We start from the raw sequence: 103,760 nt of genomic DNA on the forward strand, positions 1-103,760 counted from the left end.
GCTGTGTGTCACTGCCAGAGGAGGTCAGGTGTGCCAGTCTGCTGTCTGTCACTCCCAGAGGAGGTCAGGTGTGCCAGTCTGCTGTGTGTCACTGCCAGAGGAGGTCAGGTGTGCCAGTCTGCTGTGTGTCACTGCCAGAGGAGGTCAGGTGTGCCAGTCTGCTGTCTGTCACTGCCAGAGGAGGTCAGGTGTGCCAGTCTGCTGTGTGTCACTGCCAGAGGAGGTCAGGTGTGCCAGTCTGCTGTCTGTCGCTGCCAGAGGAGGTCAGGTGTGCCAGTCTGCTGTCTGTCACTGCCAGAGGAGGTCAGGTGTGCCAGTCTGCTGTGTGTCACTGCCAGAGGAGGTCAGGTGTGCCAGTCTGCTGTGTGTCACTGCCAGAGGAGGTCAGGTGTGCCAGTCTGCTGTCTGTCACTGCCAGAGGAGGTCAGGTGTGCCAGTCTGCTGTGTGTCACTGCCAGAGGAGGTCAGGTGTGCCAGTCTGCTGTCTGTCACTCCCAGAGGAGGTCAGGTGTGCCAGTCTGCTGTGTGTCACTGCCAGAGGAGGTCAGGTGTGCCAGTCTGCTGTGTGTCACTGCCAGAGGAGGTCAGGTGTGCCAGTCTGCTGTCTGTCGCTGCCAGAGGAGGTCAGGTGTGCCAGTCTGCTGTCTGTCACTGCCAGAGGAGGTCAGGTGTGCCAGTCTGCTGTGTGTCACTGCCAGAGGAGGTCAGGTGTGCCAGTCTGCTGTGTGTCACTGCCAGAGGAGGTCAGGTGTGCCAGTCTGCTGTCTGTCACTGCCAGAGGAGGTCAGGTGTGCCAGTCTGCTGTGTGTCACTGCCAGAGGAGGTCAGGTGTGCCAGTCTGCTGTCTGTCGCTGCCAGAGGAGGTCAGGTGTGCCAGTCTGCTGTCTGTCACTGCCAGAGGAGGTCAGGTGTGCCAGTCTGCTGTGTGTCACTGCCAGAGGAGGTCAGGTGTGCCAGTCTGCTGTCTGTCACTGCCAGAGGAGGTCAGGTGTGCCAGTCTGCTGTCTGTCACTGCCAGAGGAGGTCAGGTGTGCCAGTCTGCTGTCTGTCACTGCCAGAAGAGGTCAGGTGTGCCAGTCTGCTGTGTGTCACTGCCAGAGGAGGTCAGGTGTGCCAGTCTGCTGTCTGTCACTGCCAGAGGAGGTCAGGTGTGCCAGTCTGCTGTCTGTCACTGCCAGAGGAGGTCAGGTGTGCCAGTCTGTTGTCTGTCACTGCCAGAGGAGGTCAGGTGTGCCAGTCTGCTGTCTGTCACTCCCAGAGGAGGTCAGGTGTGCCAGTCTGCTGTCTGCCACTCCCAGAGGAGGTCAGGTGTGCCAGTCTGCTGTCTGTCACTGCCAGAGGAGGTCAGGTGTGCCAGTCTGCTGTCTGTCACTGCCAGAGGAGGTCAGGTGTGCCAGTCTGCTGTCTGTCACTGCCAGAGGAGGTCAGGTGTGCCAGTCTGCTGTCTGTCACTGCCAGAGGAGGTCAGGTGTGCCAGTCTGCTGTCTGTCACTCCCAGAGGAGGTCAGGTGTGCCAGTCTGCTGTCTGTCACTCCCAGAGGAGGTCAGGTGTGCCAGTCTGCTGTGTGTCACTGCCAGAGGAGGTCAGGTGTGCCAGTCTGTTGTCTGTCACTCCCAGAGGAGGTCAGGTGTGCCAGTCTGCTGTCTGTCACTCCCAGAGGAGGTCAGGTGTGCCAGTCTGCTGTCTGTCACTCCCAGAGGAGGTCAGGTGTGCCAGTCTGCTGTCTGTCACTCCCAGAGGAGGTCAGGTGTGCCAGTCTGCTGTCTGTCACTCCCAGAGGAGGTCAGGTGTGCCAGTCTGCTGTCTGTCACTCCCAGAGGAGGTCAGGTGTGCCAGTCTGCTGTCTGTCACTCCCAGAGGAGGTCAGGTGTGCCAGTCTGCTGTCTGTCACTGCCAGAGGAGGTCAGGTGTGCCAGTCTGCTGTCTGTCACTGCCAGAGGAGGTCAGGTGTGCCAGTCTGCTGTCTGTCACTGCCAGAGGAGGTCAGGTGTGCCAGTCTGCTGTCTGTCACTGCCAGAGGAGGTCAGGTGTGCCAGTCTGCTGTCTGTCACTGCCAGAGGAGGTCAGGTGTGCCAGTCTGCTGTCTGTCACTGCCAGAGGAGGTCAGGTGTGCCAGTCTGCTGTCTGTCACTGCCAGAGGAGGTCAGGTGTGCCAGTCTGCCGTCTGTCACTCCCAGAGGAGGTCAGGTGTGCCAGTCTGCTGTCTGTCACTCCCAGAGGAGGTCAGGTGTGCCAGTCTGCTGTCTGTCACTCCCAGAGGAGGTCAGGTGTGCCAGTCTGCTGTCTGTCACTGCCAGAGGAGGTCAGGTGTGCCAGTCTGCTGTCTGTCACTCCCAGAGGAGGTCAGGTGTGCCAGTCTGCTGTCTGTCACTCCCAGAGGAGGTCAGGTGTGCCAGTCTGCTGTCTGTCACTCCCAGAGGAGGTCAGGTGTGCCAGTCTGCTGTCTGTCACTCCCAGAGGAGGTCAGGTGTGCCAGTCTGCTGTCTGTCACTCCCAGAGGAGGTCAGGTGTGCCAGTCTGCTGTCTGTCACTCCCAGAGGAGGTCAGGTGTGCCAGTCTGCTGTCTGTCACTCCCAGAGGAGGTCAGGTGTGCCAGTCTGCTGTCTGTCACTCCCAGAGGAGGTCAGGTGTGCCAGTCTGCTGTCTGTCACTCCCAGAGGAGGTCAGGTGTGCCAGTCTGTTGTCTGTCACTGTCAGAGGAGGTCAGGTGTGCCAGTCTGCTGTCTGTCACTCCCAGAGGAGGTCAGGTGTGCCAGTCTGCTGTCTGTCACTCCCAGAGGAGGTCAGGTGTGCCAGTCTGCTGTCCTACACTGCCAGAGGAGGTCAGGTGTGCCAGTCTGTTGTCTGTCACTGTCAGAGGAGGTCAGGTGTGCCAGTCTGTTGTCTGTCACTGCCAGAGGAGGTCAGGTGTGCCAGTCTGCTGTCTGTCACTGCCAGAGGAGGTCAGGTGTGCCAGTCTGCTGTCTGTCACTCCCAGAGGAGGTCAGGTGTGCCAGTCTGCTGTCTGTCACTGTCAGAGGAGGTCAGGTGTGCCAGTCTGCTGTCTGTCACTCCCAGAGGAGGTCAGGTGTGCCAGTCTGCTGTCTGTCACTCCCAGAGGAGGTCAGGTGTGCCAGTCTGTTGTCTGTCACTCCCAGAGGAGGTCAGGTGTGCCAGTCTGCTGTCTGTCACTCCCAGAGGAGGTCAGGTGTGCCAGTCTGCTGTCTGTCACTCCCAGAGGAGGTCAGGTGTGCCAGTCTGCTGTCTGTCACTCCCAGAGGAGGTCAGGTGTGCCAGTCTGCTGTCTGTCACTCCCAGAAGAGGTCAGGTGTGCCAGTCTGCTGTCTGTCACTGCCAGAGGAGGTCAGGTGTGCCAGTCTGCTGTCTGTCACTGCCAGAGGAGGTCAGGTGTGCCAGTCTGCTGTCTGTCACTGCCAGAGGAGGTCAGGTGTGCCTGTCTGCTGTCTGTCACTCCCAGAGGAGGTCAGGTGTGCCAGTCTGCTGTCTGTCACTCCCAGAAGAGGTCAGGTGTGCCAGTCTGCTGTCTGTCACTCCCAGAGGAGGTCAGGTGTGCCAGTCTGCTGTCTGTCACTCCCAGAGGAGGTCAGGTGTGCCAGTCTGCTGTCTGTCACTCCCAGAGGAGGTCAGGTGTGCCAGTCTGCTGTCTGTCACTCCCAGAGGAGGTCAGGTGTGCCAGTCTGTTGTCTGTCACTGCCAGAGGAGGTCAGGTGTGCCAGTCTGCTGTCTGTCACTCCCAGAGGAGGTCAGGTGTGCCAGTCTGCTGTCTGTCACTCCCAGAGGAGGTCAGGTGTGCCAGTCTGCTGTCTGTCACTCCCAGAGGAGGTCAGGTGTGCCAGTCTGCTGTGTGTCACTGCCAGAGGAGGTCAGGTGTGCCAGTCTGCTGTCTGTCACTCCCAGAGGAGGTCAGGTGTGCCAGTCTGCTGTCTGTCACTGCCAGAGGAGGTCAGGTGTGCCAGTCTGCTGTCTGTCACTGCCAGAGGAGGTCAGGTGTGCCAGTCTGCTGTCTGTCACTGCCAGAGGAGGTCAGGTGTGCCAGTCTGCTGTCTGTCACTGCCAGAGGAGGTCAGGTGTGCCAGTCTGCTGTGTGTCACTGCCAGAGGAGGTCAGGTGTGCCAGTCTGCTGTCTGTCACTCCCAGAGGAGGTCAGGTGTGCCAGTCTGCTGTCTGTCACTGCCAGAGGAGGTCAGGTGTGCCAGTCTGCTGTCTGTCACTGCCAGAGGAGGTCAGGTGTGCCAGTCTGCTGTCTGTCACTGCCAGAGGAGGTCAGGTGTGCCAGTCTGCTGTCTGTCACTGCCAGAGGAGGTCAGGTGTGCCAGTCTGCTGTGTGTCACTGCCAGAGGAGGTCAGGTGTGCCAGTCAGAGGATCTTCTCTGTCCTGACCAAGAGTTTCAGTCTCCATACATCAAACAACTACTGAGATTGTTGTTGCTTTGTCTTCCTGTTTTGTTCCCTTCTTGACACTTTTTGGGATTGAAATAAATGTTTGTCAAGTGTTGCCAACTGCGTGACTTGCCATCCTTGATTTGAAGTCTGCTGTGCCAAGGTTACATGACCTTCACCCGAGGCGGGGTGTGACAGTAGTGAGGTGAAGTCAATTATATTTATATAGCGCTTTTCTCTAGTGACTCAAAGCGCTTTACATAGTGACACCCAATATCTAATATTTACATTTAAAGCAGTGTGGGTGGCACTGGGAGCAGGTGGCTCAAGTGTCTTGCCCAAGGACACAACGGCAGTGACTAGGATGGCGGAAGCAGGAATCGAACATGCAACCCTCAAGTTGCTGGCACGGCCACTCTACCAACCCAGCTGTGCCGCCCCGTAGAAGAAGAAAGTAGAAGTAAACACTAGTAGAAAGTAGAAGTAGACACTAGTAGAAAGTAGAAGAAGAAAGTAGAAGTAGACACTAGTAGAAAGTAGAAGTAGACACTAGTAGAAAGTAGAAGTAGACACTAGTAGAAAGTAGAAGAAGAAAGTAGAAGTAGACACTAGTAGAAAGTAGAAGTAGACACTAGTAGAAAGTAGAAGTAGACACTAGTAGAAAGTAGAAGTAGACACTAGTAGAAAGTAGAAGTAGACACTAGTAAAAAGTAAAAGTAGACACTGGTAGAAAGTAGAGGTAGACATTAGTAGAAAGTAGAAGTAGACACTAGTAGAAAGTAGAAGAAGAAAGTAGAAGTAGACACTAGTAGAAAGTAGAAGTAGACACTAGTAGAAAGTAGAAGAAGCAAGTAGAAGTGGACACTAGTAGAAAGTAGAAGTAGACACTAGTAGAAAGTAGAAGTAGACACTAGTAGAAAGTAGAAGTAAACACTAGTAGAAAGTAGAAGAAGAAAGTAGAAGTAGACACCAGTAGAAAGTAGAAGTAGACACTAGTAGAAAGTAGAAGTAGACACTAGTAGAAACTAGAAGTGAACACTAGTAGAAAGTAGAAGAAGAAAGTAGAAGTAGACACTAGTAAAAAGTAGAAGTAGACACTAGTAGAAAGTAGAAGAAGACACTAGTAGAAAGTAGAAGTAGACACTAGTAGAAAGTAGAAGTAGACACTAGTAGAAAGTAAAAGTAGACACTGGTAGAAAGTAGAGGTAGACACTAGTAGAACGTAGAAGTAGACGCTAGTAGAAAGTAGAAGAAGAAAGTAGAAGTAGACACTAGTAGAAAGTAGAAGAAGAAAGTAGAAGTAGACACTAGTAGAAAGTAGAAGTAGACACTAGTAGAAAGTAGAAGAAGAAAGTAGAAGTAGACACTAGTAGAAAGCAGAAGTACACACTAGTAGAAAGTAGAAGAAGAAAGTAGAAGTAGACACTAGTAGAAAGTAGAAGAAGAAAGTAGAAGTAGACACTAGTCGAAAGTAGAAGAAGAAAGTAGAAGTACACACTAGTCGAAAGTAGAAGTAGACACAAGTAAATGTAGAAGAAGAAAGTAGAAGTAGACTCTAGTAGAAAGTAGAAGGAGAAAGTAGAAGTAGACACTAGTAGAAAGTAGAAGAAGAAAGTAGAAGTAGACAATAGTAGAAAGTAGAAGAAGAAAGTAGAAGTAGACACTAATAGAAAGTAGAGGCAGACACTAGTAGAAAGTAGAAGTAGACACTAGTAGAAAGTAGAAGTAGACACTAGTAGAAAGTAGAAGTAGACACTAGTAGAAAGTAGAAGCAGACACTAGTAGAAAGTAGAAGAAGAAAGTAGAAGTAAATACTAGTAGAAAGTAGAAGAATAAAGTAAAAGTAGACACTAGTAGAAAGTAGAAGTACACACTAGTAGAAAGTAGAAGTAGACACTTGTAGAAAGTAGAAGAAGAAAGTAGAAGTAGACACTAGTCGAAAGTAGAAGAAGAAAGTAGAAGTACACACTAGTCGAAAGTAGAAGTAGACACTAGTAAATGTAGAAGAAGAAAGTAGAAGTAGACACAAGTAGAAAGCAGAAGAAGAAAGTAGAAGTAGAAAGTAGAAGAAGAAAGTAGAAGTAGATAATAGTAGAAAGTAAAAGAAGAAAGTAGAAGTAGACACTAATAGAAAGTAGAGGCAGACACTAGTAGAAAGTAGAAGTAGACACTAGTAGAAAGTAGAAGTAGACACTAGTAGAAAGTAGAAGAAGAAAGTAGAAGTAGACACTAGTAGAAAGTAGAAGTAGACACTAGTAGAAAGTAGAAGAAGAAAGTAGAAGTAGACACTAGTAGAAAGTAGAAGTAAACACTAGTAGAAAGTAGAAGAAGAAAGTAGAAGTAGACACTAGTAGAAAGTAGAAGTACACACTAGTAGAAAGTAGAAGTAGACACTAGTAGAAAGTAGAAGAAGAAAGTAGAAGAAGAAAGTAGAAGTAGACACTAGTAGAAACTAGAAGAAGAAAGTAGAAGTAAACACTAGTAGAAAGTATAAGAATAAAGTAGAAGTAGACACTAGTAGAAAGTAGAAGTAGACACTGGTAGAAAGTAGAAGAAGAAAGTAGAAGTAGACACTAGTAGAAAGTAGAAGAAGAAAGTAGAAGTAAACACTAGTAGAAAGTAGAAGGAGAAAGTAGAAGTAGACACTAGTAGAACGTAGAAGTAGACACTAGTAGAAAGTAGAAGTAGACACTAGTAGAAAGTAGAAGAAGAAAGTAGAAGTAGACACTAGTAGAAAGTAGAAGTAGACACTAGTAGAAAGTAAAAGAAGAAAGTAGAAGTAGACACTAGTAGAAAGTAGAAGAAGAAAGTAGAAGTAGACACTAGTAGAAAGTAGAAGAAGAAAGTAGAAGTAGACACTAGTAGAAACTAGAAGAAGAAAGTATAAATAAACACTAGTAGAAAGTAGAAGAAGAAAGTAGAAGTAGACACTAGTAGATAGTAGAAGTAGACACTAGTAGAAAGTAGAAGAAGACACTAGTAGAAAGTAGAAGTAGACACAGGTAGAAAGTAGAAGAAGAAAGTAGAAGTAGACACTAGTAGAAACTAGAAGAAGAAAGTAGAAGTAAACACTAGTAGAAAGTAGAAGAAGAAAGTAGAAGTAGACACTAGTAGAAAGTAGAAGTAGACACTAGTAGAAAGTAGAAGAAGAAAGTAAAAGTAGACACTAGTAGAAAGTAGAAGTAGACACTAGTAGAAAGTAGAAGAAGAAAGTAGAAGTACACACTAGTAGATAGTGGAAGTAGACACTAGTAAATGTAGAAGAAGAAAGTAGAAGTAGACACTAGTAGGAAGTAGAAGAAGAAAGTAGAAGAAGAAAATAGAAGTAGACACTAGTAGAAAGTAGAAGAAGAAAGTAGAAGTAGACACCAAATAGAAAGTAGAGGTAGACACTAGTAGAAAGTAGAAGTAGACACTAGTAGAAAGTAGAAGCAGACACTAGTGGAAAGTAGAAGAAGAAAGTAGAAGTAAATACTAGTAGAAAGTAGAAGAATAAAGTAAAAGTAAACACTAGTAGAAAGTAGAAGTACACTCTAGTAGAAAGTAGAAGTAGACACTTGTAAAAAGTAGAAGAAGAAAGTAGAAGTAGACACGAGTCGAAAGTAGAAGAAGAAAGTAGAAGTACACACTAGTCGAAAGTAGAAGTAGACACTAGTAAATGTAGAAGAAGAAAGTAGAAGTAGACACAAGTAGAAAGCAGAAGAAGAAAGTAGAAGTAGAAAGTAGAAGAAGAAAGTAGAAGTAGACAATAGTAGAAAGTAGAAGAAGAAAGTAGAAGTAGACACTAATAGAAAGTAGAGGCAGACACTAGTAGAAAGTAGAAGTAGACACTAGTAGAAAGTAGAAGTAGACACTAGTAGAAAGTAGAAGAAGAAAGTAGAAGTAGACACTAGTAGAAAGTAGAAGTAGACACTAGTAGAAAGTAGAAGAAGAAAGTAGAAGTAGACACTAGTAGAAAGTAGAAGTAAACACTAGTAGAAAGTAGAAGAAGAAAGTAGAAGTAGACACTAGTAGAAAGTAGAAGTACACACTAGTAGAAAGTAGAAGTAGACACTAGTAGAAAGTAGAAGAAGAAAGTAGAAAAAGAAAGTAGAAGTAGACACTAGTAGAAACTAGAAGAAGAAAGTAGAAGTAAACACTAGTAGAAAGTATAAGAATAAAGTAGAAGTAGACACTAGTAGAAAGTAGAAGTAGACACTGGTAGAAAGTAGAAGAAGAAAGTAGAAGTAGACACTAGTAGAAAGTAGAAGAAGAAAGTAGAAGTAAACACTAGTAGAAAGTAGAAGGAGGAAGTAGAAGTAGACACTAGTAGAACGTAGAAGTAGACACTAGTAGAAAGTAGAAGTAGACACTAGTAGAAAGTAGAAGAAGAAAGTAGAAGTAGACACTAGTAGAAAGTAGAAGTAGACACTAGTAGAAAGTAAAAGAAGAAAGTAGAAGTAGACACTAGTAGAAAGTAGAAGAAGAAAGTAGAAGTAGACACTAGTAGAAAGTAGAAGAAGAAAGTAGAAGTAGACACTAGTAGAAACTAGAAGAAGAAAGTATAAATAAACACTAGTAGAAAGTAGAAGAAGAAAGTAGAAGTAGACACTAGTAGATAGTAGAAGTAGACACTAGTAGAAAGTAGAAGAAGACACTAGTAGAAAGTAGAAGTAGACACAGGTAGAAAGTAGAAGAAGAAAGTAGAAGTAGACACTAGTAGAAACTAGAAGAAGAAAGTAGAAGTAAACACTAGTAGAAAGTAGAAGAAGAAAGTAGAAGTAGACACTAGTAGAAAGTAGAAGTAGACACTAGTAGAAAGTAGAAGAAGAAAGTAAAAGTAGACACTAGTAGAAAGTAGAAGTAGACACTAGTAGAAAGTAGAAGAAGAAAGTAGAAGTACACACCAGTAGATAGTGGAAGTAGACACTAGTAAATGTAGAAGAAGAAAGTAGAAGTAGACACTAGTAGGAAGTAGAAGAAGAAAGTAGAAGTAGACACTAGTAGAAAGTAGAAGAAGAAAGTAGAAGTAGACACCAAATAGAAAGTAGAGGTAGACACTAGTAGAAAGTAGAAGTAGACACCAGTAGAAAGTAGAAGAAGAAAGTAGAAGTCCACACTAGTAGAAAGTAGAAGAAGAAAGTAGAAGTACACACTAGTAGAAAGTAGAAGTAGACACTACTAGAAAGTAGAAGAAGAAAGTAGAAGTAGAAACTAGTAGAAAGTAGAAGTAGACACTAGTAGAAAGTAGAAGAAGAAAGTAGAAGTAGACACTAGTAGAAAGTAGAAGAAGAAAGTAGAAGTAAACACTAGTAGAAAGTAAAAGAAGAAAGTAAAAGTGGACACTAGTAGAAAGTAGGAGTACACACTAGTAGAAAGTAGAAGTAGACACTAATAGAAAGTAGAAGTAGACACTAGTAGAAAGTAGAAGAAGAAAGTAAAAGTAGACACTAGTAGAAACTAGAAGAAGAAAGTAGAAGTAAACACTAGTAGAAAGTAGAAGAAGAAAGTAGAAGTAGACACTAGTAGGAAGTAGAAGTGGACACTAGTAGAAAGTAGAAGAAGAAAGTAGAAGTAGACACTAGTAAAAAGTAGAAGTAGACACTAGTAGAAAGTAGAAGAAGACACTAGTAGAAAGTAGAAGTAGACACTAGTAGAAAGTAGAAGTAGACACTAGTAGAAAGTAAAAGTAGACACTGGTAGAAAGTAGAGGTAGACACTAGTAGAACGTAGAAGTAGACGCTAGTAGAAAGTAGAAGAAGAAAGTAGAAGTAGACACTAGTAGAAAGTAGAAGAAGAAAGTAGAAGTAGACACTAGTAGAAAGTAGAAGTAGACACTAGTAGAAAGTAGAAGAAGAAAGTAGAAGTAGACACTAGTAGAAAGCAGAAGTACACACTAGTAGAAAGTAGAAGAAGAAAGTAGAAGTAGACACTAGTAGAAAGTAGAAGAAGAAAGTAGAAGTAGACACTAGTCGAAAGTAGAAGAAGAAAGTAGAAGTACACACTAGTCGAAAGTAGAAGTAGACACAAGTAAATGTAGAAGAAGAAAGTAGAAGTAGACTCTAGTAGAAAGTAGAAGGAGAAAGTAGAAGTAGACACTAGTAGAAAGTAGAAGAAGAAAGTAGAAGTAGACAATAGTAGAAAGTAGAAGAAGAAAGTAGAAGTAGACACTAATAGAAAGTAGAGGCAGACACTAGTAGAAAGTAGAAGTAGACACTAGTAGAAAGTAGAAGTAGACACTAGTAGAAAGTAGAAGTAGACACTAGTAGAAAGTAGAAGCAGACACTAGTAGAAAGTAGAAGAAGAAAGTAGAAGTAAATACTAGTAGAAAGTAGAAGAATAAAGTAAAAGTAGACACTAGTAGAAAGTAGAAGTACACACTAGTAGAAAGTAGAAGTAGACACTTGTAGAAAGTAGAAGAAGAAAGTAGAAGTAGACACTAGTCGAAAGTAGAAGAAGAAAGTAGAAGTACACACTAGTCGAAAGTAGAAGTAGACACTAGTAAATGTAGAAGAAGAAAGTAGAAGTAGACACAAGTAGAAAGCAGAAGAAGAAAGTAGAAGTAGAAAGTAGAAGAAGAAAGTAGAAGTAGATAATAGTAGAAAGTAAAAGAAGAAAGTAGAAGTAGACACTAATAGAAAGTAGAGGCAGACACTAGTAGAAAGTAGAAGTAGACACTAGTAGAAAGTAGAAGTAGACACTAGTAGAAAGTAGAAGAAGAAAGTAGAAGTAGACACTAGTAGAAAGTAGAAGTAGACACTAGTAGAAAGTAGAAGAAGAAAGTAGAAGTAGACACTAGTAGAAAGTAGAAGTAAACACTAGTAGAAAGTAGAAGAAGAAAGTAGAAGTAGACACTAGTAGAAAGTAGAAGTACACACTAGTAGAAAGTAGAAGTAGACACTAGTAGAAAGTAGAAGAAGAAAGTAGAAGAAGAAAGTAGAAGTAGACACTAGTAGAAACTAGAAGAAGAAAGTAGAAGTAAACACTAGTAGAAAGTATAAGAATAAAGTAGAAGTAGACACTAGTAGAAAGTAGAAGTAGACACTGGTAGAAAGTAGAAGAAGAAAGTAGAAGTAGACACTAGTAGAAAGTAGAAGAAGAAAGTAGAAGTAAACACTAGTAGAAAGTAGAAGGAGAAAGTAGAAGTAGACACTAGTAGAACGTAGAAGTAGACACTAGTAGAAAGTAGAAGTAGACACTAGTAGAAAGTAGAAGAAGAAAGTAGAAGTAGACACTAGTAGAAAGTAGAAGTAGACACTAGTAGAAAGTAAAAGAAGAAAGTAGAAGTAGACACTAGTAGAAAGTAGAAGAAGAAAGTAGAAGTAGACACTAGTAGAAAGTAGAAGAAGAAAGTAGAAGTAGACACTAGTAGAAACTAGAAGAAGAAAGTATAAATAAACACTAGTAGAAAGTAGAAGAAGAAAGTAGAAGTAGACACTAGTAGATAGTAGAAGTAGACACTAGTAGAAAGTAGAAGAAGACACTAGTAGAAAGTAGAAGTAGACACAGGTAGAAAGTAGAAGAAGAAAGTAGAAGTAGACACTAGTAGAAACTAGAAGAAGAAAGTAGAAGTAAACACTAGTAGAAAGTAGAAGAAGAAAGTAGAAGTAGACACTAGTAGAAAGTAGAAGTAGACACTAGTAGAAAGTAGAAGAAGAAAGTAAAAGTAGACACTAGTAGAAAGTAGAAGTAGACACTAGTAGAAAGTAGAAGAAGAAAGTAGAAGTACACACTAGTAGATAGTGGAAGTAGACACTAGTAAATGTAGAAGAAGAAAGTAGAAGTAGACACTAGTAGGAAGTAGAAGAAGAAAGTAGAAGAAGAAAATAGAAGTAGACACTAGTAGAAAGTAGAAGAAGAAAGTAGAAGTAGACACCAAATAGAAAGTAGAGGTAGACACTAGTAGAAAGTAGAAGTAGACACTAGTAGAAAGTAGAAGCAGACACTAGTGGAAAGTAGAAGAAGAAAGTAGAAGTAAATACTAGTAGAAAGTAGAAGAATAAAGTAAAAGTAAACACTAGTAGAAAGTAGAAGTACACTCTAGTAGAAAGTAGAAGTAGACACTTGTAAAAAGTAGAAGAAGAAAGTAGAAGTAGACACGAGTCGAAAGTAGAAGAAGAAAGTAGAAGTACACACTAGTCGAAAGTAGAAGTAGACACTAGTAAATGTAGAAGAAGAAAGTAGAAGTAGACACAAGTAGAAAGCAGAAGAAGAAAGTAGAAGTAGAAAGTAGAAGAAGAAAGTAGAAGTAGACAATAGTAGAAAGTAGAAGAAGAAAGTAGAAGTAGACACTAATAGAAAGTAGAGGCAGACACTAGTAGAAAGTAGAAGTAGACACTAGTAGAAAGTAGAAGTAGACACTAGTAGAAAGTAGAAGAAGAAAGTAGAAGTAGACACTAGTAGAAAGTAGAAGTAGACACTAGTAGAAAGTAGAAGAAGAAAGTAGAAGTAGACACTAGTAGAAAGTAGAAGTAAACACTAGTAGAAAGTAGAAGAAGAAAGTAGAAGTAGACACTAGTAGAAAGTAGAAGTACACACTAGTAGAAAGTAGAAGTAGACACTAGTAGAAAGTAGAAGAAGAAAGTAGAAAAAGAAAGTAGAAGTAGACACTAGTAGAAACTAGAAGAAGAAAGTAGAAGTAAACACTAGTAGAAAGTATAAGAATAAAGTAGAAGTAGACACTAGTAGAAAGTAGAAGTAGACACTGGTAGAAAGTAGAAGAAGAAAGTAGAAGTAGACACTAGTAGAAAGTAGAAGAAGAAAGTAGAAGTAAACACTAGTAGAAAGTAGAAGGAGGAAGTAGAAGTAGACACTAGTAGAACGTAGAAGTAGACACTAGTAGAAAGTAGAAGTAGACACTAGTAGAAAGTAGAAGAAGAAAGTAGAAGTAGACACTAGTAGAAAGTAGAAGTAGACACTAGTAGAAAGTAAAAGAAGAAAGTAGAAGTAGACACTAGTAGAAAGTAGAAGAAGAAAGTAGAAGTAGACACTAGTAGAAAGTAGAAGAAGAAAGTAGAAGTAGACACTAGTAGAAACTAGAAGAAGAAAGTATAAATAAACACTAGTAGAAAGTAGAAGAAGAAAGTAGAAGTAGACACTAGTAGATAGTAGAAGTAGACACTAGTAGAAAGTAGAAGAAGACACTAGTAGAAAGTAGAAGTAGACACAGGTAGAAAGTAGAAGAAGAAAGTAGAAGTAGACACTAGTAGAAACTAGAAGAAGAAAGTAGAAGTAAACACTAGTAGAAAGTAGAAGAAGAAAGTAGAAGTAGACACTAGTAGAAAGTAGAAGTAGACACTAGTAGAAAGTAGAAGAAGAAAGTAAAAGTAGACACTAGTAGAAAGTAGAAGTAGACACTAGTAGAAAGTAGAAGAAGAAAGTAGAAGTACACACCAGTAGATAGTGGAAGTAGACACTAGTAAATGTAGAAGAAGAAAGTAGAAGTAGACACTAGTAGGAAGTAGAAGAAGAAAGTAGAAGTAGACACTAGTAGAAAGTAGAAGAAGAAAGTAGAAGTAGACACCAAATAGAAAGTAGAGGTAGACACTAGTAGAAAGTAGAAGTAGACACCAGTAGAAAGTAGAAGAAGAAAGTAGAAGTCCACACTAGTAGAAAGTAGAAGAAGAAAGTAGAAGTACACACTAGTAGAAAGTAGAAGTAGACACTACTAGAAAGTAGAAGAAGAAAGTAGAAGTAGAAACTAGTAGAAAGTAGAAGTAGACACTAGTAGAAAGTAGAAGAAGAAAGTAGAAGTAGACACTAGTAGAAAGTAGAAGAAGAAAGTAGAAGTAAACACTAGTAGAAAGTAAAAGAAGAAAGTAAAAGTGGACACTAGTAGAAAGTAGGAGTACACACTAGTAGAAAGTAGAAGTAGACACTAATAGAAAGTAGAAGTAGACACTAGTAGAAAGTAGAAGAAGAAAGTAAAAGTAGACACTAGTAGAAACTAGAAGAAGAAAGTAGAAGTAAACACTAGTAGAAAGTAGAAGAAGAAAGTAGAAGTAGACACTAGTAGGAAGTAGAAGTGGACACTAGTAGAAAGTAGAAGTAGACACCGGTAGAAAGTAGAAGAAGAAAGTAGAAGTAGACACTAGTAGAAACTAGAAGAAGAAAGTAGAAGTAAACACTAGTAGAAAGTAGAAGAAGAAAGTAGAAGTAGACACTAGTAGAATGTAGAAGTAGACACCAGTAGAAAGTAGAAGAAGAAAGTAAAAGTAGACACTAGAAGAAAGTAGAAGTAGACACTAGTAGAAAGTAGAAGTAGACACTAATAGAAAGTAGAAGAAGAAAGTAGAAGTAGACACTAGTAGAAAGTAGAAGAAGAAAGTAGAAGTAAACACTAGTAGGAAGTAGAAGAATAAAGTAGAAGTAAACACTAGTAGAAAGTAGAAGAAGAAAGTAGAAGTAGACACTAGTAGAAAGTAGAAGAAGAAAGTAGAAGTAGACACTAGTAGAAACTAGAAGAAGAAAGTAGAAGTAAACACTAGTAGAAAGTAGAAGAAGAAAGTAGAAGTAGACACTAGTAGAAAGTAGAAGTAGACACTAGTAGAAAGTAGAAGTAGACACTAGTAGAAACTAGAAGTAGACACTGGTAGAAAGTAGAAGAAGAAAGTAGAAGTAGACACTAGTAGAAAGTAGAAGAAGAAAGTAGAAGTAGACACTGGTAGAAAGTAGAAGAAGAAAGTAGAAGTAGACACTAGTAGAAAGTAGAAGAAGAAAGTAGAAGTAGACACTGGTAGAAAGTAGAATAAGAAAGTAGAAGTAGACACTAGTAGAAAGTAGAAGAAGAAAGTAGAAGTAAACACTAGTAGAAAGTAAAAGAAGAAAGTAGAAGTAGACACTAGTAGAAAGTATAAGTAGAAAGTAGAAGTAGAAACTAGTAGAAAGTAGAAGTAGACACTAGTAGAAAGTAGAAGTAGACACTAGTAGAAAGTAGAAGTAGACACTAGTAGAAACTAGAAGAAGAAAGTAGAAGTAAACACTAGTAGAAAGTAGAAGAAGAAAGTAGAAGTAGACACTAGTAGAAAGTAGAAGAAGAAAGTAGAAGTAGACACTAGTAGAAAGTTGAAGTAGACACTAATAAAAAGTAGAAGTAGACACTAGTAGAAAGTAGAAGCAGAAAGTAGAAATAGACACTAGTAGAAAGAAGTAGACACTAGTAGAAAGTAGAAGTAGACACTAGTAGAAAGTAGAAGTAGACACTAGTGGAAAGTAGAAGTAGATATTAGTAGAAAGTAGAAGTAGACACTAGTAGAAAGTAGAAGAAGAAAGTAGAAGTACACACTAGTAGATAGTAGAAGTAGACGCTAGTAAATGCGGAAGAAGAAAGTAGAGGTAGACACTAGTAGAAAGTAGAAGAAAAAAGTAGAAGTAGACACTAGTAGAAAGTAGAAGAAGAAAGTAGAAGTAGACACTAGTAGAAAGTAGAAGAAGAAAGTAGAAGTAGACACCAAATAGAAAGTAGAAAGTAGAAGTAGACACTAGTAGAAAGTAGAAGAGGAAAGTAGAAGTACACACTAGTAGAAAGTAGAAGAAGAAAGTAGAAGTAGACACTAGTAGAAAGTAGAAGTAGACACTAGTAGAAAGTAGAAGAAGAAAGTAGAAGTAGACACTAGTAGAAAGTAGAAGAAGAAAGTAGAAGTAGACATTAGTAGAAAGTAGAAGAAGAAAGTAGAAGTAAACACTAGTAGAAAGTAAAAGAAGAAAGTAGAAGTAGACACTAGTAGAAAGTATAAGTAGACACTAGTAGAAAGTAGACACTAGTAGAAACTAGAAGTAGACACTGGTAGAAAGTAGAAGAAGAAAGTAGAAGTAAACACTAGTAGAAAGTAGAAGAAGAAAGTAGAAGTAGACACTAGTAGAAAGTAGAAGAAGAAAGTAGAAGTAGACACTAGTAGAAAGTAGAAGTAGACACTAGTGGAAAGTAGAAGTAGACACTAGTAGAAAGTAGAAGTAGAAAGTAGAAGTAGACACTAGTAGAAAGTAGAAGTAGACACTAGCAGAAACTAGAAGTAGACACTGGTAGAAAGTAGAAGAAGAAAGTAGAAGTAGACACTAGTAGAAACTAGAAGAAGAAAATAGAAGTAGACACTAGTAGAAACTAGAAGAAGAAAGTAGAAGTAAACACTAGTAGAAAGTAGAAGAAGAAAGTAGAAGTAGACACTAGTAGAAAGTAGAAGAAGAAAGTAGAAGTAGACACTAGTAGAAAGTAGAAGTAGACACTAGTAGAAAGTAGAAATAGACACTAGTAGAAAGTAGAAGTAGACACTTGTAGAAAGTAGAAGTAGACACTAGTAGAAACTAGAAGAAGAAAGTAGAAGTAAACACTAGTAGAAAGTAGAAGAAGAAAGTAGAAGTAGACACTAGTAGAAACTAGAAGAAGAAAGTAGAAGTAAACACTAGTAGAAAGTAGAAGAAGAAAGTAGAAGTAGACACTAGTAGAAAATAGAAGAAGAAAGTAGAAGTAGACACTAGTAGAAAGTAGAAGTAGACACTAGTAGAAAGTATAAGTAGACACTAGTAGAAAGTAGAAGTAGACACTAGTAGAAAGTAGAAGTAGACACTGGTAGAAAGTAGAAGAAGAAAGTAGAAGTAAACACTAGTAGAAAGTAGAAGAAGAAAGTAGAAGTAGACACTAGTAGAAAGTAGAAGAAGAAAGTAGAAGTAGACACTAGTAGAAAGTAGAAGTAGACACTAGTGGAAAGTAGAAGTAGACACTAGTAGAAAGTAGAAGTAGAAAGTAGAAGTAGACACTAGTAGAAAGTAGAAGTAGACACTAGTAGAAACTAGAAGTAGACACTGGTAGAAAGTAGAAGAAGAAAGTAGAAGTAGACACTAGTAGAAACTAGAAGAAGAAAATAGAAGTAGACACTAGTAGAAACTAGAAGAAGAAAGTAGAAGTAAACACTAGTAGAAAGTAGAAGAAGAAAGTAGAAGTAGACACTAGTAGAAAGTAGAAGAAGAAAGTAGAAGTAGACACTAGTAGAAAGTAGAAGTAGACACTAGTAGAAAGTAGAAATAGACACTAGTAGAAAGTAGAAGTAGACACTTGTAGAAAGTAGAAGTAGACACTAGTAGAAACTAGAAGAAGAAAGTAGAAGTAAACACTAGTAGAAAGTAGAAGAAGAAAGTAGAAGTAGACACTAGTAGAAACTAGAAGAAGAAAGTAGAAGTAAACACTAGTAGAAAGTAGAAGAAGAAAGTAGAAGTAGACACTAGTAGAAAATAGAAGTAGAAAGTAGAAGTAGACACTAGTAGAAAGTAGAAGTAGACACTAGTAGAAAGTAGAAGTAGACATTAGTAGAAAGTAGAAGAAGTGTCTTCCACCTATCACTGTTTTTCAGCACAGATTGTCCAACAACATTTCCTGGAACATGTGAAGAAGTTCCTGTTTAGGACTTGTTGTGTGTGTGTGTGTGTGTGTGTGTGTGTGTGTGTGTGTGTGTGTGTGTGTGTGTGTGTGTGTGTGTGTGTGTGTGTGTGTGTGTGTGTGTGTGGTCCACTGAAGGTGGTTCTTCAGGCTTTGTGGAATGTGGTGGCTCCACTTTTCAGCTGTCAATCAAACACAGCCACAGTCTCGCATGACGTCTTGAGTCCAAGGTGAGTGTGGGACTACAAGGTGAGTGTGGGACTACAAGGTGAATGTGGGACTACAAGGGGAGTGTGGGACTACAAGGTGAATGTGGGACTACAAAGTGAGTGTGGGACTACAAGGTGAGTGTGGGACTACAAGGTGAGTGTGGGACTACAAGGGGAGTGTGGGACTACAAGGGGAGTGTGGGACTACAAGGGGAGTGTGGGACTACAGGGGGAGTGTGGGACTACAAGGTGAGTGTGGGACTACAAGGTGAATGTGGGACTACAAGGTGAGTGTGGGACTACAAGGTGAATGTGGGACTACAAAGTGAGTGTGGGACTACAAGGTGAGTGTGGGACTACAAGGTGAGTGTGGGACTACAAGGGGAGTGTGGGACTACAAGGGGAGTGTGGGACTACAAGGTGAGTGTGGGACTACAAGGGGAGTGTGGGACTACAAGGTGAGTGTGGGACTACAAGGGGAGTGTGGGACTACAAGGTGAGTGTGGGACTACAAGGGGAGTGTGGGACTACAAGGTGAGTGTGGGACTACAAGGGGAGTGTGGGACTACAAGGTGAGTGTGGGACTACAAGGTGAGTGTGGGGCTACAAGGGGAGTGTGGGACTACAAGGTGAGTGTGGGACTACAAGGTGAGTGTGGGACTACAGGGGGAGTGTGGGACTACAAGGGGAGTGTGGGACTACAGGGGGAGTGTGGGACTACAAGGTGAGTGTGGGACTACAAGGTGAGTGTGGGACTACAAGGTGAGTGTGGGACTACAAGGGGAGTGTGGGACTACAAGGGGAGTGTGGGACTACAAGGGGAGTGTGGGACTACAGGGGGAGTGTGGGACTACAAGGTGAGTGTGGGACTACAAGGTGAGTGTGGGACTACAAGGTGAGTGTGGGACTACAGGGGGAGTGTGGGACTACAAGGTGAGTGTGGGACTACAAGGGGAGTGTGGGACTACAAGGGGAGTGTGGGACTACAAGGGGAGTGTGGGACTACAAGGTGAGTGTGGGGCTACAAGGGGAGTGTGGGACTACAAGGTGAGTGTGGGACTACAAGGTGAGTGTGGGACTACAGGGGGAGTGTGGGACTACAAGGTGAGTGTGGGACTACAAGGTGAGTGTGGGACTACAAGGGGAGTGTGGGACTACAAGGGGAGTGTGGGACTACAAGGTGAGTGTGGGACTACAAGGGGAGTGTGGGACTACAGGGGGAGTGTGGGACTACAAGGTGAGTGTGGGACTACAAGGTGAGTGTGGGACTACAAGGGGAGTGTGGGACTACAAGGGGAGTGTGGGACTACAAGGGGAGTGTGGGACTACAGGGGGAGTGTGGGACTACAAGGTGAGTGTGGGACTACAAGGGGAGTGTGGGACTACAAGGGGAGTGTGGGACTACAAGGGGAGTGTGGGACTACAAGGGGAGTGTGGGACTACAGGGGGAGTGTGGGACTACAAGGGGAGTGTGGGACTACAAGGGGAGTGTGGGACTACAAGGTGAGTGTGGGACTACAAGGTGAGTGTGGGACTACAAGACCGTCCACACACTTCATCATCTGCACCACAAGCTCAAGCTCAAACTCAGTCCAACACTGCTGGTGGACTTTTGGATTTGGACAGACCTCAAGTCAGAGGACTGGACTGCTGGACCAGTACTCGTCTTTCTTGTCCCTGGACTGGACTGCCGGACCAGTACTTGTCTTTCTTGTCCCTGGACTGGACTGCCGGACCAGTACTTGTCCTTCTTGTCCCTGGACTGGACTGCCAGACCAGTACTTGTCCTTCTTGTCCCTGGACTGGACTGCCAGACCAGTACTTGTCCTTCTTGTCCCTGGACTGGACTGCCAGACCAGTACTTGTCCTTCTTGTCCCTGGACTGGACTGCTGGACCAGTACTTGTCCTTCTTGTCCCTGGTGCAGATGATGAAGTGTGTGGACCCTTATGGTCAGTACTGGTCTGGCAGTCCAGTCCTCTGACTTGAGGTCTGTCCAAGTCCTCAGGTCCACAAGCACCGTTGGACTGAGTTTGACCTCAAGCTTCCAGGAAGTTCATGAATCTCACATTTGGGCCATGCAGGTGAGGAGGAGGAGGAGGAAGAGGAGGAGGAGAAGGAGGAAGAGGAGGAGGAGGAGGAGGAAGAGGAGGAGGAGGGAGAGGAGGAGGAGGAGGAGGAGGAGGAGGAGGAAGAGGAGGAGGCGGGGCCGACTATAAAAGTTCTTCTCACACTCATCCCACTTTAGATGCTGAGCTGATGTTGGACAAAGATGTCTGCACGGTGAGTCCTTTTCACTTCCTCATTCAGGACTTGAGTCAAACTAAGAACATAGACTCCTGTAGTGGACGGTCCACATGTGTGACTTGTGTAAAGATGTCCACACTCATTCAGGACTTGAGTCAAACTAAGAACATAGACTCCTGTAGTGGACGGTCCACATGTGTGACTTGTGTAAAGATGTCCACACTCATTCAGGACTTGAGTCAAACTAAGAACATAGACTCCTGTAGTGGACGGTCCACATGTGTGACTTGTGTAAAGATGTCCACACTCATTCAGGACTTGAGTCAAACTAAGAACATAGACTCCTGTAGTGGACGGTCCACATGTGTGACTTGTGTAAAGATGTCCACACTCATTCAGGACTTGAGTCAAACTAAGAACATAGACTCCTGTAGTGGACGGTCCACATGTGTGACTTGTGTAAAGATGTCCACACTCATTCAGGACTTGAGTCAAACTAAGAACATAGACTCCTGTAGTGGACGGTCCACATGTGTGACTTGTGTAAAGATGTCCACACTCATTCAGGACTTGAGTCAAACTAAGAACATAGACTCCTGTAGTGGACGGTCCACATGTGTGACTTGTGTAAAGATGTCCACACTCATTCAGGACTTGAGTCAAACTAAGAACATAGACTCCTGTAGTGGACGGTCCACATGTGTGACTTGTGTAAAGATGTCCACACTCATTCAGGACTTGAGTCAAACTAAGAACATAGACTCCTGTAGTGGACGGTCCACATGTGTGACTTGTGTAAAGATGTCCACACTCATTCAGGACTTGAGTCAAACTAAGAACATAGACTCCTGTAGTGGACGGTCCACATGTGTGACTTGTGTAAAGATGTCCACACTCATTCAGGACTTGAGTCAAACTAAGAACATAGACTCCTGTAGTGGACGGTCCACATGTGTGACTTGGGTAAAGATGTCCACACTCATTCAGGACTTGAGTCAAACTAAGAACATAGACTCCTGTAGTGGACGGTCCACATGTGTGACTTGTGTAAAGATGTCCACACTCATTCAGGACTTGAGTCAAACTAAGAACATAGACTCCTGTAGTGGACGGTCCACATGTGTGACTTGTGTAAAGATGTCCACACTCATTCAGGACTTGAGTCAAACTAAGAACATAGACTCCTGTAGTGGACGGTCCACATGTGTGACTTGTGTAAAGATGTCCACACTCATTCAGGACTTGAGTCAAACTAAGAACATAGACTCCTGTAGTGGACGGTCCACATGTGTGACTTGTGTAAAGATGTCCACACTCATTCAGGACTTGAGTCAAACTAAGAACATAGACTCCTGTAGTGGACGGTCCACATGTGTGACTTGTGTAAAGATGTCCACACTCATTCAGGACTTGAGTCAAACTAAGAACATAGACTCCTGTAGTGGACGGTCCACATGTGTGACTTGTGTAAAGATGTCCACACTCATTCAGGACTTGAGTCAAACTAAGAACATAGACTCCTGTAGTGGACGGTCCACATGTGTGACTTGTGTAAAGATGTCCACACTCATTCAGGACTTGAGTCAAACTAAGAACATAGACTCCTGTAGTGGACGGTCCACATGTGTGACTTGTGTAAAGATGTCCACACTCATTCAGGACTTGAGTCAAACTAAGAACATAGACTCCTGTAGTGGACGGTCCACATGTGTGACTTGGGTAAAGATGTCCACACTCATTCAGGACTTGAGTCAAACTAAGAACATAGACTCCTGTATTGGACGGTCCACATGTGTTGATAGGAGGACAGATGAAGAATGGCAGCTGTTGGTCTCCTCTGGCTGGTTTTCTACGGCTGGAGAAGAAAAGAGGCTTTGTGTTCTTGCACAGGAGGATCACCTTCTTTGTCTCATTGTTGACGTTGCACACCAACAAGCAACAAAAGAAGATCGACGTGTCCTCGGTCAACATCTTTCACCACCTGTCTCCACTCATGATGGTCCCACTGTGGACTGGACTCTCACACTATTATGTTAGATCCACTATGGACTGGACTCTCACTATCATGTTAAATCTACAATGGACTAGACTCTCTCGCTATTATGTTAGATCCACTATGGACTGGACTCTCACACTATTATGTTAGATCCACTATGGACTGGACTCTCACACTATTATGTTAGATCCACTATGGACTAGACTCTCACACTATTATGTTAGATCCACTATGGACTGGACTCTCACTATCATGTTAAATCCACAATGGACTAGACTCTCACACTATTATGTTGGATCCACTATGGACTGGACACTCACTATTATGTTAGATCCACTATGGACTGGACTCTCACTATCATGTTAAATCCACAATGGACTAAACTCTCACACTATTATGTTAGATCCACTATGGACTGGACTCTCACACTATTATGTTAGATCCACTATGGACTGGACTCTCACACTATTATGTTAGATCCACTATGGACTAGACTCTCACACTATTATGTTAGATCCACTATGGACTGGACTCTCACTATCATGTTAAATCCACAATGGACTAGACTCTCACACTATTATGTTAGATCCACTATGGACTAGACTCTCACACTATTATGTTAGATCCACTATGGACTGGACTCTCACACTATTATGTTAGATCCACTATGGACTGGACTCTCACTATCATGTTAAATCCACAATGGACTAGACTCTCACACTATTATGTTAGATCCACTATGGACTGGACTCTCGCTATTATGTTAGATCCACTATGGACTGGACTCTCACACTATTATGTTAGATCCACTATGGACTGGACTCTCATTATCATGTTAAATCCACAATGGACTAGACTCTCACACTATTATGTTAGGTCCACTATGGACTGGACTCTCGCTATTATGTTAGATCCACTATGGACTGGACTCTCACACTATTATGTTAGATCCACTATGGACTGGACTCTCACACTATTATGTTAGATCCACTATGGACTAGACTCTCACACTATTATGTTAGATCCACTATGGACTCGACTCTCACTATCATGTTAAATCCACAATGGACTGGACTCTCACACTATTATGTTAGATCCACTATGGACTAGACTCTCACACTATTATGTTAGATCCACTATGGACTGGACTCTCACTATTATGTTAGATCCACTATGGACTGGACTCTCACTATCATGTTAAATCCACAATGGACTGGACTCTCACACTATTATGTTAGATCCACTATGGACTAGACTCTCACACTATTATGTTAGATCCACTATGGACTGGACTCTCGCTATTATGTTAGATCCACTATGGACTGGACTCTCACACTATTATGTTAGATCCACTATGGACTGGACTCTCACTATCATGTTAAATCCACAATGGACTAGACTCTCACACTATTATGTTAGATCCACTATGGACTAGACTCTCACACTATTATGTTAGATCCACTATGGACTGGACTCTCACTATCATGTTAAATCCACAATGGACTGGACTCTCACACTATTATGTTAGATCCACTATGGACTAGACTCTCACACTATTATGTTAGATCCACTATGGACTGGACTCTCGCTATTATGTTAGATCCACTATGGACTGGACTCTCACACTATTATGTTAGATCCACTATGGACTGGACTCTCACTATCATGTTAAATCCACAATGGACTAGACTCTCACACTATTATGTTAGATCCACTATGGACTGGACTCTCGCTATTATGTTAGATCCACTATGGACTGGACTCTAACACTATTATGTTAGATCCACTATGGACTCGACTCTCACTATCATGTTAAATCCACAATGGACTAGACTCTCACACTATTATGTTAGATCCACTATGGACTGGACTCTCACACTATTATGTTAGATCCACTATGGACTAGACTCTCACACTATTATGTTAGATCCACTATGGACTCGACTCTCACTATCATGTTAAATCCACAATGGACTAGACTCTCACACTATTATGTTAGATCCACTATGGACTGGACTCTCACTATTATGTTAGATCCACTATGGACTGGATTCTCACTATCATGTTAAATCCACAATGGACTGGACTCTCACACTATTATGTTAGATCCACTATGGACTAGACTCTCACACTATTATGTTAGATCCACTATGGACTGGACTCTCACTATCATGTTAAATCCACAATGGACTGGACTCTCACACTATTATGTTAGATCCACTATGGACTAGACTCTCACACTATTATGTTAGATCCACTATGGACTGGACTCTCACACTATTATGTTAGATCCACTATGGACTAGACTCTCACACTATTATGTTAGATCCACTATGGACTCGACTCTCACTATCATGTTAAATCCACAATGGACTGGACTCTCACACTATTATGTTAGATCCACTATGGACTACACTCTCACACTATTATGTTAGATCCACTATGGACTGGACTCTCACTATCATGTTTAATCCACAATGGACTGGACTCTCACACTATTATGTTAGATCCACTATGGACTAGACTCTCACACTATTATGTTAGATCCACTATGGACTGGACTCTCACTATCATGTTAAATCCACAATGGACTAGACTCTCACACTATTATGTTAGATCCACTATGGACTGGACACTCACTATTATGTTAGATCCACTATGGACTGGACTCTCACTATCATGTTAAATCCACAATGGACTAGACTCTCACACTATTATGTTAGATCCACTATGGACTGGACTCTCACACTATTATGTTAGATCCACTATGGACTGGACTCTCACACTATTATGTTAGATCCACTATGGACTAGACTCTCACACTATTATGTTAGATCCACTATGGACTGGACTCTCACTATCATGTTAAATCCACAATGGACTAGACTCTCACACTATTATGTTAGATCCACTATGGACTGGACTCTCACTATCATGTTAAATCCACAATGGACTGGACTCTCACACTATTATGTTAGATCCACTATGGACTAGACTCTCACACTATTATGTTAGATCCACTATGGACTGGACACTCACTATTATGTTGGATCCACTATGGACTGGACTCTCACTATCATGTTAAATCCACAATGGACTAGACTCTCACACTATTATGTTAGATCCACTATGGACTGGACTCTCGCTATTATGTTAGATCCACTATGGACTGGAGTCTCACATTATTATGTTAGATCCACTATGGACTGGACTCTCACACTATTATGTTAGATCCACTATGGACTAGACTCTCACACTATTATGTTAGATCCACTATGGACTGGACTCTCACTATCATGTTAAATCCACAATGGACTAGACTCTCACACTATTATGTTAGATCCACTATGGACTGGACTCTCACTATCATGTTAAATCCACAATGGACTAGACTCTCACACTATTATGTTAGATCCACTATGGACTGGACTCTCGCTATTATGTTAGATCCACTATGGACTGGACTCTCACACTATTATGTTAGATCCACTATGGACTGGACTCTCACACTATTATGTTAGATCCACTATGGACTAGACTCTCACACTATTATGTTAGATCCACTATGGACTGGACTCTCACTATCATGTTAAATCCACAATGGACTAGACTCTCACACTATTATGTTAGATCCACTATGGACTGGACTCTCGCTATTATGTTAGATCCACTATGGACTGGACTCTCACACTATTATGTTAGATCCACTATGGACTAGACTCTCACACTATTATGTTAGATCCACTATGGACTGGACTCTCACTATCATGTTAAATCCACAATGGACTAGACTCTCACACTATTATGTTAGATCCACTATGGACTGGACTCTCAATATAATGTTAGATCCACTATGGACTGGACACTCACTATTATGTTAGATCCACTATGGACTGGACTCTCACACTATTATGTTAGATCCACTATGGACTGGACTCTCACTATTATGTTAGATCCACTATGGACTGGACTCTCACACTATTATGTTAGATCCACTATGGACTGGACTCTCACTATTATGTTAGATCCACTATGGACTGGACTCTCACTATTATGTTAGATCCACTATGGACTGGACTCTCACTATTATGTTAGATCCACTATGGACTGGACTCTCACACTATTATGTTAGATCCACTATGGACTGGACTCTCACTATTATGTTAGATCCACTATGGACTGGACTCTCACACTATTATGTTAGATCCACTATGGACTGGACTCTCACTATTATGTTAGATCCACTATGGACTGGACTCTCACACTATTATGTTAGATCCACTATGGACTGGACTCTCACTATTATGTTAGATCCACTTTGGACTGGACTCTCACACTATTATGTTAGATCCACTATGGACTGGACTCTCGCTATTATGTTGGATCCACTATGGACTGGACTCTCACACTATTATGTTAGATCCACTATGGACTGGACTCTCACTATCATGTTAAATCCACAATGGACTAGACTCTCACACTATTATGTTAGATCCACTATGGACTGGACTCTCGCTATTATGTTAGATCCACTCTGGACTGGACTCTAACACTATTATGTTGGATCCACTATGGACTGGACTCTCACACTATTATGTTAGATCCACTATGGACTGGACTCTCACTATCATGTTAAATCCACAATGGACTAGACTCTCACACTATTATGTTAGATCCACTATGGACTGGACTCTCGCTATTATGTTAGATCCACTATGGACTGGACTCTCACTATTATGTTAGATCCACTATGGACTCGACTCTCACTATCATGTTAAATCCACAATGGACTAGACTCTCACACTATTATGTTAGATCCACTATGGACTGGACTCTCACACTATTATGTTAGATCCACTATGGACTAGACTCTCACACTATTATGTTAGATCCACTATGGACTCGACTCTCACTATCATGTTAAATCCACAATGGACTAGACTCTCACACTATTATGTTAGATCCACTATGGACTGGACTCTCACTATTATGTTAGATCCACTATGGACTGGATTCTCACTATCATGTTAAATCCACAATGGACTGGACTCTCACACTATTATGTTAGATCCACTATGGACTAGACTCTCACACTATTATGTTAGATCCACTATGGACTGGACTCTCACTATCATGTTAAATCCACAATGGACTGGACTCTCACACTATTATGTTAGATCCACTATGGACTAGACTCTCACACTATTATGTTAGATCCACTATGGACTGGACTCTCACATTATTATGTTAGATCCACTATGGACTAGACTCTCACACTATTATGTTAGATCCACTATGGACTCGACTCTCACTATCATGTTAAATCCACAATGGACTGGACTCTCACACTATTATGTTAGATCCACTATGGACTACACTCTCACACTATTATGTTAGATCCACTATGGACTGGACTCTCACTATCATGTTAAATCCACAATGGACTGGACTCTCACACTATTATGTTAGATCCACTATGGACTAGACTCTCACACTATTATGTTAGATCCACTATGGACTGGACTCTCACTATCATGTTAAATCCACAATGGACTAGACTCTCACACTATTATGTTAGATCCACTATGGACTGGACACTCACTATTATGTTAGATCCACTATGGACTGGACTCTCACTATCATGTTAAATCCACAATGGACTAGACTCTCACACTATTATGTTAGATCCACTATGGACTGGACTCTCGCTATTATGTTAGATCCACTATGGACTGGACTCTCACACTATTATGTTAGATCCACTATGGACTGGACTCTCACACTATTATGTTAGATCCACTATGGACTAGAATCTCACACTATTATGTTAGATCCACTATGGACTGGACTCTCACTATCATGTTAAATCCACAATGGACTAGACTCTCACACTATTATGTTAGATCCACTATGGACTGGACTCTCGCTATTATGTTAGATCCACTATGGACTGGACTCTCACACTATTATGTTAGATCCACAATGGACTAGACTCTCACACTATTATGTTAGATCCACTATGGACTGGACTCTCGCTATTATGTTAGATCCACTATGGACTGGACTCTCACACTATTATGTTAGATCCACTATGGACTGGACTCTCACTATCATGTTAAATCCACAATGGACTAGACTCTCACACTATTATGTTAGATCCACTATGGACTGGACTCTCAATATTATGTTAGATCCACTATGGACTGGACACTCACTATTATGTTAGATCCACTATGGACTGGACTCTCACACTATTATGTTAGATCCACTATGGACTGGACTCTCACTATTATGTTAGATCCACTATGGACTGGACTCTCACACTATTATGTTAGATCCACTATGGACTGGACTCTCACTATTATGTTAGATCCACTATGGACTGGACTCTCACTATTATGTTAGATCCACTATGGACTGGACTCTCACTATTATGTTAGATCCACTATGGACTGGACTCTCACACTATTATGTTAGATCCACTATGGACTGGACTCTCACTATTATGTTAGATCCACTATGGACTGGACTCTCACACTATTATGTTAGATCCACTATGGACTGGACTCTCACTATTATGTTAGATCCACTATGGACTGGACTCTCACACTATTATGTTAGATCCACTATGGACTGGACTCTCACTATTATGTTAGATCCACTTTGGACTGGACTCTCACACTATTATGTTAGATCCACTATGGACTGGACTCTCACTATTATGTTAGATCCACTATGGACTGGACTCTCACACTATTATGTTAGATCCACTATGGACTGGACTCTCACTATCATGTTAAATCCACAATGGACTACACTCTCACACTATTATGTTGGATCCACTATGGACTGGACTCTCGCTATTATGTTAGATCCACTATGGACTGGACTCTCACACTATTATGTTAGATCCACTATGGACTGGACTCTCACACTATTATGTTAGATCCACTATGGACTAGACTCTCACACTATTATGTTAGATCCACTATGGACTGGACTCTCACACTATTATGTTAGATCCACTATGGACTGGACTCTCACACTATTATGTTAGATCCACTATGGACTGGACTCTCACTATCATGTTAAATCCACAATGGACTAGACTCTCACACTATTATGTTAGATCCACTATGGACTGGACTCTCACACTATTATGTTAGATCCACTATGGACTGGACTCTCACACTATTATGTTAGATCCACTATGGACTAGACTCTCACACTATTATGTTAGATCCACTATGGACTGGACTCTCGCTATTATGTTAGATCCACTATGGACTGGACTCTCACACTATTATGTTAGATCCACTATGGACTCGACTCTCACTATCATGTTAAATCCACAATGGACTGGACTCTCACACTATTATGTTAGATCCACTATGGACTGGAAACTCACTATTATGTTAGATCCACTATGGACTGGACTCTCACTATCATGTTAAATCCACAATGGACTAGACTCTCACACTATTATGTTAGATCCACTATGGACTGGACTCTCGCTATTATGTTAGATCCACTATGGACTGGACTCTCACACTATTATGTTAGATCCACTATGGACTAGACTCTCACACTATTATTTTAGATCCACTATGGACTGGACTCTCACTATCATGTTAAATCCACAATGGACTAGACTCTCACACTATTATGTTGGATCCACTATGGACTGGACACTCACTATTATGTTAGATCCACTATGGACTGGACTCTCACTATCATGTTAAATCCACAATGGACTAAACTCTCACACTATTATGTTAGATCCACTATGGACTGGACTCTCACACTATTATGTTAGATCCACTATGGACTGGACTCTCACACTATTATGTTAGATCCACTATGGACTAGACTCTCACACTATTATGTTAGATCCACTATGGACTGGACTCTCACACTATTATGTTAGATCCACTATGGACTGGACTCTCACACTATTATGTTAGATCCACTATGGACTGGACTCTCACTATCATGTTAAATCCACAATGGACTAGACTCTCACACTATTATGTTAGATCCACTATGGACTGGACTCTCACACTATTATGTTAGATCCACTATGGACTGGACTCTCACACTATTATGTTAGATCCACTATGGACTAGACTCTCACACTATTATGTTAGATCCACTATGGACTGGACTCTCGCTATTATGTTAGATCCACTATGGACTGGACTCTCACACTATTATGTTAGATCCACTATGGACTCGACTCTCACTATCATGTTAAATCCACAATGGACTGGACTCTCACACTATTATGTTAGATCCACTATGGACTGGAAACTCACTATTATGTTAGATCCACTATGGACTGGACTCTCACTATCATGTTAAATCCACAATGGACTAGACTCTCACACTATTATGTTAGATCCACTATGGACTGGACTCTCGCTATTATGTTAGATCCACTATGGACTGGACTCTCACACTATTATGTTAGATCCACTATGGACTAGACTCTCACACTATTATTTTAGATCCACTATGGACTGGACTCTCACTATCATGTTAAATCCACAATGGACTAGACTCTCACACTATTATGTTGGATCCACTATGGACTGGACACTCACTATTATGTTAGATCCACTATGGACTGGACTCTCACTATCATGTTAAATCCACAATGGACTAAACTCTCACACTATTATGTTAGATCCACTATGGACTGGACTCTCACACTATTATGTTAGATCCACTATGGACTGGACTCTCACACTATTATGTTAGATCCACTATGGACTAGACTCTCACACTATTATGTTAGATCCACTATGGACTGGACTCTCACTATCATGTTAAATCCACAATGGACTAGACTCTCACACTATTATGTTAGATCCACTATGGACTAGACTCTCACACTATTATGTTAGATCCACTATGGACTGGACTCTCACTATCATGTTAAATCCACAATGGACTAGACTCTCACACTATTATGTTAGATCCACTATGGACTGGACTCTCACACTATTATGTTAGATCCACTATGGACTGGACTCTCACACTATTATGTTAGATCCACTATGGACTGGACTCTCACTATCATGTTAAATCCACAATGGACTAGACTCTCACACTATTATGTTAGATCCACTATGGACTGGACTCTCGCTATTATGTTAGATCCACTATGGACTGGACTCTCACACTATTATGTTAGATCCACTATGGACTGGACTCTCACTATCATGTTAAATCCACAATGGACTAGACTCTCACACTATTATGTTAGGTCCACTATGGACTGGACTCTCGCTATTATGTTAGATCCACTATGGACTGGACTCTCACACTATTATGTTAGATCCACTATGGACTGGACTCTCACACTATTATGTTAGATCCACTATGGACTAGACTCTCACACTATTATGTTAGATCCACTATGGACTCGACTCTCACTATCATGTTAAATCCACAATGGACTAGACTCTCACACTATTATGTTAGATCCACTATGGACTGGACTCTCACTATTATGTTAGATCCACTATGGACTGGACTCTCACTATCATGTTAAATCCACAATGGACTGGACTCTCACACTATTATGTTAGATCCACTATGGACTAGACTCTCACACTATTATGTTAGATACACTATGGACTGGACTCTCACTATCATGTTAAATCCACAATGGACTGGACTCTCACACTATTATGTTAGATCCACTATGGACTAGACTCTCACACTATTATGTTAGATCCACTATGGACTGGACTCTCACTATTATGTTAGATCCACTATGGACTGGACTCTCACACTATTATGTTAGATCCACTATGGACTGGACTCTCACTATCATGTTAAATCCACAATGGACTAGACTCTCACACTATTATGTTAGATCCACTATGGACTGGACTCTCGCTATTATGTTAGATCCACTATGGACTGGACTCTCACACTATTATGTTAGATCCACTATGGACTCGACTCTCACTATCATGTTAAATCCACAATGGACTAGACTCTCACACTATTATGTTAGATCCACTATGGACTGGACTCTCACACTATTATGTTAGATCCACTATGGACTAGACTCTCACACTATTATGTTAGATCCACTATGGACTCGACTCTCACTATCATGTTAAATCCACTATGGACTAGACTCTCACACTATTATGTTAGATCCACTATGGACTGGACTCTCACTGTCATGTTAAATCCACAATGGACTGGACTCTCACACTATTATGTTAGATCCACTATGGACTAGACTCTCACACTATTATGTTAGATCCACTATGGACTGGACTCTCACTATCATGTTAAATCCACAATGGACTAGACTCTAACACTATTATGTTAGATCCACTATGGACTCGACTCTCACTATCATGTTAAATCCACTATGGACTAGACTCTCACACTATTATGTTAGATCCACTATGGACTGGACACTCACTATTATGTTAGATCCACTATGGACTGGACTCTCACTATCATGTTAAATCCACAATGGACTAGACTCTCACTATCATGTTAAATCCACAATGGACTAGACTCTCACACTATTATGTTAGATCCACTATGGACTGGACTCTCGCTATTATGTGAGATCCACTATGGACTGGACTCTCACACTATTATGTTAGATCCACTATGGACTGGACTCTCACTATCATGTTAAATCCACAATGGACTAGACTCTCACACTATTATGTTAGATCCACTATGGACTGGACTCTCACACTATTATGTTAGATCCACTATGGACTGGACTCTCACACTATTATGTTAGATCCACTATGGACTAGACTCTCACACTATTATGTTAGATCCACTATGGACTCGACTCTCACTATCATGTTAAATCCACAATGGACTAGTCTCTCACACTATTATGTTAGATCCACTATGGACTGGACTCTCACTATTATGTTAGATCCACTATGGACTGGACTCTCACTATCAAGTTAAATCCACAATGGACTGGACTCTCACACTATTATGTTAGATCCACTATGGACTAGACTCTCACACTATTATGTTAGATCCACTATGGACTGGACTCTCACTATCATGTTAAATCCACAATGGACTGGACTCTCACACTATTATGTTAGATCCACTATGGACTAGACTCTCACACTATTATGTTAGATCCACTATGGACTGGACTCTCACTATCATGTTAAATCCACAATGAACTAGACTCTCACACTATTATGTTAGATCCACTATGGACTGGACTCTCGCTATTATGTTAGATCCACTATGGACTGGACTCTCACACTATTATGTTAGATCCACTATGGACTGGACTCTCACACTATTATGTTAGATCCACTATGGACTAGACTCTCAGACTATTATGTTAGATCCACTATGGACTGGACTCTCACTATCATGTTAAATCCACAATGGACTAGACTCTCACACTATTATGCTAGATCCACTATGGACTGGACACTCACTATTATGTTAGATCCACTATGGACTGGACTCTCACTATCATGTTAAATCCACAATGGACTAGACTCTCACACTATTATGTTAGATCCACTATGGACTGGACTCTCGCTATTATGTTAGATCCCCTATGGACTGGACTCTCACACTATTATGTTAGATCCACTATGGACTGGACTCTCACACTATTATGTTAGATCCACTATGGACTAGACTCTCACACTATTATGTTAGATCCACTATGGACTGGACCCTCACTATCATGTTAAATCCACAATGGACTAGACTCTCACACTATTATGTTAGATCCACTATGGACTGGACTCTCACTATCATGTTAAATCCACAATGGACTGGACTCTCACACTATTATGTTAGATCCACTATGGACTAGACTCTCACACTATTATGTTAGATCCACTATGGACTGGACTCTCACTATCATGTTAAATCCACAATGGACTGGACTCTCACACTATTATGTTAGATCCACTATGGACTAGACTCTCACACTATTATGTTAGATCCACTATGGACTGGACTCTCACTATCATGTTAAATCCACAATGGACTGGACTCTCACACTATTATGTTAGATCCACTATGGACTGGACTCTCACTATCATGTTAAATCCACAATGGACTAGACTCTCACACTATTATGTTAGATCCACTATGGACTGGACTCTCACACTATTATGTTAGATCCACTATGGACTGGACTCTCACACTATTATGTTAGATCCACTATGGACTGGACTCTCACTATCATGTTAAATCCACAATGGACTCGACTCTCACACTATTATGTTAGATCCACTATGGACTGGACTCTCGCTATTATGTTAGATCCACTATGGACTGGACTCTCACTATCATGTTAAATCCACAATGGACTGGACTCTCACACTATTATGTTAGATCCACTATGGACTAGACTCTCACACTATTATGTTAGATCCACTATGGACTGGACTCTCACTATCATGTTAAATCCACAATGGACTAGACTCTCACACTATTATGTTAGATCCACTATGGACTGGACACTCACTATTATGTTAGATCCACTATGGACTGGACTCTCACTATCATGTTAAATCCACAATGGACTAGACTCTCACACTATTATGTTAGATCCACTATGGACTGGACTCTCACTATCATGTTAAATCCACAATGGACTGGACTCTCACACTATTATGTTAGATCCACTATGGACTAGACTCTCACACTATTATGTTAGATCCACTATGGACTGGACTCTCACTATCATGTTAAATCCACAATGGACTGGACTCTCACACTATTATGTTAGATCCACTATGGACTAGACTCTCACACTATTATGTTAGATCCACTATGGACTGGACTCTCACTATCATGTTAAATCCACAATGGACTGGACTCTCACACTATTATGTTAGATCCACTATGGACTGGACTCTCACACTATTATGTTAGATCCACTATGGACTAGACTCTCACACTATTATGTTAGATCCACTATGGACTGGACTCTCGCTATTATGTTAGATCCACTATGGACTGGACTCTCACACTATTATGTTAGATCCACTATGGACTCGACTCTCACTATCATGTTAAATCCACAATGGACTAGACTCTCACACTATTATGTTAGATCCACTATGGACTGGACTCTCGCTATTATGTTAGATCCACTATGGACTGGACTCTCACTATCATGTTAAATCCACAATGGACTGGACTCTCACACTATTATGTTAGATCCACTATGGACTAGACTCTCACACTATTATGTTAGATCCACTATGGACTGGACTCTCACTATCATGTTAAATCCACAATGGACTAGACTCTCACACTATTATGTTAGATCCACTATGGACTGGACACTCACTATTATGTTAGATCCACTATGGACTGGACTCTCACTATCATGTTAAATCCACAATGGACTAGACTCTCACACTATTATGTTAGATCCACTATGGACTGGACTCTCGCTATTATGTTAGATCCACTATGGACTGGACTCTCACACTATTATGTTAGATCCACTATGGACTGGACTCTCACACTATTATGTTAGATCCACTATGGACTAGACTCTCAGACTATTATGTTAGATCCACTATGGACTGGACTCTCACTATCATGTTAAATCCACAATGGACTAGACTCTCACACTATTATGCTAGATCCACTATGGACTGGACACTCACTATTATGTTAGATCCACTATGGACTGGACTCTCACTATCATGTTAAATCCACAATGGACTAGACTCTCACACTATTATGTTAGATCCACTATGGACTGGACTCTCGCTATTATGTTAGATCCCCTATGGACTGGACTCTCACACTATTATGTTAGATCCACTATGGACTGGACTCTCACACTATTATGTTAGATCCACTATGGACTAGACTCTCACACTATTATGTTAGATCCACTATGGACTGGACCCTCACTATCATGTTAAATCCACAATGGACTAGACTCTCACACTATTATGTTAGATCCACTATGGACTGGACTCTCACTATCATGTTAAATCCACAATGGACTGGACTCTCACACTATTATGTTAGATCCACTATGGACTAGACTCTCACACTATTATGTTAGATCCACTATGGACTGGACTCTCACTATCATGTTAAATCCACAATGGACTGGACTCTCACACTATTATGTTAGATCCACTATGGACTAGACTCTCACACTATTATGTTAGATCCACTATGGACTGGACTCTCACTATCATGTTAAATCCACAATGGACTGGACTCTCACACTATTATGTTAGATCCACTATGGACTGGACTCTCACTATCATGTTAAATCCACAATGGACTAGACTCTCACACTATTATGTTAGATCCACTATGGACTGGACTCTCACACTATTATGTTAGATCCACTATGGACTGGACTCTCACACTATTATGTTAGATCCACTATGGACTGGACTCTCACTATCATGTTAAATCCACAATGGACTAGACTCTCACACTATTATGTTAGATCCACTATGGACTGGACTCTCGCTATTATGTTAGATCCACTATGGACTGGACTCTCACACTATTATGTTAGATCCACTATGGACTGGACTCTCACTATCATGTTAAATCCACAATGGACTAGACTCTCACACTATTATGTTAGGTCCACTATGGACTGGACTCTCGCTATTATGTTAGATCCACTATGGACTGGACTCTCACACTATTATGTTAGATCCACTATGGACTGGACTCTCACACTATTATGTTAGATCCACTATGGACTAGACTCTCACACTATTATGTTAGATCCACTATGGACTCGACTCTCACTATCATGTTAAATCCACAATGGACTAGACTCTCACACTATTATGTTAGATCCACTATGGACTGGACTCTCACTATTATGTTAGATCCACTATGGACTGGACTCAAACTATCATGTTAAATCCACAATGGACTGGACTCTCACACTATTATGTTAGATCCACTATGGACTAGACTCTCACACTATTATGTTAGATACACTATGGACTGGACTCTCACTATCATGTTAAATCCACAATGGACTGGACTCTCACACTATTATGTTAGATCCACTATGGACTAGACTCTCACACTATTATGTTAGATCCACTATGGACTGGACTCTCACTATTATGTTAGATCCACTATGGACTGGACTCTCACACTATTATGTTAGATCCACTATGGACTGGACTCTCACTATCATGTTAAATCCACAATGGACTAGACTCTCACACTATTATGTTAGATCCACTATGGACTGGACTCTCGCTATTATGTTAGATCCACTATGGACTGGACTCTCACACTATTATGTTAGATCCACTATGGACTCGACTCTCACTATCATGTTGAATCCACAATGGACTAGACTCTCACACTATTATGTTAGATCCACTATGGACTGGACTCTCACACTATTATGTTAGATCCACTATGGACTAGACTCTCACACTATTATGTTAGATCCACTATGGACTCGACTCTCACTATCATGTTAAATCCACTATGGACTAGACTCTCACACTATTATGTTAGATCCACTATGGACTGGACTCTCACTATCATGTTAAATCCACAATGGACTGGACTCTCACACTATTATGTTAGATCCACTATGGACTAGACTCTCACACTATTATGTTAGATCCACTATGGACTGGACTCTCACTATCATGTTAAATCCACAATGGACTAGACTCTAACACTATTATGTTAGATCCACTATGGACTCGACTCTCACTATCATGTTAAATCCACTATGGACTAGACTCTCACACTATTATGTTAGATCCACTATGGACTGGACACTCACTATTATGTTAGATCCACTATGGACTGGACTCTCACTATCATGTTAAATCCACAATGGACTAGACTCTCACTATCATGTTAAATCCACAATGGACTAGACTCTCACACTATTATGTTAGATCCACTATGGACTGGACTCTCGCTATTATGTTAGATCCACTATGGACTGGACTCTCACACTATTATGTTAGATCCACTATGGACTGGACTCTCACTATCATGTTAAATCCACAATGGACTAGACTCTCACACTATTATGTTAGATCCACTATGGACTGGACTCTCACACTATTATGTTAGATCCACTATGGACTGGACTCTCACACTATTATGTTAGATCCACTATGGACTAGACTCTCACACTATTATGTTAGATCCACTATGGACTCGACTCTCACTATCATGTTAAATCCACAATGGACTAGACTCTCACACTATTATGTTAGATCCACTATGGACTGGACTCTCACTATTATGTTAGATCCACTATGGACTGGACTCTCACTATCAAGTTAAATCCACAATGGACTGGACTCTCACACTATTATGTTAGATCCACTATGGACTAGACTCTCACACTATTATGTTAGATCCACTATGGACTGGACTCTCACTATGATGTTAAATCCACAATGGACTGGACTCTCACACTATTATGTTAGATCCACTATGGACTAGACTCTCACACTATTATGTTAGATCCACTATGGACTGGACTCTCACTATCATGTTAAATCCACAATGGACTAGACTCTCACACTATTATGTTAGATCCACTATGGACTGGACACTCACTATTATGTTAGATCCACTATGGACTGGACTCTCACTATCATGTTAAATCCACAATGGACTAGACTCTCACACTATTATGTTAGATCCACTATGGACTGGACTCTCGCTATTATGTTAGATCCACTATGGACTGGACTCTCACACTATTATGTTAGATCCACTATGGACTGGACTCTCACACTATTATGTTAGATCCACTATGGACTAGACTCTCAGACTATTATGTTAGATCCACTATGGACTGGACTCTCACTATCATGTTAAATCCACAATGGACTAGACTCTCACACTATTATGCTAGATCCACTATGGACTGGACACTCACTATTATGTTAGATCCACTATGGACTGGACTCTCACTATCATGTTAAATCCACAATGGACTAGACTCTCACACTATTATGTTAGATCCACTATGGACAGGACTGTCGCTATTATGTTAGATCCCCTATGGACTGGACTCTCACACTATTATGTTAGATCCACTATGGACTAGACTCTCACACTATTATGTTAGATCCACTATGGACTGGACCCTCACTATCATGTTAAATCCACAATGGACTAGACTCTCACACTATTATGTTAGATCCACTATGGACTGGACTCTCACTATCATGTTAAATCCACAATGGACTGGACTCTCACACTATTATGTTAGATCCACTATGGACTAGACTCTCACACTATTATGTTAGATCCACTATGGACTGGACTCTCACTATCATGTTAAATCCACAATGGACTGGACTCTCACACTATTATGTTAGATCCACTATGGACTAGACTCTCACACTATTATGTTATATCCACTATGGACTGGACTCTCACTATCATGTTAAATCCACAATGGACTAGACTCTCACACTATTATGTTAGATCCACTATGGACTGGACACTCACTATTATGTTGGATCCACTATGGACTGGACTCTCACTATCATGTTAAATCCACAATGGACTAGACTCTCACACTATTATGTTATATCCACTATGGACTGGACTCTCACTATCATGTTAAATCCACAATGGACTAGACTCTCACACTATTATGTTAGATCCACTATGGACTGGACTCTCGCTATTATGTTAGATCCACTATGGACTGGACTCTCACATTATTATGTTAGATCCACTATGGACTGGACTCTCACACTATTATGTTAGATCCACTATGGACTAGACTCTCACACTATTATGTTAGATCCACTATGGACTGGACTCTCACTATCATGTTAAATCCACAATGGACTAGACTCTCACACTATTATGTTAGATCCACTATGGACTGGACTCTCACTATTATGTTAGATCCACTATGGACTGGACACTCACTATTATGTTAGATCCACTATGGACTGGACTCTCACACTATTATGTTAGATCCACTATGGACTGGACTCTCACTATTATGTTAGATCAACTATGGACTGGACTCTCACACTATTATGTTAGATCCACTATGGACTGGACTCTCACTATTATGTTAGATCCACTATGGACTGGACTCTCACTATTATGTTAGATCCACTATGGACTGGACTCTCACTATTATGTTAGATCCACTATGGACTGGACTCTCACACTATTATGTTAGATCCACTATGGACTGGACTCTCACTATTATGTTAGATCCACTATGGACTGGACTCTCACACTATTATGTTAGATCCACTATGGACTGGACTCTCACTATTATGTTAGATCCACTATGGACTGGACTCTCACACTATTATGTTAGATCCACTATGGACTGGACTCTCACTATTATGTTAGATCCACTTTGGACTGGACAGTCACACTATTATGTTAGATCCACTATGGACTGGACTCTCACTATTATTTTAGATCCACAATGGACTGGACTCTCACACTATTATGTTAGATCCAGTATGGACTGGACTCTCACACTATTATGTTAGATCCACTATGGACTGGACTCTCACTATCATGTTAAATCCACAATGGACTAGACTCTCACACTATTATGTTAGATCCACTATGGACTGGACTCTCGCTATTATGTTAGATCCACTATGGACTGGACTCTCACACTATTATGTTAGATCCATTATGGACTGGACTCTCACACTATTATGTTAGATCCACTATGGACTAGACTCTCAAACTATTATGTTAGATCCACTATGGACTGGACTCTCACACTATTATGTTAGATCCACTATGGACTGGACTCTCACACTATTATGTTAGATCCACTATGGACTGGACTCTCCCTATCATGTTAAATCCACAATGGACTAAACTCTCACACTATTATGTTAGATCCACTATGGACTGGACACTCACTATTATGTTAGATCCACTATGGACTGGACTCTCACTATCATGTTAAATCCACAATGGACTAGACTCTCACACTATTATGTTAGATCCACTATGGACTGGACTCTCACTATTATGTTAGATCCACTATGGACTGGACTCTCACTATCATGTTAAATCCACAATGGACTGGACTCTCACACTATTATGTTAGATCCACTATGGACTACACTCTCACACTATTATGTTAGATCCACTATGGACTGGACTCTCACTATCATGTTAAATCCACAATGGACTGGACTCTCACACTATTATGTTAGATCCACTATGGACTAGACTCTCACACTATTATGTTAGATCCACTATGGACTGGACTCTCACTATCATGTTAAATCCACAATGGACTAGACTCTCACACTTTTATGTTAGATCCACTATGGACTGGACTCTCGCTATTATGTTAGATCCACTATGGACTGGACTCTCACACTATTATGTTAGATCCACTATGGACTGGACTCTCACACTATTATGTTAGATCCACTATGGACTAGACTCTCACACTATTATGTTAGATCCACTATGGACTGGACTCTCGCTATTATGTTAGATCCACTATGGACTGGACTCTCACACTATTATGTTAGATCCACTATGGACTCGACTCTCACTATCATGTTAAATCCACAATGGACTGGACTCTCACACTATTATGTTAGATCCACTATGGACTGGACTCTCACTATCATGTTAAATCCACAATGGACTAGACTCTCACACTATTATGTTAGATCCACTATGGACTGGACTCTCGCTATTATGTTAGATCCACTATGGACTGGACTCTCACACTATTATGTTAGATCCACTATGGACTGGACTCTCACACTATTATGTTAGATCCACTATGGACTAGACTCTCACACTATTATGTTAGATCCACTATGGACTGGACTCTCACTATCATGTTAAATCCACAATGGACTAGACTCTCACACTATTATGTTAGATCCACTATGGACTGGACTCTCATTATTATGTTGGATCCACTATGGACTGGACTCTCACTATCATGTTAAATCCACAATGGACTGGACTCTCACACTATTATGTTAGATCCACTATGGACTAGACTCTCACACTATTATGTTAGATCCACTATGGACTGGACTCTCACTATCATGTTAAATCCACAATGGACTAGACTCTCACACTATTATGTTAGATCCACTATGGACTGGACTCTCACTATTATGTTAGATCCACTATGGACTGGACTCTCACTATCATGTTAAATCCACAATGGACTAGACTCTCACACTATTATGTTAGATCCACTATGGACTGGACTCTCGCTATTATGTTAGATCCACTATGGACTGGACTCTCACTATCATGTTAAATCCACAATGGACTGGACTCTCACACTATTATGTTACATCCACTATGGACTAGATTCTCACACTATTATGTTAGATCCACTATGGACTGGACTCTCACTATCATGTTAAATCCACAATGGACTAGACTCTCACACTATTATGTTAGATCCACTATGGACTGGACACTCACTATTATGTTAGATCCACTATGGACTGGACTCTCACTATCATGTTTAATCCACAATGGACTAGACTCTCACACTATTATGTTGGATCCACTATGGACTGGACTCTCACACTATTATGTTAGATCCACTATGGACTGGACTCTCACACTATTATGTTAGATCCACTATGGACTAGACTCTCACACTATTATGTTAGATCCACTATGGACTGGACTCTCACACTATTATATTAGATCCACTATGGACTGGACTCTCACTATTATGTTTGATCCACTATGGACTGGACTCTCACTATTATGTTAGATCCACTATGGACTGGACTCTCACTATTATGTTAGATCCACTATGGACTGGACTCTCACTATTATGTTAGATCCACTATGGACTGGACTCTCACACTATTATGTTAGATCCACTATGGACTGGACTCTCACTATTATGTTAGATCCACTATGGACTGGACTCTCACACTATTATGTTAGATCCACTATGGACTGGACTCTCACTATTATGTTAGATCCACTATGGACTGGACTCTCACACTATTATGTTAGATCCACTATGGACTGGACTCTCACACTATTATGTTAGATCCACTATGGACTGGACTCTCACACTATTATGTTAGATCCACTATGGACTGGACTCACACTATTATGTTAGATCCACTATGGACTGGACTTTCACACTATTATGTTAGATCCACTATGGACTAGATTCTCACACTATTATGTTAGATCCACTATGGACTGGACTCTCACTATCATGTTAAATCCACAATGGACTAGACTCTCACACTATTATGTTAGATCCACTATGGACTGGACTCTCACTATTATGTTAGATCCACTATGGACTGGACTCTCACTATCATGTTAAATCCACAATGGACTAGACTCTCACACTATTATGTTGGATCCACTATGGACTGGACTCTCGCTATTATGTTAGATCCACTATGGACTGGACTCTCACACTATTATGTTAGATCCACTATGGACTGGACTCTCACACTATTATGTTAGATCCACTATGGACTAGACTCTCACACTATTATGTTAGATCCACTATGGACTGGACTCTCACACTATTATATTAGATCCACTATGGACTGGACTCTCACTATTATGTTTGATCCACTATGGACTGGACTCTCACTATTATGTTAGATCCACTATGGACTGGACTCTCACTATTATGTTAGATCCACTATGGACTGGACTCTCACTATTATGTTAGATCCACTATGGACTGGACTCTCACACTATTATGTTAGATCCACTTTGGACTGGACTCTCACTATTATGTTAGATCCACTATGGACTGGACTCTCACACTATTATGTTAGATCCACTATGGACTGGACTCTCACTATTATGTTAGATCCACTATGGACTGGACTCTCACACTATTATGTTAGATCCACTATGGACTGGACTCTCACACTATTATGTTAGATCCACTATGGACTGGACTCTCACACTATTATGTTAGATCCACTATGGACTGGACTCACACTATTATGTTAGATCCACTATGGACTGGACTCTCACACTATTATGTTAGATCCACTATGGACTGGACTCTCACTATTATGTTAGATCCACTATGGACTGGACTCTCACTATTATGTTAGATCCACTATGGACTGGACTCTCACTATTATGTTAGATCCACTATGGACTAGACTCTCTCACTATTATGTTAGATCCACTATGGACTGGACTCTCACACTATTATGTTAGATCCACTATGGACTAGATTCTCACACTATTATGTTAGATCCACTATGGACTGGACTCTCACTATCATGTTAAATCCACAATGGACTAGACTCTCACACTATTATGTTAGATCCACTATGGACTGGACACTCACTATTATGTTAGATCCACTATGGACTGGACTCTCACTATCATGTTAAATCCACAATGGACTAGACTCTCACACTATTATGTTGGATCCACTATGGACTGGACTCTCGCTATTATGTTAGATCCACTATGGACTGGACTCTCACACTATTATGTTAGATCCACTATGGACTGGACTCTCACACTATTATGTTAGATCCACTATGGACTAGACTCTCACACTATTATGTTAGATCCACTATGGACTGGACTCTCACACTATTATATTAGATCCACTATGGACTGGACCCTCACTATTATGTTTGATCCACTATGGACTGGACTCTCACTATTATGTTAGATCCACTATGGACTGGACTCTCACTATTATGTTAGATCCACTATGGACTGGACTCTCACTATTATGTTAGATCCACTATGGACTGGACTCTCACACTATTATGTTAGATCCACTTTGGACTGGACTGTCACTATTATGTTAGATCCACTATGGACTGGACTCTCACACTATTATGTTAGATCCACTATGGACTGGACTCTCACTATTATGTTAGATCCACTATGGACTGGACTCTCACACTATTATGTTAGATTCACTATGGACTGGACTCTCACACTATTATGTTAGATCCACTATGGACTGGACTCTCACACTATTATGTTAGATCCACTATGGACTGGACTCACACTATTATGTTAGATCCACTATGGACTGGACTCTCACACTATTATGTTAGATCCACTATGGACTGGACTCTCACTATTATGTTAGATCCACTATGGACTGGACTCTCACTATTATGTTAGATCCACTATGGACTGGACTCTCACACTATTATGTTAGATCCACTATGGACTGGACTCTCACTATTATGTTTGATCCACTATGGACTGGACTCTCACTATTATGTTAGATCCACTATGGACTGGACTCTCACTATTATGTTAGATCCACTATGGACTGGACTCTCACTATTATGTTAGATCCACTATGGACTAGATTCTCACACTATTATGTTAGATCCACTATGGACTAGACTCTCTCACTATTATGTTAGATCCACTATGGGCTGGACTCTCACACTATTATGTTAGATCCACTATGGACTGGACTCACACTATTATGTTAGATCCACTATGGACTGGACTCTCACACTATTATGTTAGATCCACTATGGACTGGACTCTCACTATTATGTTAGATCCACTATGGACTGGACTCTCACTATTATGTTAGATCCACTATGGACTGGACTCTCACACTATTATGTTAGATCCACTATGGACTGGACTCTCACTATTATGTTTGATCCACTATGGACTGGACTCTCACTATTATGTTAGATCCACTATGGACTGGACTCTCACTATTATGTTAGATCCACTATGGACTGGACTCTCACTATTATGTTAGATCCACTATGGACTAGATTCTCACACTATTATGTTAGATCCACTATGGACTAGACTCTCTCACTATTATGTTAGATCCACTATGGACTGGACTCTCACACTATGAACTTGTTGAGTTTTTCCTTGCCCTGATGTGGAATCTGAGCCGAGAATGTGGCTTGTGCAGCCCTTTGAGACAATGGTGATTTAGGGCTATATAAGTCAACTTTGATTGATTGAGTGTGTGTGTGTGTGTGTGTGTGTGTGTGTGTGTGTGTGTGTGTGTGTGTGTGTGTGTGTGTGTGTAAGACACTTGCTCATTGTGTGTGTTTGTGTAAGACACTTGTTCATTGTGTGTGTGTTTGTGTAAGACACTTGTTCATTGTGTGTGTGTTTGTGTAAGACACTTGTTCATTGTGTGTGTGTTTGTGTAAGACACTTGCTCATTGTGTGTGTTTGTGTAAGACACTTGTTCATTGTGTGTGTGTTTGTGTAAGACACTTGTTCATTGTGTGTGTGTTTGTGTAAGACACTTGTTCATTGTGTGTGTTTGTGTAAGACACTTGTTCATTGTGTGTGTGTTTGTGTAAGACACTTGTTCATTGTGTGTGTGTTTGTGTAAGACACTTGTTCATTGTGTGTGTTTGTGTAAGACACTTGTTCATTGTGTGTGTGTTTGTGTAAGACACTTGTTCATTGTGTGTGTTTGTGTAAGACACTTGTTCATTGTGTGTGTGTTTGTGTAAGACACTTGTTCATTGTGTGTGTGTTTGTGTAAGACACTTGTTCATTGTGTGTGTGTTTGTGTAAGACACTTGTTCATTGTGTGTGTGTTTGTGTAAGACACTTGTTCATTGTGTGTGTGTTTGTGTAAGACACTTGTTCATTGTGTGTGTGTTTGTGTAAGACACTTGTTCATTGTGTGTGTGTTTGTGTAAGACACTTGTTCATTGTGTGTGTTTGTGTAAGACACTTGTTCATTGTGTGTGTGTTTGTGTAAGACACTTGTTCATTGTGTGTGTGTTTGTGTAAGACACTTGTTCATTGTGTGTGTGTTTGTGTAAGACACTTGTTCATTGTGTGTGTGTTTGTGTAAGACACTTGTTCATTGTGTGTGTGTTTGTGTAAGACACTTGTTCATTGTGTGTGTGTTTGTGTAAGACACTTGTTCATTGTGTGTGTGTTTGTGTAAGACACTTGTTCATTGTGTGTGTTTGTGTAAGACACTTGTTCATTGTGTGTGTGTTTGTGTAAGACACTTGTTCATTGTGTGTGTTTGTGTAAGACACTTGTTCATTGTGTGTGTGTTTGTGTAAGACACTTGTTCATTGTGTGTGTGTTTGTGTAAGACACTTGTTCATTGTGTGTGTTTGTGTAAGACACTTGTTCATTGTGTGTGTGTTTGTGTAAGACACTTGTTCATTGTGTGTGTGTTTGTGTAAGACACTTGTTCATTGTGTGTGTGTTTGTGTAAGACACTTGTTCATTGTGTGTGTGTTTGTGTAAGACACTTGTTCATTGTGTGTGTGTTTGTGTAAGACACTTGTTCATTGTGTGTGTTTGTGTAAGACACTTGTTCATTGTGTGTGTGTTTGTGTAAGACACTTGTTCATTGTGTGTGTTTGTGTAAGACACTTGTTCATTGTGTGTGTGTTTGTGTAAGACACTTGTTCATTGTGTGTGTTTGTGTAAGACACTTGTTCATTGTGTGTGTGTTTGTGTAAGACACTTGTTCATTGTGTGTGTGTTTGTGTAAGACACTTGTTCATTGTGTGTGTGTTTGTGTAAGACACTTGTTCATTGTGTGTGTGTTTGTGTAAGACACTTGTTCATTGTGTGTGTGTTTGTGTAAGACACTTGTTCATTGTGTGTGTGTTTGTGTAAGACACTTGTTCATTGTGTGTGTGTTTGTGTAAGACACTTGTTCATTGTGTGTGTTTGTGTAAGACACTTGTTCATTGTGTGTGTGTTTGTGTAAGACACTTGTTCATTGTGTGTGTGTTTGTGTAAGACACTTGTTCATTGTGTGTGTGTTTGTGTAAGACACTTGTTCATTGTGTGTGTGTTTGTGTAAGACACTTGTTCATTGTGTGTGTTTTTGTGTAAGACACTTGTTCATTGTGTGTGTGTTTGTGTAAGACACTTGTTCATTGTGTGTGTGTTTGTGTAAGACACTTGTTCATTGTGTGTGTGTTTGTGTAAGACACTTGTTCATTGTGTGTGTGTTTGTGTAAGACACTTGTTCATTGTGTGTGTTTGTGTAAGACACTTGTTCATTGTGTGTGTGTTTGTGTAAGACACTTGTTCATTGTGTGTGTTTGTGTAAGACACTTGTTCATTGTGTGTGTTTGTGTAAGACACTTGTTCATTGTGTGTGTGTTTGTGTAAGACACTTGTTCATTATGTGTGTTTGTGTAAGACACTTGTTCATTTTGTGTGTGTTTGTGTAAGACACTTGTTCATTGTGTGTGTGTTTGTGTAAGACACTTGTTCATTGTGTGTGTGTTTGTGTAAGACACTTGTTCATTGTGTGTGTGTTTGTGTAAGACACTTGTTCATTGTGTGTGTGTTTGTGTAAGACACTTGTTCATTGTGTGTGTGTTTGTGTAAGACACTTGTTCATTGTGTGTGTTTGTGTAAGACACTTGTTCATTGTGTGTGTGTTTGTGTAAGACACTTGTTCATTGTGTGTGTGTTTGTGTAAGACACTTGTTCATTGTGTGTGTGTTTGTGTAAGACACTTGTTCATTGTGTGTGTGTTTGTGTAAGACACTTGTTCATTGTGTGTGTGTTTGTGTAAGACACTTGTTCATTGTGTGTGTGTTTGTGTAAGACACTTGTTCATTGTGTGTGTGTTTGTGTAAGACACTTGTTCATTGTGTGTGTTTGTGTAAGACACTTGTTCATTGTGTGTGTGTTTGTGTAAGACACTTGTTCATTGTGTGTGTGTTTGTGTAAGACACTTGTTCATTGTGTGTGTGTTTGTGTAAGACACTTGTTCATTGTGTGTGTGTTTGTGTAAGACACTTGTTCATTGTGTGTGTGTTTGTGTAAGACACTTGTTCATTGTGTGTGTGTTTGTGTAAGACACTTGTTCATTGTGTGTGTGTTTGTGTAAGACACTTGTTCATTGTGTGTGTGTTTGTGTAAGACACTTGTTCATTGTGTGTGTTTGTGTAAGACACTTGTTCATTGTGTGTGTGTTTGTGTAAGACACTTGTTCATTGTGTGTGTGTTTGTGTAAGACACTTGTTCATTGTGTGTGTGTTTGTGTAAGACACTTGTTCATTGTGTGTGTGTTTGTGTAAGACAGTTGTTCATTGTGTGTGTGTTTGTGTAAGACACTTGTTCATTGTGTGTGTTTGTGTAAGACACTTGTTCATTGTGTGTGTGTTTGTGTAAGACACTTGTTCATTGTGTGTGTGTTTGTGTAAGACACTTGTTCATTGTGTGTGTGTTTGTGTAAGACACTTGTTCATTGTGTGTGTGTTTGTGTAAGACACTTGTTCATTGTGTGTGTGTTTGTGTAAGACACTTGTTCATTGTGTGTGTGTTTGTGTAAGACACTTGTTCATTGTGTGTGTTTGTGTAAGACACTTGTTCATTGTGTGTGTGTTTGTGTAAGACACTTGTTCATTGTGTGTGTGTTTGTGTAAGACACTTGTTCATTGTGTGTGTTTGTGTAAGACACTTGTTCATTGTGTGTGTGTTTGTGTAAGACACTTGTTCATTGTGTGTGTTTGTGTAAGACACTTGTTCATTGTGTGTGTGTTTGTGTAAGACACTTGTTCATTGTGTGTGTGTTTGTGTAAGACAGTTGTTCATTGTGTGTGTGTTTGTGTAAGACACTTGTTCATTGTGTGTGTTTGTTCCAGGTTTGCGATGCTGTTCCTGCTCTTGGGTCTTGTCACGGTGTGCCTTACAGCTCCACTTCCTGGTACGTCACCAATAGCAACAACAACAACAACAACAACAACATTGTTCACATTCCACCTGATTTGTCTTCAGAGACTCTGAGTCAAAATGACTTCCAACAATTTGTTTTTAAGACAACAACGTATCAACAGAATCTGTCTTTTCAGGCTTTCCTTAAATAAATAAATGATAAATGGGTTGTACTTGTATAGCGCTTTTCTACCTTCAAGGTACTCAAAGCGCTTTGACACTACTTCCACATTCACACACACATTCACACACTGATGGAGGGAGCTGCCATGCAAGGCGCCAACCAGCACCCATCAGGAGCAAGGGTGAAGTGTCTTGCTCAGGACGTGACGAGGTTGGTACTAGGTGGGATTTGAACCAGGGACCCTTGGGTTGCGCACGGCCACTCTTCTTTAGTCAAAATGTTCCCAAGTCTAACCAAATCCATGACTATTAGCTTAAAAAGTAAGAATTTAGCTAAAAAGATAGCATAACATGTTAGCGTGCTAAACTGAGCATGTGAGCAGGTGCAAGGCTAACATACATTGAACATACATTGAACATACATTGAACACACATTGAACATACATTGAACATACATTGAACATACATTGAACATACATTGAACATACATTGAACATACATTGAACATACATTGAACATACATTGAACATACATTGAACATACATTGAACACACATTGAACACACATTGAACACACATTGAACATACATTGAACATACATTGAACATAAATTGAACATACAGTGAACATACATGGAACATTAATTGAACATACATTGAACATACATTGAACATACATTGAACATACATTGAACATACATTGAACATACATTGAACATACATTGAACATACATTGAACATACATTGAACATACATTGAACATACATTGAACATACATTGAACATACATTGAACATACATTGAACATACATTGAACATACATTGAACACACATTGAACACACATTGAACATACATTGAACATACATTGAACATAAATTGAACATACATTGAACATACATTGAACATAAATTGAACATACATTGAACATACATGGAACATTAATTGAACATACATTGAACATACATTGAACATACATTGAACATACATTGAACATACATTGAACATACATTGAACATACATTGAACATACATTGAACATACATTGAACATACATTGAACACACATTGAACACACATTGAACATACATTGAACATACATTGAACATAAATTGAACATACATTGAACATACATGGAACATTAATTGAACATACATTGAACATACATTGAACATACATTGAACATACATTGAACACACATTGAACACACATTGAACACACATTGAACATACATTGAACATACATTGAACATAAATTGAACATACATTGAACATACATGGAACATACATTGAACATACATTGAACATACTCTGAACATACATTGAACATACATTGAACACACATTGAACACACATTGAACACACATTGAACATACATTGAACATACATTGAAGATACATTGAACATATATTGAACATACATTGAACATACATGGAACATACATGGAACATACATTGAACATACATTGAACATACATTGAACATACATTGAACATACATTGAACATACATTGAACACACATTGAACACACATTGAACACACATTGAACACACATTGAACATACATTGAACATAAATTGAACATACATTGAACATACATGGAACATACATTGAACATACATTGAACATACTCTGAACATACATTGAACATACATTGAACACACATTGAACACACATTGAACACACATTGAACATACATTGAACACACATTGAAGATACATTGAACATATATTGAACATACATTGAACATACATTGAACATACATGGAACATACATTGAACATACATTGAACATACATTGAACATACATTGAACATACATTGAACGTACATTGAACATACATTGAACATACATTGAACATACATTGAGCATACATTGAACATACATTGAACATACATTGAACATACATTGAACATACATTGAACATACATTGAACATACATTGAACATACATTGAACATACATTGAACATACATTGAACATACATTGAACATACATTGAACACACATTGAACACACATTGAACACACATTGAACATACATTGAACATACATTGAACATAAATTGAACATACATTGAACATACATGGAACATTAATTGAACATACATTGAACATACATTGAACATACATTGAACACACATTGAACACACATTGAACACACATTGAACATACATTGAACATACATTGAACATACATTGAACATACATTGAACATACATTGAACATACATTGAACATACATTGAACACACATTGAACACACATTGAACACACATTGAACATACATTGAACATACATTGAACATAAATTGAACATACATTGAACATACATGGAACATTAATTGAACATACATTGAACATACATTGAACATACATTGAACATACATTGAACACACATTGAACACACATTGAACACACATTGAACATACATTGAACATACATTGAACATAAATTGAACATACATTGAACATACATGGAACATACATTGAACATACATTGAACATACTCTGAACATACATTGAACATACATTGAACACACATTGAACACACATTGAACACACATTGAACATACATTGAACATACATTGAAGATACATTGAACATATATTGAACATACATTGAACATACATGGAACATACATGGAACATACATTGAACATACATTGAACATACATTGAACATACATTGAACATACATTGAACACACATTGAACACACATTGAACACACATTGAACATACATTGAACATACATTGAACATAAATTGAACATACATTGAACATACATGGAACATACATTGAACATACATTGAACATACTCTGAACATACATTGAACATACATTGAACACACATTGAACACACATTGAACACACATTGAACATACATTGAACACACATTGAAGATACATTGAACATATATTGAACATACATTGAACATACATTGAACATACATGGAACATACATTGAACATACATTGAACATACATTGAACATACATTGAACATACATTGAACGTACATTGAACATACATTGAACATACATTGAACATACATTGAGCATACATTGAACATACATGGAACATACATTGAATATATATTGAACATACATTGAACATACATTGAACATACATGGAACATACATTGAACATATATTGAACATACATTGAACATACATTGAACACACATTGAACACACATTGAACATACATTGAACATACATTGAACATACATTGAACATATATTGAACATAAATTGAACATACATTGAACATACATGGAACATACATTGAACATATATTGAACATACATTGAACATATATTGAACATACATTGAACATACATTGAACATACATTGAACATACATTGAACATACATTGAACATACATTGAACATACATTGAACATACATTGAACACACATTGAACACACATTGAACATACATTGAACATACATTGAACATAAATTGAACATACATTGAACATACATGGAACATTAATTGAACATACATTGAACATACATTGAACATACATTGAACATACATTGAACACACATTGAACACACATTGAACACACATTGAACATACATTGAACATACATTGAACATAAATTGAACATACATTGAACATACATTGAACATACATTGAACATACTCTGAACATACATTGAACACACATTGAACACACATTGAACACACATTGAACATACATTGAACATACATTGAAGATACATTGAACATATATTGAACATACATTGAACATACATGGAACATACATGGAACATACATTGAACATACATTGAACATACATTGAACATACATTGAACATACATTGAACATACATTGAACATACATTGAACACACATTGAACACACATTGAACACACATTGAACACACATTGAACATACATTGAACATACATTGAACATAAATTGAACATACATTGAACATACATGGAACATACATTGAACATACATTGAACATACTCTGAACATACATTGAACACACATTGAACACACATTGAACACACATTGAACACACATTGAACATACATTGAACATACATTGAACATACATTGAACATACATGGAACATACATGGAACATACATTGAATATACATTGAACATACATTGAACATACATTGAACATACATTGAACATACATTGAACATACATTGAACATACATTGAACACACATTGAACACACATTGAACACACATTGAACACACATTGAACATACATTGAACATACATTGAACATAAATTGAACATACATTGAACATACATTGAAGATACATTGAACATACATTGAACATATATTGAACATACATTGAACATACATGGAACATACATTGAACATACATTGAACATACATTGAACATACATTGAACATACATTGAACATACATTGAACATACATGGAACATACATTGAATATACATTGAACATACATTGAACATACATTGAACATACATTGAACATACATATAACATACATTGAACATACATTGAACACACATTGAACACACATTGAACATACATTGAACATACATTGAACATACATTGAACATATATTGAACATAAATTGAACATACATTGAACATACATGGAACATACATTGAACATACATTGAACATACTCTGAACATACATTGAACATACATTGAACACACATTGAACACACATTGAACATACATTGAAGATACATTGAACATATATTGAACATACATTGAACATACATTGAACATACATGGAACATACATTGAACATACATTGAACATACATTGAACATACATTGAACATACATTGAACATACATTGAACATACATTGAGCATACATTGAAGATACATTGAAGATACATTGAAGATACATTGAACATACATGGAACATACATTGAACATACATTGAACATACATTGAACATACATTGAACATACATTGAACACACATTGAACACACATTGAACATACATTGAACATACATTGAACATACATTGAACATATATTGAACATAAATTGAACATACATTGAACATACATGGAACATACATTGAACATATATTGAACATACATTGAACATATATTGAACATACATTGAACATACATTGAACATACATTGAACATACATTGAACATACATTGAACATACATTGAACATACATTGAACATACATTGAACATACATTGAACATAAATTGAACATACATTGAACATACATGGAACATTAATTGAACATACATTGAACATACATTGAACATACATTGAACACACATTGAACACACATTGAACACACATTGAACATACATTGAACATACATTGAACATAAATTGAACATACATTGAACATACATTGAACATACATTGAACATACTCTGAACATACATTGAACATACATTGAACACACATTGAACACACATTGAACACACATTGAACATACATTGAACATACATTGAAGATACATTGAACATATATTGAACATACATTGAACATACATGGAACATACATGGAACATACATTGAACATACATTGAACATACATTGAACATACATTGAACATACATTGAACATACATTGAACATACATTGAACACACATTGAACACAGATTGAACATACATTGAACATACATTGAACATAAATTGAACATACATTGAACATACATGGAACATACATTGAACATACATTGAACATACTCTGAACATACATTGAACATACATTGAACACACATTGAACACACATTGAACACACATTGAACATACATTGAACATACATTGAAGATACATTGAACATATATTGAACATACATGGAACATACATGGAACATACATGGAACATACATTGAACATACATTGAACATACATTGAACATACATTGAACATACATTGAACATACATTGAACATACATTGAACATACATGGAACATACATGGAACATACATTGAACATACATTGAACATACATTGAACATACATTGAACATACATTGAACATACATTGAACACACATTGAACACACATTGAACATACATTGAACATACATTGAACATACATTGAACATATATTGAACATAAATTGAACATACATTGAACATACATGGAACATACATTGAACATACATTGAACATACTCTGAACATACATTGAACATACATTGAACACACATTGAACACACATTGAACATACATTGAAGATACATTGAACATATATTGAACATACATTGAACATACATTGAACATACATGGAACATACATTGAACATACATTGAACATACATTGAACATACATTGAACATACATTGAACATATATTGAACATATATTGAAGATACATTGAACATACATTGAAGATACATTGAACATACATGGAACATACATTGAACATACATTGAACATACATTGAACATACATTGAACATACATTGAACATACATTGAACACACATTGAACACACATTGAACACACATTGAACACACATTGAACATACATTGAACATACATTGAACATACATTGAACATACATTGAACACACATTGAACACACATTGAACACACATTGAAGATACATTGAAGATACATTGAACATACAGTGAACATACATTGAACATACATTGAACACACATTGAACACACATTGAACATACATTGAACATACATTGAACATACATTGAACATACATGGAACATTAATTGAACATACATTGAACATACATTGAACATACATTGAACATACATTGAACACACATTGAACACACATTGAACATACATTGAACATACATTGAACATAAATTGAACATACATTGAACATACATTGAACATACATTGAACATATATTGAACATACATTGAACATACATTGAACATACATTGAACATACATTGAACATACATTGAACATACATTGAACATAAATTGAACATACATTGAACATACATGGAACATTAATTGAACATACATTGAACATACATTGAACATACATTGAACATACATTGAACACACATTGAACACACATTGAACACACATTGAACATACATTGAACATACATTGAACATAAATTGAACATACATTGAACATACATTGAACATACATTGAACATACTCTGAACATACATTGAACATACATTGAACACACATTGAACACACATTGAACACACATTGAACATACATTGAACATACATTGAAGATACATTGAACATATATTGAACATACATTGAACATACATGGAACATACATGGAACATACATTGAACATACATTGAACATACATTGAACATACATTGAACATACATTGAACACACATTGAACACACATTGAACACACATTGAACACACATTGAACATACATTGAACATAAATTGAACATACATTGAACATACATGGAACATACATTGAACATACATTGAACATACTCTGAACATACATTGAACATACATTGAACACACATTGAACACACATTGAACACACATTGAACATACATTGAACATACATTGAAGATACATTGAACATATATTGAACATATATTGAACATACATTGAACATACATGGAACATACATTGAACATACATTGAACATACATTGAACATACATTGAACATACATTGAACATACATGGAACATACATGGAACATACATTGAATATACATTGAACATACATTGAACATACATTGAACATACATTGAACATACATTGAACATACATTGAACACACATTGAACACACATTGAACATACATTGAACATACATTGAACATACATTGAACATATATTGAACATAAATTGAACATACATTGAACATACATGGAACATACATTGAACATACATTGAACATACTCTGAACATACATTGAACATACATTGAACACACATTGAACACACATTGAACATACATTGAAGATACATTGAACATATATTGAACATACATTGAACATACATTGAACATACATGGAACATACATTGAACATACATTGAACATACATTGAACATACATTGAACATACATTGAACATACATTGAGCATACATTGAAGATACATTGAACATACATTGAAGATACATTGAACATACATTGAACATACATTGAACATACATTGAACATACATTGAACATACATTGAACACACATTGAACACACATTGAACATACATTGAACATACATTGAACATACATTGAACATATATTGAACATAAATTGAACATACATTGAACATACATGGAACATACATTGAACATATATTGAACATACATTGAACATATATTGAACATACATTGAACATACATTGAACATACATTGAACATACATTGAACACACATTGAACACACATTGAACACACATTGAACATACATTGAACATACATTGAACATAAATTGAACATACATTGAACATACATGGAACATTAATTGAACATACATTGAACATACATTGAACATACATTGAACACACATTGAACACACATTGAACACACATTGAACATACATTGAACATACATTGAACATAAATTGAACATACATTGAACATACATTGAACATACATTGAACATACTCTGAACATACATTGAACATACATTGAACACACATTGAACACACATTGAACACACATTGAACATACATTGAACATACATTGAAGATACATTGAACATATATTGAACATACATTGAACATACATGGAACATACATGGAACATACATTGAATATACATACATTGAACATACATTGAACATACATTGAACATACATTGAACATACATTGAACATACATTGAACATACATTGAACACACATTGAACATACATTGAACACACATTGAACATACATTGAACATACATTGAACATAAATTGAACATACATTGAACATACATGGAACATACATTGAACATACATTGAACATACTCTGAACATACATTGAACATACATTGAACACACATTGAACACACATTGAACACACATTGAACATACATTGAACATACATTGAAGATACATTGAACATATATTGAACATATATTGAACATACATTGAACATACATTGAACATACATTGAACATACATTGAACATACATTGAACATACATTGAACATACATTGAACATACATGGAACATACATTGAATATACATTGAACATACATTGAACATACATTGAACATACATTGAACATACATTGAACATACATTGAACATACATTGAACACACATTGAACACACATTGAACATACATTGAACATACATTGAACATACATTGAACATATATTGAACATAAATTGAACATACATTGAACATACATGGAACATACATTGAACATACATTGAACATACTCTGAACATACATTGAACATACATTGAACACACATTGAACACACATTGAACATACATTGAAGATACATTGAACATATATTGAACATACATTGAACATACATTGAACATACATGGAACATACATTGAACATACATTGAACATACATTGAACATACATTGAACATACACTGAACATACATTGAACATATATTGAACATATATTGAAGATACATTGAACATACATTGAAGATACATTGAACATACATGGAACATACATTGAACATACATTGAACATACATTGAACATACATTGAACATACATTGAACATACATTGAACACACATTGAACACACATTGAACACACATTGAACACACATTGAACATACATTGAACATACATTGAACATACATTGAACATACATTGAACATACATTGAACACACATTGAACACACATTGAACATACATTGAAGATACATTGAAGATACATTGAACATACATTGAACATACAGTGAACATACATTGAACATACATTGAAGATACATTGAAGATACATTGAAGATACATTGAACATACATTGAACATACATTGAACATGCATTGAATATACATTGAACATACATTGAACATACATTGAACATACATTGAACATACATTGAACATACATTGAACACACATTGAACACACATTGAACACACATTGAACATACATTGAACATACATTGAACACACATTGAACACACATTGAACATACATTGAAGATACATTGAACATACATTGAACATACATTGAACATACATTGAACACACATTGAACACATATTGAACACACATTGAACATACATTGAACATACATTGAACACACATTGAATACACTTTGAACATACATTGAAGATACATTGAACATACATTGAACATACATTGAACATATATTGAACATATATTGAAGATACATTGAACATACATTGAACATACATTGAACATACATGGAACATACATGGAACATACATTGAACATACATTGAACATACATTGAACATACATTGAACACACATTGAACACACATTGAACATACATTGAACATACATTGAACACACATTGAACACATATTGAACACACATTGAACATACATTGAACACACATTGAATACACTTTGAACATACATTGAAGATACATTGAACATACATTGAACATACATTGAACATATATTGAACATATATTGAAGATACATTGAACATACATTGAACATACATTGAACATACATGGAACATACATGGAACATACATTGAACATACATTGAACATACATTGAACATACATTGAACACACATTGAACATACATTGAACATACATTGAACACACATTGAACACACATTAAAGATACATTGAAGATACATTGAACATACAGCGAACATACATTGAACATACATTGAACATACATTGAAGATACATTGAACACACATTGAACATACATTGAACATACATTGAACATACATTAAACATACATTGAACATACATTGAAGATACATTGAACATACATTGAACATACATTGAACATACATTGAACACACATTGAACATACATTGAACATACATTGAACACACATTGAACACACATTGAAGATACATTGAACATACATTGAACATACATCGAACATACATCGAACATACATCGAACATACATCGAAGATACATTGAACATACATTGAACATACATGGAACATACATTGAACATACAATGAACATACATTGAACATACATTGAACATACATGGAACATTCGTTGAACATACATTGAACATACATTGAACATACATTGAACATACATTGAACATACATTGAAGATACATTGAACATACATTGATCATACATTGAACATACATTGAACATACATTGAACATACATTGAAGATACATTGAACATACATTGAACATACATTGAATATACATCGAACATACATCGAACATACATTGAACATACATTGAACATACATTGAAGATACTCGGAACATACATTGAAGATACTCTGAACATACATTGAACATACATTGAAGATACTCGGAACATACATTGAAGATACTCTGAACATACATTGAACATACATTGAAGATACTCGGAACATACATTGAAGATACTCTGAACATACATTGAAGATACTCTGAACATACATTGAACATACATTGAAGATACTCTGAACATACTCTGAACATACATTGAAGATACTCTGAACATACATTGAACATACATTGAAGATACTCTGAACATACATTGAACATACATTGAACATACATTGAACATACATTGAACACACATTGAACATACGTTGAACATACATTGAACATACATTGAAGATACATTGAACATACATTGAACATACATGGAACATACATTGAACATACATTGAACATACAGGGAACATACATTGAACATACATGGAACATACATGGAACATACACTGAACATACATTGAACATACATTGAACATACATTGAATATACATTGAACATACATTGAAGATACATTGAACATACATTGAACATACATTGAACATACATTGAACATACATTGAACATACATTGAACACACATTGAACATACATTGAACATACATTGAACATACATTGAACATACATTGAACATACATTGAACATACATTGAAGATACATTGAAGATACATTGAAGATACTCTGAACATACATTGAACATACATTGAAGATACTCTGAACATACATTGAACATACATTGAAGATACATTGAACATACATTGAACATACATTGAACATACATTGAACATACATTGAATATACATTGAACATACATTGAAGATACATTTAACATACATTGAACATACATTGAACATACATTGAACACACATTGAACATACGTTGAACATACATTGAACATACATTGAAGATACATTGAACATACATTGAACATACATGGAACATACATTGAACATACATTGAACATACAGGGAACATACATTGAACATACATGGAACATACATGGAACATACACTGAACATACATTGAACATACATTGAACATACATTGAATATACATTGAACATACATTGAAGATACATTGAACATACATTGAACATACATTGAACATACATTGAACATACATTGAACATACATTGAACACACATTGAACATACATTGAACATACATTGAACATACATTGAACATACATTGAACATACATTGAACATATATTGAAGATACATTGAAGATACATTGAAGATACTCTGAACATACATTGAACATACATTGAAGATACTCTGAACATACATTGAACATACATTGAAGATACATTGAACATACATTGAACATACATTGAACATACATTGAACATACATTGAATATACATTGAACATACATTGAAGATACATTGAACATACATTGAACATACATTGAACATACATTGAACATACATTGAACATACATTGAACATACATTGAACATACATTGAACATACATTGAACATACATTGAACATACATTGAACATACATTGAATATACATTGAACATACATTGAAGATACATTTAACATACATTGAACATACATTGAACATACATTGAACACACATTGAACATACGTTGAACATACATTGAACATACATTGAAGATACATTGAACATACATTGAACATACATGGAACATACATTGAACATACATTGAACATACAGGGAACATACATTGAACATACATGGAACATACATGGAACATACACTGAACATACATTGAACATACATTGAACATACATTGAATATACATTGAACATACATTGAAGATACATTGAACATACATTGAACATACATTGAACATACATTGAACATACATTGAACATACATTGAACACACATTGAACATACATTGAACATACATTGAACATACATTGAACATACATTGAACATACATTGAACATATATTGAAGATACATTGAAGATACATTGAAGATACTCTGAACATACATTGAACATACATTGAAGATACTCTGAACATACATTGAACATACATTGAAGATACATTGAACATACATTGAACATACATTGAACATACATTGAACATACATTGAATATACATTGAACATACATTGAAGATACATTGAACATACATTGAACATACATTGAACATACATTGAACATACATTGAACATACATTGAACATACATTGAACATACATTGAACATACATTGAACATACATTGAACATACATTGAACATACATTGAACTGGAGAGGGCGTGAATTTCGGGACATTTCCGGGAGGAAATTTCTTCCGGGATGTTTTCGGGAGAGGCGCTGAATTTTGGGAGTCTCCCGGAAAATGTGTTTGCTCAGGGTGATTCAAGAAAATGAGTGCGAAACACAAGAAACTCGAGGAAGACTTGGAGGAGAGGATAAAACCTCTCACCTCCCTGTCGGAAGATGTAAGGACAGTGGACAAGCAGAGACACACTCATGGAGTTGTTGACAGAAATCAAAATGCTAAAAAACATCATCAAGGAGAAAGACAAGAAAATGGTGGACCTAGAAGCAAGAATTGACGAACTTGAGCAATACACCAGAATGGAGGATTTGATAATAAGCGGACTGGAAACCAAACATCTCACGTATGCAAGAGTGGGCGGGACTGACAGCAGAGACGCAGACAAGGATGCCGAAGCCCCAGGAGACAAACTTGAGACACTTGAACAACAAGTAATTCACTTTTTCACAAGTAAGAACATATCTCTTGAAAGTGGCAGCATTTGGGCGTGCTGTACGATCTCCAGCAAGGACAGCACAAACAACCCAGCCATTGTCATCCCGTTTGTCAATGGACAACATACGGCGGAGTTACTACGGCAGGGAAGGAAGCTGAAGGGAACTGGGCTTTACTTCAAACAACATCTTACAAAGAAGGAAGGAAGCTGAAGGGAACTGGGCTTTACTTCAAACAACATCTTACAAAGAAGGAAGGAAGCTGAAGGGAACTGGGCTTTACTTCAAACAACATCTTACAAAGAAGGAAGGAAGCTGAAGGGAACTGGGCTTTACTTCAAACAACATCTTACAAAGAAGGAAGGAAGCTGAAGGGAACTAGGCTTTACTTCAAACAACATCTTACAAAGAAGGAAGGAAGCTGAAGGGAACTGGGCTTTACTTCAAACAACATCTTACAAAGAAGGAAGGAAGCTGAAGGGAACTGGGCTTTACTTCAAACAACATCTTACAAAGAAGAAAGGAAGCTGAAGGGAACTGGGCTTTACTTCAAACAACATCTTACAAAGAAGGAAGGAAGCTGAAGGGAACTGGGCTTTACTTCAAACAACATCTTACAAAGAAGGAAGGAAGCTGAAGGGAACTGGGCTTTACTTCAAACAACATCTTACAAAGAAGGAAGGAAGCTGAAGGGAACTGGGCTTTACTTCAAACAACATCTTACAAAGAAGGAAGGAAGCTGAAGGGAACTGGGCTTTACTTCAAACAACATCTTACAAAGAAGGAAGGAAGCTGAAGGGAACTGGGCTTTACTTCAAACAACATCTTACAAAGAAGGAAGGAAGCTGAAGGGAACTAGGCTTTACTTCAAACAACATCTTACAAAGAAGGAAGGAAGCTGAAGGGAACTGGGCTTTACTTCAAACAACATCTTACAAAGAAGGAAGGAAGCTGAAGGGAACTGGGCTTTACTTCAAACAACATCTTACAAAGAAGAAAGGAAGCTGAAGGGAACTGGGCTTTACTTCAAACAACATCTTACAAAGAAGGAAGGAAGCTGAAGGGAACTGGGCTTTACTTCAAACAACATCTTACAAAGAAGAAAGGAAGCTGAAGGGAACTGGGCTTTACTTCAAACAACATCTTACAAAGAAGGAAGGAAGCTGAAGGGAACTGGGCTTTACTTCAAACAACATCTTACAAAGAAGGAAGGAAGCTGAAGGGAACTGGGCTTTACTTCAAACAACATCTTACAAAGAAGGAAGGAAGCTGAAGGGAACTGGGCTTTACTTCAAACAACATCTTACAAAGAAGGAAGGAAGCTGAAGGGAACTGGGCTTTACTTCAAACAACATCTTACAAAGAAGGAAGGAAGCTGAAGGGAACTGGGCTTTACTTCAAACAACATCTTACAAAGAAGAAAGGAAGCTGAAGGGAACTGGGCTTTACTTCAAACAACATCTTACAAAGAAGGAAGGAAGCTGAAGGGAACTGGGCTTTACTTCAAACAACATCTTACAAAGAAGGAAGGAAGCTGAAGGGAACTGGGCTTTACTTCAAACAACATCTTACAAAGAAGAAAGGAAGCTGAAGGGAACTGGGCTTTACTTCAAACAACATCTTACAAAGAAGGAAGGAAGCTGAAGGGAACTGGGCTTTACTTCAAACAACATCTTACAAAGAAGGAAGGAAGCTGAAGGGAACTGGGCTTTACTTCAAACAACATCTTACAAAGAAGGAAGGAAGCTGAAGGGAACTGGGCTTTACTTCAAACAACATCTTACAAAGAAGGAAGGAAGCTGAAGGGAACTGGGCTTTACTTCAAACAACATCTTACAAAGAAGGAAGGAAGCTGAAGGGAACTGGGCTTTACTTCAAACAACATCTTACAAAGAAGGAAGGGAGCTGAAGGGAACTGGGCTTTACTTCAAACAACATCTTACAAAGAAGGAAGGGAGCTGAAGGGAACTGGGCTTTACTTCAAACAACATCTTACAAAGAAGGAAGGAAGCTGAAGGGAACTGGGCTTTACTTCAAACAACATCTTACAAAGAAGGAAGGAAGCTGAAGGGAACTGGGCTTTACTTCAAACAACATCTTACAAAGAAGGAAGGAAGCTGAAGGGAACTGGGCTTTACTTCAAACAACATCTTACAAAGAAGGAAGGAAGCTGAAGGGAACTGGGCTTTACTTCAAACAACATCTTACAAAGAAGGAAGGAAGCTGAAGGGAACTGGGCTTTACTTCAAACAACATCTTACAAAGAAGGAAGGAAGCTGAAGGGAACTGGGCTTTACTTCAAACAACATCTTACAAAGAAGGAAGGAAGCTGAAGGGAACTGGGCTTTACTTCAAACAACATCTTACAAAGAAGGAAGGAAGCTGAAGGGAACTGGGCTTTACTTCAAACAACATCTTACAAAGAAGGAAGGAAGCTGAAGGGAACTGGGCTTTACTTCAAACAACATCTTACAAAGAAGGAAGGAAGCTGAAGGGAACTGGGCTTTACTTCAAACAACATCTTACAAAGAAGGAAGGAAGCTGAAGGGAACTGGGCTTTACTTCAAACAACATCTTACAAAGAAGGAAGGAAGCTGAAGGGAACTGGGCTTTACTTCAAACAACATCTTACAAAGAAGGAAGGAAGCTGAAGGGAACTGGGCTTTACTTCAAACAACATCTTACAAAGAAGGAAGGAAGCTGAAGGGAACTGGGCTTTACTTCAAACAACATCTTACAAAGAAGGAAGGAAGCTGAAGGGAACTGGGCTTTACTTCAAACAACATCTTACAAAGAAGGAAGGAAGCTGAAGGGAACTGGGCTTTACTTCAAACAACATCTTACAAAGAAGGAAGGAAGCTGAAGGGAACTGGGCTTTACTTCAAACAACATCTTACAAAGAAGGAAGGAAGCTGAAGGGAACTGGGCTTTACTTCAAACAACATCTTACAAAGAAGGAAGCTGAAGGGAACTGGGCTTTACTTCAAACAACATCTTACAAAGAAGGAAGGAAGCTGAAGGGAACTGGGCTTTACTTCAAACAACATCTTACAAAGAAGAAAGGAAGCTGAAGGGAACTGGGCTTTACTTCAAACAACATCTTACAAAGAAGGAAGGAAGCTGAAGGGAACTGGGCTTTACTTCAAACAACATCTTACAAAGAAGGAAGGAAGCTGAAGGGAACTGGGCTTTACTTCAAACAACATCTTACAAAGAAGAAAGGAAGCTGAAGGGAACTGGGCTTTACTTCAAACAACATCTTACAAAGAAGGAAGGAAGCTGAAGGGAACTGGGCTTTACTTCAAACAACATCTTACAAAGAAGGAAGGAAGCTGAAGGGAACTGGGCTTTACTTCAAACAACATCTTACAAAGAAGGAAGGAAGCTGAAGGGAACTGGGCTTTACTTCAAACAACATCTTACAAAGAAGGAAGCTGAAGGGAACTGGGCTTTACTTCAAACAACATCTTACAAAGAAGGAAGGAAGCTGAAGGGAACTGGGCTTTACTTCAAACAACATCTTACAAAGAAGAAAGGAAGCTGAAGGGAACTGGGCTTTACTTCAAACAACATCTTACAAAGAAGGAAGGAAGCTGAAGGGAACTGGGCTTTACTTCAAACAACATCTTACAAAGAAGGAAGGAAGCTGAAGGGAACTGGGCTTTACTTCAAACAACATCTTACAAAGAAGGAAGGAAGCTGAAGGGAACTGGGCTTTACTTCAAACAACATCTTACAAAGAAGGAAGGAAGCTGAAGGGAACTGGGCTTTACTTCAAACAACATCTTACAAAGAAGGAAGGAAGCTGAAGGGAACTGGGCTTTACTTCAAACAACATCTTACAAAGAAGGAAGGAAGCTGAAGGGAACTGGGCTTTACTTCAAACAACATCTTACAAAGAAGGAAGGAAGCTGAAGGGAACTGGGCTTTACTTCAAACAACATCTTACAAAGAAGGAAGGAAGCTGAAGGGAACTGGGCTTTACTTCAAACAACATCTTACAAAGAAGGAAGCTGAAGGGAACTGGGCTTTACTTCAAACAACATCTTACAAAGAAGGAAGGAAGCTGAAGGGAACTGGGCTTTACTTCAAACAACATCTTACAAAGAAGAAAGGAAGCTGAAGGGAACTGGGCTTTACTTCAAACAACATCTTACAAAGAAGGAAGGAAGCTGAAGGGAACTGGGCTTTACTTCAAACAACATCTTACAAAGAAGGAAGGAAGCTGAAGGGAACTGGGCTTTACTTCAAACAACATCTTACAAAGAAGAAAGGAAGCTGAAGGGAACTGGGCTTTACTTCAAACAACATCTTACAAAGAAGGAAGGAAGCTGAAGGGAACTGGGCTTTACTTCAAACAACATCTTACAAAGAAGGAAGGAAGCTGAAGGGAACTGGGCTTTACTTCAAACAACATCTTACAAAGAAGGAAGGAAGCTGAAGGGAACTGGGCTTTACTTCAAACAACATCTTACAAAGAAGGAAGCTGAAGGGAACTGGGCTTTACTTCAAACAACATCTTACAAAGAAGGAAGGAAGCTGAAGGGAACTGGGCTTTACTTCAAACAACATCTTACAAAGAAGAAAGGAAGCTGAAGGGAACTGGGCTTTACTTCAAACAACATCTTACAAAGAAGGAAGGAAGCTGAAGGGAACTGGGCTTTACTTCAAACAACATCTTACAAAGAAGGAAGGAAGCTGAAGGGAACTGGGCTTTACTTCAAACAACATCTTACAAAGAAGGAAGGAAGCTGAAGGGAACTGGGCTTTACTTCAAACAACATCTTACAAAGAAGGAAGGAAGCTGAAGGGAACTGGGCTTTACTTCAAACAACATCTTACAAAGAAGGAAGGAAGCTGAAGGGAACTGGGCTTTACTTCAAACAACATCTTACAAAGAAGGAAGGAAGCTGAAGGGAACTGGGCTTTACTTCAAACAACATCTTACAAAGAAGGAAGGAAGCTGAAGGGAACTGGGCTTTACTTCAAACAACATCTTACAAAGAAGGAAGGAAGCTGAAGGGAACTGGGCTTTACTTCAAACAACATCTTACAAAGAAGGAAGCTGAAGGGAACTGGGCTTTACTTCAAACAACATCTTACAAAGAAGGAAGGAAGCTGAAGGGAACTGGGCTTTACTTCAAACAACATCTTACAAAGAAGAAAGGAAGCTGAAGGGAACTGGGCTTTACTTCAAACAACATCTTACAAAGAAGGAAGGAAGCTGAAGGGAACTGGGCTTTACTTCAAACAACATCTTACAAAGAAGGAAGGAAGCTGAAGGGAACTGGGCTTTACTTCAAACAACATCTTACAAAGAAGGAAGGAAGCTGAAGGGAACTGGGCTTTACTTCAAACAACATCTTACAAAGAAGGAAGCTGAAGGGAACTGGGCTTTACTTCAAACAACATCTTACAAAGAAGGAAGGAAGCTGAAGGGAACTGGGCTTTACTTCAAACAACATCTTACAAAGAAGAAAGGAAGCTGAAGGGAACTGGGCTTTACTTCAAACAACATCTTACAAAGAAGGAAGGAAGCTGAAGGGAACTGGGCTTTACTTCAAACAACATCTTACAAAGAAGGAAGCTGAAGGGAACTGGGCTTTACTTCAAACAACATCTTACAAAGAAGGAAGGAAGCTGAAGGGAACTGGGCTTTACTTCAAACAACATCTTACAAAGAAGAAAGGAAGCTGAAGGGAACTGGGCTTTACTTCAAACAACATCTTACAAAGAAGGAAGGAAGCTGAAGGGAACTGGGCTTTACTTCAAACAACATCTTACAAAGAAGGAAGGAAGCTGAAGGGAACTGGGCTTTACTTCAAACAACATCTTACAAAGAAGGAAGGAAGCTGAAGGGAACTGGGCTTTACTTCAAACAACATCTTACAAAGAAGGAAGGAAGCTGAAGGGAACTGGGCTTTACTTCAAACAACATCTTACAAAGAAGGAAGGAAGCTGAAGGGAACTGGGCTTTACTTCAAACAACATCTTACAAAGAAGGAAGGAAGCTGAAGGGAACTGGGCTTTACTTCAAACAACATCTTACAAAGAAGGAAGGAAGCTGAAGGGAACTGGGCTTTACTTCAAACAACATCTTACAAAGAAGGAAGGAAGCTGAAGGGAACTGGGCTTTACTTCAAACAACATCTTACAAAGAAGGAAGCTGAAGGGAACTGGGCTTTACTTCAAACAACATCTTACAAAGAAGGAAGGAAGCTGAAGGGAACTGGGCTTTACTTCAAACAACATCTTACAAAGAAGAAAGGAAGCTGAAGGGAACTGGGCTTTACTTCAAACAACATCTTACAAAGAAGGAAGGAAGCTGAAGGGAACTGGGCTTTACTTCAAACAACATCTTACAAAGAAGGAAGGAAGCTGAAGGGAACTGGGCTTTACTTCAAACAACATCTTACAAAGAAGGAAGGAAGCTGAAGGGAACTGGGCTTTACTTCAAACAACATCTTACAAAGAAGGAAGCTGAAGGGAACTGGGCTTTACTTCAAACAACATCTTACAAAGAAGGAAGGAAGCTGAAGGGAACTGGGCTTTACTTCAAACAACATCTTACAAAGAAGAAAGGAAGCTGAAGGGAACTGGGCTTTACTTCAAACAACATCTTACAAAGAAGGAAGGAAGCTGAAGGGAACTGGGCTTTACTTCAAACAACATCTTACAAAGAAAAACGCTGACATTGCAAGACAAGCACACATCCTCAGAAAAGAAAACAAGACACAAGCAACATGGACACCAAACTGTAAAATCCTAATTCGGCTAAATGGACCATATGAAGAAGCCAAAGTTGTCAGGATTGGAGAGCTCCGTGACTTGGATCAATAAAGATGAGACCTGCTAGGCCTATGACTGACATGATTGACATGACTGACATGACTGACATGACTGACATGACTGACATGACTGAAATGATTGACATTACTGACATGACTGACATGACTGACATGACTGAAATGATTGACATGACTGACATGACTGACATGACTGACATGACTGAAATGATTGACATTACTGACATGACTGACATGATTGACATGACTGAAATGATTGACATTACTGACATGACTGACATGACTGACATGACTGACACGACTGACACGACTGACATGACTGACATGACTGACATGACTGACATGACTGACATGACTGACATGACTGACATAATGACATGACTGACATGACTGACATGATTGACATGGCTGACATGACTGACATGATTGACATGACTGATATGACTGACATGACTGACATGATTGACATGACTGACATGACTGACATGACTGACATGACTGACATGATTGACATGATTGACATGATTGACATGACTGACATGACTGACATGATTGACATGACTGACATGACTGACATGACTGACATGATTGACATGATTGACATGACTGACATGACTGACATGATTGACATGACTGACATGACTGACATGACTGACATGATTGACATGACTGACATGACTGACATGACTGACATGACTGACATGACTGACAAGGCTCATCCTTGGCTGGAGACGGGGAAGGCTTCGAGACGAGAAGGTGAGACAACTGAGAATCAAGCGTGTTCAAGAGCTGAATACATGGACTATAAATGACATGACTTTCAATCAATCAATGTTTACTTATATAGCCCTAAATCACTAGTGTCTCAAAGGGCTGCACAAACCACTACGACATCCTCGGTAGGCCCACATAAGGGCAAGGAAAACTCACACCCAGTGGGACGTCGGTGACAATGATGACTATGAAAACCTTGGAGAGGAGGAAAGCAATGGATGTGGAATATGATGTTGACCCAGATAACCATCTGTTCAACTCAATCAATGCTACTTGTGACTACTACACTCGGGAACAATTTAATGACAATGTTAGCTTAGATAATACATTTTCTTTAATACACTTCAACTGCAGAAGTTTATATGCAAATTTCTCAGAGATTGACGAATACTTGAAGACTTTAAACAGCAAAATCAAAATAATAGCACTTTCTGAAACAAGGATGGCTAAAGACAGAGGTATCGACTTCTCCATTGACGGGTAAGAGTTGTATCACAGTAGTAGAAAAAACAAGAAGGGAGGAGGTGTGTTGACTGCGACTTGAAATGTAGAGCAGTGGAATGTAAGACAGTGGTAATCCAACATTTATTTGAATGTGAAACTGTGGAGGTAGACATAGAAAAGAAGAAAATTGTTATTGTTACGTGTTTATATAGGACACCTGGGTCTAAGGTAGAAGCATTTCATGATAGTTTGGAAGAATTAGTGTGTAAGGTAAAGGAAAAGAAAACATTGGTCATGTGTGGCGACTAAGCTCACCCAGAAATAAATCAACAAGAGACTTCTTGGATGTGCTATATAGTAGAAGGCTTTATCCATTGATCACCAAACCCAGTAGAATAACCACTCATTGTGCAACATTAATTGATCACATCTTTATAAATGACATAAAAAATAATATAAAAAGTGGATTAGTAATTAATGATATAAATGACCACTTACCTGTGTTTCTTACTTATGACTGCCAAATGTCTAGAAAGAGGGAGGAGAAACCCCATAGGTATGTAAGGAAAAGGACTGAAGAGTCAATAAATACATTTAGGAAGGACTTATTTGAAGCCGACTGGAATGAGGTGTAAGTGGGAGGGGCAAATGCTGCACATCAGGCTTTTCTTCATATTTATTTATCATTGGAGGAAATGCATTGTCTGAATGTATGGAAACAAAGAGATGCATTGTCTGAATGTATGGAAACAAAGAGATGCATTGTCTGAATGTATGGAAACAAAGAGATGCATTGTCTGAATGTATGGAAACAAAGAGATGCATTGTCTGAATGTATGGAAACAAAGAGATGCATTGTCTGAATGTATGGAAACAAAGAGATGCATTGTCTGAATGTATGGAAACAAAGAGACAGCTACAATAAAAAGCCTTGGATTATAAAGGGACTACAAGATGCTTGTAAAAAGAAAAAAAAACTTTAAAGAGATTTTATAGAAGTAAGAACAAAGGATGCTGAAACTAAATATAAGGTTTACAAAAACAAATTGATAACAATAATGAGACAAGCTAAAAAAGAATATTACAAAAATAAAAACAATATTAAAAGAACTTGGAATATTCTGAACAAGGTAATAGGTAAAAAAACATTGGGGCCTACAAACCCACTAAGCTATTTTATCAATGAGGATAATAAGATGATAACAAATATGAAAGAAGTGGAAAATGGATTCAATTCTTTTGTAGTGAATGTTGACACAATCCATATTGGTGGAAAAAAATAAGAAGTAAACAATCCGTTCATGGTAAACAAAGAAGTAAACAATCCATTATTGGTCAACAAAGAAGTAAACAATCCATTATTGGTATAAAAAGAAAATGTAAACAATACATTATTGGTAAACAAAGAAGTAAACAATCCATTCTTGGTGGGAAAAAAAGAAGAAGTAAACAATCCATCAATGGTAAACAAAGAAGTAATTGATCCATTTATGGTAAACAAAGATGTAAACACTCCACTGTTGGTAAACAAAGAAATAAACAATCAATTGATGGTAAACAAAGAGGTAAACAATCCATTATTGGTGAATAAATAGGTAAACAATCCATTCCTGGTAAACAAAATTAAACAATGCATTGTTGGTAAACAAAGATGTAAACAATGCATTGTTGGTAAACAAAGATCTAAACAATGCATTGTTGGTAAACAAAGATGTAAACAATACATTGTTGGTAAACAAAGATCTAAACAATGCATTGTTGGTAAATAAAGATGTAAACAATGCATTGTTGGTAAACAAAGATGTAAACAATGCATTGTTGTTAACAAAGATGTAAACAATGCATTGTTGGTAAACAAAGATGTAAACAATGCATTCCTGGTAAACAAAGATGTAAACAATGCATTGTTGGTAAACAAAGATGTAAACAATGCATTGTTGGTAAACAAAGATGTAAACAATGCATTGTTGGTAAACAAAGATGTAAACAATGCATTGTTGGTGTGTTTATGTTGCAGACAGAAGTTCAGTGCTCCTTGCTCACCTTGATGGTAAACACAAACATGTTGACTTCCTCCCTGGGTCTAAGTCCAAGTCCAAGTCCAGGTCTAAGTCCAAGTCTGAACATTGTGTGTGTGCTTGCAGGAAGACCCACTGCACCACCTGGGACCTCCCCACCAGGTAAGGAGTGGGCGGGGCTACATCACAATGCTGGCTGTCTGGAGGAAAAGAAAGGAAATTGGATGTTTTGTAGGATTGTTGAAAACTGCATCATGTTTATGTAGAGAAACCACACAGGACTATTTCATGAAGAGGGCCACACTTTAGAGAGGCCAAAGTCTCAGGGGCCCGACATCTAAATGTTGATGTTTTGTAGGATTGTTGAAAACTGCATCATGTTTATGTAGAGAAACCACACAGGACTATTTCATGAAGAGGGCCACACTTTAGAGAGGCCAAAGTCTCAGGGGCCCGACATCTAAATGTTGATGTTTTGTAGGATTGTTGAAAACTGCATCATGTTTATGTAGAGAAACCACACAGGACTATTTCATGAAGAGGGCCACACTTTAGAGAGGCCAAAGTCTCAGGGGCCCGACATCTAAATGTTGATGTTTTGTAGGATTGTTGAAAACTGCATCATGTTTATGTAGAGAAACCACACAGGACTATTTCATGAAGAGGGCCACACTTTAGAGAGGCCAAAGTCTCAGGGGCCCGACATCTAAATGTTGATGTTTTGTAGGATTGTTGAAAACTGCATCATGTTTATGTAGAGAAACCACACAGGACTATTTCTTGAAGAGGGCCACACTTTAGAGAGGCCAAAGTCTCAGGGGCCCGACATCTAAATGTTGATGTTTTGTAGGATTGTTGAAAACTGCATCATGTTTATGTAGAGAAACCACACAGGACTATTTCATGAAGAGGGCCACACTTTAGAGAGGCCAAAGTCTCAGGGGCCCGACATCTAAATGTTGATGTTTTGTAGGATTGTTGAAAACTGCATCATGTTTATGTAGAGAAACCACACAGGACTATTTCATGAAGAGGGCCACACTTTAGAGAGGCCAAAGTCTCAGGGGCCCGACATCTAAATGTTGATGTTTTGTAGGATTGTTGAAAACTGCATCATGTTTATGTAGAGAAACCACACAGGACTATTTCATGAAGAGGGCCACACTTTAGAGAGGCCAAAGTCTCAGGGGCCCGACATCTAAATGTTGATGTTTTGTAGGATTGTTGAAAACTGCATCATGTTTATGTAGAGAAACCACACAGGACTATTTCATGAAGAGGGCCACACTTTAGAGAGGCCAAAGTCTCAGGGGCCCGACATCTAAATGTTGATGTTTTGTAGGATTGTTGAAAACTGCATCATGTTTATGTAGAGAAACCACACAGGACTATTTCTTGAAGAGGGCCACACTTTAGAGAGGCCAAAGTCTCAGGGGCCCGACATCTAAATGTTGATGTTTTGTAGGATTGTTGAAAACTGCATCATGTTTATGTAGAGAAACCACACAGGACTATTTCATGAAGAGGGCCACACTTTAGAGAGGCCAAAGTCTCAGGAGCCCGACATCTAAATGTTGATGTTTTGTAGGATTGTTGAAAACTGCATCATGTTTATGTAGAGAAACCACACAGGACTATTTCATGAAGAGGGCCACACTTTAGAGAGGCCAAAGTCTCAGGGGCCCGACATCTAAATGTTGATGTTTTGTAGGATTGTTGAAAACTGCATCATGTTTATGTAGAGAAACCACACAGGACTATTTCTTGAAGAGGGCCACACTTTAGAGAGGCCAAAGTCTCAGTGGCCCGACATCTAAATGTTGATGTTTTGTAGGATTGTTGAAAACTGCATCATGTTTATGTAGAGAAACCACACAGGACTATTTCATGAAGAGGGCCACACTTTAGAGAGGCCAAAGTCTCAGGAGCCCGACATCTAAATGTTGATGTTTTGTAGGATTGTTGAAAACTGCATCATGTTTATGTAGAGAAACCACACAGGACTATTTCATGAAGAGGGCCACACTTTAGAGAGGCCAAAGTCTCAGGGGCCCGACATCTAAATGTTGATGTTTTGTAGGATTGTTGAAAACTGCATCATGTTTATGTAGAGAAACCACACAGGACTATTTCATGAAGAGGGCCACACTTTAGAGAGGCCAAAGTCTCAGGGGCCCGACATCTAAATGTTGATGTTTTGTAGGATTGTTGAAAACTGCATCATGTTTATGTAGAGAAACCACACAGGACTATTTCATGAAGAGGGCCACACTTTAGAGAGGCCAAAGTCTCAGGGGCCCGACATCTAAATGTTGATGTTTTGTAGGATTGTTGAAAACTGCATCATGTTTATGTAGAGAAACCACACAGGACTATTTCTTGAAGAGGGCCACACTTTAGAGAGGCCAAAGTCTCAGGGGCCCGACATCTAAATGTTGATGTTTTGTAGGATTGTTGAAAACTGCATCATGTTTATGTAGAGAAACCACACAGGACTATTTCATGAAGAGGGCCACACTTTAGAGAGGCCAAAGTCTCAGGAGCCCGACATCTAAATGTTGATGTTTTGTAGGATTGTTGAAAACTGCATCATGTTTATGTAGAGAAACCACACAGGACTATTTCATGAAGAGGGCCACACTTTAGAGAGGCCAAAGTCTCAGGGGCCCGACATCTAAATGTTGATGTTTTGTAGGATTGTTGAAAACTGCATCATGTTTATGTAGAGAAACCACACAGGACTATTTCATGAAGAGGGCCACACTTTAGAGAGGCCAAAGTCTCAGGGGCCCGACATCTAAATGTTGATGTTTTGTAGGATTGTTGAAAACTGCATCATGTTTATGTAGAGAAACCACACAGGACTATTTCTTGAAGAGGGCCACACTTTAGAGAGCCCAAAGTCTCAGGGGCCCGACATGGAGTTTGTCAGGTTATATTCCTTTAAGACTGTTTACTTCTTTACAAAGTAAACACATCAACGGTCAATAGCAGGGGCGTCACTAGACCTAATACTGGACTGGGGCACACCTGGGGCACAAATAATGAATGTGAGTGTGCAAAGCGCACAAGCAAAAACATTTTTAGCCAATTATTTATCATAAAAAAGACATAAATAGTGCTTTAAACTCTGAAATCATATCAGATGATGTTGTATGGATCTTTGAAGAACCACCTGAAATGAACTCATGCATTTGACCTACTTGTGCACTTTTTTACTCCAGACTTCTAAACTGCTACTGGTAAAAGCAAAAAGGAAGAGCAATGAATCTTTTGGAAATATTTATTGGAGTAATCATCTGCAAATTTAACATTTACAAAAGTAAAAGAAAACATAAAGCAGCCCTACATCTCTGGGTTCTTTTATATTATTTAAGTTCCATTTCTGGCAATGTGGCGAATCCTATTTCAGATACACAAAACTATCAAATATACACAAAACAATAAAGCCACAGTAGTAGAATAAATGAACAACTGTTGTGTGTCTGTTCAGGGAATCATTTTCTGAGAAGTAAACTCTAACGTCTCCTTTTCATTTCTGCAAAGTGGTCAATCACTTGACTCTGACTTGACTTGGAGAGTTCTTCCCTCTCAACTGACATGATGGCAAGATGCTGAAGTCTATCCTGCCTCATTGTGCTTCTCAGCCAAGTGTGGAGGCTTCTCAGCACACCTTCACAACTGCAGCTGGACACTGGGATGGTCAGAGGTCTGAATGACCTGTGTCAAGGTCTGGAACATGACTTGATCCAGCACACCTTCACAACTGCAGCTGGACACTGGGATGGTCAGAGGTCTGAATGACCTGTGTCAAGGTCTGGAACATGACTTGATCCAGCACACCTTCACAACTGCAGCTGGACACTGGGATGGTCAGAGGTCTGAATGACCTGTGTCAAGGTCTGGAACATGACTTGATCCAGCACACCTTCACAACTGCAGCTGGACACTGGGATGGTCAGAGGTCTGAATGACCTGTGTCAAGGTCTGGAACATGACTTGATCCAGCACACCTTCACAACTGCAGCTGGACACTGGGATGGTCAGAGGTCTGAATGACCTGTGTCAAGGTCTGGAACATGACTTGATCCAGCACACCTTCACAACTGCAGCTGGACACTGGGATGGTCAGAGAGGTCTGAATGACCTGTGTCAAGGTCTGGAACATGACTTGATCCAGCACACCTTCACAACTGCAGCTGGACACTGGGATGGTCAGAGAGATCTGAATGACCTGTGTCAAGGTCTGGAACATGACTTGATCCAGCACACCTTCACAACTGCAGCTGGACACTGGGATGGTCAGAGAGGTCTGAATGACCTGTGTCAAGGTCTGGAACATGACTTGATCCAGCACACCTTCACAACTGCAGCTGGACACTGGGATGGTCAGAGAGATCTGAATGACCTGTGTCAAGGTCTGGAACATGACTTGATCCAGCACACCTTCACAACTGCAGCTGGACACTGGGATGGTCAGAGAGGTCTGAATGACCTGTGTCAAGGTCTGGAACATGACTTGATCCAGCACACCTTCACAACTGCAGCTGGACACTGGGATGGTCAGAGAGATCTGAATGACCTGTGTCAAGGTCTGGAACATGACTTGATCCAGCACACCTTCACAACTGCAGCTGGACACTGGGATGGTCAGAGAGGTCTGAATGACCTGTGTCAAGGTCTGGAACATGACTTGATCCAGCACACCTTCACAACTGCAGCTGGACACTGGGATGGTCAGAGAGATCTGAATGACCTGTGTCAAGGTCTGGAACATGACTTGATCCAGCACACCTTCACAACTGCAGCTGGACACTGGGATGGTCAGAGGTCTGAATGACCTGTGTCAAGGTCTGGAACATGACTTGATCCAGCACACCTTCACAACTGCAGCTGGACACTGGGATGGTCAGAGGTCTGAATGACCTGTGTCAAGGTCTGGAACATGACTTGATCCAGCACACCTTCACAACTGCAGCTGGACACTGGGATGGTCAGAGGTCTGAATGACCTGTGTCAAGGTCTGGAACATGACTTGATCCAGCACACCTTCACAACTGCAGCTGGACACTGGGATGGTCAGAGAGGTCTGAATGACCTGTGTCAAGGTCTGGAACATGACTTGATACAGCACACCTTCACAACTGCAGCTGGACACTGGGATGGTCAGAGAGGTCTGAATGACCTGTGTCAAGGTCTGGAACATGACTTGATCCAGCACACCTTCACAACTGCAGCTGGACACTGGGATGGTCAGAGAGATCTGAATGACCTGTGTCAAGGTCTGGAACATGACTTGATCCAGCACACCTTCACAACTGCAGCTGGACACTGGGATGGTCAGAGGTCTGAATGACCTGTGTCAAGGTCTGGAACATGACTTGATCCAGCACACCTTCACAACTGCAGCTGGACACTGGGATGGTCAGAGAGGTCTGAATGACCTGTGTCAAGGTCTGGAACATGACTTGATCCAGCACACCTTCACAACTGCAGCTGGACACTGGGATGGTCAGAGAGGTCTGAATGACCTGTGTCAAGGTCTGGAACATGACTTGATCCAGCACACCTTCACAACTGCAGCTGGACACTGGGATGGTCAGAGAGGTCTGAATGACCTGTGTCAAGGTCTGGAACATGACTTGATCCAGCACACCTTCACAACTGCAGCTGGACACTGGGATGGTCAGAGAGGTCTGAATGACCTGTGTCAAGGTCTGGAACATGACTTGATCCAGCACACCTTCACAACTGCAGCTGGACACTGGGATGGTCAGAGAGATCTGAATGACCTGTGTCAAGGTCTGGAACATGACTTGATCCAGCACACCTTCACAACTGCAGCTGGACACTGGGATGGTCAGAGGTCTGAATGACCTGTGTCAAGGTCTGGAACATGACTTGATCCAGCACACCTTCACAACTGCAGCTGGACACTGGGATGGTCAGAGGTCTGAATGACCTGTGTCAAGGTCTGGAACATGACTTGATCCAGCACACCTTCACAACTGCAGCTGGACACTGGGATGGTCAGAGGTCTGAATGACCTGTGTCAAGGTCTGGAACATGACTTGATCCAGCACACCTTCACAACTGCAGCTGGACACTGGGATGGTCAGAGAGGTCTGAATGACCTGTGTCAAGGTCTGGAACATGACTTGATACAGCACACCTTCACAACTGCAGCTGGACACTGGGATGGTCAGAGAGGTCTGAATGACCTGTGTCAAGGTCTGGAACATGACTTGATCCAGCACACCTTCACAACTGCAGCTGGACACTGGGATGGTCAGAGAGATCTGAATGACCTGTGTCAAGGTCTGGAACATGACTTGATCCAGCACACCTTCACAACTGCAGCTGGACACTGGGATGGTCAGAGGTCTGAATGACCTGTGTCAAGGTCTGGAACATGACTTGATCCAGCACACCTTCACAACTGCAGCTGGACACTGGGATGGTCAGAGAGGTCTGAATGACCTGTGTCAAGGTCTGGAACATGACTTGATCCAGCACACCTTCACAACTGCAGCTGGACACTGGGATGGTCAGAGAGATCTGAATGACCTGTGTCAAGGTCTGGAACATGACTTGATCCAGCACACCTTCACAACTGCAGCTGGACACTGGGATGGTCAGAGGTCTGAATGACCTGTGTCAAGGTCTGGAACATGACTTGATCCAGCACACCTTCACAACTGCAGCTGGACACTGGGATGGTCAGAGGTCTGAATGACCTGTGTCAAGGTCTGGAACATGACTTGATCCAGCACACCTTCACAACTGCAGCTGGACACTGGGATGGTCAGAGGTCTGAATGACCTGTGTCAAGGTCTGGAACATGACTTGATCCAGCACACCTTCACAACTGCAGCTGGACACTGGGATGGTCAGAGAGGTCTGAATGACCTGTGTCAAGGTCTGGAACATGACTTGATACAGCACACCTTCACAACTGCAGCTGGACACTGGGATGGTCAGAGAGGTCTGAATGACCTGTGTCAAGGTCTGGAACATGACTTGATCCAGCACACCTTCACAACTGCAGCTGGACACTGGGATGGTCAGAGAGATCTGAATGACCTGTGTCAAGGTCTGGAACATGACTTGATCCAGCACACCTTCACAACTGCAGCTGGACACTGGGATGGTCAGAGGTCTGAATGACCTGTGTCAAGGTCTGGAACATGACTTGATCCAGCACACCTTCACAACTGCAGCTGGACACTGGGATGGTCAGAGAGGTCTGAATGACCTGTGTCAAGGTCTGGAACATGACTTGATCCAGCACACCTTCACAACTGCAGCTGGACACTGGGATGGTCAGAGAGGTCTGAATGACCTGTGTCAAGGTCTGGAACATGACTTGATCCAGCACACCTTCACAACTGCAGCTGGACACTGGGATGGTCAGAGAGGTCTGAATGACCTGTGTCAAGGTCTGGAACATGACTTGATCCAGCACACCTTCACAACTGCAGCTGGACACTGGGATGGTCAGAGAGGTCTGAATGACCTGTGTCAAGGTCTGGAACATGACTTGATCCAGCACACCTTCACAACTGCAGCTGGACACTGGGATGGTCAGAGAGGTCTGAATGACCTGCGTCAAGGTCTGGAACATGACTTGATCCAGGCAGCTGAAAACACTTTGCATGTCTGTGATTGGACGGCTTTCCTGCTCTCTGGCCAGATAGTTTTTGGGCCACTAACAGCTCTTCAGGTTTTAGATCAACATTGTAATGATCTGCCAGACCCCTGAGGTCCTCCTCACAGAGGAAGTGGTCAGATCCTGGATTACAGGCCTGAAGACCTTTAGAACTTGGCTGTTGAGAGATGAAAACCGCTGATCCATCTCAGCAACCATCCTGTCAAGGCAAGGTAGATACAAGTTGGTTTTCAGTTTGTCTGCATGACCTTGGTCACTCACTGCCCCACAACTAGAGTCCACTACATAGTCCTCCATCCGTTTCTGCTTCTACCTTGGTCTGCTATCAGTACATGACTCTGGGATCTGATGGCAGCCATATCCCTGTAGTCCCTCCCACTCCCAGTCGGGGTGAAAGTGGCTCGGTCACACTCGATTGGCATGCAGCAGTTTCCATCCCTTCCCAATCAACCAAAACTCGGCCATAGCCAGCGAATTTCATTTTGTGTGAATCAGGGGATTTTGATGCCAATCACAGCGTTTCCATCATCATTTTTCCGATGCGATACATCTAGATGCACATCTAAACAGCTGATAAAAACACAGCTATTGATAGTCAACTCAGTTCTGCTCTTGCTCATCAACTTCCATCTCTCCCTCACCTCTTCCTGCACTCCGCTGCTCCAGACATGGAAATATTACAGTAACTGTTATACAGTTGACCAGTGCTTCCCAACTGCTGGGTCGCGACATAAAAGTGGATTGGGTGTCATTTTCAGTCACATCTGTGCATGGAAGAAAAAAAAGTTTAGGGAGAAAAAAATCAAATTGTGGCAACAAAAGCAAATATTTGTAGCCATTTTTCTAGTGACTATTAGTGAGTATTTTAGCAAAAGGCAAAGCGACTAACAAGTTGGAGGAGGACTCAGCACAGACATGGAAATATAGTTTTAAAGAAATCTAAATGGGGCAACAAAACCCCATATTTTCAGCCATCTTTCTGAAAACAAATACAGAAATGTGACTATTTTTTCTGGAAACAAAAGCAGATGCTTTAGCTGTAGCCATTTTTCTGCTGACAAAACAAGATTGAGTCCAAGTCACAGCGATGAACAAGACAAGTCTACTCTGCTATTTTTCTGTAAAATCAACTTGAATGATTTCAACATTTGGCTCACGACTTGATGATATGGAAACATGTTTTTCTTGCTGAAGATAAAGCATTTGAGAAGCACTCGACTCACACATGCTGACTCCAAATCATCTTTGATGCAGAAGCAGCAGACAATAACCAACATGATGTTTTATCTTCATTGGAAATTCCCCCGACAGCTCGTACAGCAAATGAATATGTTTGTCTTGATACAAGGAATAATGTTTTTACCAGTGTGTTACATGACCTTTCCTTTGAACAACACTCAGTAAACTGAGGAGACACATGTTTACCAGTGTGTTACATGACCTTTCCTTTGAACAACACTCAGTAAACTGAGGAGACACATGTTTACCAGTGTGTTACATGACCTTTCCTTTGAACAACACTCAGTAAACTGAGGAGACACATGTTTACCAGTGTGTTACATGACCTTTCCTTTGAACAACACTCAGTAAACTGAGGAGACACATGTTTACCAGTGTGTTACATGACCTTTCCTTTGAACAACACTCAGTAAACTGAGGAGACACATGTTTACCAGTGTGTTACATGACCTTTCCTTTGAACAACACTCAGTAAACTGAGGAGACACATTTTTACCAGTGTGTTACATGACCTTTCCTTTGAACAACACTCAGTAAACTGAGGAGACACATGTTTACCAGTGTGTTACATGACCTTTCCTTTGAACAACACTCAGTAAACTGAGGAGACACATGTTTACCAGTGTGTTACATGACCTTTCCTTTGAACAACACTCAGTAAACTGAGGAGACACATGTTTACCAGTGTGTTACATGACCTTTCCTTTGAACAACACTCAGTAAACTGAGGAGACACATGTTTACCAGTGTGTTACATGACCTTTCCTTTGAACAACACTCAGTAAACTGAGGAGACACATTTTTACCAGTGTGTTACATGACCTTTCCTTTGAACAACACTCAGTAAACTGAGGAGACACATGTTTACCAGTGTGTTACATGACCTTTCCTTTGAACAACACTCAGTAAACTGAGGAGACCCATTTTTACCAGTGTGTTACATGACCTTTCCTTTGAACAACGCTCAGTAAACTGAGGAGACACATGTTTACCAGTGTGTTACATGACCTTTCCTTTGAACAACACTCAGTAAACTGAGGAGACACATGTTTACCAGTGTGTTACATGACCTTTCCTTTGAACAACGCTCAGTAAACTGAGGAGACACATGTTTACCAGTGTGTTACATGACCTTTCCTTTGAACAACACTCAGTAAACTGAGGAGACACATGTTTACCAGTGTGTTACATGACCTTTCCTTTGAACAACACTCAGTAAACTGAGGAGACACATGTTTACCAGTGTGTTACATGACCTTTCCTTTGAACAACGCTCAGTAAACTGAGGAGACACATGTTTACCAGTGTGTTACATGACCTTTCCTTTGAACAACACTCAGTAAACTGAGGAGACACATGTTTACCAGTGTGTTACATGACCTTTCCTTTGAACAACACTCAGTAAACTGAGGAGACACATGTTTACCAGTGTGTTACATGACCTTTCCTTTGAACAACACTCAGTAAACTGAGGAGACACATGTTTACCAGTGTGTTACATGACCTTTCCTTTGAACAACACTCAGTAAACTGAGGAGACCCATTTTTACCAGTGTGTTACATGACCTTTCCTTTGAACAACGCTCAGTAAACTGAGGAGACACATGTTTACCAGTGTGTTACATGACCTTTCCTTTGAACAACACTCAGTAAACTGAGGAGACACATGTTTACCAGTGTGTTACATGACCTTTCCTTTGAACAACACTCAGTAAACTGAGGAGACACATGTTTACAAGTGTGTTACATGACCTTTCCTTTGAACAACGCTCAGTAAACTGAGGAGACACATGTTTACCAGTGTGTTACCTGACCTTTCCTTTGAACAACGCTCAGTAAACTGAGGAGACACATGTTTACCAGTGTGTTACATGACCTTTCCTTTGAACAACACTCAGTAAACTGAGGAGACACATGTTTACCAGTGTGTTACATGACCTTTCCTTTGAACAACGCTCAGTAAACTGAGGAGACACATGTTTACCAGTGTGTTACATGACCTTTCCTTTGAACAACACTCAGTAAACTGAGGAGACACATGTTTACCAGTGTGTTACATGACCTTTCCTTCGAACAACACTCAGTAAACTGAGGAGACACATGTTTACCAGTGTGTTACATGACCTTTCCTTCGAACAACACTCAGTAAACTGAGGAGACACATGTTTACCAGTGTGTTACATGACCTTTCCTTTGAACAACACTCAGTAAACTGAGGAGACACATGTTTACCAGTGTGTTACATGACCTTTCCTTTGAACAACACTCAGTAAACTGAGGAGACACATGTTTACCAGTGTGTTACATGACCTTTCCTTTGAACAACGCTCAGTAAACTGAGGAGACACATGTTTACCAGTGTGTTACATGACCTTTCCTTTGAACAACACTCAGTAAACTGAGGAGACACATGTTTACCAGTGTGTTACATGACCTTTCCTTTGAACAACACTCAGTAAACTGAGGAGACACATGTTTACCAGTGTGTTACATGACCTTTCCTTTGAACAACACTCAGTAAACTGAGGAGACACATTTTTACCAGTGTGTTACATGACCTTTCCTTTGAACAACACTCAGTAAACTGAGGAGACACATGTTTACCAGTGTGTTACATGACCTTTCCTTTGAACAACGCTCAGTAAACTGAGGAGACACATGTTTACCAGTGTGTTACATGACCTTTCCTTTGAACAACACTCAGTAAACTGAGGAGACACATGTTTACCAGTGTGTTACATGACCTTTCCTTTGAACAACACTCAGTAAACTGAGGAGACACATGTTTACCAGTGTGTTACATGACCTTTCCTTTGAACAACGCTCAGTAAACTGAGGAGACACATGTTTACCAGTGTGTTACATGACCTTTCCTTTGAACAACACTCAGTAAACTGAGGAGACACATTTTTGAAGTGGATTCCTTTTCCATCCTTGCTTGATGTACAGCTTAAGTTGGGTTAAGTTGGGTGTGCTCTCTCCCAGTGCACTTCCGTCTCATCTTACTATTCCCTCTTTTGATATTTCTGCTTTTCTCTCCTGTAGTTTTGTTTCTAAGGCTTGATGTGAAGGCCTTTTTATTTTGCTTCTTACACCGCGTCTTAGAGAGTTTCCTGGAGACCTGCGTATATGATGGTCGGATAAACCGGATATGAATCTATACATTTTGTTAACACAGTCTGATTTATTTGTAAATATCCAGTCCAGCAGTCTAGCAGTGGTTTTAAGGAGGTTGTTATTGGGGTCATCCTTTGGGTTAGCTTCAACTGTTTGGCTAAACGCTTTAGCTTATTACAACACGCTTCAACCATGTTAGGTTCAAATCAGCCATCGACATAGTTTCTGCAGTCTTGGAGTACATGTACAAAAAAAGGACTCCGATTTTCCTCGCCCGGACACAGGTCACCAGGGCCCCCCTCTGGAGCCATGCACAAAAGCGAGTGCCTGGTGCCGGCCCTGTCCCCATGGGGCCCGACCAGGCACCGTACCTTATAGAGGCAACGGGGATCCCTTCTCCAAAGGGCTCACCACTCATGGGAAGGTCCATAGAGGTCGGGTGCAGTGCAAGCTGGGCGGCGGCCAAAGGCTTTTGATTGATTGATTGATTGAAACTTGTATTAGTGTATTGCACAGTACAGTACATATTCCCTACAATTGACCACTAAATGGTAACACCCCAATAAGTTTTTCAACTTGTTTAAGTCGGGGTCCACCTTCATCAATTCATGGTAAGGGCAGGGAACTTGGGGGTCCAATCCTGGACTACATAAGCCAGCCTTTAGACCCGATATAAAAAAAACCTTTGGATGGCAAGCTGCCAGAGTAGCAGATTTCACCAGCCCAGAGGTAAGATGAATCAATCATTGAATACCGCTGCTGCATCTTTCAAAAACATAGCAAAGTCAAAAGTCCCACAGTTCCATGTTTGTCATTTTAGTTTTCTTTAAGAAAAAATCGTCTTGCTGGTGTGTTTTGTTCAAACGTATTGTCCCTCTTTATTTACTCCTTCGTTTTAGCTCCTGACTCACACGACACATCAGATTCCCCAGGTAAAGACGAGCATGTACCACCCTTACTCGGAGAATGTTTCATTATCAAAGACCATTTCTGTCCCCAGGTGTTGACCACTCCCAAGAAGAAGCTGTAGGTAAGGTGTGACCTTGTCGTGGTTAAGTTGTCATATCCTTCACTTGAGTAATCCACACGGGGGACGGCGTGGCGTGGTTGGGAGAGTGTCGGTGCCAGGAACCCAGGTTCCTGGTTCGATCCCCACCTTCTACCAACCTCGTCACGTCCGTTGTGTCCTTGAGCAAGACATTTCACCCTTGCGCCTGATTGGTCGTGCTTAGGACCTTGCATGGCAGCTCCCGCCATCAGTGTGTGAATTTGTGTGTGAACGGGTGAATGTGGAAATAGTGTCAAAGCGCTTGTAGTACCTTGAAGGTAGAAAATTGCTATACAAGTACAACCCATTTATCATTTACTTCTGTCTGTCAGCACAACTGACTGTTGAGGACAACCAAGTGGAACTACAAGGTGGTCTGATTCTTCAAAATTGTCAATAGTCATGTAGCCTGTTGTGTTGTGTTGTGTTGGGGGACTTGACAAAGTGTCATGTTCACAGGTGTATTGGACTCTCCAGATTCAGGTAGTGTGCCTTGTTCAGTCAGTCAGTTCAGGATTGCTACAAAGAAAACAGATGTTCTCATTTCCAAAAAAAAAACACTTTTTGGACAGTTCCAGAGTATGCAGAATCACCAGAGTCTGTGGAAACAGAAGACTCCTCAGAATCACCAGAGTCTGCGGCATCACCAGAGTCTGCAGACAAACCAGAGTCAGATGAATCACCAGAATCCGTAGAAACACCAGAGTCTGCTGAATCACCAGAGTCCATAGAAACACCAGAGTCTGCTGAATCACCAGAGTCCATAGAAACACCAGAGTCTGCTGAATCACCAGAGTCCGTAGAAACATTACATTCCATAGAACCATTAGAGTCTGCTGAATCCCCAGAGTCCGTAGACACACTTGAGCCCGTAGACACACCAGAGTCCTTCGAAACACTACAGTTTGCCGAATCACCAGAGTCTGCAGAAACACCAGAGTTTGCTGAATCATCAGAGTCTGTGGAATTGCCTAAATCTCTAGATTCAGCCGAGTTACAATCAGGTCAGCTGCTGTTTTATTCTAAAATGACAACTTCACCCCATCCTACATTGAGACGTGATGTCAAAGTTTTAAATTGTGGCACTTTGTGTTATCAGAGTCAAGTTCTGAGGTGGGTGAAAACAACAAGAAGACCAGCAGCGATTCTGAGCCTGAGTCTGAATTAGCCACAACTGACATGGATGACACTGGTGATGACCACGACATGCACGATTTAGAGGAGGGCGGTGAAGTGGGGCCTGAGGTGCTAGATGTGGACGAGATACAGGTGGAAGAGGGAAGGGACATACCAGAAATAGATTTGTCCGAGGAGACCCACCTTGAGGAAGGGGGCCCAGTGGTGATCAAAGAGGAAGAAGAAAACTCTTCCAAGGATGCAAGTGACAGCAGCAGAGACACCAACGTGGAGGAGCAAAATGTTGAAGAACCTGAAGAGAGCTCCCAAGTCGTTGACTCCACTGAAGGTAAATTCAAAGGGATTTGGAACCAGGCCTTAGAGTAATTTGCAAAAAGTCTTGAATTAAACTTATTTTGTTGTTTTGTTTTGACAGCAACTCCTACTGAGCAAGCAGACCCTACACCCCCATCTCAAATGGTAAGATCACATTCCCACTTCAACTTCAAACTCTTGATTCAAAGTAAGAAGTGACAAGGAAGACTTGAGTTGTGGTTCTTCTTACAGGAGTGATTCAGACCTTCTTTCTGCAGGGAGGCAGGTAAGGTCACCCTCCACCCCCCCCCCCCCCCATGAAAACACAGATTCTCCTTTTTGAGCCGCAGACCACCTGAGTTGGGGATTAGTGCAGGCCGGTTTGGTTTTTACGTCAGCCTCTTTTGTGTTTTCAGAACCAGGCGTGGGACTGCCTCACTGGACTTGTTTTGTAAGAGCCAAAACGTAATCAGTACTTGGCTCTTCAGTCTGACGGAGGAAGGTGTACATACAGTATGAGCCGTGCTTCCCACAGCCCACTAATAAACTTTGCATTCATGGCCAAGTTGTTGTGTTCTTTTTCATGGTGGACAGTGAGAGCCGCCCTCAACTCTTCTTCTCAGTCTTCTCCCCACAAAAGTAGACTTAGGGATGTGTGAAGATGTGCTTGAACTGTAAATGTTCTTTTGCTGTGAAAGTCACCTCAATCAGGTGTGAACCTCTTCACTTCATATTGTCTGTCACAGCCAGCAAATCCCATAGTCTTAGTCTTAGTCTTAGTTTTTCTGTGTGGCCTGGGGCACAGCAAGAAGGTTCTGACCACAACTGTTCCTTGCATTAATTACAACCTAGTTCAGATTGAACAGGGAAGTCCATGTTTCAAAAAACAGCCTTTTAGTCTTGGGACCATAGAGTGGCCGAAGCTGGCGGAGGCGGAGGTGGAGGTGGAGGTGGAGGCGGAGGCGGAGTCAGGTTACTCCAGACTGCAGCTCAGCCGCATGGAAGAGCAACTGGGATGAAGAAGATGAGGTTTCACTGAGAGCTGGAATGAGAAAGCCTGGTGGTCTTCACACGGTCACACGCGCACACACACGCACACACACACACACACACTTTTTGTCCTTTCTTTCCTATTGACTTCCTAAAAACTCAGCAGTACATTCATTTTGAAGGTGGTCCACTGTACTAATCAAGGCAGCTCAGCCTTCAGCAGCACAACTTTGGCAAACTGCAACCTGCTGGGATTAGGCTCCACAAAACAATGACGTGTGTGTGTGTGTGTGTGTGTGTGTGTGTGTGTGTGTGTGTGTGTGTGTGTGTGTGTGTGTGTGTGTGTGTGTGTGTGTGTGTGTGTGTGTGTGTGTGTGTGTGTGTGTGTGTGTGAATGGACAGACTTATAATGTCAACAATGAGTCGTGTAAAGGTGTCTACTTGACTGTGTGCGTGTGTGTGAATGGACAGACATTTATAATGTCAACAATGAGTTGTGTAAAGGTGTGTACTTGACTGTGTGTGTGAATGGACAGACATTTATAATGTCAACAATGAGTTGTGTAAAGGTGTGTACTTGACTGTGTGTGTGAATGGACAGACATTTATAATGTCAACAAACTTCACCACTTGTGTGTTTACAACTACACACTGTCAATGTAAACATGTCCTTGAATTTCTACTAATGCAAGTGTGTACACAATACATGTACACAATAAGGTACAATAAGTGTACTCAATAAGGTACAATAAGTGTACTCAATAAGGTACAATAAGTGTACTTAATAAGGTACAATAAGTGTACTCAATAAGGTACAATAAGTGTACTCAAAAATGTACAATAAGTGTACTCATCAAGGTACAATACATGTACATAATGAGGTACAATAAATGTCTATAATGACGTACACTAAGTGTATGTAATGATGTACAATACGTGTATAATGAGGTACACTATGTGTATATAATTAGGTACAATAAATGTATATAATAAAGTACAATAAGTGTACTCAATAAGGTACAATAAGTGTACACAAAAGGATACATGTACACAATAGGGTACAAAATGTGTACTCAATAAGGTACAATAAGTGTACATAATAAGGTACAAAACATGTAGTCAATAAGGTACAAAATGTGTACTCAATAAGATACAATAAGTGTACATAATAAGGTACAAAACATGTAGTCAATAAGGTACAAAAAGTGTACTCAATAAGGTACAATAAGTGTACCCAATAAGGTACAATAAGTGTACTCGATAAAGTACAATAAGTGTAGTCAATAAAGTACAATAAGTGTACACAATAAAATACAATGCGTGTACACAATAAGGTACATTACATGTACTCAATAAGGTACAATAAGTGTACTCAATAAGGTAAGAGATGTGTACTCAATAAGATAGAATACATGTACTCAATAAGGTACAATTTGTGTACTCAATAAGGTACAATCTGTGTACTCAATAAGATTGAATACAGTACATGTACTCAATAAGGTACAATATGTGTACTCAATAAAGTAAAAGTATATAGTGAAATACAAAAAGTGTACATGATTAGGTACATTACGTGTTTGTAATAAGGTACATTGAGTTTATATAATGAGGTACAATAAGTGTATATAACAAGGTACATTATGTGTATATAATGAGGTACAATAAGTGTATATAATGTGGAAAAATAAGTACATAATAGGTGGATATAATAAGTGTATAATTCAGTGTATATGATAAGTGTATATAATAAGTGTATACAATAAGGTACAATAAGTACATATACTATGGTACAATAAGTGTATATAATAAGTGTATACAATAAGGTACAATAAGTGTATATACTATGGTACAATAAGTGTATATAATATGGTACAATAAGTCTATATGATAAGGTAAAATGAGTGTATATAATAAGTGTATACAGTAAGGTACAATAAGTGTATATATTAAGTGTATATAAGAAGTGTATATGATAAGTGTATATAAAGAGGTACAATAAGTGTTTATAATGAGGTACAATAAGTTTGTATAACAAGTTTATATAATAAGTGTATATAATAAGTGTTTATAAAAAGCATATATAATAAAAGTATATAATAAGGTACAATAAGTGTATATAATAAACGTATATAATAAGTGTATATAGTAAGGTACAAAAAGTGTATACCATAAGTGTATATAATAAGGTACAATAAGTGTATAAAATAGGTGTGTATAATAAGTTTATATAATTAGTGTATATAATAAGTGTATATAATAAGGAAAAATAAGTGTGTATAATAAGTCTATATAATAAGTTTTTACAATAAGTGTACATAATAAGTGTACAATAAGTGTATATAATATGTGCACATAATAAGTGTGTATAATAAGGTACAATAAGTGTACATAATAAGTGTATATAATAAATGTATATAATAAGAGTTTATAATAAGTGTATATAATGAGTGTATATAATTGATATATATAAATGAGTGTATATATTTAACCAAGCTAACATGAAAACCGTTTTCCCTCATTTCTATCAATATGTGAATTTTGCAAGCAGGGGTGGAAGCAAGCTGGACTTGGTTTATAGTAATATTAAGCTGCACCCCGCCCCCACCTGGGCTCCTCAGACCATATATCTGTGATGCTACTTCCTGCATACAAGCCCCTGCTGATCAGGAAGCAAGCTACAATGAGGCAGGTGAAGACCTGGCCAGAGGGATCAATGCAAGCATTACAAGACTGCTTCCAAACCACAGACCGCAACATGTTGATTGACTCTAGCCTCTGGTGAGGGGGGTCACACTCTCCGTTCCCTCCTTCCCTGCTTGCTCTCTTTGTCTGAACTTTTTTAAAGCCTCTTTCTTTGCGCTGTCCTCCAATCCAAATTTCAATGTGAATATGATCAGCTGGACTCTTGACGCAATTGACAGTCTTTTCGACAAGAAAAAGAGTTTCGGGGGAGCCTGGCTGCCCTGATGGAACCATCGCTGCGGGTTACGTGAGGGACTCCTGGAACTCATGGAGGATCATGTGCCTCTCAGCCCTTTCCATCCAGGACGTGGAAGACATCTACCATTTGGAGCTGTGATCGCGGGGCTCTAGCTGATTGGGCTGGGCATTGCTCTGCTGTATCGACAAATTCGGAAGACGATGGCAGCCACTCAAGGAGCCCAACGGCCGTTCGACGCAGTGGAAGGATTGGGTCGGGCTGTGGGAACACAGACTGGGGCGATTTCTGTTGAATCGCAAAATGGATCTCATCTTGAAAAAGTTTGCAGAGAAGGAATAATTAATTGGAATGAAGAAATCCAGCATGGACAAACAGAGGGATAAGTCACTATTTTTGTCCCCTCGAAGAAAAACAACTTCTTGATCTACGATTTGGACTCTCTTGAATGGCCTTGACACGGGAACGGGCCGTTCTGAAGAAAATCTCCCGAGGCCTCCTCAAAGATAGACGCTTTTGACCTTCTTTTTTGTCAACAACACCTGTAGCTGAACTTTATCGGCCTCAGGCATACAAAAACATTCATCATCTCTCCCAAAGTTATTTGGGTATATACGCACACACATGACCCCCACCCTTGAAATCAACGCCTTCACCACTGCTTAATTCCCGTGGGGCTGTGGATGGCTGAGCAGCACTATACAGCGGCAGCGAGTCTCCTCAAACCCACCCCCTCCCTCTGTTGCAAGTGGTGTGATATACGTGCCATGTCTAAATGTGTGCCATGCTATGTGAGGATTTTTTTCCTTGGACTTGGTCTAGCCTTAGACTGATATGTTTTTACTCCCCTTCCTCTCACCCAATGTTACCCTTTTCTCACCTTTTTAAGGAGCGCCGTAAAAATGGCTGATCCGTTGGCGGTCCCGTCTTGTCTCCCTGTAACGTATGTCTGCTCTTAGTGGAACTGTGCCGGAAAATGTCATTTTCAGTTCTTATGTGTCTTGTGCATGTTAGGAATTGACAATAAATAATCTGAATCTGAAAGTTCAAGGCAGCCGCCACCGATAATCATAATACATGTGTGGAGGAGTATGCAGAGTCTGTGTGCGCATACATTCAGAAGTGCATGGAGGATGTCAGTGTGATCCAGAACATCCCCACACGGGCCAAAGAGAAACCCTGGATGAAAAGTGAGGTACGTGCAATGCTGAAGGCTCGGAACAAGGCTTTCAAGTCTGGCGACATGGTGGCATTAAAATCAGCCAGAGCTAGCCTGAACTGTGCCATTAGGGTTGCAAAGCGTGCTCACAGTCAGAAAGTGCAGGACTTCTTCCAGAACCCCACCAAGACTAGACCAATGTGACAGGGCATACAGGTCATCACCGACTATAAAGCTGCCCCCTGTCCCTGTGACAACAGCATCAGCTTCCTAGATGACCTTAACAACTACTTTGCAAGGTTTGAGGCACTTAACGCCACTACGGCGAGAAAATCCCTCGCCCTGATGAGCAGCCGCTCAACCTGGACACAGCGGATGTCCTGAAAACCCTGAGGAGCGTGAACTCCTGGAAAGCACCAGGACCTGATGACATTCCGGGCAAGGTGCTTAAGGGATGTGCAGACCAGCTGGCGGGGGTTCTCACAGACATATTCAACACCACGCTGACCCAGGCTGTGGTACCATCAGGTTTTAAGACGGCCACAATCCTGGAGCACCAACACCACGGCTACCATCAAGAAGGCACACCAGAGACTGCACTTCCTGAGAATTCTCAGGAACAACCACCTCTCACAGGAACTGCTGGTGTCCTTCTACCGGTGCTCCATTGAGAGCATCCTGACCTACTGCATCTGCGTGTGGTTCAGCAGCTGCACGGCCGCAGAGACAACGGCGCTCCAGAGGCTCATAAAGACCGCCCAGAAGTTAATCGGATGCCCCCTCACCCCCCTGGCTGACCTGTGCAGCTCCCGCTGTCTCAGGAAAGCACAGAGCATCCTGAAAGACCCATTCCACCCCGGGCACAGCCACCTGGAACTGCTACCCTCAGGCAGACGCTACAGGGTGCTAAAAGCGAGCACCAACAGACTAAAAAACAGCTTTTACCCAAGAGCTGCCTGACCAGGGCTCAGAAAATCTGCAAAGACTCCTCCCACCCCCACCAAGGACTGTTTTCACTGCTGGACTCTAGGAAGAGGTTCCGCAGCCTCCAAAGCAGAACCTCCAGCTTCTGTGACAGCTTCTTCCCTCAGGCCGTAGGACTCTTGAACGCATCAGAATTAAATCATCCCCTCAACTCCCCCCAAAATGGATGAAGTCGCTGGAATCAAAAAGACAATATAACATACATCCATAAACGTGGAGGCATGTGAAAAAGTGCAATGTAATCTATTTATTTATATCTGCACCTTATTGCTTTTTTTTATCCTGCACTACTGAGAGCTGATGCAACAAAATGTTGTTTAGTTTAGTTTAGTTTAGTTTAGTTGTTCTCATCTGTACTGTAAAGTTCACATTTGAATGACAATAGAAAGGAAGTCGAAGTCTATATAATAAGTGTAAATATTAAGTGTATATAATAAGTGTAAATATTAAGTGTCTATAATAAGTGTAAATACTAAGTGTATACAATAAGTGTATAAGTGTAAATATTAAGTGTATTTAAGAAGTTTATATAACGAGTGTGTGTAATGAGTGTATATAATAAGTGTAAATATTAATTGTATATACTAAGTGTATATAATAAGTGTAAATATTAAGTGTACATAAGTGTATATAATGAGTGTATATGAGTGTAGATAATAAGTGTATATAATAAGTGTAAATATTAAGTGTACATAAGTGTATGTAATGAGTGTATATGAGTGTAGATAATAAGTGTATATAATAAGTGTAAATATTAAGTGTACATAAGTGTATATAATGAGTGTATATGAGTGTAGATAATAAGTGTATATAATAAGTGTAAATATTAAGTGTACATAAGTGTATATAATGAGTGTAGATAATATGTGTATATAATAAGTGTAAATATTAAGAGTGAATAATAAGTGTATGTAATAAGTGTATATAAAAAGTGTAAATATTAAGTGTATATAATAAGTGTATATAATAAGTGTATATATTAAGTGTATATTATGAGTGTATATAAAAAGTGTAAATAATTAGTGTAAATATGAAGTGTAAATATTGAATGTATATAATAAGCATATATAATAAGTGTACATTTAAGTGTATATACTATGTGTATATAATAAGTGTAAATAATAAGTGTAAAAAATAAGTGTATATAATAAGTGTATATATTAAGTGTATATTATGAGTGTATATAAAAAGTGTAAATAATTAGTGTAAATATGAAGTGTAAATATTGAATGTATATAATAAGCATATATAATAAGTGTACATTTAAGTGTATATACTATGTGTATATAATAAGTGTAAATAATAAGTGTAAAAAATAAGTGTATATAATAAGTGTATATAATACGTGTATATAATAAGTGTAGATATTAAGTGTGAATATTAAGTGTATGTAATAAGTGTATATGAGAGTGTAAATATTAAGTGTATATAATAAGTGTATATATTAAGTGTATATTATGAGTGTATATAATGAGTGTATATAAAGAGTGTAGATAATAAGTGTATATAATTAGTGTAAATTTGAAGTGTGAATATTAAGTGTAGGTAATAAGTGTATATAAAAAGTGTAAGTATGAATTGTATATAAAAAGTGTATATAATAAGTGTAAATATTAAGTGTATATAATAAGTGTAAATATTAAGTGTATATAATAAGTGTATATAATGAGTGTATATAATGATTGTAGATAATGACTGTATATATTGAGTGTAGATATTAAGTGTAAATATGAAGCGTAAATATTAAGTGTATATAATAAGTATACATAATAAGTGTATGTAATAAGTGTAAATATTCAATCTATCCATCCATTTTCTACCGCTTATTCCCCTTTGGGGTGGCGGGGGGCGCGAATGCCTACCCACAATCGGGCGGAGGGTGGTGTACACCCTGGAGAAGTCACCACCTCATCGCAGAAGTGTAAATATTACGTATACATAAGTGTATATAATAAGTGTAAATATTAAGTGTAAATAATTGTAGATAATATGTGTATATAATAAGTGTAAATATTAGGTGTAGATAATATGTGTATATAATAAGTGTAAATATTAAGTGTAGATAATATGTGTATATAATAAGTGTAAATATTAAGTGTAGATAATATGTGTTTATAATAAGTGTAAATATTAAGTGTAGATAATATGTGTATATAGTAAGTGTAAATATTAAGTGTAGATAATATGTGTATATAATAAGTGTAAATATTAAGTGTAGATAATATGTGTGTATAATAAGTGTAAATATTAAGTGTAGATAATATGTGTATATAATAAGTGTAAATATTAAGTGTAGATAATATGTGTATATAATAAGTGTAAATATTAAGTGTAGATAATATGTGTATATAATAAGTGTAAATATTAAGTGTAGATAATATGTGTATATAATAAGTGTAAATATTAAGTGTAGATAATATGTGTGTATAATAAGTGTAAATATTAAGTGTGGATAATATGTGTATATAATAAGTGTAAATATTAAGTGTAGATAATAAGTGTATATAATAAGTGTAAATATTAAGTGTAGATAATATGTGTATATAATAAGTGTAAATATTAAGTGTGGATAATATGTGTATATAATAAGTGTAAATATTAAGTGTAGATAATATGTGTGTATAATAAGTGTAAATATTAAGTGTAGATAATATGTGTATATAATAAGTGTAAATATTAAGTGTAGATAATATGTGTATATAATAAGTGTAAATATTAAGTGTAGATAATAAGTGTATATAATAAGTGTAAATATTAGGTGTAGATAATATGTGTATATAATAAGTGTAAATATTAAGTGTAGATAATATGTGTATATAATAAGTGTAAATATTAAGTGTAGATAATATGTGTATATAATAAGTGTAAATATTAAGTGTAGATAATATGTGTATATAATAAGTGTAAATATTAAGTGTAGATAATATGTGTATATAATAAGTGTAAATATTAAGTGTAGATAATATGTGTGTATAATAAGTGTAAATATTAAGTGTAGATAATATGTGTATATAATAAGTGTAAATATTAAGTGTAGATAATATGTGTATATAATAAGTGTAAATATTAAGTGTAGATAATATGTGTATATAATAAGTGTAAATATTAAGTGTAGATAATATGTGTGTATAATAAGTGTAAATATTAAGTGTAGATAAAATGTGTATATAATAAGTGTAAATATTAAGTGTAGATAATAAGTGTATATAATAAGTGTAAATATTAAGTGTAGATAATATGTGTATATAATAAGTGTAAATATTAAGTGTAGATATGTGTATATAATAAGTGTAAATATTAAATGTAGATAATATGTGTGTATAATAAGTGTAAATATTAAGTGTAGATAATATGTGTGTATAATAAGTGTAAATATTAAGTGTATATAATATGTGTATAATAAGTGTAAATATTAAGTGTAGATAATAAGTGTATATAATAAGTGTAAATATTAAGTGTAGATAATATGTGTATATAATAAGTGTAAATATTAAGTGTAGATAATATGTGTATATAATAAGTGTAAATATTAAGTGTAGATAATATGTGTATATAATAAGTGTAAATATTAGGTGTAGATAATATGTGTATATAATAAGTGTAAATATTAAGTGTAGATAATATGTGTATATAATAAGTGTAAATATTAAGTGTAGATAATATGTGTATATAATAAGTGTAAATATTAAGTGTAGATAATATGTGTATATAATATGTGTATATAATAAGTGTAAATATTAAGTGTAGATAATATGTGTGTATAATAAGTGTAAATATTAAGTGTAGATAATATGTGTATATAATAAGTGTAAATATTAAGTGTAGATAATATGTGTATATAATAAGTGTAAATATTAAGTGTAGATAATAAGTGTATATAATAAGTGTAAATATTAGGTGTAGATAATATGTGTATATAATAAGTGTAAATATTAAGTGTAGATAATATGTGTATATAATAAGTGTAAATATTAAGTGTAGATAATATGTGTATATAATAAGTGTAAATATTAAGTGTAGATAATATGTGTATATAATAAGTGTAAATATTAAGTGTAGATAATATGTGTATATAATAAGTGTAAATATTAAGTGTAGATAATATGTGTGTATAATAAGTGTAAATATTAAGTGTAGATAATATGTGTATATAACCCATGGCCGAGTGACTAGATTTAAAGGCAAACCAGAGAGAGAGCCACATTGTCTATAGAGCAAGCCCCGCCCCACTGTAGAAAAGCCACGCCTCCTCAGTATAAAAAAGTGCCTTGAGGTTTGGTCTGCACACAGACATCATGTCACCTTGGTGAGTACACTTCATACTGACTTATTGATTATACACATGTCACCTTGGTGAGTACACTTCATACTGACTTATTGATTATACACATGTCTCCTTGGTGAGTACACTTCATACTGACTTATTGATTATACACATGTCTCTTTGGTGAGTACACTTCATACTGACTTATTGATTACACACATGTCACCTTGGTGAGTACACTTCATACTGACTTATTGATTATACACATGTCTCCTTGGTGAGTACACTTCATACTGACTTATTGATTATACACATGTCTCCTTGGTGAGTACACTTCATACTGACTTATTGATTATACACATGTCACCTTGGTGAGTACACTTCATACTGACTTATTGATTATACACATGTCTCCTTGGTGAGTACACTTCATACTGACTTATTGATTATACACATGTCTCCTTGGTGAGTACACTTCATACTGACTTATTGATTATACACATGTCTCTTTGGTGAGTACACTTCATACTGACTTATTGATTACACACATGTCACCTTGGTGAGTACACTTCATACTGACTTATTGATTATACACATGTCTCCTTGGTGAGTACACTTCATACTGACTTATTGATTATACACATGTCACCTTGGTGAGTACACTTCATACTGACTTATTGATTATACACATGTCTCCTTGGTGAGTACACTTCATACTGACTTATTGATTATACACATGTCTCCTTGGTGAGTACACTTCATACTGACTTATTGATTATACACATGTCTCTTTGGTGAGTACACTTCATACTGACTTATTGATTACACACATGTCACCTTGGTGAGTACACTTCATACTGACTTATTGATTATACACATGTCTCCTTGGTGAGTACACTTCATACTGACTTATTGATTATACACATGTCTCCTTGGTGAGTACACTTCATACTGACTTATTGATTATACACATGTCACCTTGGTGAGTACACTTCATACTGACTTATTGATTATACACATGTCACCTTGGTGAGTACACTTCATACTGACTTATTGATTATACACATGTCTCCTTGGTGAGTACACTTCATACTGACTTATTGATTATACACATGTGGCCTTGGTGAGTACACTTCATACTGACTTATTGATTATACACATGTCACCTTGGTGAGTACACTTCATACTGACTTATTGATTATACACATGTCTCTTTGGTGAGTACACTTCATACTGACTTATTGATTACACACATGTCACCTTGGTGAGTACACTTCATACTGACTTATTGATTATACACATGTGTCCTTGGTGAGTACACTTCATACTGACTTATTGATTATACACGTCTCCTTGGTGAGTACACTTCATACTGACTTATTGATTATACACGTCTCCTTGGTGAGTACACTTCATACTGACTTATTGATTATACACATGTCACCTTGGTGAGTACACTTCATACTGACTTATTGATTATACACATGTCTCCTTGGTGAGTACACTTCATACTGACTTATTGATTATACACGTCGCCTTGGTGAGTACACTTCATACTGACTTATTGATTATACACATGTCACCTTGGTGAGTACACTTCATACTGACTTATTGATTATACACATGTCACCTTGGTGAGTACACTTCATACTGACTTATTGATTATACACATGTCACCTTGGTGAGTACACTTCATACTGACTTATTGATTATACACGTGTCACCTTGGTGAGTACACTTCATACTGACTTATTGATTATACACATGTCTCCTTGGTGAGTACACTTCATACTGACTTATTGATTATACACATGTCTCCTTGGTGAGTACACTTCATACTGACTTATTGATTATACACGTCGCCTTGGTGAGTACACTTCATACTGACTTATTGATTATACACATGTCTCCTTGGTGAGTACACTTCATACTGACTTATTGATTATACACATGTCACCTTGGTGAGTACACTTCATACTGACTTATTGGTTATACACATGTCTCCTTGGTGAGTACACTTCATACTGACTTATTGATTATACACATGTCTCCTTGGTGAGTACACTTCATACTGACTTATTGATTATACACATGTCACCTTGGTGAGTACACTTCATACTGACTTATTGATTATACACATGTCACCTTGGTGAGTACACTTCATACTGACTTATTGATTATACACATGTCTCCTTGGTGAGTACACTTCATACTGACTTATTGATTATACACGTCTCCTTGGTGAGTACACTTCATACTGACTTATTGATTATACACATGTCACCTTGGTGAGTACACTTCATACTGACTTATTGATTATACACATGTCTCCTTGGTGAGTACACTTCATACTGACTTATTGATTATACACATGTCGCCTTGGTGAGTACACTTCATACTGACTTATTGATTATACACATGTCACCTTGGTGAGTACACTTCATACTGACTTATTGATTATACACATGTCACCTTGGTGAGTACACTTCATACTGACTTATTGATTATACACGTGTCACCTTGGTGAGTACACTTCATACTGACTTATTGATTATACACGTGTCACCTTGGTGAGTACACTTCATACTGACTTATTGATTATACACGTCTCCTTGGTGAGTACACTTCATACTGACTTATTGATTATACACATGTCTCCTTGGTGAGTACACTTCATACTGACTTATTGATTATACACATCGCCTTGGTGAGTACACTTCATACTGACTTATTGATTATACACATGTCTCCTTGGTGAGTACACTTCATACTGACTTATTGATTATACACATGTCACCTTGGTGAGTACACTTCATACTGACTTATTGATTATACACATGTCTCCTTGGTGAGTACACTTCATACTGACTTATTGATTATACACATGTCACCTTGGTGAGTACACTTCATACTGACTTATTGATTATACACATGTCTCCTTGGTGAGTACACTTCATACTGACTTATTGATTATACACATGTCACCTTGGTGAGTACACTTCATACTGACTTATTGATTATACACATGTGACCTTGGTGAGTACACTTCATACTGACTTATTGATTATACACATGTCTCCTTGGTGAGTACACTTCATACTGACTTATTGATTATACACATGTCACCTTGGTGAGTACACTTCATACTGACTTATTGATTATACACATGTCACCTTGGTGAGTACACTTCATACTGACTTATTGATTATACACATGTCACCTTGGTGAGTACACTTCATACTGACTTATTGATTATACACATGTCACCTTGGTGAGTACACTTCATACTGACTTATTGATTATACACATGTCACCTCGGTGAGTACACTTCATACTGACTTATTGGTTATACACATGTCACCTTCGTGAGTACACTTCATACTGACTTATTGATTATACACATGTCACCTTGGTGAGTACACTTCATACTGACTTATTGATTATACACGTCTCCTTGGTGAGTACACTTCATACTGACTTATTGATTATACACATGTCACCTTGGTGAGTACACTTCATACTGATTTATTGATTATACACATGTCACCTTGGTGAGTACACTTCATACTGACTTATTGATTATACACATGTCACCTTGGTGAGTACACTTCATACTGACTTATTGATTATACACATGTCACCTTAGTGAGTACACTTCATACTGACTTATTGATTATACACATGTCTCCTTGGTGAGTACACTTCATACTGACTTATTGATAATACACATGTCTCCTTGGTGAGTACACTTCATACTGACTTATTGATTATACACATGTCTCCTTGGTGAGTACACTTCATACTGACTTATTGATTATACACATGTCTCCTTGGTGAGTACACTTCATACTGACTTATTGATTATACACATGTCTCCTTGGTGAGTACACTTCATACTGACTTATTGATTATACACATGTCACCTTAGTGAGTACACTTCATACTGACTTATTGATTATACACATGTCTCCTTGGTGAGTACACTTCATACTGACTTATTGATAATACACATGTCTCCTTGGTGAGTACACTTCATACTGACTTATTGATTATACACATGTCTCCTTGGTGAGTACACTTCATACTGACTTATTGATTATACACATGTCTCCTTGGTGAGTACACTTCATACTGACTTATTGATTATACACATGTCTCCTTGGTGAGTACACTTCATACTGACTTATTGATTATACACATGTCACCTTGGTGAGTACACTTCATACTGACTTATTGATTATACACATGTCTCCTTGGTGAGTACACTTCATACTGACTTATTGATAATACACATGTCTCCTTGGTGAGTACACTTCATACTGACTTATTGATTATACACATGTCACCTTGGTGAGTACACTTCATACTGACTTATTGATTATACACATGTCTCCTTGGTGAGTACACTTCATACTGACTTATTGATTATACACATGTCTCCTTGGTGAGTACACTTCATACTGACTTATTGATTATACACATGTCTCCTTGGTGAGTACACTTCATACTGACTTATTGATTATACACATGTCACCTTGGTGAGTACACTTCATACTGACTTATTGATTATACACATGTCTCCTTGGTGAGTACACTTCATACTGACTTATTGATAATACACATGTCTCCTTGGTGAGTACACTTCATACTGACTTATTGATTATACACGTCTCCTTGGTGAGTACACTTCATACTGACTTATTGATTATACACATGTCTCCTTGGTGAGTACACTTCATACTGACTTATTGATTATACACATGTCACCTTGGTGAGTACACTTCATACTGACTTATTGATTATACACATGTCTCCTTGGTGAGTACACTTCATACTGACTTATTGATAATACACATGTCTCCTTGGTGAGTACACTTCATACTGACTTATTGATTATACACATGTCTCCTTGGTGAGTACACTTCATACTGACTTATTGATTATACACATGTCTCCTTGGTGAGTACACTTCATACTGACTTATTGATTATACACATGTCTCCTTGGTGAGTACAC

The 103,760-nt window shown here is 38.9% G+C and overlaps 1 protein-coding gene across 5 annotated transcripts; it reads left to right on the forward strand.

The window, feature by feature from the left end:
• The first annotated feature begins 20,179 nt into the window (after positions 1-20,179).
• LOC133550672 (testis-specific gene A8 protein-like) lies at positions 20,180-88,974 on the forward strand. Of its 5 annotated transcripts, none has more exons than XM_061896620.1 (13): positions 20,180-20,220; positions 49,777-49,838; positions 73,905-73,937; positions 74,032-74,067; positions 86,830-86,862; positions 86,931-86,960; positions 87,311-87,349; positions 87,438-87,461; positions 87,551-87,982; positions 88,078-88,443; positions 88,531-88,574; positions 88,662-88,695; positions 88,808-88,974. In XM_061896620.1, the coding sequence occupies exons 1-12, from the start codon at positions 20,210-20,212 to the stop codon at positions 88,665-88,667; spliced, it is 1,116 nt and encodes a 371-aa protein (XP_061752604.1). In that variant the 5' UTR covers positions 20,180-20,209; the 3' UTR covers positions 88,668-88,695; positions 88,808-88,974. The 5 variants fall into 5 exon arrangements, with proteins under 5 accessions (XP_061752604.1, XP_061752603.1, XP_061752606.1 ...); XM_061896619.1 differs by having other exon boundaries at positions 88,826-88,974; XM_061896621.1 differs by lacking the exon at positions 73,905-73,937 and having other exon boundaries at positions 20,184-20,220; positions 88,826-88,974.
• The last annotated feature ends 14,786 nt before the right edge of the window (positions 88,975-103,760 follow it).

This window comes from Nerophis ophidion, linkage group LG04, assembly GCF_033978795.1.
Source record: "Nerophis ophidion isolate RoL-2023_Sa linkage group LG04, RoL_Noph_v1.0, whole genome shotgun sequence".
Classification (NCBI taxonomy): domain Eukaryota; kingdom Metazoa; phylum Chordata; class Actinopteri; order Syngnathiformes; family Syngnathidae; genus Nerophis; species Nerophis ophidion.

What these genes read in the sequence shown, in the direction of transcription:
- LOC133550672 (XM_061896620.1), top strand. An exon ending in CGACACATCAGATTCCCCAG is followed by an intron (nt 86,863 to 86,930) that starts GTAAAGACGAGC and finishes TTCTGTCCCCAG; the next exon opens with GTGTTGACCACTCCCAAGAA. An exon ending in CAACCAAGTGGAACTACAAG is followed by an intron (nt 87,350 to 87,437) that starts GTGGTCTGATTC and finishes TCATGTTCACAG; the next exon opens with GTGTATTGGACTCTCCAGAT.